This window comes from Seriola dumerili, unplaced genomic scaffold (genome assembly GCF_002260705.1).
Source record: "Seriola dumerili isolate Sdu_G_001 unplaced genomic scaffold, Sdu_1.0 BDQW01000291.1, whole genome shotgun sequence".
NCBI lineage: Eukaryota > Metazoa > Chordata > Actinopteri > Carangiformes > Carangidae > Seriola > Seriola dumerili.
This window is the reverse complement of record NW_019174546.1, coordinates 5,423,794-5,545,360: the sequence shown is the minus strand read 5'-3', so window position 1 is coordinate 5,545,360 and position 121,567 is coordinate 5,423,794. Positions and strand designations below refer to the sequence as shown.

General features: G+C 40.0%; 8 protein-coding genes across 12 annotated transcripts; 4 read left to right on the top strand and 4 right to left on the bottom strand.

Annotated features, from left to right (window-relative positions):
* Window positions 1-50,367: 50,367 nt before the first annotated feature.
* Window positions 50,368-57,237, bottom strand: snap47 (synaptosome associated protein 47). 3 transcript variants are annotated; one of them, XM_022757956.1, is made up of 5 exons: window positions 57,169-57,237; window positions 55,887-56,408; window positions 55,204-55,724; window positions 54,771-54,895; window positions 50,368-52,052 (listed from the first exon to the last, which is right to left on the bottom strand). In XM_022757956.1, the coding sequence occupies exons 2-5, from the start codon at window positions 56,381-56,383 to the stop codon at window positions 51,906-51,908; spliced, it is 1,290 nt and encodes a 429-aa protein (XP_022613677.1). In that variant the 5' UTR covers window positions 56,384-56,408; window positions 57,169-57,237; the 3' UTR covers window positions 50,368-51,905. The 3 variants fall into 3 exon arrangements, with proteins under 3 accessions (XP_022613677.1, XP_022613676.1, XP_022613675.1); XM_022757955.1 differs by lacking the exon at window positions 57,169-57,237 and adding an exon at window positions 56,731-56,815; XM_022757954.1 differs by lacking the exon at window positions 57,169-57,237 and adding an exon at window positions 56,516-56,766.
* On the top strand, window positions 56,813-59,315 carry jmjd4 (jumonji domain containing 4). The gene is made up of 6 exons (XM_022757953.1): window positions 56,813-57,489; window positions 57,595-57,760; window positions 57,852-57,977; window positions 58,069-58,336; window positions 58,517-58,663; window positions 58,777-59,315. The coding sequence occupies exons 1-6, from the start codon at window positions 57,237-57,239 to the stop codon at window positions 59,110-59,112; spliced, it is 1,296 nt and encodes a 431-aa protein (XP_022613674.1). The 5' UTR covers window positions 56,813-57,236; the 3' UTR covers window positions 59,113-59,315.
* Window positions 59,316-59,320: 5 nt separating this feature from the next.
* Window positions 59,321-61,522, bottom strand: iba57 (IBA57 homolog, iron-sulfur cluster assembly). 2 transcript variants are annotated; one of them, XM_022757958.1, is made up of 4 exons: window positions 61,444-61,522; window positions 61,034-61,274; window positions 60,173-60,522; window positions 59,321-60,031 (listed from the first exon to the last, which is right to left on the bottom strand). In XM_022757958.1, exons 2-4 carry the CDS (start codon window positions 61,183-61,185, stop codon window positions 59,640-59,642), a joined length of 894 nt encoding a protein of 297 aa, XP_022613679.1. In that variant the 5' UTR covers window positions 61,186-61,274; window positions 61,444-61,522; the 3' UTR covers window positions 59,321-59,639. The 2 variants fall into 2 exon arrangements, with proteins under 2 accessions (XP_022613679.1, XP_022613678.1); XM_022757957.1 differs by having other exon boundaries at window positions 61,034-61,510.
* Window positions 61,523-63,521: 1,999 nt separating this feature from the next.
* Window positions 63,522-74,330, bottom strand: LOC111231037 (gap junction gamma-1 protein-like). 2 transcript variants are annotated; one of them, XM_022757991.1, is made up of 2 exons: window positions 74,313-74,330; window positions 63,522-65,842 (listed from the first exon to the last, which is right to left on the bottom strand). In XM_022757991.1, exon 2 carries the CDS (start codon window positions 65,811-65,813, stop codon window positions 64,557-64,559), a length of 1,257 nt encoding a protein of 418 aa, XP_022613712.1. In that variant the 5' UTR covers window positions 65,814-65,842; window positions 74,313-74,330; the 3' UTR covers window positions 63,522-64,556. The 2 variants fall into 2 exon arrangements, with proteins under 2 accessions (XP_022613712.1, XP_022613713.1); XM_022757992.1 differs by lacking the exon at window positions 74,313-74,330 and adding an exon at window positions 68,265-68,289.
* Window positions 74,331-80,378: 6,048 nt separating this feature from the next.
* On the bottom strand, window positions 80,379-83,232 carry LOC111231161 (7-alpha-hydroxycholest-4-en-3-one 12-alpha-hydroxylase). The gene has a single exon (XM_022758180.1). The coding sequence runs from the start codon at window positions 83,049-83,051 to the stop codon at window positions 81,516-81,518; it is 1,536 nt and encodes a 511-aa protein (XP_022613901.1). The 5' UTR covers window positions 83,052-83,232; the 3' UTR covers window positions 80,379-81,515.
* Window positions 83,233-87,729: 4,497 nt separating this feature from the next.
* higd1a (HIG1 hypoxia inducible domain family member 1A) lies at window positions 87,730-90,147 on the top strand. Its single transcript, XM_022758012.1, has 4 exons — window positions 87,730-87,857; window positions 88,330-88,404; window positions 88,610-88,744; window positions 88,959-90,147. Exons 2-4 carry the CDS (start codon window positions 88,335-88,337, stop codon window positions 89,030-89,032), a joined length of 279 nt encoding a protein of 92 aa, XP_022613733.1. The 5' UTR covers window positions 87,730-87,857; window positions 88,330-88,334; the 3' UTR covers window positions 89,033-90,147.
* A 2,680-nt stretch (window positions 90,148-92,827) lies between these two features.
* ccdc13 (coiled-coil domain containing 13) lies at window positions 92,828-98,686 on the top strand. Its single transcript, XM_022758257.1, has 15 exons — window positions 92,828-92,911; window positions 93,514-93,704; window positions 93,913-94,061; window positions 94,154-94,296; window positions 94,478-94,561; window positions 94,671-94,787; window positions 94,906-95,010; window positions 95,124-95,294; window positions 95,387-95,563; window positions 96,213-96,416; window positions 96,610-96,710; window positions 97,031-97,093; window positions 97,197-97,328; window positions 98,373-98,483; window positions 98,642-98,686. Exons 2-15 carry the CDS (start codon window positions 93,517-93,519, stop codon window positions 98,661-98,663), a joined length of 1,767 nt encoding a protein of 588 aa, XP_022613978.1. The 5' UTR covers window positions 92,828-92,911; window positions 93,514-93,516; the 3' UTR covers window positions 98,664-98,686.
* A 9,934-nt stretch (window positions 98,687-108,620) lies between these two features.
* Window positions 108,621-121,067, top strand: tmie (transmembrane inner ear). The gene is made up of 4 exons (XM_022758256.1): window positions 108,621-108,731; window positions 111,850-111,967; window positions 115,250-115,399; window positions 120,760-121,067. The coding sequence occupies exons 1-4, from the start codon at window positions 108,621-108,623 to the stop codon at window positions 121,065-121,067; spliced, it is 687 nt and encodes a 228-aa protein (XP_022613977.1).
* The last annotated feature ends 500 nt before the right edge of the window (window positions 121,068-121,567 follow it).

Sequence of the window (121,567 nt, the reverse complement as noted above, 5' to 3'; positions counted from 1 at the left end):
CTATGACATTTGAGTTAAATGTACATACCAGTCACATACTAGTATTAGTAATGTGTTGACTCCTGTACGAGTGCACAGCTGTCTGCTGGGATCTTGCTGAGCTTTCCTTTCTTGAGCAGTTTGTTGCTCCAGGTTTTGTTGCTCTACAAAACAGTAAAAACTTTAATGCCTTTAAAATAAAAGTCAAACAAAAAGAAACTGAATAGAGTTTTAGTGAAAGAGCGTGTTACATCACTGTTTTTGAAAGACCTTTTTTTCATATTACAGCATGTTTTAAGACTTGAGTATGCAGTTCTAGGTGACTTACCAGAACATTTGGGTGGCTCGTACTGTATGCGGTGTACTGTATGTGTAAAAGCAGAATGCATGCTGAGTTTAATGGTGTTGAAAAAACTGGAGGTCATTAAAATGTGAGCATGCAGCTCACAAATTGTGATCCTTTTAATTCGCAGCCAGCTTTGAGGTGTGACTACAGGGAATAATGACGTCACTGTGTGGCTGGCGAGAACCAAGCCCGTGGACCACATCCAGAGACACTGTAACCTTCCAGTGAAGCAGTATGGAGGTGTTCAATTTCATCCAGGTTGACGATGCCCCTGCCAAAACGGCAAATTCATGTGAAGCGGATCTGCCACCTTCCTGGCTTTCGCCTGCGAGCCCTAAACTACACACACCCGGTGGCAGGTATCAGTTAGTTATAAGTAAACGTGACCATGCCAGCCTCCACAGAACAAACCGAGGAGCGTGGAGCTGCTGGGCAGGAGGGAAAGGTGTGGCAATCAGATGTTGTCTTGTTAACTGGGAATATCCAGCAGCGGAGGCCGTCACAGATTAATGTACAGCAGGTGTTGGGTGTCTAGACTAGCAGAGAGAAGTATGCTTGCTGGGTAATTGAAAGTGCAGGTGCATCTTGGGCTACTGCCAGCATGTGGGGCTGCTGTAATGTTTTTAGCTGCATGACATCTCACTTTTAGGGCTCGAGCTATTACGTAAAATGCCTCCGAGCTCTGATGAAAAACATGGTGCCTGAGGAATGCTTGTAAAACATCTCTCAGCCATTATGGACCTTTTGTTTCTTCTACATTGACAGCTATTAACGTAATTTCATAAGTTCAGTTTTTGGCTTGTTGAGGTGATATAAAATGACTTGGCAAGCTGTTTGGAATAAAACCCTCCAGACTTTGTCCTCTTAATCATAAAAACCTGGTGGGCTTGGCTTCCTCTGCTGACAAAGAGTGGTCTGGGCCAAGAAATACAATCAAATGTTCTTGAAAAAGTCAGTCATGGTGGGCAACACAGACAGGATAATGTCACCCGATATTCAATGATATTGGGATAATGGCTTGACGTTACTCTCCCATACTAATGGTCTTACCGCAGTGTTAGTGTAGCCCTAGAATGGACAGGGTGAAGCTAATTTCTTCTAATTTACAATGGCTTGATCACTAAAAAACAACAATTTGAAATGGATGATAAATATCTATTTGATTCTATAGCCTTATAGCTAATTGATTCACATATTTGCAGCTTTTTTATAGAGCTAAAACAACAATAATTCATAATAAGATTTATATGCTCTGTGTAGGAGATATTTACTGTATGTATGACCACATGAAAAAACACACTTGTCAAATCTGTTTTTCTTTTTTTCTCAAAGACATTTAAATGTGCAATTTGCATGCATTGCAGTTGGTCAACAGATCAATAAGTGAGCTGTATCAGATGTGTGTTAAGTTTACTGTTGCTGTAACTGCTACGCCTGTTTTATTCTCTGAACCTGTATGGCTGCTCCTGGCTCGAGGCCCTCACTGGCTATCAGTCTCCAGGGCTAAGAGGATAATGTGTTAGCTGATATCTTAGCTCAGTGTGGTGCTGAAATGGGAAAAGGGGGAGTTTAGAGGAGGTAATGATGGACCACTTTGGTTTCTCCTGAGAACGAGGGATTCAGGCCCAATCTCAGAGGGTATGGTTTATGCACAGAAGCAAAAATGCTACTTTCCTGCGTTCTGATATTGTTCATGTCATATCTCTGCGAGTTTGCTGGTTCAGATGCAACAGACCATTTCCAGGTCTTTTTTTTTTGTCTCCAATGTGCTATCATATCCAGAGATAAAACTGCTATAAAATCAGACGCATTGTTTGTTTTAGGCTGCAGATAAAAAATATGACAAGGAAGTCATATTGTCTGCATTTTTATGGCTGAGATGAGACCATGAAACATGACTTCAGCACTGCCTGCAGGGTGAAATGAGTGTGTGAAATGGGTGCCAGGTGAGGGTCCTCTTTCTCTCCTCACACTGAGCCTCTCCAGTCATGGATCACAGAGCTGGAGAAGCAGCTAATAGCTCTCTCTAGCTGGGCCTGTGCTAAATACTCCCTCCACTAAAATTATTCCTCTGGGAATCAATGGGCCCATTCTTTTGTGAGCAGTAGTTTGCTTGATGGTCCCAACCTCAATGTGAAACATTAGACAGCAATGGGGAAAACATAAAACATAATACTTGTGTGACCAGCTTGTCATTGGCTCTTCGGTGGCTGTGTTAAGAATTCTGCCCAAGATAGTAGATTCAATGAGGGAGAGGCTAGTGAGGGTAACAGGCTCTCTGCAGAACGAATCCCAGCGCTGATAAGCAGTAAAGGAGGGGCTTTTGATGGGTATCACTGTAAATATTTTGGGTGCCTTTTTCACAGAAATACAAACATGCAATATTTAATTCCAAAGTAATGTTTTAGCCAAGCTAGTGGCATGGCTCTAGGGATGGCAATGCTGCTCTGCCCACCACCAAACACCTTCACACTGAATTATCTCAACAACTATTGGATGGATTGTAGAAAGATTTGGCACAGACATTTATGTCCCCCAGAGGATGAATCCTGCTGACTTTGATGAGCCCCTGACTTTTCTTCTAGGACCACCAGCAGGTCAGATTTTTCTCTTATCCAGTGAAATCTCAACATATACAAGATGAATTGACTCAGACTTTTTGCACAGACCTTCATAGCCCCTAGAGGATGAATACTAATGGGTTTGGAGTGAAATGTCTCAACAATTACTGGATGGATTGACATGAAATTTATTACAGACATTCCTGGTCCTAAGGTAACAACTTCACTTTCTATTTTGTGGCATCATCATGAGGTCAAAATTGCTGTGATAGCTGTACTTTGTATTTAATGCTAATGAGCAATTGTTAGCATGCCAACACGCTGAACTAAGATAATAAACATAATAAACATTATATCTAATGAACTTCTGCATGTTAGCATCATCACTGTCAACATTTTAGCATGATGATGTTAGCTTTTAGCACCACTGTACCTGAGTAGAGCCTCACAGAGCTGCTAGCATTGCTGTAGACTCAGTCTTGTTGAAATAGATTGGGTCCAGTTCTTGGTATGAAACACACCCTTTCGAGTTAATTTTATAACAGAATCAGTTTCCCTTTTTGCATTGTGGTCAGAGCCAGCACCTTGAGACCAGGGATCAAAGATGAACCACAGTCTTTTCGTCTGCATCCCCTTTTTTGATTGAGCTCCACAAAAATGTCGAACATCTAAAATGGAGCAAAGCGTTTAGTGGAAAAACAAACATCTCTATTTCAGCTCTTTATAATCCTCATCGTGCTTTCTCTTGAAGTCCTTTTTAATCTTCCAGTAATTGTTCTTTCAGTCAACCACAGGCATCACTACCCTTCACCCAGAGAGTTTAGCCTAGCCCTTGACCACAACATCTCCGCTGTCTCGCCACAATAACCTGGTATTGGACACTTACTCACCCACAATTCACAAGTGCCAGGATTTCTAGGGTCTTTGCTTCCCAAATCAATTATCACAGATCTGCTCAGACTTTCCCAGCTGATGACGGGAGCCTTCTTTTTATTCAGAGGCTCCAAAAACACCAGATCAAATTCTAAGAAACTGTCAGCCACTAAGTTAAAAGCCTCATGGCGTCCATGAATTGCTTATTAAATATAAAGAAATGTGTGGTGATGTAACTGCAAAATCAGGCATTTATATTATCTCAGGAGAATGCAAAACTCACGCGGAGTGGCACAGTACAAATTAAGCAGATTTAGACTCAAGTGTTCACGGCAGACCAGCAGAGTAAAGTACCCAAATCAGCTTAATGTGGCTAAGCCTAAATATTTATAAAATCAGTTGTAATGGGCTTCTCCCCTGGCAGTACCATCCTCTCCAGTGTCACTGTGGATATAAGCTGGAAAACTGTGACTTTTGATGTCAAATGTGAGCTTCTATTGATCAGAGTTTTTTTTTTATTTTAATGGAAATGATCAAACTGGTGCTTTTAATAGACCACTTGTCCACAAATACTAGACATGGAAATCCACTTAAAAACTGTTATTTATTGTTTTTGGTCATAATAAGTGTCTAAACGTAGTCTGGATTTGCCTCGTGTTCATAATGTTCCCCTGGCTATGCCAGACCTCTGCTCAGCTTGTCTGTTTGGTTACTATTACTGAGCCTTTGTTTGTACTTCAATGGAAGCTGATATGAGTTGTAAGAGGAGCTTGTTGCTACAAGAGTCTCTGCAAAGGTCAAACATGGTGGTTTGTTTTTTCTAGGATTCCTTAGGGACGCAGAGTGAATAACTTTAAGGCTTTTTACCTGTAGGCAATAAGGAGCAACAGCACCCCTGCCAGTTGGTCAATTAGAGACAAACATGTCTTTATGGACCTGCCAGATTGGGAAGTGTAAACATTTCATAACAATGGCTAAAATGGAGGAGAAAGAAATGAGAATAAGGAGAAGTGGCTGGATCTTTATCACCAGACTCTTATCACAAGTTATGTTCCAATATAAAACAATAGTACAGCTTAACTGTATAGTCAGATAAGTCAGTATATTTTCGTGATGCTTGTTTTCACTTTTGTAGTCATTTGGTCAAAACTGTATCAGAACAAGAATGAAAGCGAAAAAGGTCATGCTAGCTAGAACCCCTCCTTTGAATAATATGGGACAATCAGCGCTAAGTACACAGGGGATTCCTAATAACTTTAAAATAATAAAAATGTTAGAAAGCTAAGCCAAATAGCTTCCACTTTCCGAATGTGGGTTAGTTAGGCTTGCTTGCTAGCTTCCCCCTTTGAGTGGAATACAAACTTGACAGGTCATTCAAATGTTGAATGTTGTGAAAGACTAGCTTATTATGATCTGTTATGTACTTCAGTTTGTAGTTAGCTCGCCGCAGAAGTTGAGTGTTTTCTCCTAGCAAAACCCTCAAAAGTCAGTCAGCCATTGCTATGGAAAATGCCGACTCATGGACTTGAAAGCTAGTTTGCGCAAACGTGTCCAAATGTAGTTTCCACTTCTTAAATATTTCCCTCACAAAAAGTGAGGCTGACTTTAAATGTATCGAAATTTATTCAACTTGTTTCATTATTTCATTCTTGAAGTTCCTTTTCACAGAGCAAGAAGGGGATTCCTTGTACCGAAGAACTGAATCGGTGTCAACTGGACCTTTATATTCTGTAGCTGTGGCTGCGTGTGTGCTGCCCAAGTCAGGAGTACACTCACCCCACAAGTTGGCCTCATACCTCAAGCAACATCATCAAATTGAGACCTTATCTCAGCTGTGCTGTAGGATGGCAAAGAGCCAAAAACGCATGCCTTTTCCTTATTATCCCCAGCGGTTAGATGAGTGTGTGTGTTGCGTGGGATATAACTTATTTGTGAGTCACGTCAGGCCTGAGAGTGATGAGAAGTACGTGGGGAATGTTAAGTGCAGTGTATCAGAAAACATCAAAGAATGCACCTTAGCTCCGGGGAGCCCGTAAAATTAATGATCCAGATTGACCTCTGCACAAAACAAAGAGAGGAGAGAATTGGCTACTGTATGAAAAAGGTCACAGTTGAAGTTCCTGTGTGTTTTACGGTCTGCTGAACCATAATGTTTCACCTATTTATAAATGGGCAGGCCTTACATCCTGGATGTGGCGTCAGCTTGAGAAGAATCTGGGCACCTGCCAAGAAAATGGAACCAGCTTTGATTTCATAGTGGCTTACCAAGATAATAATTAAAGGACATGTTGCAAATCCATTTACTAGAAACACACTTTATTTTGTCTGCATCTTAACCTTTTTTATAGCACTTTTTTGTGTATAAAAGTGCCTGATCAATAAGCTTTGTTGAGACTCTTTTCCTGACCCCACAGGCTTGCTTTCAGTGAGATCAGTCTCTGTTGTAGTTTCCACCACAGTATGTGATGCAGTGTTTACCACTAATACTCCAGTATGGCTCCTCCCATTGCAATGTAAGAGTACAGCTGGCAAACACACATATCCAACTCATGACAAAGAGAAATAATTTATTATTAGTGAATAACCTTGTTGTGTTTCTGAGCAACAAATGTTGAGACGATTTGTAAATGCACTAAAGCAATCCTACTCTGGAAACCATCCATATCCAACCAGCTGGCCAGATGCTTCTGTGGTGCCTGTGCGCCGCTCACGTCAATGGTGACAATCTCTGCCCACCGAGCGAGAGAGAAAAGCCTGAAAAGCAGCTTCCTGGGGGAGCTGTAGTGCCACTGGCGCCTGCATGAGTGTGATATAAATCCCGGCTGCTTTGAAAATAATTAGTGCAGGGATCAAGACTAGCAGGGCAGTCTCCCCGACCGGGCGCTGAAGAGGAGACAGGTGCCACCAGTGGCCTAAGCCAGTGGAGCTGCACCCTTGTAGCACAGAGCAGGCCCAGGCTGGGAGAAAGAATGCCAACCTCGATTAGACAAAAGAAAGAACCCCACTGGTCTTTTTTTGTTCTCCAGCAGCACAGTTTTTAGGACTGTGGGAGGCTGCTGGGTGTGGGATTTGTATGGGTCTTGGAAGAGAAAGCGGCAGGAGAATTAGGACTGAGGGGTGGGATGTTTGTGTCCACCCCTATGACCCGACCGTTGAACTGACCCCCTGGTATGATGAAAGCCATGTTTTTATTTGGCCAATATCTACAGACAGCAGTGGAGTCCAATGCAAATAGATGATGAGGAGATTGGAGGAATGGAAGACTTTCCAAATAACAGAGTAAAATCCTGAGTTCAGGGCTCAGATGGAGATTAGTAAGATAGGTGATAAGAAAAACACACCAGTAAGTCAGATGTCACCGAAGGCCTCAGTACGCATGAGACGAAGTGTGTGCTGGATCATTTAACAGCGTTTGAAGCACAGGAGGGGCGGCATCCAATCATTTTTGTAAGCAGATCTGAAAGTGGCCCACTTCCTGCGATTGGCGACGTGTGCTCTTCTTCGTCAACACCATAAATTCCTTTGAGGAGAGACTGTCCACAATTGTGAGCCCTATGTCCCTATCTCCTACCTTTGTACAATTAATAGAATGACCACAAAATGCATGCAAAAGACACAGAGCTCTTGCAGAGAGATCAGGAAGGCAGCGTGATGCCGCCATGAGAGCTGGCTTTTAGCCTTGGCAAAATCAAATGCGGTCGACCTAGTTACTTTTCAAGCATACCGAACCCTTAATTCTCTTCATGCTTAAATGCCCAGAGCCAAGTGTTTGATTTCAACTGAAACCAAGTTAGTGAAAGACAGTGATAAATGTTATGAATGTTTTAATGAGAGGGAATTAGTTGAGTACTGTACTTAAACTTGACAATATTGTTCCCAAGGAAAAAAACACATCTTTGATATGTCATTACGGATTTAGTGATTGATTTATGACATCTATCAATTCAATGTTTCCTATGACTGAAATGTTTTGAAGGAGTCAGCACCACAAAAGTGAGCTCGAGTGACCACGTCTCCCCAGTTTGGTTCCGACTTGTAACAGAGCTTCCCATGTCTGCTTACCCTCATGGAAATTCCTTTTCCCCTGACAGCTTCAGAGTACGTGGAGAGACTGTCAGTCATTGTCCAGACAGATGACACAAGACCATCATTTTCCACTTTCAAGAAGCGTGGGGATCCCTGGCTGTGGTCGTCCGGAGGACGGGAAAAAGGAAAAACAGGATGAGAGGCAGTTCCCTCAACTAAGCGAAGGCTCCCAGGCTGGAGCTGGGGATCCCCTCGCTGATCTGACTGATGGTGTTCAGTGTTGGAGAACCAGACAGCTGAGACGTTCCCATGTCATATTTTCTATTGTCTTTTGCCCGTGGGTCAGGGATTCTCTTTCCGCCCCATGTTGGCGGTGACACGGCCGCTGCCAGAGTTGCTGTGGTTGGGAGGCTCGCAGAATGAGCTGTGAGACAGCTGTCTTTTAAGTGGAGAAGCCGGGTTCAAGCCCTGGTTTTGGAAAACATCCACCCTGCTGCAGAGTCCTTGAGGATGACACCTAATCCTCTGCTGCTGACTCTGCACATTGACCTCTCGGTGAAAAGGAGCAAGAACAAAGAAAACTGAGGGACCTGAGTTGTGAATTTGTTGATTTTGTGTGACTCACACCTGGTCACTGAATGGCTTAATAACATTCATAGCAGTAGAAAGTTAACAGTAAACTACATTTGCACAAGTACTGTACTTAAGTATCATTTTCTTGACCAGTATGTTACTTTACTTCATTCCAGTAAAACATCACACTCACAATACATTTATATGATGTCTGCAGTTACTTGTTACCCTGATTGGTTTATAAAATAACCATAGATTCAATCTATTTATAGACTGAAAGGATAGCATATACAGTACAGTGGTTAAAATGAGCTCCACCTTGACTACAACATTAGCTACAATATTGCTGCTTACAAAAAATGCTGCTTTTATGCTTTAATCATAATAATCCAGTTAATATAAAGTGTAATACTACAATACTCGGAAAGGGGTCATTTTGCATTGTAAGCACTTTTTTTTGAGAACAATTTAGTACATTTTTAGGTATAATATTGAATTTGAATACATTTTTACTTGTAATGGAGTACTTTAACAGTGTGGTATTGCTGCTTTTACTTAATTTATATTCAGTATGTGGTAGTCACAACAAAATAATGACAAGTTAGTCTGTTGCAACATCCTGTCTACTGTAGTGTGTCTCACTTTTGTGTGTTGTATAAAGTTTAATTGCTCAGATAACTTGTATGTGTAACAAGACCCAGGATGGTTTTATTTAGCCTGTGGAGGTGACATCAGTCACAGGGATGTGAAAGGTATTTCGGTCCCTCATGCCAACAGGCTCATACTTTTGATGTCGTCAGGGTTGACTTTTACCTCGCTCCAGGCCTTGCAAAGCCGGCTGCAGGTAGCTTGACATACCTGAGTTATGGCGTACAGAGATGAGCAGGAACAATTGGACCGATGACGTTTGCTTCAAGCTCGACATTTCTTTACCTCATGCTCCAATATTTATTCAATGACTCCAGTCTGATGACCACAAGGTCAGTTCCTATTATAACCCAGAAAAAAAAAAAAAAAAAAAACTCTCACGCTCGCTTGCTAAGTGTCAAGTAAAATTATGACTGCCTTGGTTTATGCCAAGAAACAGTCTTTGCCAGACTGTCTCAATAACAGAATAGCAGCACCTGGCATATCATTGTTACATGCATGTGCCAAACACACTTTTCTCTCATTAGCTGTTGAGGGATAGTAGTACATTTTGTTTATTGAAATAGCGAGTTGGGATTTATTATTTCCTCTTACAGAGGAAATGTGGACACTTATTAAACACCTCATACTCAGGACATTTGTACAACAACGAAAAGAAGCCGGAAAAAGCAATAAAGAGGGGAACCCAGAGAAGAATGGGGAAAGTAAGTTTGCCAGGTTTTTGGGAAGTTTAATCTGGAGACAACATCCTGCATCTGTCAAAGGCTTTACCTAAGGTCATGAAGCAGACTTGATGAGGCGACAAAGTGCTCAGGTACTTCACGTGCTCAGAAGAAACAGCAAGCCCTCTCTGTCTTCCATGAGGCCCAGCCACAGCAAACTTTGTTCAACCGGGCAGAGCTACTGAGCCCAGACAGAGATGACTGAGGAAGACAAATGTGCATATTAAAAAAAAAAAAAAATGTATTTATTGATTTTATTTTAAATGAATGCCAATATCCACATTGGATTTAGTGTCTGCTGCACTAGGCTGAGGAGCAGTCATGGGAAAATCTGAGCTTTATACAAATAATTAGCACTGAGGATAAAATCGGATACATTTTGAGCAGACATTCATTTCCAGCTTTAAAAAATACTTCTGTGAAAGTAACACAGTGATTGTTTGCCCAATTGGTCCGTGACCACAATTTGTCAGGACAAATCATATGACTGAGATGCTTCCTTTCAAAATAGTGTTTAAGGAACCACTGAAATATGAAAATCAGCCCTTATTTTCAAATTAAAGGGCAGCACGTTTACAGTCCACATTACAGAGATTCCTGATCAATTTGAAGCTTTCAAGTTCTTTTATATCATTGCAACCACAAATGTTTAATTTTTCGGTTGTTTAAAGTGCTCCGGGCTTAGCATAATGATTGAACATTGTGTGTACTGGAAGGGTTCCACATTTTTATATTGTGGGATATCTGCAGTAGCAGCCTTTTACTGGTTTCCCTCAGTGAATTTAAGAGTAGGAAAGAGGATGGCCGTTAACTTTGTGTATGTACTGACATCAGCCGCTGACCAACTGCTGTTGAATAGACATCAAAAACATGCACTTAGGCAAACTGCACACTCCCTTTTTCCCACATCCCATCCCAGAGCCCTTTATGTTGTCCACACAATGGAAATCCAAACACACAAGAAAGATTTTTCCATGCAAATGTGAAATCCATACAGGAAAAAAGAAAAATATGCAGTTCGAGATTCACCATGCGCCCAAAGAAAACAACACTCTGTAAAGTGCTTGCGCCGCCAGCCCGACAACCTCCTGCCTTTCAATTATGCTGCCAGCAGTATATCAACTTGACAAATACTGAAGGATGTGACCTCTCGATCTGAGCTGAACCCAACCTTACCTCAAAATCATGGTCAGCGTGAGGCTGATGAACAAAACTATAATCTCTAAAAAAAAAAAAAAAAAAAAAAAGAGAGTTAGGTAATCACAGGCACATTCAGTAGCTCCAATCAAATGAATAAAGGATAAAGAACATTTAAAAAAAAAAATATATTACTCAGTTAAAATCTGACACGAACTCCGCTCTCATAGTGAATGAGATGTCGGGAAGGCCATCTGTAATTATATTCAATCACAGGGTGGGTCAGTGTTTGGATTAGCTCCACTTGTATCAGTTTGTAGATAATATGGACTTGTGTGGCATCTTAACTGTTACCTCTTATGAATTTGAAAAACCCGAAATATTCACCTGATACTTTACGGGTGACATATGACAGTCTTCAGTACGGTGCAGTGCCGTATTTTCATTTCACGCGGTGCCGATTATTTTGTTTTCTTCTTGATGTTTTTCTTTTCGACATTTTAGGTAAACACTTGGCAGCAGATAGTATCGGCGGTCCCAGTGGGCAGGGGACAGGCTGTGGGAAAGTATATAAAAGTGGCACTGAAATGATGATCACTCTTCAGATGGGACTCTAATTGTTGCTGTCTGAACACCTCCTCCCAGTCTTAGAGACACTGTCGTCGGAAACACGCAGATGCTGTTAACAATCGTCTGTTGATGCTCACTGCGGTCCCTCAGCTCCAGAGGTTACAAAGCTGCCTGGCTTTGGTACAGCACTAGTACGCTGACAAGCCAGATGTGTCGCAGTGAGTTCCTTGGCACAGTCAGTAACTGCGCACATTTCTCAGCCTGCAAGTAGATGCAGACAGATAAATGTGGCTCTGTTGATGAGAAACTCAGAATCAAAAAAGATAAGAAGTTCTGACTTGATTTAAAAATGCTTCTATGTATTTGTTCACGGACATTTCAGTTTTTCAGTAGAACGATGCACCAATATGTTTTTCCCATACAAAGTTCTTCATTAAATGGACCGGCTAACGCACAGCACTGATTCAAGTGCTTTTTACATCAGCCATTTTTGCTTTGACTGTTTCTTCAGTCAGTGGCATAAGAAGAAATGAAATGCTTACCTGAATGTTGGCGCCTCTTACGTTTATTCATCTGTCACCGTTACAAACCACACTTGTTGACGGTGATGCACAGGAGGATCTCTTGTAACTCTTCAAGCTGAGAGTGGAGCGGCCCAACTAGTGAGAAATAATGAAAAAGTAGAGGTAAGAAATATGATAATTGCTACTAAATCTTTACATCAGACAGTTTTACCAATCCAAATTCTCTTCAAATATGAACTAACCAAAGTAGCAACCAAACATGCTGCCAGGTCTGTGAAGCTGTACTTAAGACACTGCAGCGGTTTCAGCGAAAAGCATCAACATGCTAAAACCCTCACAATGTCAATGTTAACATGGCGGCAGAGGGCGGTCAGCATTTCAGTTTAGTGTGTCAGCATACTAACATTTGCAAATTAGCATTAAGATACGGCTGATGGGATGTTAAAAATTTTAAATTTTGAACGGATGGTGGAGCTAGAGGGAAATTCAGGGGGGGGGGGGGTCACCAAAGTTATTACAATTCATCCTCTGGGGGGACATGAATGTCCGCACCACATTTCATGGCAATCCATCCAATAATTGCAGAAATATTACAGTCTGGTACAAAGTGGTGGACCAACAGAACAACACTGCGCAGCCATAGCAGCTGTATCAGCACTGAAACCACTACAGCTACAGTGAACAGATACGGTTGTACTTGTGCATCTCCATTTTTTAGTCTGTTGTTTTCTAATTACTTGGTGTCTAAACTCCTGCAGATGCACGTATCCTCACTTCCTTCCTTGAGAGTGCAGAGTGAAGCAAACATAACGGTCCTCTTAGGAAAGATATAGATGTCATAAGATTTTAAGATGCTGCATCAATAAAGCCAGAAGTGTTCAGAGTCCTTCCTGTAAATTTGATTGGCACTGTCATAAAATGAAAAAGGGACCTATTGGCAGGGGCATTTTTGACAAATTGTAAACCAGTTGAGTTTACCTCTTCAAACTTAACACTAACACTTGTGAATGAGTCACAGATCTGCCAAACACATTTACGTGCTCAGCCAGCGTGCCAAATACAACACATGGATCCACACGAGTGCCAGTGAGGCCTGCACATCCATATGGAAACCCCAAAGAAATTCAGGACAGTTTTATTTCGAGAATTTAGAAGACACTACTACTAAAATATAAAATATATCATCTGTAACATGCACTATGAACACAAACCTTCTTTTCTTCTGCAGTTTATATAACAGCTTTTATAGTGACATGTATTTGGAACACATTTGTCAGACTTCTTCAGGAACTAATCTCTACTATGCCTCTCACTGAGCTGAGAGCTGATCATCAGTTACTCTGTTGAAAGCTACTTGTGGCTTTAGTAAGTGAGTAGGCTGTGCTTTTATTAGCAACACATCCATATTTTGCAGTTTATCAGGCTTTGTACTTTTACTGTTGGAACAAAGGCAAAAAACTGACATTTCATCGCACAACATCTTCTTAATGCTGGGACACTTGAAAAAGAAACAACAAATACAAATATCAGGCATGTTTGATGATGACTGACACAGCCAAGACAAGGTCTACGGCGTGCAGGATCAACAGGGATGCAACCACCGTTTCACAGCAGAGGGGAAACAAGGCCTTTCTAGGACAAGTCCTGTCATCGAGTCAGTGCTGGTCTTGATACAGTTGCTGGCGAGAAACGTACACACACACAAATGCAGAAAGCACATAAGACAGCTGATGAGTCTGATCCTGGTTCAGTAGGTGTGTTACCAAATGTTGAGCAAATTTAAGGCAAACTTCCACAAAACTTGGGTTTTGTGTATTCCATCATGTGAAATATAAAGTCACCACATCTATATAAAACATATGACAAAACATAATTCCCATAAAAATGAGACAATTTTTATAGGAAGGAAGAGAATCCAAAACCTGGCAGACATCAAGTCTTCTGTGTGAGATTTCTTCTCCTTTACGCCACACACAGGATAAGTGCTGTATTCATATAACATACGTGTCTCAGGACATACAGTGGATGTGAAATGGACCAGAAGAAACAAGGGGAAGGAATACAAGTCCGTTTCTCGACCAACAAACTGGAGAGATTTAGGAACGCGGCCTCAGATTTGGCACAAATATGGAAGACAGTCACGAAGCTGACTGTGGGCAATAAACAAGAAGTCACGCGAATGTACACTTCACATGTAACACAGTTGGTGATTCGCTTAAACGTCTGGCTGAAATTTTATTCCCTTTGGCGTTGGTCACATATGGCATCATTTCTTATTACAGCAGAGCACAGACAAACACACAAATGAGGCTGAATGCAGGTTATCAATATAATACTCACAAATTACACCATGCAGGGAGAATCCAAGTAAACCACTCTCACCGCCAACTTCATTTGAGACAATGGAAACCTTTTGGTCTCCCCTCCCTTTTGAGCAGTCAGAACACTGCTCCCTCCTTACGTCATCTCCGTTCCCCTATTAAAACAATATACGAAAGACTTTGTGTAAAGGCCATTAATGACTAAAGGAATTAATACTGAGCCACAGCCGTGTCTCAAAGGGTTATGTCGACTTCCCCACACTATCGGAGCCTGCTGTACAGCAGGCCACCACGACCACCAGCGTCGCCAGGACACGAACGTTAACATCGGGACCTACATGTTTCCTCTTAATTGGATGTCTTTCATCAAACAATTACAAGCTGGCCTCTGCCTACCAGCTGGGAAGGGAAGGGCTCGCCAGAGATAACACAATTACATACAGTGGACGAAAGGAGGTAATATCAGAGATGAGTAGTAGAGATATGAAAGAGGAGAGCCAAATGAGTTCCTAAACACATTACAGTTTCTTGAAGGTGCTTATGTAATTCATCAAATAAAAATGACAAACATTTGAAGGTTCCACATTCTCCATGATCAACTTTGATATTTGATATCATTATAAACCGAATCCCTAGATTGTTTGGTTTGTTACTTATTCAGTTAAAATAAGCAAACAGCAACATGCATTAGGCACTTGTCCATATTACCTAAAACAACCTCCGCAAAATAAAGATGGACGCCGGTACTATGCATCACTTCATGTACGAAAATGTTTCAAAATCTCTTTCCAATTTTTTAAATGATAAATGAACACAGGTGTTTTCACTTATGTCGCTGCCTGTTGTTGACTGACATCTCCTTGACTCTGCTGTTAGCTGCACCTGTTAAGAGTGGGACAACTTTATCATTCTTGTTAGTTCAGACATGTTGGTGACCCCATGTCATTTCCAGCAGAGCTCAACCTGCAGAGATCTGATGAGCCACTGATGCAACACACCCGGGAGATGGTGCTTGCGCCACTCCAGCATGATCCGAAAAGAAGTTGAAATTGTTGTTCAACAATTTAAAAACTTTGTTATCCACCTTTTTTTTTTTTTTTCCCACACAGCTTGTATCATCACCAGCCTTGCAAAAAAACCAACACATCGGGTGGGAATTCTGAGAGACTCATCACTCATACCTGGAGCACACAGGGCCAGGCTGTAGTGTTTGTAGCACTTCATTCAGTTCTGCAGAGTCGGAAAATCAGTGAACAGACTCTTGAAACTTGTTTGACTCGTACAACTATTAATTTCACTTAATTCTGATGGGAAATGGAGGTTCAGCACAGACTGAATTCAAAGAACTGCATTGCCAGAGCAACAGTTAAACGTGTAACCCACAGAAATGACAGCCGCCTGCACGTTGAGACGGATTGTAAAGTCTGGAGCAGTATGGATTGTAAAACGGTTGATTTTTTTTTCGTTTTTTTTTATGTTCTAGTGTTTTGAAATACACCAATGTCTACTAACATTTTTGAGTTACAGGTGGGTTGATTTACAGCATTGTGGGTTATAGTAACATCTTCTAACATTACAAATCTGAGTGTATTAGCCATTGAAAAATTCTGGCCACATACCAGAATGGCTTGAAAGATTCATGTCGTGTTTATGATGGAGTTAGCAGGCTTCTGGCCCCTGGGTTCAAAGAACCATCCTGAAACAAAGGAAGATGGAGAATGACCTGACCCGGCTCTGCAGTGTGAAATCACTCCCAGGTCACATGTGTTTTTGTTCATCCTCCTCACCTTGAGGTTTTAGAAGATGGAGCAGATAGCACGCAATGGTGCAACAGACCTGCTGAAGGCCACCTCGCTGGTCCAGATGCAGTCTTTCATCTTTTTTTAGAAGCACGGTTGTGGTAATGATTTCTGCACTGACAGAAAGCCTGTGTATGATCACAGCATGCTGTTGCTCGGGGACAGAACAGGCATGCGGTTTATTATTCTGTATCTGGAGAATATTTCATGGAAATATTCTCTGCTAGTCATGGGGTGAAAACCTTTCACGCTATTATTGACAACTTCTCCACGGCGAGCCAAGCGACTCCTCCAGCTTGCCGTTTTCACAGTTAGACCCGTGTGTGCATATTGCAAAATAATAATTGTCCAATTCATCACATTGGTGGAATGGTGAAATACTCTGGATATATAAAACTGATAGGGTCAGCAGTTGACACTAGACAGTCCACCGCCCCATCGAGATCAAATGAGTGCCATTATGCACTGAATCTCTTCGAGTTTTTCGTGATAAGGGAAGCACAGTGAGGCTCTCCAGACCAGCTCTGCTGTCCCTGCACAGATAAATGGCTTCCTCTTTTGAAAGGTCCCACTCCTCATTTGGATAAGCAGCGTAATCAGCAAAACACTTTAAAAAAAAAAAAAAAGTATTCGCTCATTAATGCTTTGAAGCGAGGCATTTTTGTTTGCACCCAAGTCAGTTTGGATGTAACCCATGCTCTGATGAAGCTTTGAAGAGCTGGAGCTTGATTGTTCACAAAAAAAACGGGTTTAGAAAGATGTCGTTCACACTAATTATTATTTGCCTTTGATATAAATGACATAAAACAGGAGTTTTGTAAATGAAAAAAAAAAAAATTAATGGTAAAAAAAAAATAAAAAAATCTGGCTTTGTATCTACCAAGTGTTTTATGTCAGAATAACAAAGGAACATTGCAGCTGCAGATTCACATTTTTTGAATAAAACAATCCTTTTGAATTTTCATTTACACAACTTCAAAAAGTCTCAACAGACAGACCATGACAGCGAGACACAATTTAGAGCGAAAACAGAACTTAATGAGTACAAAAAACAGATGGCAGAGGAATGTCTTAAATACTGAAAAGATGTCCAAATACAGACAGACCTCTGCTCCTCTCACTGATGTTAAAGTTACATGTTCAATATTCACGAATCTTACGTAATCCAACCTGCATGTGTTTGAAGACATTTAAAATAACTAAAAGTTGTCATTAATAATGTGCCTCCTGTTTTATGTTCGGTCATTCAGAAACAAAAAATGTTCTGAAGCCTCTTTCTCAACGACAGAAATATCTCATTTTATCATTTTATTCCAAGAACTGTTCTCACACCAAAAACATTTGAAATATTTAATTTAGTGAAGATTAAGTTTTTCCATTGTTAGCAACCATCAGCTGATGTCAAATTAAAAGCACCCAACATGAGGTCCCCTGCTGTTTTCAATTACACTCTACAGTTATCCAGACAAGCTGAAATACAATACAACATATGGTTGTACTTAAGTACATGGTGTACTCATCTGAGTTTTATTTCTGAAGAAGAAATGATCTTTTCATCTAGTTGTAAACACTTTTTTTTTCATCATGGTGAAACAATTCATTCGATTGTTTTTGTCTGTTAAAAATATTATTGGTATAATGAAAATAATATGGAATTGAAATTGAAACACTATTAGCTTTGGGTTAACGGCTTTGACCATTCTTTTGTATGACTCTGCTTATTATGAATCTATTTTTTTCGATTGGATGTGTATTTCTGCAGAGTGGTGGTGGGTTGTTAGTAATAGGAGGCTGACCTGGGCTGCTGAGGTGGTGACACACACTCTACTCTTACCCTTCAAATTCATGTTTTTGCTTTGCAAAAAAAAAAAGAAAAGAAAAAAAGTATGATGAAAACATGTGTCATCTCCTTCCTTTTCTGTCTGAAGCTTAAGCTGGTTCATGCGTAGTGTCCTGCATTTAAAATCTCAAGCAATGAACTCAAACTCATTTTTACTTTGCTCATGATAAAGAGAGAGAATAAGGCCACTGTCATCTGTAAGTTAGAGCTCTGAGAAGTGTTTTTGAGGAGACACAGAGACACAGTGAAAGCTCAATCCCTCGATTCTCATTTTGCCATCTATTACTTATTATAACAAGCTACTTATCTTGGGGAAACTCTGTTAGAACCTTTCCAATAACTAACTGAGAAACGGTGATGATTTTTGCAGGTTCATAAGGAAAACCATGTACAGTTCATCCAGAAACTATTCAGACCCCTTCACTTGTTATGTTTTTTAGCGGCAGAGAGACTGGTCAGGGTTGAGGGAAAGCTGAACAGAGAACAGTACAGAGATGCCCTTAATGAAAACCTGTTCCAGAGAGCTCAGGACCTCAGACTGGGCTGAGGGTTCACCTTCTAACATGACATCGACCCAAAGCACACAGCTAGACCAATGCAGGGGTGGCCCCGGGACAACTCTGTGGATCTGTGAATGTCCTTGAGTGGCCCAGCCAAGAGGATCTGCAGAGAGGAATGGCAGAAAATCCCCAATCCAGGTGTGCAAAGCTTGTTGCATCATATCCAAGAAAACTTGAGGCTGTAATCGTGGTGCTTCAGGGTGCTTCAACTAAGTACTGAGTAAAGGGTCTGAATATTTATGTCAATATCATATTTAAGTTTTTCCTATTTAATAAATTTGCAAAAAATTCTAAAATTCTGGTTTCCCTTTGTCATTACGGGATATTGAGTGGAATGATGAAATGAATTTAAATGTTTCTAGCATCAAGCTGCAACACAACAAAAAACAAAAAAGTCTGAATACTTTTTGAATGCACTGCATCATTTCCAAACCAACTTTCAACTGAAAATATGAAATATTCCTCAGTAAATTTTTCTCATGGAAAACTTGAAGGTCATTAAAGACCATCGGTATCTCCAGATTTCTTGCTTTTATCCATATGCCCTGATATGTTCTGGTCCAAGTGAAATGTGTAAAGAGAACATCAGTAAATGGACTGGAGATCTGGTCATCTCACAAAAGAAATTTAAGAATGTGTGTGATCGGATATAAGTATAATTAAACATGTTCTAATATTTCTCCTGGTGTTCCAGTTTTCTCTCATGTTGTACAGAAATGCATATCAGGTGGAGTGCAGGCTTTAAACGTGTAATGAGTGTCTAAATCTCTAGAAACAAATGGATAAAAAATTAACTATTCTGCTGGCAAGGCAACAATTGCTGCATTGCAAATTCATCGATTTTGATTTGATTAAATGGTTGAACTGCAATGTACCGTACCATGACCTTTACAGAATGCAGTCTAATGATACTGAATCTACTTTAGTTCAGTGTGAAGCTAAGACAGTTAAAGTAGAAATGAACTCTTAGCATAAATTTGAAAAATCTTTACATATAAATTTGAAAATGAACTTACAGCAAAAATTTGCTCACAGGATGCACGTTAAGAAAGGAGAAAAAAAGCTCTCATGAGAGCTCGTTTTACCACAGCGCAACTTTTTATGGTAGCGCAAAAGGCCTATTTCCACCCCCCACCCCCTCTGCCTCCTTCATCTTGCCTTTAATCTGCATTGACGCTGTTGCACCGCATATAAGCCAGTCATAACACAGTTTTGGAAAAGGGTGTAGACTTAACAGTAACAGATTAAATTTATGGACACAATGGCCTAAAACTGAGCCCACCCCTGACTGTCAAAACTAAATGAAACTTGAGTGCAGAGAAAAAGGTTTGTAGAGTTCACAGAGAAGTTGTGTGTCACGACTGAACTTTTGATGGGTCGTCCGGTTTGTGTGCTCATGTAGATATAAACTATAACCATAACTCATTGTGAGGCAGAGCTGCCATAGTACTTTACCTATGCGTGTGTGTGTGAGGTTTCAACATGGAAATGCCGCTGCAAAAAAAAAAACAGCTCTGGATTGATTGCTTGTAGTGACATCAAAGCAGCAGCAGCACTCTTTTGATATGAACTCTGGAAAATGTAATGAACACCAAGGGAATCAACAAAGGTGTCTCCAAAATAAAGGAAAACAAGCATCTGATTTCCACTTCATTTCCCGGCTATTTCATAATATTATCTGTTGTCAGTGAATTGTGCAATAATTGGTTTCAAAGAAAATCATTAAATTATTTCACCAAAACAAGCCAGATGACATCAGATGACATCAGTTTTTTTTTTTTTTTTTATTGGTAGAAATACTGCAATAGTTGTTGGAGCTGCATGGACAACAACAGCTTGACTGACAGAATGAAACTAAGACGACATGATTGGACTGAGAATACGAAAAAAGTCATAATTCTATATGTTAATTGAAACATCTTTTACCTATTTGATAGACTGTCAATCAAGGTATTGCAGTTGTTAGTTACATGTCATGTGACTTATGATTACATCTTCTCATTACATGTGCTGTTACTGGTCATTTAGACATTGTTGTCTTTAAGTAGCCCTCTGCTTGTGCTTCCTGAGTGAACTGGACTGAGGTGCTGTCGTGCAGCGTCTGCTTGTTTTCTCAGCTGGCCAGTCGAGTGTCCACGGTCACTGTCATGTCCGCAGCCTGTGGTCTCTGCATCGTTAGACAGGAAGATAAATGCGACTGCTATGGGCAGCGTCATTATTAATGAAAAGTGACATCATCGCGTGGTCTGTTTAACAGCAATCAGGCCTCTCTCTCTGCAGCGCTCAATACAATCCAGATGTCCGTTTGATTAAAGGCTTAAACGAGATTGGAGAGGGTGAGAAGGGGGGTGGGGGCGGGGGGGAGCGGGGCGCAGCACAGGTCAATCCCTGGATTCTTAAACAAAGAGTTTTATAAATTTCCCTTAAAATAAAAACACATGGATAGAAACCCCCCTATCCCTCCTACCCATTTCTTCCCTGATGGTCGTCACCTGGTTTCAAGCAGCAGCACTTGATAATCTGCATGGAAATTCTTGCCTAATTGGATCCACTACTTATTGTGAGACATTACATATTTCCTACTCTAATAGTTGTGGGAAATTCACACACTGACGTTTTCACACAGCTGGAAGCTAAATGGAAAGTAGCTACATGCGTCCTACAGGGATACTTGATGTAATCAGTGTTTAAAGATGGCAATATCGTTTCTTCGGTCACTCAGTCCACAACTTTGATCCAGACTAAAATATCCCACAACTACTGAATAAATTTAGATTGAAATTTATAACATTTGTCAGCCTCACCTGTAGTTTGTGTTTAGTTCTAAAATAAGATGGTGAGTATGGAAGACATTATATTGTACGTGCTAACATCACTATGTTAGCATTGTCATTTTGTGAACAGGTTTGTATACTTTTTTCAGACCAAAAACAGCACAGCATTAAGACAATATAACAAGCTTGTGTGTGTTGTTTCTGGTACCAGTAGGACAATGAAATTGGATTCAGGAAGGCCAGTTTGAGTAACAGATCCATTTGTTTACATTTTTATTGGATACCAAAACATTGCAGTTTATTATACCATGAGACAGGACTTCACAACTTTCTGGAAAGTCATCTTTTGATTGCAGGGAAAAAAAGTGGAAATAGAGTGTACATTTAATGTGGTAATCTAACTGGAATGTGTGTTTGCACAGTGGTTTGCCACAAATATTTTAATGGCCTAAATTTTCCTTTAAGAATTTAAAAAATTTGTATTAGTTGTTTCTTTCACCCTATCAGATCTAGTTATAAAGTAAAAGCAGATTTTGTATTCTACAAGAAAAACCCTGTAAACTGTCAAACCTGCACAGTCCCCTCTATGAAAGTTGCAATGGAGGTGAGCAGTCAAAACTGTGAACCATCACTGGCTGCACCATCATAATGGGACATGATTTCAACTTCATTTTCTCTCGAAATAACATTTCACCAGTTTGTCAAAATCATAAGGTGAGGAAGCCTTGAAAGTCCCACAGTGACAGATGCAGTCATCTGGCAGTGCCACCAGGGACCGAAAAAGAGGGATTTATGTAAACTAGAAAAAAAACACAAAAACATAAAAACACACCTGTCACGGACGGGGATGAATTAAGTCTACCTCGATTTTTCCCTTCTCTCTCCAACCAGCATTTGACCTGTGCTGGCCACAAGAAGACGCGGGCGGTTTGGACTGACTGCAACCTGAACTGCCACATAAAATGACTCACCTGACGCTGACTGGGCGTGACCGTCCTCGGCTCACATTTTCCCCCACCAATTTTTACAAGAGTAAAGCCAAGGTCGAAACTGAAGCACAAACCCACCCAGTGCTTTTTGGCCCACTTTGTTTTCTTTAGCGTATATGTTGCTGATGCAGGATGGATAGAGGGATGAAAAATGAGAATCAGTGACTCACTTTATTTGCCTTATTCCCTCTAATGGCAGGCATGATGTTTATCATGTTACTATGGTGGCTCTGATGGTATACCAAGGTCTGTGACGTGCTGTTTTCCACCATGTTTCCATGCGGGAGGGGGGGCATTGAGAAGCCTAAATATCACTAAGATGTATTTCTATTTTATTTTGACGATGCAGGTACCATACAAACATGGAGTCCCTTGGTGAAAACACTGGGAAACTCCCTTTTCTGTGCATCAAGCACTCCCATTCTCTGTGGGCCAAATGTTATACAGAGGAAACCATCACTCACTGTCTGTACCTCTTTTAGGATTGCAATGATGCTATCTGTTGGTGTAAGCTTGACGGCTGCCACACATGTAGGCTGTGGGCCCGAGAGGGTGGGGGGCCCTGAGAAACCTTGAGCCACTGACACAGGGTAACAGATGAACTAAAATGAAAACGCAGAAATGATGGCTGAATGAGGAGTGTGTGAGGCCTGTCCTTCAACTTGTTTGCGTGTTTGTTTAACCAATTAATTGTTTGTTTATTTCTCGGCATGCCGTCTGACTAATGAGGCCCAAGTGGATGGAAACATTTTCAAATGTTCCACTCGTTCTGAAGGCAGTGCCGCTCACTGTGAAATGCATATATTGCTCTGGTCTGGAACAGTCAACAACATGCAGAGGATCATAACACCAATCATTAATCTTTGATATAATCAACATTCACCTGAAGTTTCTTCATAGGCACTAAACATGTGGCTACATTTCTGGACTCACTGTTTGTTCCAGATTTGCACACAATGTCCTTCAAGAAAAAGCTGCTCAAAAGGGAAACCCTCCAAGCTAATGCCGGGTTAGCAAACTTGTTAGCTTATTAGCTTAGCTCCGTGGCTCACAGAACAATAAAGTCTGACAGTTTATTCATATCATGTATTTACAGCAGCAACAACTGTCTGCAAACCATTGCTCTGTTGTGAAACAGTTTTCACTCAGACAGGGGAGGTTAAATAAAAGTGAATGGTGAAACACAGCCCATAAACTATAAAGGAATTCTCCATTTTGGACTCATTACTGTCAAGACAGCTTGCTATTGGTCAACAGTGCGAATTTGCATGTCAGAGTCCAAAGTTTAAAATTGAAATTAATTTATTTTACCATTTTAAATCCTGGTGTGACCAGGCCTCAACTGACGTATATAGGTAGACTTAACTGTACATCAGCAGCAGTGCCACAAGAAAGAGGTATTTTATGTCATTTAATTACTAAGCATTCTCATCCGATCTCATTTGATTCTAATATTAAAACAACAAACAAATTAATTTAGAACTCTTATGTAGCAAAATACACCGGAAAAGCTTAAATTAAACTGAATTAAATTTTTTCTTTCATTTGTCTAAACTTTTTTGACACTGATATTTTCAACATTACAGGTCTAAAACTGCTTTGTGCCAACCCTCAGACTGTGTAAACAGTGGCTATATTCAGTTAAAAATCTGACAACTTGAGGGTGCCCTGGCATAGAGGTTAAGGCCCCGACCGTGACCCACAACATCCCTGTTACGATGAGGTTGTTATATATATGAATATGAAACAATGCTGACTGTTGGTTTCAAACTGTATACTACGTCACCTAACTTCCTTCTTTCCTCTCGTCATTAATCCTCCCGTCGTAATTACTACGGCTGCTAGAGGTTGCCTGAGGTCACCTAACAATAAAACATAACCACGGGTTGTAATAACCTGCATGCACAGACGACCGATTGGGATGATTTACAGGAAGCCAGTCACAAAAGTACACTTTAAAAAACATGGTCATTGCATTGACACTGTATACTAAATCTAATAAAAACATATTTTCTGTTTTTAGCAATGCCTCCAAATGAGGAAAACACAAATATTTAAAGCTGAAAATGATTGTAAATTTAGCATGATAAATATTTGAATTGCTACAGCGATTTTGAAAAGATGTAACACAACTGCATCATTCACAGCAGTAAAACACAACAAATACATTTATCTGTGTTTAGACATCTTGAAAATATCTTATCAGGAGGGTCTTCTGCTTTCTAAACACAGCCAAATCTCTCTTTCCTCTCTGGTCCGAGGAGACATGCAAAGTAGCCCTCTGGTCTCAGGATGTCTGTCCCCCGTTTGAAGTTTATCTAACTACCATATGTATTTGTTTTCCCCAGCAGAGTAAATGATGATTCGCTCTGTCCACTTATCATCCGCCCCCCCACCAGTGCATATGTTATTTATTATGAAATGACACCTCACTGTCCAGAGAGCCTACTGTAGTGGGCATGATTCATGGGCTCAGACTATGAGACACAGGAAGGCCATTTAAAATCCTATCAACATCATGTCGCTGTTGGTGGACCATGACGCGGAAAACTGGATAGCCAGTGAGAGGTTTTATGTTCAAGCCTGTTTTACTAATGGGGAGTCCAGATCAAAACGCTATAATCCAACCTTGATCCTAAATTTGACATGATTACATTTTACACAAATAATCCAAATATTAAAGAGATGCGTCAACATTTTGGGAAATACGCTCATTTGCTTTCTTGCTGAGAGTGAGATGAGAAGATTGATACCACTCTCATATGTGTATGGTAAATATGAAGCTATAGCCAGCAGTCAGTTAGCTTAGCTTCGCAAAAACTGCTACCCTGGCTCTGTCTGATGGTAACAAAACCTATTAGCTTCTCAAAAGCTCACTAATTAACATATCTAGCTTGTGTAAAGTGTAAAAATGACAAGTTGTGGTTTTACACTAGCCAAGCTAACTCTCCTGGTTCCATCTTCATATTCAACAAACAGACATTAAATCTTCCCCTCTAACTCTTGGCAAGAAAGTGAATAAGTGTTTTTCCAAAACTTCAGATTATTACTTTTACAGTTTGAACGATAATGTACAGAAACAAAAGGCCTATTTGTAGGTCAAAGGCCACAAACATTAGCAGGACTCTGGTCTGTTGGGGTGTATTTAAACCCAGAAATGATAAATTTGGCATTACTAAAATTACTACAGACCCACATGAATGGCCCTGGCAAACACACTGAAAATATCCTGACAGTTGCAGATGCCTGAGCTCAAATGGCATCAGTCTGATCTGAAAAACATCCAGCATGCAATGTTTATGAAACTAAATCCTTAAGAGCCCAGAAATTTCAGCTCAGTGATAAATTTCCTTTTTGGATTGTTTCAATCTTCGAATGCACTTAGATACACATTCTAGCTGCTTTGAAGACTGAAGGTGGACATATGGCTCTCCCTTTCCTCCCTTCAATTTACTGATACATACCAGGTGTTATACTTTTCATGTTGCCTTCTCAAGATAAAGGTTTCATTCCTGGAAGAAAAGAAAAAAAACACACACATGTTGGTGTGCAACAGTGAAAGAGGCTGCTTTTTTTTGTATTGTGCTATCCTGTGGCAGAAATGAATTCTAATTTCTTTGTCTAAGAGGCAAACGGGTCTGTTGCATCCCATGTGGCCCTCAGATGTTTCTGTTATTACCACTGTGCTAAAACAATTTATTATAGATTGGTTCCAGGACACAAAGAGAAAGAGAGAGGCATGAATTTTATCCTAAGACATGCAGGAAAAAAAAAGGCCAATAGTGCAAAGGACAAACTGAACAAAAATGGCCACAAGAAAGAATGTGGTGCGTAGATAATGAAAAGATAAGAGGGCTGGAATGAGATGCTTTGTTCATTGCCTGTCAGGTTGTCCTGATGGGTGTCTTCTTTAAAAGTCAAGGGGTGGTCAATATCACACACTTCACAGAAAAATGCATGGAAAATGTGAGGTGAAGTTCTGGTGGTGGCTGTTTTGAATTTCTCACAGTGATGCACTCCATAACTGTCACAGTTTACCATTTTGTTATGGAGAGCAGAGGGGGAAAAAAAAAAAACTTAATTTCTCATCTAATTTCAGGTCCCTGTAGATCAGAGGGTGTTTGACAAGGAGCTGCATGACTTCTTCAAGTGAGGTAATGCCTTCAGTAGATAAAGTTGCCAGGACAGGCCTTTGTCACATTAATTAGTGGAGGTAACCACCAAACACCAACCCAGAATGATTCACCCCCAAATTCAGCAATAACAATGGCCCATCCTCATCAGACACAGATGAATCATAAAAGGTGGATGACTTTGCCTCAGAGCGCATAGTCCCATTACACTTTGCTATGTTTCACTGAACCCAAATGATCCAGTACCAGATGTGCAAATCTATACCAGCAGCCTGCTAACTTCTCTGTCAGCCCATATTGGAGTGTAAATCCTCCAAAAAATGTCTCTTAAAGCTGCAGTGAGGAGAATTATAGTAACATTAATAGTCCTGCCCTATCAGGAGGGACTGTAAGAACAAACCCAGTGGATGTCAACATTCCTGTGAAGTCTGTGTCACTCTTTTTCATAATCACATTTAAAGTTTTAATCAGATTAAGCATGTACAATACAAGCTTACCCCATGTGTGGTCTCCTGCCCTAAACCTCCACCCAAATCCTATTATTACCCATTTTAATTATAGGATAATACCTGTGGGATATTGTATCATTATTGTTGCTAATATTATTAATATACAACTGATTGACATCTGCATCACATGCTTTGCTTTTGGGATGCCATTTTAGTCCTGAGAAGACAAATAAGAGGCTGCTACCGTTAATACAGTAGTTGTTTTTACATGAGAACGAGTCACTGCCATTGAATCCTACACATTCCTCACAAGCTTCTGGCAGTCAAATGTCAACAGACAGAGTGGACAGGCTTATACTGGAAGATAACAACTGTTTCTTCTATTTTCATGTCATGTCAATGGTGAATTAAGTCGTCTCTGATTCTAAATGTAGAGTGTTATTTTAAATGCATTACGCTGACCTGTAAAACATGCCGCTGTAAATTTTTCCCTGTTAAGTCTTAATAGGCTTGACTCCTGTTATTTTATCTACCGTGTTCAGAGCGCTAAATCAAACTGTTTCTAATTAGAGGGAAGTGAGTGCAGGGAGAGGCTGGGAGGTCTGAGGAAACACAGCCACCGAAGGTGTGAAAGATGAGGACAGATGTTGTGCTGTCTCTGATGGTGAGGTCACTTTGATGGCTTTGACCTCATACGCTCGAGTCAGCAGGACTCTCGCAGCCAACAGGTCATAAATATATGCCTGGGATCGGGAGGCAGACATTACCAACATAGTGCTGCATGACCTAATGATCTGGCAAGCTATAGACAGAGTAGTGTGTTGTTTTGGTGTGCCCATACTACCATTCATTCACACTGCAAAATAGATTTACTGTTCTGCTGTAACACATGAGAAAATGTGATATGGATCAAACAGGGTACAAATTCATGTCATTGAAATTAAGAAAAAAATAAAATAATGAAAAGTAAATAACACTTCCCCGATGCTCGCATGGTCGGGGAAGTGTTTTTATTCCAGGTGATATGGTAGTAAGTTGTCTGTGAACTAATACTTGCCTGATAGCAAAGGAATTATAAATTGGCTAATTGAGCACTTTAGACTCATTATAAAAATTAGTGTTGGTCTGACCATGACCCCTGAGTCTGTGTTTGATAAATTACCAGTCATGGAGCAAGAAACAGTGATACACTGCCCACCGTTGGCAGGAATGCATATTTACAATATGGTCACCGTTACACCACACATCCATCACCTAGCCCTGTAGGGTTTCGGGGAGGTCTGCTTAGTGTGAGCTTTGTTCTCTTCAGAGTACAAAGCTCAGCTTTGGACCACGGGACTGACATTCAGAACTGCTCTCAAGCTCTTCCCTGTTGTTTTGCAAAATGACTGTATCAGTGATCACGTCCCCAAACAGGTCAGGCAATTCCAGTTGCGAAGCCGCATGGAGGATTTATTAGAACCAGATGGGCTGTGCTCCCTTACAAGCTCGACCGAGTCGAAAAACACTGGGCTGGCTTCTCCCAGGCCTGCTCTGGGGGAAAGGAGAGCGGCTGGTCCACCCATTTCCTTTCCTTGCCCTTCCCAGGCATGTCAGAGAGGAGCCAAGCCAAAAAAATCAGACCTGCAGTGGCTTTTGGACAGGCTAGGACTCGAACAGTGTGGTAATTACGGATGGCAAGAGGGAAGGTGTGCGGTAGAGAGGAGGGGGGGCTGCCAGGCGGAATCATCCCATGCCAAAGGCTTTAAAAGAGCCACAAAGGAACTAAAAGAAAAATAAACAAACAGATTGCTAGACCTGGCACTTTTTTCTCTGACATTCCCTTGACACTGACTGTCACAGCAGAGGCAGCTGAGGTTGGGGTTCTCGATACTCTTTGATGATAAACAGTGACACAACATAAGACCCATTAGGTCACTGGGCTGTGAGTGGAGACAGGGACGAAGAAGCAAGTCAGCATCAGTGTGACCTGATCCACTATCTTATATACTGTATGTATGAAGCCACGGCTCTATCTCCACGGCCATCTCCCAACCACTCTTAAAAGGCCTTCAGTTATCGCCAACAGAAATTTACACTTGTCCTTACAACTCATTTACTTCTGTCCAGCCACCTGTTTTTCATTGGCCAGACATACTCCTGGTATCCTTCCCCATCTCTTAGCTGAGGCAGCCGCTCTGCTCCCACAGCTTGGACCAAGCTGGCAGGAGTACAGTTTACAGTGGTTTTTAAAAGGCCTCCTCTTGCACCGTGCAGGAATCAAAAGAAATTGTACTCACCTGCATTTTGGTGAGGCCACAGAACATGCACTCCTATTTGTTACCAAGAATGTTATAGCTCTATGCAAGCATAGTTGTTAACAGAGGGTGCCATCAAAACTGGACTTGAGTGGCCACAGTAAGATTTGACATACTTGAAACTTCCAAGCGAAGCTATTTGGACATTTTGACGCTGAATTAACACATGTATTTTGTCATTCAACTGGAGAACTTTTTTGATTGGATTTTCCCTCAAGGACTTGAGACTTGCTTTCATGAGACTTGAAACTTAATTTACATTTTTCTCAAATGACTTGACTTGAGACTTACACTTGCCACAAAAGACTTCGAACCAGTTCAGTCGCTGCAGCTTCGTGCGCACACTTTTTTCCCTGTGATTGAACATTCCAGTTCAGATGTTTACATGGGATATGATCTGGTGGTTACATACACCGATCCATTTAATCGGAACAGCTGTGTGAGAAGCAAGAAGTGGAAAAACGTAAGAACACAGCCAGAAAGGAATCAGGTTAAATCGTTTTCAGTTTTTCTTGTGATCAGCTTATGAAAAGGTTTAAACTACCTATCTGCAATTTTGTTTCAATTCAGTGTTTGGGCCTGTTTGTTCTGGTTGGGCCTTTAAACTGATTATAATTAGAACATTTGGCTCCATGTAAACGTATGTAGTGTTTGATGTAAAGCCCCCTCCCCCAAATTATAGATTAATTACTTTTTTTATGACTTGGATTGATTATCCTATATTGGACAGGAAGTTCTCTAAAAATTTAACAGTCACACTGACTCTTAGATTTGTTCCAGTCATGAGTAGTGCAGTTTCTGTGTACGAATATGAAATGTTCGGTCAGATTTAATGGAGCTGGACTCGGTTGTTCAGTTAGGTTTAATGGAGCTGGACTCGAGCTATGGGACATCAAGGTTCAGTTTTCCCATTCTCCCACTGGTTCCTTTTGACATGCCTACATGAATCACAAACAATATTAGGTGTTGCAGAAGATGAATCTGCAGAATGATTCACTCTCTCCGATTTTGGGTGCAAAGCATTGCCAAACTTTATTTGCTCATTAAGGGCCCTGCTTATGATCCTTCACAGGGTCCAGAAACGATTCAAAGATATTTCCAAACAGGTGGAGAAACTTATGAGCATGGGTGGATTTCCTGAGAAGAAGCATAAAATAGAGCAGAAAACTGGAAAAGCAGCACAGCCCTATTAGGAGGATCTGGCTTTTTCTCCTGTTTGTAGTAAAGCAGTGGAATAATATAACATTACACAATTTTGTTTTGGGTGGCCTTGCATATCCCCCCAAGAAAATATAAACAGCCGCTGTTCAGGGAATGCCCAAACATAATTCATTGCTTGAGGAGAGGTTTTTCCTTGCAGCTGCCATTTTTTGCCATGACAAGTACATGTCTCAGAAGGATCATGTTTGAGAAACTCTGGCCAGAAGTGCAGTTGATTTACTCCATGCGTTGCTCAAAATGAGAGGGGCTTTTGTTGCTAGACGCAGATTGAGGAAACAGGTAAGCATCAAGGCCAAACCCAGAAAAACAACTTGTTTCTGAGCTACTGTTACTTGATGTCAAGGACAGAGGCATGTCTACAGTGCAGTAGTTTGTGAGTGACAGTTTGAGAAAGTTAAAAACAGGACAGACAATAAAACGAGTAAAGACCTCGGAAGAGGAAAACCCACTGTTATTCATCTCTAAAAAAGGTTTTTGTTCAGCACCAGCTTTCTAAGATTTCCAGCAATGCCTGTTGAGTCTATGAGGCTCAGATGAGATCAGACGTGTAGGATTTACATGCTATTTAAATGCACTCTGGTGTGCTACATTTGCAGTGCCCAGGAAAAGCAAGCAGCCTTAGAGGCAGTAAAACTGAGCTATTAGGAGGGTATTTGCCTGTGATATGCCACTCAGTAGGAAGAACATCAGTTACCTAGTGAAGGGGTCAAGTCTATAAATAATTTAAAAAGTGTAAAAAGGGCATTCATAGGTTACACAAATTAACTAAAGTGTCTAATAGCAAAGCAAGTGCATCTCAAAGGAATGTTTTGGCTTTTGGGGAAAAATTGCATATTCAGGTTCTTGCTGAGAATTAGATAAAAAGATTAATACCACTCTCATACATGCTAAATATGAAGCGAAAGCCAGCAGTTGGTTAAACTAGCTTAGCATAAAGACTAGAAACAGGGAAACAGGACAGAGCTAGCCTGGCTCTGTCTGAAGGTAAAATATCTTCCTGCCTTTGTCTCTAATGCTCCAATTAGCACATTTGTTGTTGTTACTGTATTGTGAAGAAATGCAGTCTTTATGCTGAGCTAAACCATCATATCCTGGCTTTAGCTTTGTAGCTTCATATTTCTTGGACAAACTTGAGAAACTTCTCGTCCAACTCACTGCAAGAAAGCAAAGAGGCGTATTTCACAAAATCTCAAACTATTCCTAAAACCGCTGGTAAAAAATCTTCACATCAGACTCAATACACTCTAATGTCTCTATTAATGTCCCAGAGCAGAAAAGGCTACAGTATAATGAGCTTCAAAAGAGAGATGAGCAAGTCAATTTTAAAAACAGCCGTTTACATGTTCTACTTGTGTTTTGCATCATTTACTGATGTCATGGGTCAGTTTTTGTAATGGGCTTCACTGGTTTGAAAATGTACAGAAGTTAAAAAACAGTTGTCTACTAGATTCTGTTGATGACGTATAGAGCACAAGCAGAATAATAAATGAAACACAATTAGAGCAATTGGTGACCAAATTATGGTTGATTACAGTATAAAATTACTGACAACATGTGCACAGGTTTAATGGCATTCCTTTACAGCATCTGGTGCAAGTATGGTGAATGTAGGTCACGCATGGTTCAAAATTAGTGTGAAACCCTTTTTATTTGGATGTGCCATCCTGCTGCCAACATATGCAACAGACACACAAATAACTATTGCAACCCTCTGATGAATGCTAAAGCGCCTCGCTCTCTCCTGAAGCTTGGCGCAAGCGCTCCTGTTAAAGCAACAGCGAGTCTCTTGATGTGGTCTGTCATTTCCTCTGAGCTGGCTTCGCTACAGCACGGGGGTTCGAGGAGTGTGGGAAAAACCAATGTGAAAGGGAAGAGAGGAAGTGTGTATTTATCTCTGTTGGTGGGGCATGATTCCCACTTTGATCTGTGTGCAGACCAGCTCCTGGACTGCCTTGCGGGCAGCAGAAGCCATAAGGTCACCGTGTCAGCTGCAAAAGGCCTAGCATGATGCTTGGGCAGCACCTGTCTAGATAAAAGGCAAAAACACTCATGCAGCCATTGGAATAGCAGCAGGTGGAGTCAGAGTAAGAAATAAATTTCATGCATCTTTAAGATTAATCAACCTTTGTACACTGTTGATTGACAGCTGTGCCAAAAAAATACCTATATTGTTCCATGTCATGACAACTTCTCTCCATTTCCAGCTCAAGTATTATTTATTATTGATAACTCAACAGCAATCAAAGGATTTAAATATTCTTAATGACAAGACAGACTCTGTTCAATGCTAATGAATCATGAAGTAAGTTTCATGGAGATTTGTAGTAAAGGATATGATATCATGGGGTTTGGTCTCCTTTGTAGCTATCCATCTTTAGTCCATCTCCAAATCTTACTCACTGAGCAAACAATGTTTTATTTGCTCTTCTCGTTCAGCCAGGAGTGGCTGATTAAATGATCCATTTTCCATTGTCTGGAAAATCATATATTTAATTAAAGCACAAGCTGCATGTCAACACCTCCCCCAGTGTACAGAATGAGATAATACAGTTGTGTTCACATGTCATTGTGTCTTCAATCCGTAGGCGACCCACACTTAAGTCTGCATTTGTGAAGTGATTTTCCAAATGGGGGTCCCTCGCCAGGAAGTGCGTTTCCCAGAGTTCAATTGCATTTGATGTTTGGTAACCGTCTCCTAATGCTTGTATATCTATACTCAGGATTTCCAGCTGCGGGTACACCCAGACCCTCTCCACCTCCTTCTGTGTGCATATGGAGGAAGTCGGTCAGCAAGAGTGCAAGTGGCACATGGTAGTGAATGGTGGCCTGGGAGCAGATTAGCTGCTCCTGTGTCTATCTGGTGCTGACAGTTCACACAGGCCTTTTTTTCCACTGCCCCTGGGCGTATCAACACACTGTTTCCCTTCTCAGAGGACTCTATCTCCAAGCTTCAGAGCTAAAAATGTTAAGGTATAGTATACATGGCTCAAAACATAGACATGGCTTATAAGTAAAAGATTATAAAGGTGAATTGGCTGATAAAATGGATTAACAATTTGGTTATAATTCCTTTCATCTAAATGTGTATTGTTGTATTGTGTCACACCAGAAATAAATACAAATTCAGTCAAAAACACTGATATTAAAGGAACATTTGTAAGTTTTGCTATAGCCACATAGCATTAACAGCTGTTTACTTACCATACCTGCCAAAAGCTTCAGCTATCAATGCATTTACAAAACAAGAGGTTAAAATATCCCCTCTGATCAGCACGACTTCTTCAGTGCAGCCTAGATGCAATAGTGACTCAGTATTGGAAAGTGAAGAGACTGGTTAGCACGCTAACTTCAGTAGCAGAAAAGAAATGATAGAAATAGAAGCAAAACAAGCAAGTAGCTTTCTATTGCTGGAGACAGCTGTTGGTGAGTAAAGGAATCAAGTTTGATGATGAACTCGCAACCTTTCTTCAGGACTGGGAAGTAAACAGCTGTTAATGCAAACACTGGTTATGTATCAATAGCAAAACTTACAAATAGCTTACACATTTATTATTTATAGCAAATTTAGCAGAAAAGGCAAAAGGTCTCTCAATAAATCTGAACAGCAGCAAGGTTTCTGCTGGAACAGATAGTCCCCACTTACTACCCACTTAATTACACTTTCTATATAGACTTTAAATCTTAGTTAAAACAACACACAAAAATATATAGCTGATAACACAGAGGTTGGGGTGGTGGAGGGAGCTGCAGTCAAATATGAGGTTTGTATGAGTATATCAGTAGAATAGTAGTGTGTAGTGGTTATTATGGAACGCTGTGCATTTAAATGAATATAATTGGATTTAACTAGTCAGCTGATAGCCACACCGCTATGAATGAGCCAATGATTACAAAGCATGAATGAAACAGCTGATGCATGATATGTTATATTTGATAGTTTCAGTCTATCCCAATTAAATCTGGAAATAACTGAGTTATGCAATTATCTTCTCTGGATAACGGGCAAAATGAGTCAGGCCTTGAACCAAATTGCACATAGAGGAAATTAAATTTAAGAGACAACTTATTTTCTACTTACATTCGGTGTTACTTCTGAAAAAAACAGTGTGAATGTGGTCATTCAAGGTCAAAAACATGCAGCGGTAAGCATCCGGTTTCTATATCCGAGCGTCTCCCAACAAGCCCACCCCATGCCTTCACCTCTGACCGACTTCTCAGTTTTTTTCTCCAGCCACCCATTAGAGCACCCATCTGCTTCATTATCTTTATTAATGATGTTACTTCCCTCTCTGTCACATCAGAGGCTTTCACTTGTGGATCTGGTGATACTGCTGGTCATTAGGACAGCTCAAAGTGTGGGATCCCATCTGGAGTGTCTCACACAAAACAGTGTCAGGCCAGGAAGGCTGCAGAGGCTCCAGCAAACTTTCAACAGTTGTCTCAACCAGGTCCCCATGTTGTGGAATATGGGGCTCAGAGAGACAGAAAGTCTGTGGGTTGTAATTCTCCATACGGATGGCTCAATGAGTGCACAGGAAAAAGTAGTCATATTATTTGGAAAAGCCTTGAAGGGAAAAATGAATGAATATTCAGAGTGGATGTAGGAGACAAACGCAGGCATAGAGAATTCATTACAATGGAATGAGCTTCTCATCTCAGCAGAGAAAGAGTTCCCAAAGCATGATAAAATTTTACACGTCCTTCCAGCTTTTAATCATTTAGACATATCAAATTGCAAATCATATTTTTTTTAAAAAAGGAGAAAAATGTCCAGTTGTTACTGATTAGCATAAATAAACGAGAAGTAAATGTTAGCATTAGGAGCCTTGACAATGATGGAGGGCTGCAAAATTTCCATTTTCAGTCACGCACAGTAATGTCATCGCTGAAAGGGAATTTAACGCCCCTGTAGATTAACAAGCCCAGAAAGCTTTGCAGAGCAGGTTCAAGCACCTGACGTCACGTGCTGAGGGTGGAAGTAGGGTCTTTTATATAGAGTGGCAAGGGTGTGGTGCTCTGAGCTTGGAGACCATTAAGCTGTCACCACTCTATTTCTGTGGTGGGACTTCAGGGGGTTTTCTCTGGTCCCCTGTAGCACCGGTAATGATGAGATTTGAGGTTAGTCAGCCACTTTGCTGTGTGTGTAATCAAAACTCCTGATTGCATTTGCAGCTACTGTTGAGCTGCAGCAAGTATGTGCATGCGGAGGTGTTGCGGGCACATGTTGTTCATGTGTTCTTGTGTGCATGTCTTTGCACTGGATGGGGTCAGAGAGGGCAAAAGCACGACACATACAGTAATGTTGACCTGCAAAGTTTACCAGACCAAATTTTTCAGCCGACTGATGGTAAATGTACAACTCTTTAATAAAGCAGAATTATAGTCCTTCACAAGAAACAATTAAAACAGATTAAACATAATTGCCAGGTATGACTGCACCATAACACAGGCATCTCTATTACACACTGTGCTGATCGGTTACTATAGCAGCAAATGTTTTTGTGGTAATCACTGTCAACTTACAGTTTACAGCTTACTCAAATCAAGGGTTTCGCAGCAAAGTGTAGTTTTGCTCTTATTACCATCTTATTTTAAGACCAGGGCGTCGTTGACAAACCCCTAATTATGTCACATGGAAGGAAATATCAGTTTAATTATGAAAAAAAAAACATTTTCATGGCATGCCTTTATGAGGAATCTTCCAGGTGGGTAAGGAATTAAGATAATTGAATGCAACAAAATGATATAGCTGTAACTATTGGGATGGAATGCATTACCCCCCAAGCAATGTAAGTCTGAGTACAGGATGGCATTCTTAATCATTCCCCACTTGCAGGAAGTCAATTTGGCTGCTCACATTATAAAACAGTTCTGACCTTAAACACATGGCCTTTACCCTGTTTGCCTGTTTGGCATCTTTGCAGGCTTCCTACTGCACAGCAGCAGAACAGGAAAATACAGCAGCACCACCTTGTGTTGTGGCACAGTCAAAGGTTAAAAGGTCTAAAAAAACAAACATATATATGCTGTTTTATCTTCTATCCAACTTAAACAGAGAAACTAAATTTCATTATGGCCACTGCAGTGAGGGACAGAAAAAGACCAACAGTGTAACTTGTAGATGAGAAATGTTTCAGCTTTCCAGTTTTGTAATCTACATGATGCAAAGAAGAGAGCGAAGACCATAAATGTATCACATAATCTTGGGACGATGTACCAATGTCTTTTAGTATAATACAACATTTGCTCTTGAATTTCTCACGCAGCCGGTGACGAAGCTGGGCGGTATGAGGGCATCCCCTTGGCCTTTATGTCTTACGCACAGAGAAGAGTAGAATGGCTTGTGTTGGCTATTCCTCTCGCCAAACGCAGCCAGACACTGAGTTGTTCTGGCATAATTAGAACCTGCTGCAGATGTCTGAAGTATTACCTCACTGCAAAGAACACGGCTTCCCCAGCTAACAGCCCCAGCTGGCTGGATCTGGATTCTGTTCCACTACCGATCAATGGGGAGCTCCCTGCACTTACAGCCACCACTGGTGCTGTATATTGACCGAATCGAATAGGAGGAGGGGGGGGGGCTGTGGGGGGGGGGGATTTGCTCTTCTATCAAGCTATTGGATGAGTAGGAGCCAGTTTTTTCCTGTATAAAAGTGGCTGTCATGCATGTATAAGGGCCTCACGCTGAAGGTCATCCAGAAGGAACTGTTTCCTCAACACAGATATGAACTTTATTCAGTGGGAGGACTGGGCTCTCCTCCTTTTTGATGGATGTTTCTCTACTATCCTGGTGTTGAAAATGTGCTCATTCAGACACCAGGGGAGCCAGTGAAGTGAGTGCATGTTGTGCAGTATCAGAAATAAAACTGTATTTTTCCACTGTCATTCAGTAAGTACTCATAATTCATTAATAAAGGAATTATTACAGCACTTATATCATATACGGCCTTGTGCTGTCATTGCAGAGGCACTATAATGCCTATGTGCACTTCCCCAGTGGCGAAGTATAAGCAGAGACTCAGAATAAAATCATGTGAAGGACAGCCTGGGGATCAAGGCTGTCTCCACGGTCTCCTAACTGCCTGAATCTAAACTTAAGGTCATTCCTCTGCTGCTCAACCAATTACCCTCCATGCACACAGCTCTGTGGAGTCTCAGCCAGACGCTTTGGCTGAATTGTTCCAGGACATCCTCCTGTGGGTTTACATTGGAAATATGGCCTGCCATCGACTGACATTTTTTCATCAACCACCAATACACAGAGGGTGCGAGGAATAGATTTTGAACGAGAATTGCAAGAAGTGGCTGATGGATATAAACTTGCATTGTAGAGAGTTTTACTCCTTTTTCTTTTCTTTCTTTTGCTTTATAATCACTGAAGGGGCATTCAATGACACACCATTGCTAGCACATCTAAAACACATTTTAATAATTTCCATATCTCAAAGGAAATGTGTAATTACTGCCTGATATTTTCTCAGGGATGTGAATGCTTTTAGTATCCGAGACATGGTGTCATTGACATCAGGCACATATTTGTAGACGCAGTTTGGTGGGGTGAGTCATGTCATGACTCGTCTGTATGTGTGTTCCATAACCCCTGGTCCCTGCAGAGAATCTCATTACAAGGAAAATTTTGGTGATTGTTTTGTTGTGATGGGAGGGGGAATCTAGATATGTCAAAGCACAGACACACACCGTGTCGGAAAGTTTTTGCGGAGTGTGAGTAATATTAATGAACAGACATTACCCAAAAGATTGTCGTGATTGTGTTGATGTCAATTCAGCTCAAGTATATCAAGTTTCTGATTTTCAAGTGCATGGTATTTTAATCTGCAAGGTAAATAAAAAATAAAGGACACTGTCATGTCTGCATGTGAATAAGGTTCCAGTCATTTGATTTAAAAAAGTGCGGGGGACTCCTACACTCTCTAAAGTGATCTGAAACCACTGTGTATGAAACTCTCATGCATGTACATGTTTGATCTTGAACCAATACCAAAAACAACTTAACGCTATCATAATCAATATAATTATACTGGCAACAGATCAGATGACAAAGTGAAATGTGAAAGGGATCGCGTCGCTCTACTATATTTAAGCTCTTTTTTTCTTCATTGTGTCTTAAATATTGTTTTGGTTTTATGGGCTGCAAATTTTTTGCCACACACCACCAAGCTCCAAAAAAACCCCACTGTACTCTACCTGTCTGGCACCCAATGGCAGACAAAGTTAGTAACTAGCAAACAAGCTAAAGAGACAAGAGGAGTTGGTGGAGACCATAAGAGAGCAAAAAGAAGAGCGAATATCATACTTAGAGAAGCTGTCATCAGGACAAAAATGAAATTCCAAATGAGTGCTAAGAAATCATCTACTTTAGTAAATACATGTTGTTGTGTTTACAGCTCATTATGGCGCCCCCAAGTGGCCAAAAGTATGTGCCTTTTTTGCTCAAAACCATAGACATGAATAATGACTTTTTAACTTGATTTTTGGCAACTGTATTTCATTCTCTATTCTTTGTTTGTTTTCTTTTGCACAACTTTGCTCTTGTACAAGAACATTTCAAGGAATATGTTGTTTTTTCAGATAGATAAGATAAGATAGACCCCCTCGGAGAAATTCATGAATTCATTCATGTTTGACTACCATCTTGTATGAAAAAATAAAAAAACACAAATACTGCTGGCATGGTATGTGTATGTGTGACGCCTAATCCACCGTGGCACAAAAAAGTTAATTTCAGCCTCTTTTCATTTTAAAAATGAACATGCTCTGTTCCTATTGAAAGCCCCCAGACAGAGCATGTCCGTTTTGATTTATGGAGAGGAAATAGTTGTGTTCTCCTTGCGGGTGGGCCTGTGAAACCCATGTCCCCCCTCACTCTGGCGTGGCAGCCTTGTGTAAGCTGCAGCGTAAGCCCAAATCACAAGAGGTCACCATCTCCAATAGTCAGTTGCAAGTCTTAAATTACAGCTTGGTCACTGTAGAGAAATATTCCCAGATGCAGCTTCAGTTTGAGGGGGGAACCAGAAGAGAGACACTTGATCGCTCCCAACGCTCAAAGGAGGAAGGGCTGTCCTTTGCTGCGCTCCTTAAGAGCACATAATGGAGTGAATCCCTCGATCATTGAGAAGGAAAGAGAATCTGGCTTTGATTCAAGCTGGAAAATCTATGTAAACCTGATGCATAGCAGTTATTTAAAATGATATGCAAGACAATGAGTGCAGAGTATTCACTTGTTACGAGGGAGTAATGTGTGACCTGACATATGAGGGTAATAATAAAACCAGACATGGTGTCATAGTTGAACACTCATTTACTGCTTCTCTGGTTCTCAGTACCTTTTAAATGGACTGTAAAAATGCAGGATGTGTCTCATGAATTCACATAATCGATGGCGGTTATTACCTCCCCAAACGTACCAAGAGCAGGTGTGCACATATAAAAACCATAACAAAATCATAGCAAAATGAAAAGATTAAATAACTTTATTCGACACCTGGAAAAAATTTTTAATAATACTGCGCAGAGGGCATATAAAACTAAAACAATCATCCAAGGAGGTTAATAGGGGTCTATAGCCATGAAGAGAAATATTATCGTAAAGCAGTCCAAAACAGTTCAGATATCGTGTGAGTCTACAACAAAGTAATTCATTTCCTTGAGGATGGTCAAGTCCAATTTACTGCTTAGCAAAGTTGTCACATCTAAGCTGGCCCGCTCGGTGGAGAGACGTGATGTAATTGTGATTAAGTGGTTGGTTTTGGTATCACCTCAGCGTGATGTTCTCATGTCGTCATTGAGTGACGCGTTTCTGTGCTCCAAGGATTGCAAACCCTGATGGCCTGAGCTGCTTCACAACTCTGCAACTGACCTAACGAACACAAAATTTACTTCTCATCCTCTCTCAGAGGTCTGTCATATCTCCAAACTAATAAATTCTAGCACTAATATCTAGTGAAACGTTAGACCAGTATAAATCAAGTTAAGGAACTTGACAACAATGGGTGTGAGCAAGTAAGTGACCCACCAAAAGTCTGGCCTCTCACTCAGTAGAGTTGCATAAGAATGAATTAAGGCACAGTGCATCAAATACAGTCCATCTTCTTTAATATGATGTGAACAAGCTGTACCTTTTTTTTTTGGCATAAATATGATGATTCTGTTTCTGATCTGCTACAGAACAACTAATTGTTTTATATTTCACTAATTTTCACTAAGTTCTTTGAAGACATGCAAAAGCACAATTACTGATTTTAAATTATCTAAATTTGCATACTACTGAGTTCCAAATGATAATGATAATGGTGTTTTACTTAAGGATGCATCTTAAAATCCAGATCAGGATTTAGTCCATTCACCAGTTACTGTTTGTCAAAATTGAGAGGTGGTTTTTATGTTTCTTATGTTTTTGAAGATTGAGTTTGTTAGGCTAACCATATATCGCCATTTAATTATAATAATCCCCAGGAGCGGATATTATGTAACAGGTCAATCATGGGCTAATTTGCTTCGTGGTCAAACTTAATGTGAGTTATACAATTGACTTACTCTGAAACCAAATGTACCCTACTGCATAGTGAATGTCCTTAATGTACATTCACACCCAGATGTACAGTTTAAACAGATGTGTATAATCAAAGAGTTGATTAAACACGTTTATTGGAACAGATATTAATGACGCAATAAATCCTATGTATTTTGTTTCCTGACTGTTGCAAAAGTAATATGCTTATATCAGAATGGTCATAAGTCACTTAGCAGCCAGTGAACCACATACACTACATGTCAGCCAGCTGTTTTATTAAAAGGGAAACACTCATCATATGTGTTTCTGTTTGCTGATGTAAGCAATATTTAATGATTTACCCCTCTAATTTGGAGATTAAAGCTCACCACTAATGACAGAACACCACGGCAACTTATAGATCTCCCTCTGGTCCTGAAAACCACAGAGGAGGAGAGTGACGCACTTTGTCATATATATAGACATGGTGATTCCACCTCTCTCTCACCAGAATGGAAAGAATGTCTTGATAGATCCACCCCACGTATATATACATAGAAAAATAGCTCCAACATAAGACCCTAATATTAATGTAAAGCCAGTCTTGTATATATAATGGTTATTAAATGTGCATTTAATTGCAGTCACTATCAAGTGAAGTAGTATGAACTGGTATGTTCAGATTAGTGCTGGGATGTTCCAGTGTTATTTCCCCCACACACACACACACACACACACACACACACTATATATATATATATATCTACACACACCAGGTGCGCTCATCTAAATGTATCGAGTATTTCCAGTTTCGAAGTATTGGGTGTTGAACACCTTTCAGGCCACCAGAGTGCAGGACAAGTTAATATAAAGTACTGGTATCGAGGGGAAATTAAACAATATGCTCCATTATCCCCCCAAAATATTCACCTGCTGGCTACATCAAGCTTTTACTCAACTTGCTGAACTAAACAAAACTCTAGCAACTCCTACATATGTTGTTATGACAAAAATAAGATATAACCTGGAGTCAATAAAAGTATAAATCAAATGCAAAACAATTACTAACACCAACAGGCACTAAACTTGTGTAACTTAACCAAGCTGAAGCAGTGAGTCTTCCACAGGCATCAGGCATCAGGCATCAGGAATGAACTTGCTGACTTTGGCACATGAATGTATCCAGCGAGCCGCGAAGCTCCCAAGTGGTCTCCACGGCATTCCTCGACGTACAGGCTGCAGTTCGGCATGAATGGGAAGTGCCGCGGGCAGAAAGTGTGTATGAGAGCTGGTATCAGCAGCAGCTAAGTTGAATCGAGTAAAAAGGTTTGTACGGATTAGTAGAAGTGAACGGTTTCAGCAGTGACCACATACAGCTACAGTACGTCCCGAGGAGAAAACCTGATTCAGTCAGTCACCACTTGCGCTGCATAAATCAAGCATGTTGGACTGTACAGAACAATGATGAAGCGTTATAAAATTGATTTGTATCAAACTTGCAAAAATGCCAGTAGAAAAGATTAGTTTATTCATTGTTCGCCCGCACTAGTGCAGAGTTGACATTTGCTGTCTAGGCTCTGCCCTTGTCACCCCATGCAAGCATAAAGCAACTTTAGAATAGTAGGGACAGGGGAGTGACAGTAATACAACCCCCCTGATGGCATTAGCATAATAGCAGAAGCTAGCAGCTGGCAGACATCAAAACAATACCCACAAAAAGACCAGCGGAAGAGCAATTCAGCAGCCAGCAACCAAACAATATTGCCAACCAACAGATGCTAAAACAGAGCCAAGACATCAACTCAATAAACATATTTGAACAAGCGGAAAATACTTTGGTGACTTGGAGCAGTGATTCTCATCATTTTAGCAGAGGAAAGGATTGTGAAAGGATCGTGATCCAAAGCTGTGACAGCGCAGACAGGAAACTTTGGCTTCCAGCTTGAGGAGGACTGGCAGCTGATATGAAAAATGGTGGATGAAAGGAGTCTCCAAATGCTGCCGGCAGCAGCAAAGAACGTGGCACAAGGATCATGATTTGTTCCACAAAACCATCCTGAAGTGACATGACTGGACTGCTCGCCGGCAGCAACAGATATGCTGACTTATTGTGAAGGGTGTTTTGGATATAATTTGTATTGAGCACTGTACTGTGCTATGACATAATACAGGATGTCATTACATCCTGTGTCATACCACCAATATCTGTTACATTAAATCAGATCTTAAGTGTGTGGTAACAACATTTTATGTTTGTTTTCAATGCCAGTATCTTCTAGTAAGTGTATGGTTAAGTGGTTTGTAAATTGTCGTGATGAATGACAAATTATACCGCACTAAGAAGTCAAAGCTTGAAACCTCACAGCCGCTGTGTAACTGTATTATTCCAGACAATCTCAAACGTCAGATCCAGTCTGGAATTGTTTTTGGGATAAAGTCGGGCTCCTTCTCAGAAGAAAAGAACGCAAATATTCAATGTTTCTGACTCTCAAAACATTGGTCTACCACAGGTGCAAGTTTTCCATACCAATTAGCAAGTGCTCCACCCACAAATTTTCCATCAAAATAAACTGGGAACACATAAAAAATGCACATTAAAATCGGAGTGATTGTCTTTGATATTCAATGCTTTAATTGAAACCAGGCAGCAGAATTACAGAGCTCTGTTTTGACGGCTCCATGGTTTCCATCAGTAGAAGGGGATTCCTGAGTGATATCCTGAGGAACACTAGATTTCCTTTTAGAGGAAAACCAAACAGGGTAACACGTCATTGTTTTGCATTGGCTTCATGGTCAATCGGCATTACAGCTTTTTCTGTACCTGTAACGGACACTGGGTCAAAGGTTCACACTCCTTCTGTCTGCCACTCGCACATTTCTCGCATAAGTTCAGTAACCACCGCACATATGGCAGGGCTGGGTAAACATCTGGTAATCTTTGTTTCAGCTTCTCAATAGCTCACCAGGCTATGGTCTCGCTCTGTGTACTCAATCTTCTCCAATTACATAGTTGCTGGCTGCTCCCCTGAGGTTACGTGGACAAACCATTTGGGATTGCGGAAGGAGTTTCCACAAAATAGGTGTTGTCCAAAAATTCCTTGCAGTTATGGAAATAAACCCACAAAAAGAGAAAGTGATATAAAGACTGAGAAGAGTTGAGAATGAGCTTATGGGCATGCCTTTGGGTACAATTAACCAGAACTTTTTTTTTCTTTTGTTGTTAACTTTTCATCTCTAAATGTTACATTCAAGTGGAAGAATTTTAGTGGCTGGCAGCATCTTTCGACAGACATTCGAGTTAAAACATACAAATATTTTTAAAGCTTGTTTGTTTTTAGTTGCACTAGAAGAAGACAAGCCGTGTGAAATACTGGGCCGAGGGCATTACAGAAGTTTCACTTTGTTTCTGAATTAAGTCCATTCTTAGGCCGAAGATGGTTACAATTATTCTTTCCGTTTGTGGTTGTATTGACTTTAAAAGTCACAGTCCATGGTATTTGGCTAGTGGCTTCCTTTTGGAAGTTCTTAAAAGAATGTGTCACCATAATTTGATGGTCCACACCCTCATTACTGACCCAATCTGTTGTCCTGGCATGGCTTTAACTACTTTGTCAAATGTGCTCTCTGCTTTTTGTTTATGAAAAACTATAACCAATGATGTCCATTCATTCAATTACATTCATAAACTGGTGCATCTGGACAATGACTTCACAGGTCCCACTGTCAAGGCTGTTCTTACCATGCTGGCAGGGAGCCATACGAGGCTGCCGGCCCAGGCTCCTTTTCACAAGTTCCACCCAGACGCTGCGTGCGCCGTCATCCTGCTGAAATGTAAACCCCAGATTCAGCTGTGTTTGTTATGGTTGTGCCGGCCCTCGGTGAACACACAACGCTGTCACAACGTAGCTATAACAGCGGGGCAATATTTCAACAACAATCTATTTGGTCAGCTGCAATTACATCACTAGGTGGTCAAACACATAAGTTTGCTGGAATGATAATTAGGATTATTTCACAGGCACTCTTAGCAAGGGTCCTAGACGCTGTTCTTATTATTTCCTAACACACCTCGACATTCAATACAGAAGTTTAAGTCAAGTGCTTTTAAGTATGTTTTCACAGTGTCTGAACTTGACCCCACTGGACTGTGTTCACAGGAGCACCATTACTGTTTGCGCTAGAGATGCTCTATTTAACAGCAGGGCCTGCTGTACCCCGTTGTCTCTTTTAATCATCTGGCTACAGTATAAACAATAGTTTAGACTGAACACTAGTGTTGCCCTTGAGATCACTGGCCTGCTGCACTAATGGCTATGTACTTTCCAGAGAAAATGAGTAACCAAGAAGTTTATATTTATCCTGAAATGACCCCAGTGTCAACCCCACGAGGTGGTGGGGGGGGGCGACGACACACATCCTTAACTTAAATCAAACCGCCGGCCCTGCAGGCTGCACGCAAGTGCAACAACCTTTGCGTGATTAATTTTTTCCTGTCCTCTTGTCAGCCCAAAGTCACTATAACATAGCAGATTCCAAGAGGATTTAATGTTAAAATATAAATCCATAGTCTGTCTGTGACTAGCTGGGGGTCTATGCAGTGTGGCATCGGTCGGGTGGGTAATTTATTGTGGGAGCTAAGTGTTTCCATTTGCAGTAAGAGCCACTAAAAACAGACCTGCTGAAGGTTTCTGGGGGGCCTGCTTGTAAAAGTAGTGATGCGGTGTGAGCTGGCTCATAGCCTGACAACCTGTTTGGGGAGCCATATAGATGGGGTTTTAATGAATACATAATCCAGTCATCACAAAAAGGACTCCTCACACTTGCCAAAATTGCAGCTTTGGACTGATATGTTCCCATTCACTTTATGCAAAGGTGGCATGCATTTTTAGAAGAGGTTTCCCAAAGAAAATAAACAAGATCTGCAAAGAAATTTCTGTTGTTGGTTACCGTTACTGGGCTTCTTTGTTCATTCTCATATGCAAAGATTAAAGTGTAGGGCAACCACATAATTTTAAAGTAAGACCAAATATATGACCTGGCTCCAGTGAACAGGAGGACATTAATATATTTAATGTTTTGGTTGTTAGCCCTCTCAATATACATTGAGACATTTGTCAGTATTGATATGCGTACTTCATACACAGTACATGACACTTTATCCCACCTGACCCCTGAACACTGTCTTTACCCAAAGTGCTCAGGTTATAATGCAATGAATTTTTATAGTTAATGAATTGAAACTCACCATCAGCAACTTACTGCTGCCCTCTACTGAATCTAATGAGCACACATTATCAATTATTTGTTAAAACACATTTTATGGAATATTTTACCACCTCATGGTGAACAGGATGATAAAGTTAAACCCTTTGTTTTGCCAGGTAGGGGTGAACAGCCATTCCTACATGATCACACCAGACTTATTAGTCTATATTAGACTATTAATATATAGGAATAAGTTGTTACAAACGCCCTTTAAAATATGTTAGCTTCATTAAACTCAGTTTTTCTGCCTTTTAACTATTCCTTCCTTACTATTCAGTTAGTTAGCAAGTAATACAGTATTCATACTCTAGAAAGGCAAGCACTTCAGCAGAGTTCAGGTGGGTTGTAATGTGGGATTTCACCTGGAGTTGATTTGAGACCGATACTACTGTATAAAACCAGAGCCAAGTTTGGTTTGGCTGCCTAGCTGTTAACTCTGTCGCACAGGAATGAGAAAAGTTTGTGAAACAAAAGCCAGAAAACCAAAGTGCGCCTCAAAGACCAAGGAAAACATAACAATAAGTGCAATAGCACATGATATCATCATGCAGCTCAGCATCTGGGAAAGTACCATATTAACATCCATGCAGAGCACATTTATGGTCTGACAAAACCAAAGAAAGCTCTGAATCTAAACAATGTATGCACAAAGAATTTATATTCACAATGAAATAAAGTAAAATGCTACAAATTTACAGGGAAACATCTGCAGAGTAATGTGTATTTTTCACTACAGCAGAGAAGAAAATGTTACCCCGTTGATAGCCAGAGACAAGAAGATGATGTCGAGTGTCATATCACTTTCTGTTGGAGACTACATATACACCCCCTGGTTGGACTCAAGCACCTTCCTTCCAGGAACGTTTTCTCCCAGTTCTAACATTAACCAACAGGCCTTATTTCCTGAAACCAGAAACTCCCTCAGCAAAAGGAAACCCAGCAACACCTGCACTAGTAAGAGGCCGGCCAGGACGTGAGTCAAAAATCAGGCCATTAGACTCAGACAGTTGGAGTGGAAGTGAAATTTCTTTAATATTTTGCTAAAATACTTTGATGCTCCTCATCAACAATTACTCAAAGTTTCATAACTGCAATTAATGACAAATGCCATGTACACTGCTTGAAAGACAATTGCTGAATTAACAACACATTGACAAATAACAGATGTAAAACTGAGCAAAATGCTTTCATTTTACAAATATGTTTCAAATAGACACTGAAAAACAGCCTCTTTGTATTGCAATCACATGGTTCCGTATTTTGGAGCACAGTGCAACCCACATGTGCCCTCGTAGCCCACAATCTTGGGCTGCTTTTTCCCAGCAAGAGTTGATTGATTGGCCATCAATGGAGACACGCTCCTCGAATGAGAGTGCTCACCGCAGAACTATCGAGTAAACAGACTTGGAAGTCAAGGCCAGCAAAATCCCTTGTGTCTCCATACCATCCGTTAGGAAGGCAAAGCCGGATCTCATGTATCTGTGGTCAGACAAGACCGCCACCACTTCCTCGTATTGCAAGGCTGCTTCGAAACCACGCCAGAGTGCGCTCTATTTCCCTAACCTTTTTTTAAGGGTTGGAATTCACATAACCATGTGGTGTGCTTCTGGAGTTTGGGACGTCCAAATTCTCACTGTTTATCACTCAAATCGACAAAAATAAACAGTCCACAGTGAAAACATTTTCAACCGTGCCTGAAGAACTCTTCATAATGTCATAATTAGACATTCCTTTTGTGTTATCATGTGCTTGTGCTTTCACTCACATCTTTCATGGTGGGCTGTGTTTAATACAAGTGATAAGTTCATGCTAACTGGGACCAGACTGTTGAGTGAGGCTGTCAGTCTTCTTTCAAACCCCCTTTATGTAAAGCATCTTCCTGATTCATAATTCAGTGCTCAACCACTTGCCAAATCCAATCTGGTCCACTGTTGACATGGAGGAGTCCCCCTTTTGGTGAAAGCAGCCAACAGGGGTGGTCAGCTGATGCCAACAGTCGTGGTGCCAAAAGGATGTTTTAACAGCGGAGTGTACAAAGTGAGCCACTTCCACACAACAGCATGCACAGCGGCTGAAACACTAATTAACATTCGTTTCTAATTTACACATGTTTTGATATTCTCTGTTGCGGTTTGTCACACAGGAGTCGACTGTGAGAGGCGTCGCCTGTTGACTTTTTGTTAAGGAATACAGCCTGGTTAGAATTCAGGAGGCTCATTTCACTCTGGATTCTTCCACACAACTAAACCTGATTTGCTTTCCAGTTAATAAATTATGCTGTTTCTTTGGCTTTAATGGTCATTTTATGCCAGGATACTATACTCAAGTGTTCTGCTGATTCCAGTCAATTGGCTGTTCAAAAACCTTGCAACAACAACTTGCCTTTAAAAATATTTCCAAGGCACTCATCTCAAACTGGTGTTAAAAGGTGATAAAACCCATATTATAGTGTTCTCAAGCACAAGAAATTCTCAACTAATGAGATCCATATACTCCATGTACGTTGTGGATTATGTATGTATGTATGACAATTTAGCTTCCAAAACACATGTGGGCAACAGTTTAGAAACAGAGGGTGAAAACGGGTCATATTTTACAATGTCTTGTGGAACAAAGGTGACAAGGGGTTAAAAGGATGCTGGCAACGATTTACTCAGACTCAGGCCCATGATACCTCTAAGCCCTAAAGGCTCTGTAAGTGGTCGTCACTGCCGCTAAATGTCGCACTAGACCACCTGTATCTCAGAACCAAACAAACACGTCATCGGCTGCAACCACCCGCTCCCTTCACTATGTCAGTCATCAAGGTGTACAGAAAGCCCAGTGAAAGCAGCCGCTAAACACACATCAAGAAGCTAACTGAATAAAGCTTCCCTGTGTAAACGAGAGCCAACAAAAACAACACAATCTCGCCACAACAATTAGCCCAAGCTAGCATTGCGTGATATGCTCCACAGCAATGCTGACAGAAAACCAACCAGCCAGCTAGCCATAGCAACATTTGCTGAGCACATTCATAGTAACTGTAACAGCAAGTTAGCTAACGTTAGCATGCCTTCTGTAGCCGGTCACTAATGAAAACAGACATGTAACATTATGTAGCCATCAAAGTACTTACCCATTGAGGAGAAGAAAAGAAAAGCCAGTTCCGAGTCAAGCCGGAGTCCTTTAGCAGCTCCGTAGGGCTCTCCATCCCGGTTAAGCCAGAGCAGTTTTGGCTCCATGCTTGGACTGGGAAAGACATTCATCCTTAGACTTATCCACAGGGACCGCGGTCGCAGTAACAACACTCACCGAGCCATTAAATTAGCAGGTAAAGACACTTATGGAGCCAGTAAACACTCTAAAAACTTTGAGGATGTTTTGACGGCTGGGATTTTACCCAGACATCCCCAAGGCAAGTCACCTGTGCTGTGGGTCGTAACTCTTTGTTTGTCTGACACCTTTTTAGATGAAAACATGGTTTCTTCAGTGAAGGAAACTCTGGGAGGTCACTTCCACCTGAGGATTGGTTACTGCACAGTGCCATCTTGCCTGTGGGCGGTGCCTGTCTTTTTACAGTGATCCAGCAGGACAGTCTCACATGCACTAACATGCACGCGCTGCCAGATCAGATGCCAAAACAAAGAACAGAGAAACTCAGATTACACACAAAAACGGGGGGTGTGACTTCTTCACTCAGCCCTCCATTATTCCACTATATCTTTACAAATAAAATAGTTGTTTACTGCTATATTATTGTTTAAAATCTTATTTAGAGAACTTTTACTGGGATAAAAAAAACATCCTTTACAATACAGTTTATGTGAATAGCCTAGAGAAAAATGGTTATACACTGAAAATGTTTCAGAAATGCTTCTGCAAAAATTTCTCATTGTTTGTGATTAATTTTGAGCCACCATTTATCTGGAGTTCAATATTTGCTCTCCTTTTAGCTCTGTTTTGCTCTCCACCAACTCCTGAGGGAAATATCTCTTTTTAGCAGCTGTACACAAGCTTCATTGCAGCTTTTTGTTAAAAGTAGCTGCAGCTGGAAATGCTGATGAGAGCGCTGAGAGTCAACCAACACAATGAGCTCAAAGACACTAAAACTCACCTTAGCAATAATTGTGTTCATCACTACAACAAACACCTTTCAAATACACATCAGTAATTTGATCCGTTGTTAATATAAAAAAAAGGAACAGCTTTAAACCAACAAATATATATGAATAAAGAAAATACTGATCTTAACTATGACAATTTGAGACTTCAATTTATTGCAAATTATATGCTATTACAGACTTTTAATTGTGATGACTTCCTCACTGATAAAAAATAATTAATTCCCAGTACTTGCAGTGCCTTTTGTGCTGCTCATTAAGAAAGATGTAGGTCTATTTTTCCTTAATAGTTAGAGCGAAACCGTTTAGTTGTATCCAGTGTCAAGATAAATTTGGCATCATCAGCAAAAAGAAGCATCTATATAGAACTACTACCAGATTTTTAAACATACAGATATTTCAAGTTAAACTAACTGCTAATTACATGATCACAGTGATAACAGACCACAATGAAATTACAGAATTACAATATGTCAGTTTTTTATAGATAATACAGACTTAGACTATTCAATCTTAAGCAAGTCATATACAGTAGATGTGGACCTTAACGTGGAGTATAATATTGTGTATAATATTTAAAAACAGAGAGAGGAAGTGTATTCTGTTCTGTTTTCTAGAGTCCCAGAAGTTGGTTGCACATTTACAATCTTCTGCTAGTTATTGATAATGATGAGACATTTCCACTTGATGCAGTACAAAGCAGCAAAATTGAGACATGCAACATTAAGCAACAGGGAAACCATGTACAGAGAGGATAAGTAGAACCTAGGACCTGAGAAGGACAATTTATCAGGACTGATGTGGTCTTGAAAAGGAAGGATGGCACAGGTACATCATTAGAAACACAGACATTACTTTGATGATATATGCTAATCTTATCTGTTAGTTTATTATTTGCCAATCATTTTCATGAAATTTAAATCATATATATCCTTTTCTCTTACATCTGTCTTGTAAATAACACATACGGAAACAACATGCAATTTGTTTTGAATTTGTTGGTGCAGTGAGAAAAAAAAAAGTTATTCCCTTTTTCGCTTTTTAGTGTACATTTCGCCCTTCACTGTAGTCACTGTCATTGCCGTCTCCCACTGTGCCAGGGGAAGGTGTAAACTGTTGTGTGTTCCCTTTGGTACACATAGACGTGTCTGCTTATTTTTTTCACCTGCCAGCTTTACTGGGAGGATATGACATGCACCGAGGATTCATGCTATTCCCCCAGATCCCACGCGATCCAACCAAGAGACTCCATCCTTCATAAAGATGGTTGATTTATCTCAGGCACACATTTGAATTATTCGAAATAAAACAATGTCATGTAGAAAGAAGACAGAATATGTATGAGCCCAAAAAGCCCATTAATTACATAATTTCTCTCGAACAAGGAACCATATCTCTTATTTAAAGTCATAATAACTGATGTGCAAATTTCAAGGATTTTGGTGATTATCTTCAGTGTTAAGGGAACATTGCTTCACTTCCATGAGACCACTCACACTTGACCCCATGTAATTGTACCATCAAATGCAACAAAAATTATGTACTATTTTAGAGTATATGCAAGTCCCTACTGCTGTTTTGCAGTATTGTCTAACCGTACAGATCCCATGAGGACAATGAGGAAGCTTACAGTGCTTTTGTCAGGAGGGACATGGTGACCACATGCATCAGCTGGACTGTCAGAGCTACAGCAGTCTTTTCATACGGCAGGTGTGCTTCTCTATGTGCATGGTGGCCCGGTCCGTGGAGCTGGTCAGGACGTCCAGAACTTCATCCTGTCGTTCCAGCTCTGTCTCTGCCTCCAGGGCAAGGTTCTTCAGCTGCATCAGCATCTGCGCAGAAATACACACAACCAAATAAGTACACGCTTGTGGACACACACACACACACACACACACACACACACACACACACACACGCGCACACACACGCGCACTCTCGTTTGTTTATGTAATTACACACCAGCCCCCAGTGAACACGAACAACTAAGGAGCAAGACACAAATAAAAGAAGACTTAATATTAAAACCTACACAGAGTTGGTGAGCAGTTGCAGAGTGGAACACGTGGACCATATGTGGGGAGGTGTAAAGATGGGGTCAGTGAGTTAGAAAGTGAGTGCGTTAGTGACACATAGAAGTAGATGAGAGCGAGATTTTCATTTAATGTTGAGTTTTTTCTCTTCACTTTGGTTATGAAAACAATCGCCTGCAACGTTATGTCTGCAAATCAGAAGACAATGCTACAATTCAACATTAACCATGATGCAGTAACAGCTACTCATGCGGCAGATATAATAATATTTCACATGATGTAGTATATGAAACTTGAGAATATATTCAGAGGCGAGTATTAGCTTGTCTCCTGGGATCACTGATATCATACAATACCGTTTGTTTTCTGCTTTCAGTGGGTTTAAGGAATACTGCGACTACATCTCAATGGTCCAACAACTGTGTATGTTATGGTTGATGGAACAACTTAAATATGCTGCTATGTGCCAAGCAAAACCTAATAAACACTCACTCCAAACCCCACCACCATGGTTTCTAAACTAATATTATGTTATGCTACATATGCTCTCACACACACACACACACACACACACACACACACACACACACACACACACACACACACACACACACACACACACACACACTTGCACACCCACTGACATTATGTCAGTTTTCACTGGCCGTTATATGCGGACATTGCAACTGAGCACAGAAACGGGTCCAGACAGCAGTTTAAAAAACAGATAGTATGTCAATACACACCGAGGAACAACTGTATTCACTCACTCAGGTCTGTGACTTTACAATTTCAACTGGGAGAACATAACTGAATCACACCTTGCAGTTAACATTCACAAGAGTTTTGGTGTGTCATAGAAAAACACAGAAAATGAATATTTTTAGCTGCTGCTTATACAATGGCTAGAGGACTTAAGTCATGCAGAAATCCCCAAAATTAAACATTTAGGCTACAACTATTAGAAAAATATATGAGCTAAAATTCCTAGTGTCATGGGCATTAGTGGGGTAATTTCAGGACTGTGTTCGTAGACATACAGTACACGATATCCAAAAAATGCTTTATCATCCTTATGAGTGAACCAGTTTGTACTGTTAACAAGTTGGAATTTCCAACCTCAAACGATAATAATTGTATAAAAATGCTTGGACAAAAGGGGAATATTTGCTAAAGCACTCAGGGCAGGATATTAAACTGAGTCAACATCTGTGGAAGTTGCCCCACTGTAGATTCTAATCTTGACATGAATTACATTAAGAGTGGGGTGTGTACAGAAGCGTAGTATTAACTCAAAATTGGCAGCCTTTGAAGTCTGAACCATTATCAGCATTATCAACAATACCAGTTATAAACACAATAGACAAGCCGAGCTGTATGAGCGGCCCAGTGCTGTTACTGCTATGATAAATTTGTTTGTAAAATGATTATACAGACAAAAACAACAGTAAACTAGTGTGCACTGTTATTATGTACAATAATTAACCAAATATTAGGTATAAAGTCCTAACAGTGCCTCGTTTGAGATATGTTTCATGCAGTGTGTGGACAAAATAATGCATCATGAGGCAGGACTTTTAGTAACTAAACCACGATTGACAACACTGAAACAAAGGTGGGTCCAATGCCCAGTATTTCTCAGGCCCATTATACTATATGCTTCAACTGCTATTCCTATTTGTTGTGGAATTTGTGTTTTTTCTGTGTAGCAAACATAGTTGTTATTTTTTATGGCTCTTCTCCTTTACATATTAAATGATTTTGCAGTTTTTTTTATCTATGGGCCTGTAATGTGGGAACCAATGTCTCAAGTTGCTTTCATATCTCACATATCAAATCAAAGCTGATTGCCTTACTGATAAACTGGCTGGGTCGATATATCGGCCAATATAAGTATGAGGTTACTTAGAAACAGTGTCAGTGTTACATATCCTAATGTAGGTAATGAACTGTAGTCATTCATTCATCTAAATACAATCTGATGTGTATCCAAATAAAATATACAAAAAGCTAAATTAGCCTGCTGAAGATTTTATATTAAATATCTTATTCTAAGGAACCCGTAATAGTGTTACACAAAAAAACTGTCTGAATCATAGGTCTGAATTTGCGTCACTGTGTAAGTCTTGCTACCACAGACCATATCTGTAACAGTTCTCAGTGTTGTGAGGTTCTGAATGGAAAGACGTTGTACAGTCTGACCAAATGACTGACCATGTTTCTTTTCCTCTCTTAAAACCAGGATGGACTTTGGTTTGTGGTCTCACCAAATAACATTTTAAACACACAGGATAAAAAATAAAAATCATTATGATGAATTGTGGCTTGGAATGGAACTATCAAAATACATGTTACTATAACAGCTGCCAAGGCAATCTGTTGCCTGTACACACAGACATGACATTTGTATTACCTACCTTGCATATATAAATATGAAAAATCTAAATGCAATAGTGCCTCATACAGTCATACAAGTCATACAGTCACACAGGCAATGGGAGTCCAACTGGACCTCACCTGTTTAAGTTCTTGGGCCTCAGCCTGACTGACAGATGGTTGGAGGACATGCACCTGCAACTGGGACAGCTCTCCTGCTGGGACCTCCAGTGGGAGCTCTGTCTCTTGGCACGTCTGCAACAAACCTGACTCCATGGGTGGAGATGGTGAAAAAGTGCAGAGTGCATATGTTGTTTATGAGGAAACCAGACAGTAAACTCCACAGCACAGCAACTGAAGCAATCAGGGTGAAGTGACTCATCAAAATACATTTCTGTCAAGACGAGACACCAATAACCATGTCCAACTGTCATGTGGATGAAGTGTTTTTACACGTGGCTGCACAGTTAAAAATATACAGAGGTGGAAACATAGAGCTTTGCTGCCACTCAGTGGTCAAATTTATTCTAGGCATGGAAACAACAATGAAATAACTGTTTGTCCTGTTCCTTACCTTCATTCCATGTTGTCCCTTCTGAGTCACACGGCGATGAAACTGGAGTTGCCTTGAAAGCAGTGTATTCAGTTGTGAACTCCACCTTCTTTTTGTACTGCATCTCTAACACTGACATTGCCTCTGGCATCTTGGCAGACAGGAGCCTGTAGCATATATCTGGCTTCCCAATAAACCGCTGTCTAACAGTAATCTCATAAGGACTCTGCACCCTGATTTCGTCTATTTCATTTCGTTCAAAACGATGAAGGAGCTGGCAATTTGTGTCTCGTACCTCCAATGAGGACACCAGCACCAACAAACATCCTGGTTTCAAATCTGAGTCTCCACCTTTGGATACTACAGCTGGGATGCTTGATATCACCTTACTTCTACCAGACCCCCTGCTAGCTGAAGCAGCAGCTGAAGCAGCAGCGGAAGCTGCAGCTCTTGCAGCGTCCTCTGCCTTGGCTTCTTGCTGAGTCTTCCAGGGGAGTTTACCAAAAGGCCACCAGGCGGGAGACTCCAGCTCTGACAGAAGTCTGCAACAAAGTAGACAAGGAGCATGAGAATTTGTGAGTGTTTGACTGTTTGTCATTATTAATTCAGGCTGTGTTTATTGCACCTTAGTTATAATATGCAATACACTTAAAAATAAAAAATGAGCTATATATCATCCAGTTACGAAATATGTATATAATTACTTATCAGCTACGCCCAGGTCAGAGTCAATCTTCTCCAGTCCCTGCATCATATCATCAAACTGCTCTCCTTGGTGGCTGAGGACTCTGCCAGTGTCCTCCAGTCTTCTCTGGGCCCCGGCCACCAGGGTGATCAGCTCTCTGCCTTTAGAGGGCTGAGACTCGGCCCCACGGGCCTCTGAACCAGGGGACAGGAGACGTTCTCTCCAGAAATGTTCCAACACATTATAAACCACCACCCTGTTGGGCTTAAGGGAGCCAAACCAGTGTTTCATGTTCCCCTCTTCAAGCACTGTTAGAGTGCTAAAGATGAAACTGGATGACTCCATCTTGATCTCTATAATACGGGAGAGGCGGAAGCTGGCAAGACTCTCCTTACTCTGGTTAGAAATGAAGCGCACCATGGTCCTGGTGAGGGACAGGGTGCCATTTTCCCAACGCTTCTCACTGTTGATGTAATAGGAGCCAGGCCAGCTGTGGATAGGAACGTCCCGGCTCATTTTGGAAGGAGGTACACCAAATCACCTGGTAGAAGGACAAATGCACATGCTCACATTAATGCAGTTTTAATCCAATATTACATCATAAGGGCACAGTACTGACTGATCAGTCTGCCTTAATAGTGAACATACTTTCTTCAGAGTATAATAAGGGATTCAGACAGAAGATGAGCTCCTATGAGGCGTTTACACTGGCAGCTTCAGTTTTCTATTCAACTGACCGCATTACAAGTACGTCATTATAATGTCATAACCCCTTTTAGCATTTGTTACTTCCTCTTGGTGGATTATATCCGTCCCAAACCACATTAGTCGACATTATCTTGCTGGGCTGAGCATTACGTTACCCCATAGTCTTCTCACTAAGGACGGTGATGTTTATTACGGAAGTGATGTCACACACTAGCACGGCAGTGTTTACTGTCCGACTGGAAAATGCTGCTGTGAGAAAAGGTTACCAGGGCAAGGTTTTGGGAAAAAACAAATAACAAATATTGTTAGCTATGAGGGCGGTTTCTGAATTACCTAAGATATTCTATAGTGTTAGCGTTAAAGATATTACAACGTTAAAATAGGTAATTATTACAAACAATAGACAGTAGCGGTTTTATATGTGCGTCGTTCATAAACGGTAAACTGCATTCTTAAGGATGGAGTCATATGCAGCGACCTGTTGTCAAAATAGAAAGAAAATACGGTCTAGCATAATGCAAGATTTCTAACCTAACCAGGTTCGTCAGTAGTTTGACAGTAAAAGTGAAAAGACGTAGCTAGCTTTTTCTTACCGGTTCTTGCTGTCCAAACGGAGACAGCTAAGCTTGCTAACTGGCTAGCCGAGCTCTTGTTTACCATCATGGACAGAGAGGCGTACCGCAACTGCTGCAGCCTGGTCAAAATACCAAGACAGTCGTATGAGCAGTTTTGGTCTTCACATTTTGTAGATTACATCGACAAGGAGTTGAGCTACTCTAAGTTTTTCAAGAAATACTTGCTTCCCAATCACCCATGCATGTTTTCAAGAAGGTTTACAGAGAACTGGAAATGCAGAAAACAGTGGGTGACTGAGGAGGGGAAGCCTAATTTCCAGAAACTGTTGCAAGAGTTTGGTAAATAAGCCTATTACCAATGCGTTAACCAACTACCATATATCATTATGCTGCTGTTGCCATTACTGGTGTCATGTAAGTCAATGTATTTGTTCTCTATTACAGATGAGAGTCCTGTTCCTGTTGCAAACTGCAATGCAAAGGAGTACAATGCAAACCCTAAACAAGTTATGCCTTTCAAAGAATTTATACACTACTGGAAGGAATATATCCAGAATGGCCACTCATCAGCTAAAGGATGTCTCTATCTGAAAGACTGGCACATGGCAAGGTGTAAATTTAATGCGAATTTTGAACTTGATCTTGCTTTTGTGAACAGTTATGTGCAATATATGTAACTGATAACTGTTATTATTCGACAGGGACTTTCCAGAACACAATGTTTACACCACACCTGTCTTCTTTTCCTCTGACTGGCTTAATGAATACTGGGATACACTCGAAGTGGATGACTACCGGTTTGTCTACATGGGACCTAAAGGTTCATGGTATGAAAAATTCTACATAATATTGGTAAAACCCAGATTACACATTGGTTTTTTATTTTTTACTCAGTCAGACTAACTTTCTCATCACTAGGACCCCGTTCCACGCCGACGTTTTCCGCTCCTACAGTTGGTCAGCAAACATCTGCGGTAGGAAGAAATGGCTCCTATATCCCCCAGGTCAGGAGGAGTTTCTGCGAGACACTCATGGCAACTTGCCTTATGATGTGACATCATCTGAACTTCAAGACAGAGGCCTTTTTCCTCACTCCGAAGAAGCCTGCCAGCCTCTTGAGATTATTCAAGAGGCAGGTGAAATTATTTTTGTTCCCAGTGGCTGGCACCATCAAGTTTATAATCTGGTAAGAACCGTAGAGGTAATGATATCTGAACAGTAGAGCTAGAGCAAAACGATCCATCAAATGACATATTATACATTATGGTCTTTTATAGTGACATGGAAATTCTATTTTACTACAGATGTATATAAGTTTTATTGGCATCAGCAGTTTATGATCATCACTTTAATGTTTTTCTTATAGGAGGACACCATCTCTATTAATCACAACTGGTTGAATGGCTGCAACATTGACATCATGTGGCAGTTCCTTCAGAATGAGCTGTCATCTGTTCAAAAAGAGATTGACGAGTGGAGAAACACAATGGATTCCTGGCATCAGCACTGCCAGGTACTTCACAGATAAGATGGTTCTGTGTGCAAGTCCTCCAAAAACCCACCACTGCCCTGAATGATACAATATAAACATTGCGTAAGGTGACCATCGTGTGTGTTTCTTTTCAGGTCATCATGAAGGCCTGCTCTGGTATTGATTACGGTGAATTTGCCTCGTTCCTGAAAATCATTGCTGACAACCGAATGGCTTTCCTGAATGCTTGCTCCTCTGGGGATTCCTCAGATTACCCACGACATCTCTCAGAGATCCTCACCACACTTGGACCTTACCATGCTGCCTTTGACCTACAGAGAGTGGCTCACATAATTGAATGCCTACTTTGCAATGAAGACTTTAAGCGGCTCGATCATTCAACACTGACCCTGCAGCCAGAAACCATGTTACAGCAAATTCGAGACACCATACAATCCACAAGAGGGCAGCATCTCCTTTATCAAGAGTAAGATGTTCAGTGGTGTCCCAACAATGTTAACTGACATCTGGAAATAGCTTGAATGACAAGTGCCAGTTTGTACTGTGTGAAAAAGATGATGATAGAGGTGTTACTGCACCTTTGGTTTGAGATAAATTGTAATCTCAAATGTTGCTTGTGAATGTTTGGAATTGGTTTTTGCACTGAAAGATAAAAAAGATAAATAAATAAAAAATACACAAGTTGATTGAGTTTTTATTTAGCGATTTTTTGCACATTTATTCAATAACCACGAATACCATATCACAGTTGGTATATCCTGATTTATAGTGCTGCGATATCTGTTAAATAGCATAAATCTGTGGAAAATTATACTTCACAATTTGGGAAAAATCACTCTAAAATTAAGTTTTAATGCAAAAAAATTACAAATGTGAGTTAGTGACACACAGCTGCTAAGCAATGACAGTGTAACATACTGTACTTGAGGGTTTTGTCTATGAGACGTCTGTCAAATGTGATGTATGTCACATTTTTGGGAGCTATTAAACATTCTCTTCAGTTTGTTTTCACATCTTTAGGCCACCAGTCTGGCAAAGAGGCCTCAAGTGTCACTGTGGTGTCATCAGAAGATTTGAAAGTCAACACCTCTTTGGCATGAGCCATGCGGATTAGGCTCAGACCCAGCTCTCCCACCCCTGCTCGGTGCTTCCCAGCTGGCTTGCCTGACTGCGTTTGCAGCGCCGCTCCTTCCTCGAGGTCTTGGACTGGAGATGATAAGCGTACTGGCATCAGGCGTTTCCGAACCACCCCAGTGTGATGAGTTCTGGCTGTGAGCTCCTGGCCAATGTAACAGCCTTTGCTAAAGCTGATGCCCTGCATGTAGACGAGATTTGACTCTAGTGGTAGTGCCACTCCAGGAGGAAGGTCCTTCACTCCCTCAGGAAGTCCTAGGCAACAATGACAGCAGAGAAAAGAATCAAAACTTGTCACAAAATATCAATATGATGTTGATCATATGTTCATATGAATCCATACTTCTCACCCCATTTATCTTCTAATACAAGCTGTATGCTACTAACTGGTCTCACCTATTGCATAGCGATGTCTGTGATACTCCTCTGTGTCACCTTTCTGACATGATGCAATGATATCCCAGGGGTTAATTTGACTGTCTAACACCAATCTGAAGCCCATTTCCTGAGTTCGTGGATCATCCTCCCACACCAGAGCTTTTCCAGGGGAGGAAAGCTCAGGTTTACTGGCCTGTTGACCTGGGTTTTTTTGCTGGGGGAGCACCGCCCATACAGAGAGCTCTGGACAGGGGTTAATGTTGACCTTTCTGCGAAGCTTGTACACCTTCAAGTGTCTCAAGATTGAGTCCTTAATTGTGCTGTCACACTCCAGGAAAACACCATGCCCGGCATCAGCTTCTTTCAGACTATAAAGGAAATACAGAAAGTTGAATGCCTCATAAAAAAAGAAATCCACCATCACACACCTCACTAATGTTTTCCCTTATTTTAGCTGATTAGGTCACCTTGGATTAAGCTATCCTGGGAAATTGCCATGCTTTCATCAAAATACAGGACTTCACTGAATTACTGTACATAAGCCTATTGTCCCTTTTTTGTCATATCACACATGCTCACAAGGAGTTGCATAATTTGAGAGTAAAGCATTAGCTGACATAGTGAAAATCTGTTTTTCCATTTGACTGACTTAAAAGGTGGACTTTTCTTTACACTGAACCAGGTGAACGTGACTTGCACAGACAAGCTTATACTTAGAGGTGTCTGTTTGAGCCAGACCGTACACTGGCTGCCTAACCATGATATCTATCACTAGGCTACCAATGCCAACAACTGCGTAACAAAGATAAGCGAGTACCCACACCCTTGTAACTGAATACGCATGCAAGCGTTTAAACAGAATAAAGGCTTGTACTATACCTGTACAACATGATGTCATATAGTGTTCTTCCTTGTACATTTAGCATGTGTGAGTACATGGCTCTGAGTCCAGGCTCCTCCAGCAGCTCCATGTCGTTGGTTATAATCCCCTGAAGAAACGGGCTTGTGTCTTGGCCCTGGATTTTGAGCATGGTCCTGTGAGGAAGATGATAGCACACAAACTGTCCCGGGACATTTCTAGTGTCCTGACTGTACTTCTTGACACGGGTCCCTACCGGAGCTGAAACACCGGAGAAAAACGTTACGCACAAAAATCGACCGGTGTATTTACCGGCGTAAACACCGAGACAGCTGCCGGACGTGAACGCTCTCCTGGCGAAGCACAAAACCCCCATGTTGTGAACTGTCACAAGAGTGTGTTAAATGTTAAAATGAAGTGGTTACTCGACCTAATAACACCAGTGGAGAGCTACATAACACAGGACATCACGGATGACTCCATCAGCTACGGCTCCATTTTGAAATCCCACAATGCATTTCTCGATAATATTGGAGCACGTGTGTGGTGGTTGTGCTGCCGCCTGTGGGTACATCAGAAACACTACAGTCTGTTGTTCAGTGATAAAAGCTGGATAAATAAAAAATGTATTTAATGTATATTCTGACCAGTGGTGGAAGTATTCAGATTCTTTACTAAAGAAAAAATATTGTAAAAGTACTCAATTACAAGTAAAAGTCCTGCACATAGGTATTATACGTAAAAGTCAATGCAAAAAGAGTGGCTCAGACTGTTATTATACTAGTATACATTCGGTTGCCAGACAGAGGCAGTTGGAGACTCATCCAAGACTTCTCTCCTCCAGAGTCTACAGTTACAGTCATTGATTAAGGGTAATTTGTTTCTCAGTTTGTAATAGGCCATAAGCAGATTCAGTCACCTATGAATTTTAATATGTCATTAGTAAGGGGTTCTACAATGATCCACCAGATGTGTTGCATCCCATTTCTAGAGGGTAAGTGGTCACACTGTCCATGTGAGGGGTGTCATGCTAAAGGAGGGTTTTTCACAATCTGTCAAATTGAAACTTGTTCTTATTAATGGTTTATAACTGATCGACAAAGCATTAGTAAATTATTCATTAACCATTAATACATTACAGTTTGTACATTTTTGTAAATGCTGCCTCATCATCTCTAATTTCTCTTATAACGAGAGGTAACGGACCTTGTCAAATCTTAAAGACACCATAACACAATTTTAAGTTAGTGCCCAAGTTGAAATGTTTGGCTTTAGATATGACTAAATTCTGCTTTTATTAAACACCTGGTATTGTGTCAAGTATGCATAGGAAAAAATTAACCCAGAAAATGTAGGAAAGAATCAGTCAGACCTCTCAGATGTACCATCATTTCTCATGTCTCTCAGCCTGCGTGCATGGAAGTCCTATTCCTAAATTAATGTAAACTTTTAGTGGTCTTGGACTGAGGATTGGATTCAGTACTGATCAGTGAATAAGTCCTTTCACTGAGTTATATAATGACAAAATGCGGAGCAGGCATTTTATGATGCACTAAAATGTGCTACAAACCATGCATTGCTCAGTAAAACCTATAACAGTTGGGAACATATGAAAAATGAACACGCACACGCAAACAACCACACACACACACACACACACACACACACATTGAACAACATGTGTAACTAATTAAAAGGTAAAATATTTAAAATGCCCTTTTTCTAACAAAACCGATGGAAAATAGAAAATAAAAGGCTACATTAAAGTACAATATGGAAAAGAATCAACTCTGCTTTTATTTTTTAGGAACAAAGTCAATGCATTGCACCCATTGTTCTGTCTGTTAACGATTTGTTGATTAGCACCAGGTGTGAAGTGCCACATATTGTATACAAAGAAACCTAAGCCCTGATAGCACATGGAGCATTTTTTATTTTATTTTTTTTATAGCTGTAGCTGATTCTGGAAAAGTACTATTTTCCCCTTTTTATGGCATTTTCCCATATTTAAGATAATAAAATGCTGTGTGATTTATTTAGTTGTAAAAAGTATATGCCTCTCTTGCACCCATGTTACTGTAAGTGCTGTTCTTCTCATTACAGCTTCACTGCCCCATCAGTTCAAAATAACTGAAGTAACTGATTAATCTCTACATGTCTCATCGCAGGCATGAAATAAACTGAAATCAGTTTGCACAAATGACTTGTTTACAATTTCTCAGATGATTCATGCTACAATACCTTTTGTTTGGGCTTCAATTGGATCCTTTTCTTCTACCAACACATGGAAGTTTCTGGCCATAACAACAGACATGTCTTCTCATAATAATAGAGGTTGCTTGCAAGCTTCTAACTTTGAATTACACTTCATTGAAAGCTTTCAATTTTTCAGTTTCCAAAACACACCATTGTTATTCACATGACAAGACGGAGAAGCAGACGGCTACGACAAAGCAGGAAATCAGAGGTTTGAAATAAGTTTATTTCTTCATGAATAAATACTAGAACAGTCTTTAAAAGTCTGAGGCACTTCGAAGTATGACAACAGTGAAGGCAGGATTACATATTAATCTGAAACCAGTTTTAGAAACATACTGCTTCAGTGACAGAGAAACTAAAATGCTCGACAACATGCCTAAACATAACATAAATGTAAGCTAATTGAATAGCAAAGGATGGGAATTCTACTGTAGCGTAAGTCTATACTGTATGTTCCCAGTTGAAAAGCATGCATCATCTGCTTCAGATTGCAGAAAATCAGTATTTACTTTAGACAATAATCAGATTTTCTATTCACTTACCTCTTCCCCTTCATGTGATGTGACACTGCAAGGCTTTGGAAAACATAGATAAAGGCTTTGCACGCAATGACTGAAGACCTTCCCACCAAGCAGATGTTTACCAGAAAAGCCTACAAGTGACACAGCCCTGTTTCATCACCTTCATCAAAATACTTCACCTTTAATCCAGCGACACCCATCCATACTACATCCAAAAATACTTCCCCAAATAATAAACATGCATCTTTCCAACAATCACCATTCTTCAGAAATGACTCATTGTGCATTTGTACAGTGCTTTATACTGCATTTTCAAATTTGGCCGTAGGGTACAATCCCACACTTTCAAATTTAAATTTCTTCAAATTAATCCAGTTCAGCAGCAGTCAAGGGTAGATCAGATAAACAGCTCAAAGCACTCTGTTTACATATTTGACGTTTCAGCTGGAATTAGAGATGTTTAACTAAGTAAGCAAATGTTAACCGTGTCTGAAAGCTATGGCAAGCACAAAATTACACACTACAGTAACAAAGGAGATTCATGATACTGGATTTGATAATTTCTTCATGGGTGGTTTGTTTTTTATTCCCAAAAACTAAGCCTACTCTTAACTGTACTCCTTCAGTCAGTGTGATTGAAATTCTCAGTTGTTATTGTCCAGAGTCGCATCTCATACTCGCACACGCATCCTCCAGCTGTTTCACAGTGCAGTCCTGGAGTCTTAAATGTTTTTACTGTTAATGTACGAAATTAGATTTATCTCTAGATCCAGACTGAGGTCTTTCCATTTTTTACAATGGTTGCAGCCTTCTCTGTGGCTGATTTTGGCCTGGCTCCTTGTTTCTCTTGGACTGTATTGACTCGGTTTTGCTCGGCCATAGTGCCCCCAGATACAGGACTACTGGTTCTGGAGGTCTGCTGGTTGTTCTTGGTCTGATATGTTTGAAAGGCCATATCGAGCTGCTCCTGGGCAACCCGTAGGTGACGGTGCAGGCTCGCCAGATCAGAGGGGATGTTCTCATCCGGGCTGGTGCACTGCTGCTCCTGGGCCACATTAGCCATGTTCTGCTCGTGGGTGATGAGGCTGTTGGGGATCCTGCTCGGTTTGTCTGTCTTCATCACTAGGTTGTACCCCGGAGGGGAGGCCGGGATGTTGCGAGAGAACGGGTAGCCGTAGGATGTCCGCCGGCCCCGGCTCCTCTTCATGCGAAGCGTATCCCGAAAAGTGCCAATTCCCAAGTGGAGCATCTCGCACACATTTAGCACCAGACAAAGACAGCTTACCACATACATTATGAGGAGGAAGATTGTTTTCTCTGTGGGCCTAGAGATGAAACAGTCCACGCTGTGTGGACAGGGAAGCCTGCTGCATACATATGAAGGATTAACTCGAAAGCCATAGAGCAGATACTGTCCTGCAAGGAAAGCAATTTCAAAAATTGCTCGTGACATGAGCTGAAGAACATAGATTCTCATCAGTCCTTCTTGCATAATTCTTTTGCGGCCGTCATGTTTTGGCGGGTCTTTGCTGATGCTGCTTCCTTGCTCAGGCTTGACCTCCTGCGCCTCCAGTGTATCCTCATAGATCATGGGCTCTGCATCGTCATCTTCATCTTCCTCCAAGACCTCCTCCAGATGGTGGCTCTCTCTCCACCTGGAATGAGGAGGTGGCTTCTTGCGGAACCTCTGTTGTTTCCTGCGCTCCACCTCCGAAGCTCGGGCTATCTTGTGAATAGCATAACCCATGTACATGATGGAGGGAGTGGAGATCATGATGATCTGGAAGACCCAGAAACGGACGTGCGAGAGGGGAGCAAAGGCATCGTAGCATACGTTGTCACAACCGGGCTGCTTGGTGTTGCAGGTGAACTTGGTCTGCTCGTCCGAGTAGATGGACTCACCTCCAACTGCTGTGAGCACAATGCGGAAGATGATGAGCACAGTCAGCCACACTTTCCCCACGAAGGTGGAGTGGTTGTGGATCTCTTCCAGGAGACGAGTGAGAAAGCTCCAGCTCATGTTGCTCTTACAAGCTTTTCAACTAGAATCTGTAAAGAAAGAAAAAAAAAAGAATAAATCAATTGCAGTGATAACACGTCAGTAACCGTATTCCTACGGTTGTTTTCCTTTTATCAAAAGCTGGTTTTGTTTAGTTGTCTAAAGAAAGGAAGTTCAGTGTTGGGCTGCAGCAAATGATAATTTGCATTACTGACAAATGTTCAGATTTTTTTCTCTATTAATCAATTTATCATTTAGATCAAAGCTAATGAAAAATGTGTATCACAGTTTCGCAGAATTTTCACATGTATTTTATTTTATCCAACAAACAAATCCAAAAATATTCAATTTACAATCAAATAAGACAAACAAAACCACATTGGAGAAGCTGTAGCGAGAGAGATTTTGGCATTTTTGTTTGAAAAATAAAAGATTAATCAATTATCAAAATACTGTAGTTGTTCATAAATCTGATTAATTTGATAACCCTTTCTCTAAGTCTAATCCAGTGAAGATGCATAATTGAGAAATGTGGCATACTGTTTTAAGTATAATGATATATAAATGATTTACGTATAAATAACCTTCTGAATGCTGTTTTTTGTCTTATTTTCAATGAGCAATAAATCTTTTCCAGATGTCCCAAACATAAACTGTTCTCATCTGCTCAGTAATAGTTCTTGATGTAGAGTAGACATACATTTCAATTGATTACACATCGAGACACAAAACAAAGGCTTGTGTTGATTCATGTCAGCAAGTACAGTGATGTCATTCAGTCACCCGAACCCGACACATGACACGCAGCATTTACAATATCCATCATTCAAGCAGATTGAAGTAGTTAGTTAAAATGGCAAAAATAGCAAAGTGAGGATAAAAAAAAAACCTGCCAACAACAGTCGTTTTGATTAGACCCAAGAACATGCTGATGAGCTACAAGATAGTGACAGATCAAAAACACAAAATGAAACTGACACAACTCTGAATGTATAAAAACCCCATTCATATACCAGAGTGTGCTCCACTCAAAATGCCACTTCAGAAACATACTTTATGTAGCACTTTAACACTTGATGCCAAGGGACACACACACACACACACACACACACACACACACACACACACACACACACGCAGAAAAAAACAGATGACAAGAAACCTCACAGTCTCATACTCTCCTCACAGCCAGAGTCACTGCTGACTCTGTGAGGTGAATGAAGCTCGGATGAGGCGACAGCGCAGCGCTTCTGTCCCTTCATTCATGGGGCAGAGCTGCAGAGTTCACGTTGATCTCATGACTGCGGCACTGTGCTCCCTGGCATGGGATGTGCCATCTCCCCTGCCATCTGAGTGAACAGGAGAGGCTTGTTGCTTCTGCCACGAGGCCCCCCCCCCCCCCCCCCCCGATCCAGCACTGGCGCTGACACGGAGGGGTACAGCCACATGGAGACAGATGGCACCTATGGTAGGCAACGCATGTTTGCCCCAGGATGGCGTGACAGGAGGGCCACTTCCACTTTACTTTAGGAATCACACTGAATGAATTTGTAGTATCATACTGTCAACCATATTCTAACAACGACTATTAACATTTAAGTGTCCTTGAGATATCTGACTGCTCTTTCTGATTAGAAGTGATGCAGCGATTTTAACTGGCTCTGCTACAAAAAGAGAGTTTTAATCCAGGGGAGATTTGGCTAGTTTAATAAAGAGTAGATTTCACTGAAGATGTATAGTAATTCTTTCGGATTAAGAGCAGAAATGTATATGCAACATATACATTGCACAGTTTGAGCAAAGTTTGAAATCATTGTTTGGATTCCTGATTTTTTGCTAAAACGTGTCTGTTGAGAGTAAGAGAAATAATATAATTTTCACGAATAATCTTTTTAAAATAGAGAAAACAAGGGTAAAAGTGACCATGCTTTTAGGAATTTAAATGTTTCAGAAATACAGTCTGTCTCACAATGTTACAGAGGCAGGTACGGAAACGATTAAATTATATTAAATACATTCTTTTAAGATTTTTAAATTCCAAAAAATAGAGCCACATTTTAATAAAAGTATATTACAGTTAGATTGTCAGATTGTAAACTAGAGAAACAATATTGAGCTCACTTCAATATCAGTAGCGTTTGTATGTGACACATTGTGGTATCAGGTATTTAAACATGAACACAAGTGCAGACCTAATCGAGTTTACATTATACACTTGCATCATACTGTTGGATGAAAATCCAAGAACAACCTCTTATTACATTGTTTCAATTGCTTTGCCTTTTGATAGGAGAATATTAAGATTTGAAGAAGAAGATTTGAAATGATCTTTCAACATGATTAATTCAGACACTGGACCACACAAACAGTTTGACTGATACAACCGTGCATCTAAAGTGGTATGACAGGATAGCCGAGCAGAAACTATCATACTGTTTCTTTACAGGAAAGTCAATAATTGCAACAACAAACCTGGTAAAGCCGTACATGCATTTCCCATCTTGAAGGTCTCCTCTGCCCTCTCTAGATTTCCCCTCAACAGTCTGATCCATGGAATTCCACTTCCATCCCAATGTCCCGGCCATTTTTCAACTTATTGATAACTTCCGAAATTGCAAAAAGAAAAAAAAAAAAAGAACCAACAACAACCAAGAAACACTGACAAACAAGACTTTCTACGTATCCTGTTTTCTATTTATCCTGTTTCCTCACTGTGTGAAGAAGTGAGGTCTCGCCGCTGCGAATGCCTCACATTCTGGCTTGTGTCTGGTTTCTATTACACCAGCCTTCTGCCCAAGAAGGAAGTATAAAAAACAGGGAGGCAGAAAAAAAAAATCCTCCTCTGGCAAGTGACCCTCATCCAAGGGTTCAGACTTGAGGATACCGTACTGCACACTGAAATGAACACCCAGCTGAGGAAGCGTGTTAATCGCAACACAGTCAACCCAACCTCCAATACTCATATGCAACATTTGTAACACAGCTGATGAGGGTCTCTCTCTCTCTTGCTCTCTCTCTCTCTCTCTTTCTCTCTCTCTCTCTCCCTCTCTCTATGTCTACATCTATCTATGTATCTCAGCCTCTTGCAGGTTAATGTCTTCATGCCCCCCAACCTTTTAAACAGCAACAACAGTGGCTCACTCTGAGGACAATGGTGATGTATAGAGTAGTTGAGTTGTTGCACGCCTCACACACACACACACACGCACACACGCACACACGCACACACGCACACATGCACACACGCACACACACACGCACACACGCACGCACACATGCACACACACACACACACACACACACACACACACACACATACACACACACAAACATGAATGCAGATTTTCACCTCTATATTATCAATTACATAACATGTGTGCAGTGGATGACAGTTATGAAAAATAAGAACTTTTGGGGGGGACAAAGACGGGGAGTTCGAGGACAGAAGTGTCACACAGACATAAGCCACCTTGCCTCAGTGCAGATCCGCTAGAATGTAACCAGCAGGTATGCTCAGTCATATCAAGTGTCATAATATTTACATCTTCAATCCAGGCAGATGGCCAGATAACAGAGCAGTGGACAGGTCGCACTCTGCTCCACCGCTCCGTGTCTTTTCCGACTTGATGTTTATGCTTGAAGCTTTCACCTCGGCCTGTGGAGCGCAGTAGCACACGTTTGTTACTTAAGGAATGTGATGGATATTTTTACATCATGGCAAGAGCGGGCATACGTATGTGGATAGAAGTCTGTCTCTCTTTCTCTCTCTCTCTCTCTCTCTCTCTCGCTCTCTCTCTCTCTCTCTCTCTCTCTCTCTCTTTCTCCCAGACATACACACATACATTTCGTTACATTTTTTTTTTTTTTTATGCTCTGATATGACACGACAAAGCACAGATGAGAAGGTAATTCATGCAAGATTAAAATCGGAAAGGAATATCTCCATCTCTTTATTCCATGTGCCAGGCCCCCTGTCAAGTTTAGGAAGGGATCTAAACTCAACTACTTTTAATAGAGGACAGATAAACGGGCTTGTGTCTGGCTTGCATTAATGAAATGTGTCTGCTCATTGTCACAGTGACCATATTATTATAATGCTACTTTCACAAGGCCCCTCAATAACCCTTAATTATGATCTGTATACTGCTATAAAGTAAAGAATAACGTTCATCAGCATCAGTGAGTCCGCCATCAAATAGATCACAGTTTCAACTCGGTTACTTAAGTAATTATGAAAAGTTCTTGACCCTCTATGCCTTAATACATTGTAAGTAATATTTTTGGGTCGTCAGAGAGCAAAGACAACTGCAGCAAAACGCGTCAAAAAGGGGAGATGGTGCAAAGCACATGAGAAGTCTTTGCATTTAGATCTTATCCTGTTTGAGTAGTTTGTGGTCTAAAGAAAGCTCTGAGAGCCAGCCATCTGGGCCTGCAGGACCCATCCTCCAGAGGCCTCGCCTTCAAGGCTCCCCTCTCCATCTGACTGAGGAGATGTGGCGTAGCGAGCACCCCTGGTGAGGCACTGAGGAAAAGAAGACAGGGGATGCTGCTGGAATGACTAGAGCATTTGGGGTTTGGACATGTGCTATCCCCGAGGGACAGATGAGCACGTGTTTTTAAGTTGCGATGCATTCCTCTTCCTCCAAAATCTTCCCGTCATCCAAGAGATACAGATGGTCCAGTGAAGACGGCTGATAAGAGAGCAGGAGTGTGATTTTAAATTCAAAGTCAATTAGAGTTTATGTTCCTCGACAGTTGGTACGTCTCCCTGTCTGTGGTTGTGGTTTACAATTAACACTCATTGAGGTTCCACAGTTTTCCTGTCTAATTGAACAAAACATCATTCACACTAATAAACACATCTCTTCCAAGAAAAATTATCATCATCTAAATAGAAAAAGGGTTCCGCCAAAAAAGGAACCTTTATTTTCATCTCTCATTTTCTATCCTTCCTTGTATTTCATTCTCATTATTAAACAAAATAGGCATATGAAACATTCGAATTTCATAATTACCTGTAATAAATTACCCTACATCGAACTGTTAGCAGCATTTATGTGACAACACTGTATGAATTATGAAATAATAGATTTTTTTCCAACAATTATTTTGTCTTTATCTGAATCGCTGTTATCTAAAGCAAAAACAAAAGCGAACAAACTCATGGAGCCAAACCAATGATTGTCTGGTGCTTAATGTGTTGTCCCCGCGTCCTCGGACAATCCAGGCTATTCTAGCTTTGGGAAACTGCAGTTCATGTTGATAAATATTGATTGAACTGCCCAGAGCCAGGAAAAATATTACAGTATTCAGCTGTAAGACATTGCTTGACATTGCTCTTGTCACAAGGACTGGCATCCTGTGACAGCCAAATGACAGTGTTTAATATTCATTAGGTCAAAGTTATATTTAGTGTTGAATGTAAAATGTAAATCTGATCATTTTGTCCCAATTGTCATCTGTAAGATTAAAAAAATAAAAAGTACAAAAAAACGTAAGCTCACAGCTGACAAATGAACACACCGGCATGCTTCAGGTGCTTAAAGACAAAATTACTTTTAACATGAAAAATACAATTTTTTGTGATGCAAACGAACACTCACTATATGAATTACTTCTTAAGTGTATAACCCATGTCCTCATGTGTGCTGTCATTGCCTAAATCTGATGTTTTAGTCCCAGACAGTTTCACCTTTAAGAGGTCACTGGGAGCTGTGAGGGTTTGCAGCGTAGCCGATTGTTGCAGTGATGCAACATGGCGGAGTGAGCATCTCGACAACTCTCCTTGGCCGCCGCCAATGTCATCACAAGAGTTTTATCCACATGTATTTACTGAACAAAGTTGATGCGAGCAGACTGGGGGCTGTGGAGGTCTGTGTTTATGTAACAGATCAAGCTCCACCATGTGACTTCAATGTGCCCCCCTCCCTCCTTACACCCCCCCCCACCCCCCACCCTTAGAGAAAAGAGTGACACAAGACACCAGAGCAAAAACATGCAACTTGGTGCGAGGACTCCTCCTCTCTCCCATCTCTCCCACCGCTATCATTAAGCTGCTCTCACCAGCCTGTGGGGGGCTATCCTATAGGCAGCCTGAGAGTGGTGGCAGTCCCATCTCATTTGTTCAGTTTTTCTCCCAGTTTCTCAGCTGAGCCTATCCTACCCCCGGGCTGAGTGCGTCCCGTGCCAGTTTTGCTAAGGCTGGACTCTACTGAAGCGACTGAGATGAAAAGCCTTGAGGTGGATGCCAACAACTTTCCTCAGCCACGGCTCTGCGTCTCCCTCATATGAGCAAAGCAGCTCGTGTTGAGTGTGAATTACACTGTTTTAACATTGCACTCAAAAAAACAAAAACAAAGGAACTTTACTCTTGACACCACGACTCTACAAATAAACACAAGTTACATGATTGATTAGTTTTGAATGTGTAAAGGTAATTAAAAAATCAAAAATAACAAGTGGCAGTTATTCCTTCATATTTCAAAAAAATAATGACAAAGCCCTAATCCTCATAAACTCACTTAAAGATGGGAGTCGTATGTCAAATTATTTAAAGCACTAGAGCGAATGAGGATATGCAGCAATATTTCAACATCCTTAAAAATAGATTATGTTCCATTGGAAATTGGCCTGTTTCCTGTCGCAGAGGGAAGTTTCATTTTACTGCTCTGAGATTGTACTGTCATTCTGAAAGTAAAGATTTGCCACAAGGTGTGGTATGACCTGACTGTGAGGACAGACATCATGATCTTAACAGTCATGTTTCATTTATATTTATGAGTAAGTGTCGAAATGTGATTAAAACTTATATCTAATATGGAAGTCATAAAGCATTGCACCGATTTCGCTTCACCCATTAGATGACTGTCATAATTAACCCTCTGATTATGAGCTGTTCCCACCAGGGCAGTAAAAAACCAACACACAGCTACCCTCCAAATAAACAAAACAACAGTGCTTTGCTTGCAGTGCCGCAGGGCCTTAATCTCTGACATTATCTTGTCTTAACTGGCTATGTCAGAGGCTGATCTGAGGCAGGCCCAAAGGAGCAGCAGACCTAGTCAGGGTCATTTGGACTAGCAGAGATATGTTTACTGCAGCTCCTCCTTCCTTCCAGACGCCTTAGTGCCGTTGCCCTTCTCTAACTCAGTGGAAGTCCAGACACTTGTAGCAATGCTGCAGGACCCCCACTGATAACAGCAATATACCCTCTCTCTTTGGAATACACTTACGCAAGAAGTGCTCAGATCAAAACTGTCCATGTGCACGTACTGCAGATTGTGACATTTTAAAGCTCAGCTATTAAACCAGTGATAAGAAAAAAAGGCAGTCTTCTGAGCAAAAGGCACTGGAAGGTGGGAACAAATTGGGCAAAAGATTAACCTTCAAGGTCATTAAGTGATTATACATTAAGTGGGAACATAAAAGAAGAAGAACACCTGCCATTAAATATTATACATACAGAGTATAGTTAAATATATGTTTGCTTTCAAAGCCTAGTTTAGTTCATCTGCTTGCTTTTCTCAGTGGACGCTGTGGCCACCAGATGTCAGTCATGTATTCAATAAGAACAGACCGCTCAACAACTTTCAGGAACATACTTGACTTTCAGTGACACTTAACTGAGGTGAATGACCAGTCTAGACTGATGTCACTGACTAGGTGAGAGGATAACAGTCCTGATAGTGGGAGCAATGACCCAGCTGACAATAAGTAACATTAGCAGAAAAGCAGAAAAAAAAAAAAAAAAAAATGTGTGCCAGATCTTCATGACCACGAACACATCCTCAAGGTTAGGTTAAGAGTATTTTAAGGCATTTGATGCATCAGATTATAACATTTTAGGAGTGTAGTCTATAGAGAAAGTTAATACTTTACAATTTATTTCAAAAGTATTGTCATTTGCCACAGCACAGTTTAATATGGCACACAAACCTTCGCTAAAAATCCAAACAACTACAGCCATGAGTAGAAATTCCAATGACTACAACAAATCACGCGTAGCTTACAGCAAACCAGGAGAGGTTATATATGTTCATTGTCCCATTGTTTCAGGCTTTGGGGACTGCTCTCCTGTTACACCGCTCGCCTTACTGCATCATTGAAATAGACAAAATTTTAACCAGAGAAATCGTCCCATTCATATTAACAGGATATGTAGCTTGGTTTAATATTCAACAAAGTCAGCTACACTTTCAAACATAAAATCCAACCCTATGTGAGACACTGGTCAGCTGCGTTTAAAGACTAAATCTCTCAGCTTGCTGGATGGCATCTCTTTCTGATGGAGGATCTCTCTTATATAGAAAATGCATAGATTATGCAAAAATGTAGTCAGCAAACCTACTTCTTTTCTGCCACTTCACTTTGAGTTGTATGAACTTTTACATACCCAGCTAAGTTTCAGTGATGGTGAGAAATTAAAGCTGTTATTCATGCATAGAAAGCCAAATCATATGCTATGAGAGCATAATCCACAGCACCACAGTGACAAAAAGGGCATTTAAAGGCAGCACTTACCTGTCCATGTGAATAAAGCTGTAGCTTACTCTATGCTTTATGGTAGAGCATCCTTGGCGGGAATCCAGAGGCATCGTTTCACTGCTCAGGCTCAGAGGGATGAGAGAGACAATGGGTCATTTTTCTTCAAAACCCCTCACCACCAAGTACAGGCAGCACACTCAGGAAACCAGCATCCTGCCAAAGGCCCCATTGTTCGCCAGCCTGTCCGCCTCCATTGTCATGACCACCGAATGTTTATTTGTTTAATGAAGGATGATTTCTACTACCACCCCATTCATTCACCCAGAAATTAACAGTGACGTAGATCTGGACCTTTAAAACCTTGCTTAGTCTCATTTAGCCATGTGTGCTAAAGTGTGTGTGCCTGCATGAGATGTGAGATGACGACTTAACTATCACAGGGAATCCACTTTATTTTTTATTCATTTTTTTTTAAAGGGTTTAGTCAACCTCCAGTGGATTTTTAGGCATTTATTATCTACTTAAAAGTTTCTTCTGACACAATTTGAAGACTTTCCTTTGTAAAGGTTATTTTCAAGGCCAAAAAAAGGTTGCATAAGGCATTTCCTCAGCTGGATGCAAAGGGCGGTTTGTTGTTTTTTTTTTGTCAAGTGATGGAAATATGGCATGACAAGTCCTTTTCCTGATGTGCCATGGCATGCTCAAAACATAAAAGATCTGACATTCATTCTTTTTTTGGCATTATGTTTGACCTCTTATTGTATCTCAAATGTAGTACGGTATAAAAATGAAGCTGAACTTATGTGTAGAGAAAGAAGCAGCTTGTACTGTATGGTAATAAGAGCTATGAAAGAGCTATGTAAAACATTTGGGGGATGAGCAAAATTCAAAATTTACAGGTTTCATTTTTTTCAAAAATTACCGGCCCCCAAATATTTTTTCTTGTTACGAGATTAAAAAGAAAAAGTTAAAGATTATTTAAAATGCTATTTATTCTAAGCGACATACACAAACATATAAATATGACTATGAGTAAGAAATGATAAATTAAATGTCTAACCAATAAGTAATCTCTCAATGAGTAATCACTCCTGTATTGAGAAAAAAAATAGCTGATACACAACACAATAATTATTTCTATCATTGTATTTAGTCCACATCTAAAGTATTTAGCTTAGCATTCAACAAGCATTTTAAAAATCCCTTTAAATGTACCTGTGATGATAATAATAATGATGATTATAACTAAATTACAATACAATCATCATCAATCAAATTACAATCATAGACACATACAGCGTATCATAAGCGTAACAGTGAAAATTAATTCCGTGACTGCAAATGATTTGGTCAAGAGGTGAAATATAAAGAGTGAAAAACAGACAGCCAAGAACAGAGCACTGGGCTATTCCATATTGCACATCAGAGTATGTCTATATAGTATTGTTATAGGAGATACACCGTGTTCTGTCAGATAAATTTGAAAAGAAAATAAGGTTTGACACTGTCTGATTGTTACCTATAAACCCTGGTGTGAAGGTTTGCTTAACAACAGCTTTTTTCAAACTAGTTGGGACAGTGCCCGTAGTCAGTGATAAATCAGCAATGTTTAGCAGCGAATGTACCAAAACTGGCCAGAGATCTATTGGACAGTTTAGATAATATATAACATAATAAATGTGTGACTCTCCAAAAATTAAATGTAAAACGATGGGCACTTCTCGCACTCAATGGTCGCCATCTTGGCTATGTAGTGGAAGGAGAAGGACCCCCAACATACTTTCAAACTCATGAACATTGTCATTGTAATTTCCATGTTGCATGACAAATGAGCACACACAGGACAGTGAAATGTTAATTTTGATGTCAAGTTAGCAAAGCAGCCAACAGGTAGGCGACACTTGCGGTTACCTGTTGCAATCATCATTTAGGGGGAGTGCACAACGACAGTGTTTGATTTGGAACAAATATTGCCAGTGAACATACTGTGTACACAGTGTACTATGTGTGAGTGTGCTGATTGAGACGCAGCAGAGGATTGTGAACATGGTACACATTAACCTGCATGTATGGCTGTACACTTTTGGTCTTGTTAATAACCTTTTGATCCAAAAAACGGTACGAATGGTCATGCCCAGTGAAGTGAATGCTGAACATACTACTCACTAATAGATCATGCCATTACTAAAGATGGAAAAGAACCTGCTGACAAAGTACTCTTTCTGAACAGAAGGAACCCAACCGAAACACGTAGCAACTTAACTGTCCAAAATGTCTAAATTAGACCATGCATGTATTTACTGCCCTGTTGGAGCATTTTCAGATACATATTTGATGAACACCATTGGGCAGCCATGTCTTTCCATGCAAACACTGTTAATCATAGAAAAAGACATGTTTAGTCAATCTCCTTGCCTTTATTCTGAAGGCAAGGACATTGGGTTTTATTTTGTAGAACACAATCACTGGGGAATTCTCCATGTTTAGCATTTTTTTCAGAGTAGCCTATTGCTGGAAGACAAGGGTCTATATTTATGTGAGGTCAGAGGGGTCACAGAGTAGATCCCTTTTAATAGGGAGGTTTATGGAGCAGGCAGCAGATGGGCTAAAGGTCTAAAGGTCTAAAAACTAAAAATAAATCTCACTATAGGATGAAAAGCTTAATTGAAAAATACCTATAAAATGAAGCTTGAATCGGCATGCCCACAAGAAGTACAGCCAAGAGATTACCCTTGAACAATTTATGCTACCATATGTCGAACTTGACAACCAGTTGTTTCCAGGACATGCAATTAACTTTTTAGCTTTAATTAATTTTTTTGGAGGATAATGGTTCCAATAGTTCCATTTTGAATCTGATTCCCAATTGGTGACATGCTTGCCGGGTCGTAAGCTCATGTATCACTCATCAAATGTTTTATTTCTCTGTGCTCTGTTTATTAGAATTAACAAAACATTCAAGGAAGTGTTAGGGAATATCTCATTTTTAGCCTGTGCTGTCTTTCACTGTGTTGAAATGACAAACATCACCGGCAGCAGATTTTAGCAGCTGGAGCTAATTAATGTTAATTTCATAAGTAACTTCCCTGAAGGTCAAAATAAACTTGCCTGTTGTTTAATGATCTTTCTCTGCCACTCTCTGTCTGTTCTTGGCCAGTGGTTATTTTGCAGTGAAAGAAATATGAAAATGTTAATATTTTTATTTTTAATTTGAATAAAGGGTAAAACCCTTTATTAGCTTAACTAACTGCAAAAGTAATCTAAAAAGTTATGGAGCTATTGCCAATCAAAAACCAACTTTAAAAAATTGAAACTGCATTTCATGAAAACAAACATGCACATTTATGCAAATGTGAAATCTGGATAGTTTTCAAATACATATATCCAGATCTACTGAGACTCCGAATTGATGAGTAACTGGACAAATACACTGCAGTGCCAGCTCTATCTAAAGTAAAGCATATATTCCTTACAGAGCAACATCTGACTTCAGTGCAGTATTTGTTCATTGTAAAACGGCATTTGACTAGAATAACCGGCTCCCAGAGTCATTTCAAATATTTACCATTTGTGTGAAAATTTGTCATAATTGATGTGTGAAGTCTTGAGTAACGGCTAAAAAGCGTTTTGTGTTTTGAATGGGACGAACCCGAAAACAGTATGCCTCTGTCTCAGGCTGTCGACAGCAGAGTGCCATACAGAAACTGAAATTGAAATTTTCAGGCAGAGTGACCATGACTCTTACTCATACTTAAAAAATGCTACAAACATGTGCATCTAGTGTGATATATATATATGTATGTATATAGATGTTTAAGATTACTGCTAAAACTAGATCAACACATACTTAATGCTCCACAGTAGATACGGTTTAATGTAAAGGCTTGTTGTCACCAAGGTGAACCAACTTTTGGAACATCTTTGTTGTTTTTTTTCTTTGAAAAGCATAAAATAAATATTATTATTAAATGAAAATAAAAATGAGGTTACTGAAGTAAAGACAAAAACATACATGTAGTTATTATGTATTTTAGGAGTTTCGTTTTGGACTTTGAGTGAACAGAGGCCAGATGGAGCGACATACAGATAAGCAATGAGATATAGTTATGCAGAAGCTTTTTATAGTTTAGACAAATGTCAAACCTCCAACACGTAACGAAGATAAGTGACGCCATTTCTTGTATAGGGGTTATTATCTTGTCAGCATGGCACTTGCATGGGCTGTGATCATGGCTGCTGACATAGTTGTGTCTAGTTGTGATAAGTTAAAATGATAGCATGTCTTCCTTCAGGTAAAAATGTGGCTAAAGTTCATATTTCATTTAAGGGAACATTTCCCTTTCAGTGTCTTACTGTTAACAACAAATGATCAAATTCAAGTCCCAGAGGTTGAATATTTAGACATCAAGACCAAAAGAGTTTTAAAGATATTTTCATATTCAGCTTGTCATATACCTGAGAGAAGAGGCGGGTGTGAGGAGACTGCAGAGGACAAGAGAAGGACACTGAAGTCAAACGTCAAACTAATAACATTCAGGAAAAAAATAATAATAATAACATGGAATCTTGTTAAAGAAGAAGAAGAAGTCTGTATGAGGACAAATAAAAGCCAACAAGAAGTAGTTACTCATGGTGAAATTGAAAGTGAGACATGACATTTAATTTACAGGAATAAAAACAAAAGTAATTTTGCTGTATTCTTAGGTTTGATTTATATTCCAATTGTAATTTCATATTTCAAATGTTTTTCTTTAATTTAGCTCATGATCAATGGATGACCAATGGATGGTTTACAAATATTTGTTTAGCATTTGTGATACATTCCATCGGTCTCAATAAACAAAATATTTATTGCAACATGAACAAGTCAGGAAGTAGATAATGAGAAGTACAGTAAATCCCAGATGTTTGGATCAACTCCAGCTGCTTTTAAACCTCTTTCTTCAGTCATAAAATGCTAGAAATGACCTAGCACAGCAAATGCTTTCCAGATGAGTGCATGGTTTTGTATGTGTGTGTGTGTGTGTGTGCCAGTGAGTGTTTCAGTCAGTGTTTTAGTAAGTACTGTCAAGACTGTGGGGTGAAAAAATTCCTATGTCAGATAGAAACCAATTTTAAAGCAGGTAATTTTTCTCAAACAACAGAGGAACATATAGTGAAATCTTTTCCTGATATAACAACAGCAGTATCTTATTAGTAAATGTGATTGTGAATGTGAGAGTATGACCTTGGCACATATATCTGTATATTTGTGATATCTTTCAACCAAATTTGTGACTGGTGAATCACATGTAGTAAGATACCTAAACCTTAAACTGGGTAAATAATAATAAACATTTTAAGAAGTATTAAGTATATTGTGCAAACTAGACAAATGCCAAAATATGTATATATTGAGAAATGTTGCTAATTTTTTGTTCCAGATATTAGAAACACCACAAAGTCCTCAAAAATAACAAGAGGTTCTGGCCACTGAGTGTATCTATTGAGATTGAGATTTTTTATTTATTCTTTTAAAAAAGGTGCAGAAACACAGAATCTAAAATTGCACATCTGTTAAAGTGCAAATCCAAACATCATTCATGTTCTGTGATATCTGAAAATGACTTTCAGGGAATTTCAGCTGCTCAGATACGTTGGATCTACATTAGTTCCAGATGTTTCACTTGCGTGTTCCTGTGCGTGCCACTCAACTCCAGATATGGCAGTGAATGCTTCAACACAAATCAGGTTTCCTGGAACGCTCTCACAGTGTGTGACTCTGGGAAGAAAGTCTTTCTCTAAGAACTTTTAGGCATTCTGACATTTGTTCTTGCGGGTTGTTAAGTGTATAAAAGTGATTTTAAAGCATCTATTAGAAATTAGAACATTTGTCTCAACTGATAGTGAAACATTTAGTGTAGTTTTGGTTTTTCATACAAAAACATCCACATATATATTTCACAAAGTGAATGTGAGAACAAAATACAGAAACTGTTTTAGAAATGTATAAAATCAGTTTTACTATATTATCTAAAGCATAAAACCATAAAATGTGATCTTTTGTTATCTTGGTCAAGTAAAAAGCAAAAGCTCCAGAAAAAAGTATTAGAAAGACAGACATGAATCAGCAATAACAAAGTTTATTATGTCTACTGGTACAGTTTGTGGAAATAGAACAGTGAAACTTAACCTTGATGCTAGTGAAACCATTTCTTTCTGTTAATGCACATGCTCTGTAAACACAGATTGCTGTCTTGACCATAACACATCTTGTACGTTGGACGTCTATCATGGATGACACCTAACCTCTCTGATTAGGTTACACAAACATGAATGTATTTTAGTATGGATACATTACCATCATGACAAACAGAAATGCATGTAAAATATTAACAAAGCAACGGCCTCTTTGCGTTTTCTATTTTTCAAAAAATCTTTTAGTTAACACATGTACACAACATAATAAATCTGTGTTTCCATCTCCTTGTGTTCGCCATTGCAGAACAAAAATCTTAAACAGTTCTGTATGCACAACTAATTTCTTCTCTTTTCCTCTCATTATGTATCATTACATGCCATGGTTGCAGCTTTCTACCACAGCACTGCTGAAAATCCTCACTCTTTGTTTTGCTTCCCCATTTCTTCTTCAAATGAGCTGTAACAAAACCAAACACTCCAGATGTTAGCATCTAAAGCTGTTCAGCTCTGACTGATGTCCCATTTATTTTATCCTGATTACAAAGTCTTAAACTTTGAAATAATTGTATCACACTTCACTTCATGGTGGTTACTGGGTCAGTGGACATATAGCATCATTTGCTGGAAATGATATTATATAGCCTTGTAACTTGTATATAGCCTAACAACTGGAAAACAGCTGTGCAAAGAAGCACTGACAATATCCAAATTGTTCCGTATTAGTATTTGTAAGAGTAATGTATTATTGTTGATAGGAGACAAATATATAATTCAAATTACACATAATATAGTAGTGCATTTGTGTATAATAAACTTGAAGAGGATCACTCATAGCTCTTATTTAGAATATGCTTTGCAATTAAACTATACCTCAAAAAATTAAGTTTGAAGCCACATCCATAATGTGCTTGTAATATCATTGGTATAAAATTAAAAACAAACCTTCTTCGTAGAATCTCATGTTTTCTAGAAACATAAAAGCCACTTGAAAGCATAAAGAGATTATCAAAATCAGAAAATCAGAAAATGAATGAATAAAAGTCAAAATGATTGATTGGTTTAATTTCTGAGTCTGTACTGAAACTGAACGTCTCTGTCGGGCTGCATGGATCCAAAGCCCCATCGCTTGAAGTCAATTTCAGGCATCTTCTCATCAGGATTCTTCAGCTCAAACTCAAAGTAGACCAACATGAGGAAAATAAACTGCTTCAGCTCATTGGTGGCAAAGAAGCGCCCAGGACACATGGAGACCCCAGCACCCCAGGGCATGTTGTAATACTTCACCTTCTTCCCTGCTTTGTAGAAATCGGTTTTCTTGCTGCCGTCTGGATTCAGAAAGCGATCATATTGGAATGAATGTGGGTCAGGGTGGATCTCTGGGTCGATGTGAACGGCAATGTAAGGAAACATTGCCATTCTGTCACCCTTGCGAATGATGTATTCGCGCCCATCAGCCATCTTGAGGGTCATATCGTGGAGCACTGCTCTGGTGAGGAGGGGTGCAGCAGTGAGTCGGAGGGTCTCTTCAACGGCGCTGTCCAGGATGGGTGTTTTCATCAGCATTTCGCGGGTCAGGTTGACTAAAGGGCCACCTTGTCGGACTTCCTGCCCTGATTCCTTCAGAACCTTATCTATCTCCCCCTTTACCGCTGCCATGGCATCAGGGTGTTTCATGAGGAAGAGGAGCAGCCAAAATGCAGAGGGGCCTGTGTTGCCCTGAGAGGCCCAAAGAAGTACAAACATGTACTTGTTTATCATTGACTCTGTCACACCCAACTCCTCTTTGGTCTGCTGCATGTCCCACACCCAGCCACTGATGTTGTCCTTGGTCTTGGTCTTCTGCACCGACAGAGCGTCCCAGAAGAATTCCATTAGCCTCTCCGCTTCCAACCTTTTCCTCGGTGGGAGGACCCCATAAGCCAGATTTGGGAAGAGTTGGTCATATTTACGAAACTGGTAAAATAAGGCTTCCGATTCAGCTCTGTCTCTCTCTTTGGCTTTCTCTTCACCTCCTTCTGACTGGTGAGGCACATTACCGTACAGAGATAGGTAGCCAGCCCTAAAAAGAATATTGTAGCTGTACATAAACAGTCCATCTTCTATCCAAGTGCTTTGATCTGCAGCTGAGCCAATGTTGTGCAACATCAGGTTTTGCAAGTTACCCATCATAGCTTGGGTCATGACCTCCAGGCCATCCCCCTTGAGGTGCTTGTTGCTAGACAGATGGAGAATGTGGTGGTCTTCCTCTATAGATACATATCCAAAAACTCTGCGCACTAGATGTTTCGCAAACTTCCTGAAGTCTAGTTTTTCTCGACTCTCCTTAACAAAAGCTCCAAATGACAGGGGGTCCTGAAGGAATGTGATATAAAACCCTGCCAGCTGCACTGTGAATACATCACCATGCTTTTGCTTCATCCTCTCTAGGAATTTTGATGTGTTCCTGCGAAACTCTAAGACATGACCCAGCCAAGGGATGAGCCCCTTATCCAAAGGGGGTTCTCCTGGAAGCTGCTGTCGAAACACCCCGAGAAGATACAGCCCTCCGATCAGAGTGGCAAGAAAGCCAAGGAGGATTGGCAGCAGTAGTCCCATGTCTGATTCCTCTGGCTGCCATACAGTAATCTGGAGTTCAGCCCCACATCCTTCAGCATATGCAGAACTTTTGCTCCTCCCTTTGTGTGGGATCAGTTCAAGCTTCCTGGGAGGTGCCTACTTCAATAGTCAAATTAACATGAAAGACCAGCCACTTTTCTTATGAACTGTGTCCGTGCATATTGTTTTTCAAGTGGTGAAATAATGTCACAGAGACTCTTTTCATTAAAAAAATATTCTGATTAAATGATATTAAGTGGATCCCACCAAACCCCTATGCAAAGGTGTATATTCAGCTCACTGTATAACCCTAACCCCCATAGCTGCTTATTGGGTTGTTTAAATGTGGCAATAGCTTATGTAATGTAGCTATTAAGTAAACGTTTTTCAGGAAGACATGGGTCATCGTGCAGTACAAAACAAGTGAGAGACTAGTGTGTCATAGGTTTATCCAGTAAGCATAAAAATACCTCTTCCATCTTATATAGTCTAAATCCTTAGACTCTGGCTTCATTAAATATTGTCTTTTGATCAAATAAACGGAACAATTGGAAAGCATACACATTTTCTCACATTTTTACACCTTCAGTTGCTACAGTTATGGTTCAAAGAGATAGGATGCCTGTGATAAAACCTTGAGTTTCTGGTGAAACTATTCTGCTAATGCACATAGCCTACAAAGCTCTATTGATTGGCAGATTAAATATTTGTGCACAATTGTGAAACGGAATGTACTAAAGATCAAATCTGCCCTATGAGTTACGCAAAGAGAGATTCATTGTCTAACATCATGATGGAAATTATTATTGGGTCAACTGCATCTTTGCTACTTTTCTTAAATAAATTTTTAATGCCTTTACAACATAAAGGACAGACACATGGACATTTTAACATTTTATGTGTTTGCTCATTTAGGAATTGTATGAAAATTTACAAATGAATGTACACCAACTAAATTTATACTCACATTTAATAACGAATATGAAACACATTACTTTCAGAGGGATATCAACAGTAGTGAATTTCCCATTTCATTCTTTATATGAAGCAAAATAACATCAGCAAACTTTACGTGCACATAACTGTGAAAGAGTCATTTGATTTCCAACTGCATATTTGTCTTGCTTGTTTGCTGTGTTGGTCCCTTGACATGTAGCACCATCTACTGGTTCATACATCGTACTGGAAAACAGCTGAAGCAGCAGCTGCAGGTTGGTCACTGTTATAGCTACAACCTTTTTGAAAGTGGAGTTTATTCAAGGCTTATTGGATTTTTGTCATATTGAATTTAACAGCTCTTCAATGTTAAGTTAAAAATGTAGATATGAAGGCTATAACTTATCGGCAGAAGAGAGTGGGAGGTATATGGAATACAGTGTATGAATGTGACACTGTATGGACGTGATTCTTACTCAGAACATAAATATAATATTATAATCTGAGTATAGCAAATTGTATATGGGCACCTGTTCAATTTTTATTTGATTTGACCTTAATCACCTGTCTGTGAAATTTCTATTTCACCTCAGACTTTTCATGAGTAAGCTATGACATCATTTCTGAGCATCTTGTCCTGCTCTTCTGTCCTGTGAGTGTTGTTCATCCTTGACTAACAAACATCAGCAACTTAGTGTGTGAAAACATAAACAAAAACAACACAAAGGTCTGTGCAGGAAGCATAATTCTACTGCAGTTGTTCGCGTTGTATAATGAAAAATGCCAGCTTAGGGGGTATTATCTAATTTCATTGTCCTACTTGTGCTAAGTGAAAATGTATGTTGACATTTGTGAGCTCATTCTTAATTAGCCAATGTCGCCTTAGCGCTGTCAACACTTTGCATGTGTTATTGTCCCATTGATGAAGACGTGTAATTCCATTATCAGTGCACCAAAGCGGTTTAGGTTTAGGTTTAGGGGTTGTTGCACAGCTTAACCCAACCAAAATAACTGAGGAAAAGTGTTGGGTCTTTGTTATGAATTTCCCCTAGGGGATAAATAAAGTATCTATCTATCTATCTATCTATCTATCTATCTATCTATCTATCTATCTATCTATCTATCTATCTATCTATCTATCTATCTTGTAAATTATGTGGCAGCTTAATAAATGTAGACTAGTAAAACATCTCAGTGACATCCAATATACCGGACAGTTGAAAAATTAAAGAAAAAGTGTAGTAAGGTAAGTAAAACAGCTTCAGTGGTTGCTAAACTGGGTTTAGATCTGGTGACTGTGAGGGCAACAGCATATGACTGACATCATTTTCATCCACATCAAACCAGTCAGGTCACCAGGGGTCAAATAACCTCGGCTTCCCCTCCAGCTGGGACTGCTAAAGCCTCAATGAGATGGGCAGGCACCTCCGGGGTCGCCCTCGAAGATGTGCCCTCATCGCCCACCATCCCGGAAAGGCCCTCAGAGCCCTCGGAGCAGATGAGGACACTGATGAGCACCTGGCTGTACTCTTTGGTAACCCAGGCAGCTGTGTCAGAAGCAGTATAAGCGAGCTTCTTTGTCGCCAGGACAGAGAAAGAGAGAGACAGAGAAAGGTTTCAAATGTTACTGTTAATATTTGTTTGTGAATTTAATACACAAGCAGCTGTTAGGTAAGTAAAGTTTGCAGGTGTAACCTTTAGAGAACCTTTAGTGAACATTCCCCAAGGGTTACCAGTTCACTGTGTAGTCTACATTTGCACTTTGGCATCTTTACAGGTACCATCTTTTCTGAGTGGTGATTAACATATTCACCACTGGATGGAGATGTTTCTTCTTTTGAGAAGGCCAGTTTCCATTTAAAAAGTTCTTTGAATTTCAGTACTATTTTTTGTCAGTGCACAAGGCAAAGTGAAATTGTGCAATAAAATAAGTAAAAGTTATTAGAAAAAAATAATATTAGTTAGTAACAATATTGACTTCACCAGGTTAACAGAGACTAGTATAGTACACTACTGTATAAGGTATGACACTACACTATACAACAAACAACAAAATAAATTCTTAAAAAATGTGTATTTTTAATTATGTTATGTTAGATGGTGGTCACTCAAAGCTATTTTGATGTTTTGAGGGGTGAACCATAGACTGTATATAAAAAGGGATGAACACAAGGCAGACGCTCTCACAAAAATGTGAAAAGTTGCCATTGTAAACAAACAAATCCTTAGATTTAAAGTGGCCACGCTTGTTTGAGTTGATCACATCAGGCTTAAGTAGAATTATTTGCAAGAAGCTAAGACAACTAATCATGAATCATGCAAAATTTCTACTTCTAATTAGCGTCACAAATATTTCTATGACAACAAAACTCTCTTAGTGTAAGTGATTCAAGGCAGCATTAAAAGTCGTTTTAAGGAGAAGTTTGTGTAAACAAGAATGTGTCACTACTCACACAGACAATGAATGTCCATACTGTTAATGATAGTACCAGGGCACTACAACTAATATTGTTAGGACCTGATTGATTAGTCTATTATTGATGATAATTCCTAATTATTTTATAACAATATTTCTACAACTAATAATAATAACACTAATATAATTATTATTATTTGCCCAATAAAATATTATAATTACAGTAATAAAGAATAAGCATTTTCTTATACAAATATTAATTGTAAAATCATTGCTAAAAGTATTACACAAAGTCATGTAAGAGTGGATGTAAACATGTTTACAACCCACTAATAATAATCTGAGTCATTGGCCCTCGGATTATTATTACAAGTACTGTAATATTTAATATATTTAATCTTTATTTAACATGATCTGAATTAGATGCAGCACGTTGTAGAAACGTGCCAGGAGCCTCTTGACATGAGGCCACTGTTACATCATCTCAGAGATTAACACGTGAAGCAAGATGATTCACCTCCAACTACTTCCAGCTTTGTTTAAATACCGGTAACTCATATTGTGGCATTCTACAGTAAGATGTTTAAACTATTACGTGGGCAATAGCGTATGGATAGATATTAGTTGAAGTGAAAGGGGCAGTTCAATTTCTTGAGAATAACTGGGTTGCTTAACATTAACCATTAAATAGTTGTTAGTTTCCCTTGTTTCCAGATTAGTAAAATTAATACTTTAAACTTAAACTGATTATGACATTGAAAGTCATCTGACATCATGAATAATTCAGTTTTCGTTTCGTTGCGAAACAGACAACATGCCCAGTGAGCCGGGAGTACTATCTCACAATCGTTTCACAATCTTCGATTTTACAAGTAGACTCTACCATTGATGCTGCGTTCAGGACTTCTAGGATTTATTACAACATCAAATTGTTGCACTGCAACAATGAAAGAGTATGTTATGCTGCCTAGAGTAAGATTATGTGATGTCATGCTTAACCATCTTGATTAATACATAGCTCTCCGTCACTACCTAGGACTTCTTATAGGGCTAAGAACTCGTTCAACAACCACATCCAACAGACAGCGCCCAAAAGTCATTGCTTTATACTATATTGAAGGACGCTGCCATAGGTACAAATTTTATTTTTTAAATTTTTTTCCTACTTATTTGAGGGTCTTTTTTAGCACAGACAAATTTGTTTTACCTAAATTCATACACTGGCAAGCGTTCATTTAAAACAACACAATTTTCAAGGCACACACACTATTTATTTACCATTTTCTCTTGCAACACTAACGCAGCACACTTGCTGACGTCAGAACTGCGTGCGATGGTAGTTACATCACGTAGCCGGCAAAATACTTCCTCCAGACTGTACGAGGGATCTGTGGCTCCAAAGACTCATAAAATAAATCTTTACAGACGATTCAAGAGACACACTTCTTAAACAGGTAAGAATCAAGTGAGTCTAATCTACTATGGCGAAGTTGAAGTTTTATCTGCCGTTAATCCTCGCTCTGGGTTGTTTTGTTTTCGCTCATTCCCTGTAACATGGCCTTTGACCAAAATCTAAGCCACTTAAAACGATTGTAATTTTTTATCATAACTGCACAATATCCGATATGTCTTTCAAAATGCAGGGTGTGCAGAGTAATTTAGGCCTATAAAAAGATGTGTCTCCCCTCTGTCCTTCATGCGTAACCTCTGAGCAGTTCATGTTAACATTAGCTCTGAACAGCGAGTTACAAACCAACCTGAGGTACGAATTTAAACAGTATTCATTAGTACTTTAGCAGCGTACAACCCCACAACTGAAATTTAGGTTTACAGGGAGGATTCAATCCCACCTGAATGAGCTAGCATGCTATGTTTTGGTAATAACATCCAACTTAAACTAATACCAGTCTCTCCTCTCCTTTTTAGTCAGGATGTCTGCCTATGATGAGAATGAATCCAAGTTAATGCGAAAAGTAAAGGAGAATCCATTTGTCCCAGTGGGTGAGTACGTCTTGTGCCCTCATGCTTACATCATAGACAAAAAGTTGATGTGATTTCATTCACTTTAAAACCTTTAAGTTAAACAGAATTGCGTTGTCTTAAAGTATGCTGTTGGTGGAACCCCCAACCCAAGTCATTACACCTGACCCTGCTTTTGTTGTAGTTAGCCATCTTTTGGATTGATGTGTCTTTTTGTTCCATGCAGGGATTGCTGGATTCTTTGCCATTGTTGGGTACAGACTGATGAAAATGAAAAATCGGGGAGACACAAAAATGTCGGTACACCTGATCCACATGCGTGTAGCTGCCCAAGGCTTTGTGGTCGGAGCCATGACTGTTGGTAAGTACCCTGGAGTGTCACCTTTTCTGATTACAGTAAATTATAGCTGTATGGTTTCAATTTGTGCCAAAGTGCATTTTTTTTAGTGACTGATTACATTATGACCAATTTTACCTGTCAGTGATAAAGTCTGAGCTGCAATATTTGTCTTATCTGTTTCTAAGTAGATGTCAGGAGTGTCTTGTAACCTATCCCTCTGTTTCTTTGTTTTTAGGAGTCCTGTATTCAATGTACAGAGATTTCATTGTAAAACCCAGAGAAGAACAGAAATCAATGCAAAACAAGTGAACACCACCTCTTACCCTGGTATTTTATGTCCCTTAATATTACCTCATATTAAGGTGTGTAGAGTGTTTATTTTTACTGATGTGTCAACTTTTATATGCACGCATCACTTCAGCAGCTCCCCTCTACTGTAAATACCCGTAACTTATTGATCACACTTCACATCTTCTAAGTGGTATACCAGAGGGTCAAGTTGTCACTTCTGTATTGAGAAGGAGGTATATTGATCTCAGCTGTTTTAACACTGGTTACACTCCTTGTGTTTGCGGTTATAAACGTAGCTGGTTTGACATCTGTGTGGACAGATGACATTACTGAGTGCAGAGTTTTTAGAGCCTCTTATTTGAATGATGAGTGAGTGAAATATGGCGAGCCTCGAAAATGTAGCACACAGTATCATTTGAAAACGGTATGACTAGGCTAAGTCTGGATTTAAAGACACCCACAAATGGCAGGTAGCCAAACAGTTTTCTTCCTCTGTCTGTATTTTATTGTCTCGTACCAGCTATATTGTTTTATGTACTAATTTAGGAACCTTTTGCCAAATAAAAAAATGCTTGCACCTTAGCCCACTTTTTTAATGGGCATCTTGAGGAAGGCTTTGACAACACTTGACTAACAGACGAAGCCTAAGCTCCCACATTGTTTAAACAACTAGAACATAAGAGGTTTTTGACTCACAACAGCATCATTCCATAAAACAACATTTTAAAATCATGACATGAAAATAGGAAATGGAAAAAAGGACTATTCATATTTCTTGACCGAAACTATAAAGATCTCTTGTAGAATTTAAATGGATTATTTTAATTTGGTACGCTTTCCACAAAATGGCTTTTTTTTTTTTTTTTGACACAAGGAGGTCCAATATTTCAATAGAGCAGCTTCACAAGCCCTCACGAGACATATAAACCAACTGTCACCTTCACCTATACAGACTGTGCAGTAATCTATAGTATATCATCATATAGCCTACCTTGTGATAAGCTTAAATAGATGCCTTGTTAATTTATACACAAAGTTGAATTTTGAATATTGTGTGCAAATACAGAAGATGTTATTGAAAGGTTTTTTTTTTTTCCTCTTGAAATAAAAATGACCAGTCTTGTAATTCTAACTATTTTGTAGTGTGTTCATTTTTGAACCTCTCCAAGTTTGCTTGGTGTTTTGTACCATACAGTATACCATTATACACTCAACTGCCATCTTATCAAGCACACCTACCACAGGTAAATCAAATGCAGCGAGCATATAGACTATGATACATGATAAGAACACCTAACAGTATAACACAGTGCAATTCAACAGCACCATGAATTACTGCGCCCACAATGGCCATAACAAAAGTTTTCATAATAGTTGAAACAAAAACTGAACATTACAAGATTTGTGACAGTATGATTTATTCCTGGCTTAATTAGTTGTATTTGGTTTTAACTAATAAGCTGCCAAATAACAAAATGGAAAATTTTTACTGTTCACTTCATTGTGCTCCAGGTTGTGTCCAAACAAATTCCAAACAATAAAACTGTTGCATATTTTTGAAAATTACTCTTCCACTCCTATCAAATAAAACTGCTGTGTTCTCTGCAACTAATCAGTGTTTTATGCTTTAAAGGCTGCATATTGTTCCAAAAGCAAATGCTGGAAAGAGCTGTGTCATTGTGACTCTTCAGTTCCTGTGATACTGAGAATTACTCACAATAGAGAACACAAAGAAACTATCTGAGATCCAATCAATATGACGCACCTGCCATATATCAGGTTACACTGTGTGCCACATGAGTACATATGCCACACTTGTTTAGTAAATCCAAATGTGTGTGATGCTAATCTTACAGCTCTCGTCACTTGTCATTCATTGTGAATTATTAATCATTCATTACAGTGATTGGATGCAGTGTGTAATCATGAAAGGGCAAGTGTTGTATGCAGATCCTTTACTTAAGTAAAAGTCACAATATAGCAATGTAAAAATACTCCATTACAAGAATGAGAGGTCCTACTTTAGTAAAAGTACATTAGTATTAACAGCAAAGTGTAGTTAAAATATTTAACTTAAAGTTTGGTACATAGTTATATATGACATCATTAAATGATTAACACTGACACGTCAGTGTGTAAGCAGCATGTTACATTTAATGTAATTCAATATTACATTCAAACTACTAAACTACCTGCAACATGAATTGAGGCCTTAACTAAACACAATCCAAAACCAAACCAAACCAAGTTGGGGGCCTAGACGGCACCAGCCTTCTAAGAGGTCTGAGAGAGAGGGTGCCATCTCGAAATGACTCAGCTCATATAGGCTTCAAACAGGTGAAGCCAATGAGATCAAAAGGGCCAAAAGGGCCAGGCAACCAGGAAGAACCTGAAAAGAAGAAAGCAGGGATAGACCAAAACAAATACTGTCATGCAGCACAGGGCTGTCACAGGAGGAAATGGTCACTTGGCAAGGAGCAAGCAGCCTAATGGATTAACTCAGACTATGTTAAAGCCATTAAAGTGGGATCCATATTTGTCAACACAATCATGTTTTTTTTCGTAAGGCCCTTACTTTCAATTAGACAGAAAGAGGCAGAATGTAAAAATGTTGCATATTGAAAAGAAATTGGCCTACTGGTCCAAATCGAACACATTTATGAAACTTTTAACTAAACTATATTTAAGATGTTGAGATATTTTGCTGAATAAATTAAATTAATCCATAATATGACTTTTATATATTCCACTTTCTAAAGACTTCTTCGTGTAATGAATGTAATTTCATCTGGTGACACTACTGGCTGAGATTAAAACATTATCACTGATTTTATAAAAGGAATTGTGGAGTATTATGATGTGCAGCATACACAGGCCTATTGGGGAGTATCATTTACAAAATAAAGCTATTTACTTTGCATCACAGTAGATGGTGCTATTGTAACATTTTGTAAACTCATTGCAGACATCCCATGTATGATTATAACGCATAACACATCCATGAGACACCCTCCCCTTATCCCCACCGCCTCTCAATTAACCACACCCACCTACTTTCATATGTTACCAAACTAATTCCCTGCTATATAAATAAGAGCATTATATAGTGTTGAATACTGTGTGACAAAGTCTAGCTTGACTTGTGCACTGACTGACATGTTTTCCCCTCGGGCCTTACCATAGTTGTGTGTGACCCGCTGCTGCCACCATTCAATACTACAAACCCATACATATGTAGCGATCTGTACAAACTCGATTTGACTCTGCTGTTACCAGCTGTCACCCTGCTGGCTGCCCTCACCACTTACAGTACATGCCGAATTGCAATTTATAAGCCGAAGAATGACAAAGACACCGCTTGGAAGCTTCGGGCCCCTCCGTATGAACCTAAGTCACACAGAGGAGCAGTGCTTGTTAGCCTGCGAAAGTTGGACATAGTGGCTGCTGCACTAATAAATGTTTTGCATTTTGATTTAAATACGTCTATCGTCTCCTGCTACTGTCATGACAACACAGGATTCGGTAGAGTTTTGTTGTACTATAAAAATACAAACGTAGCATCAAAATAGTTGTCACAGTAAGGAAAGTAAAACCCTCTTGATTTCATACGTTACCAGCTGTATGTAGCCTGCTGCGTAATATTTTGATACATCATGAAGCTTATTGTTTTACCGACACTCTGTGCCGTAATATCCTGTTTGGTGTATCCTCGCACGCGGTACATACCGAGGCAAGTTAACACTCAAAACATCCCGGTCACTGATGACTACATTCTTGTTCCCGCGAGATCTTGTTCTGAGCCTCTGGAAGGCCGTTGCTGTGGATACAGGAGCGTCGCGACTCGGTGCAAAACATCTTCCTGTTCGTTTACAGGGACCTTACTTGGATAAATGACAGGTGAGCTATTTTCTCTTTCTTTTATAAAACCACAATAATATAAAACCTTAACTTTGTATGAGACTGAAGACTAGAGTTAGAGTTCTGAGAGAGCAGCCCTATGTATATCACTCACATTATCATAAACATCAACCTTATCTTGCTAATTGCTTGACAAGCTACCTAGCAAATACTGGTGTTTTGCTAAGAGCACTAGAGTCAGTTTCATTCGGTTTAGGCTCATGATTTGCCAAATTTAGGCTAGCAAATGGCTCAGCAATAACAACCTCATGCTTTATAGTAATGTCTCTGTACACAACAAGAGGGAGGACACTGACATTTTACTTAGATTGATAGATAGATACTTTATTTATCCCCTTGGGGAAATCCATGATTGCTGCCAATTTGACATGGATGAACACATATTTAGGGCATTTATTAACCATGTATTTGTACATGGCTTCCTAGAAGAATATCATAAACGATTGATCTATGATGGCCAATTTGGTGAATATAATGGTTATTGTCGTTCAGGTAACTATATGATATGTATTGATTTCCACTGTCATTTTCCACCTTTGCTGTATTAGTTGATTATTTTCTCATTGTGATATATATCATAGATCATGGAGCATGATGATGAGCTGAATGACTTGCGGCTTCAGTTCCAAGTGCTACAGAAACAACAGGAGAAAAGAAAACTGGAAAGAAAAAAGGAGAAAGAATCAGATAAGCCTAATGTCAGTGTTTCACAGGATGATCTGGATCTGTCAAAACAAGGCATGCAGGCAGGCAACCTGCCTGCAAATGACAGGTGAGTCTTACAAAGACTGAATTAAATGTTTACCAAAGTTTTTTTTTTTTTTTTTTTACCTCAGCAATTGCTTTGATACATTTTAGTTATAAAGAGTAGAAATACAAAAATCTTTAAGATTGGAATTATTTATCTTTTAGATGAATAATCTTGGTTGACAAATCAGAACAAGTATGCTCTTAACGTGCAATTAATTGCCTTCCTAAAGACTTCTGCAGAATGAGAATCAGAATTTGGTTGACCAGCTGAGAGAGCTGCAAGATGAAAATGGTCGGCTCTTCAAACTTCTGAGTGAAAAGGATTTTGAAATTAAACACCTTAAGAAGAAAAGAGAAGAGGAACGACTGGCCTTAGCAGGTATAATACCATAATTGGCACATATTCTTCACCACAGTGATGTTAGAGATGCGTCACGGCTTCTTCATGACTCATCGACTCCATCCGTGTAGGCACGTCGGGTTTGGCAGGGGATGTAGCAGCCACCAAGATTGTTGAGCTGTCCAAGAAGAATAGAGAGTTGACCTCTGAAGTTGAGCGAGAAAAGATTAAGTCGAAGCAAAACAGCAACAGAATAAAAGAGCTTGAGAAAGAGGTAACAAAGTTTTGAGTTAGTTAGTTAATTTGAATTGTTGAATGGAATTTCATTGTTTCAGCACACAACTGTTTACAGTTTTTAAACAATGAAGTGTTGTTTATCATGTTATGTGTGGAATAACATGAAGATGAAATAAATGAATGGATGAATAATTATAATGTTATGATCCTTTCTGTAGCTTCAGACCGCTTTGGTGCACTCTCTACCTGGGCAAAAAATTGATACAAAGCCACAGAATAAGAGGTCATCTGAAGACTGTGAGGTAATTTTTTGAAGTAGTAGTAGTCAAAATGGACCAAAAGGATATTTTATGTCTTCCTAACTGTAATGATGGCAACTCGATCTGAATCATGTATAATTTGTTCTCAAAGCAGGAAAATCCGGTGGTGAAATCCCTACAGGAAAAATTAGCTGCTGCACAGCTGAAAGTAACTGAGTATCGCAACCAGGTTCAATCCGCCAAACAGGAGTTGAAAGTAGCTCAGAAGGTAGTATCTTTTTTTGCCTGCCCTAAGTCTAACTGCTCAAGAAGGATACCGCATATTCATATAATCAATCCACAGTGATTTCTGTGTTCGAAAATATGAACTGCTGCTGCTTTTGCAGGTGTTGATCAGTGAGGTTGGAGAGGAGGTCAACCTTCAGCAATTACTAAACTGCCCAGGGAGCTTTAGAGGTCGCTCTCAGCAGATACTGGCTCTTCAGACAAGGGTATGCTAGAAATGAAGTCATAATGTCCTTCTCATAGAAATAGAAACTTAAGTTCATAACAGAGTCAATAAAGTGTGTAGAAAACATTCACAAAAGTGGACATTTTGCATCAGGTAAGGGATCTTGAGAAGCAGCTGAACCAGTCAACTCAGCGGAGACAGCCAAGTGTCCTGAGTGTAGAGGAAGAATTTCTTGGCTTGGGCGATCTTCTGAAAACCCCCACCCAAGACAGGAACCTCAGCTACATCCGCACCATTGAGAAGGAGAAGAGGGAGGCGTTCGAGGTGTGTAAACAGATTTGCAAACAGGATTTGATGAGTAGAAATATGAATTTTATCATGTTTAAAGGCCCTGCTCTCTTTCCACTACTGTATAGAGGATCTCAGTTGACTATGAGGCCCTCCTGAAAGACCATGAGGATGTGAAGAAAAAGCTGGAAGCCTCTAAAGCCAGGAGCAAATCTCTGTCTGCAGAAGTGAAAACTCTGAAAGTCCAGATTTCTACCCTGCTCGAGAAGGGTAAACATGATGATGAGCTTGTGGATGCTTTGCTGGTAAGCATTTAGATAAAAGAAAAATATCTACGGTTACATTTATAAACTCGTTGTGTCTGATTTTATGTGCAGACAAATTGTAGTATATCTTGATTTTACAGAAGCTGTTCTGAGACTTATAGAGTATGTTTGACTACATTTTCAATTATTATATGAAAAACTGTAGATAATCTTTTCAGTAAGAAAACCAGACATGACTTCAGATTAACTACAGTGCAGTATGGGGTTTATTCATAAGGTTTTGGCCGGTGTTCATAAGCCTGAATGATCATGGGATCATATGGTTCATGGACAAGATAAGCATTCCTGCAGTTAGAAGGGTTTTAAGGTTTTCAAGTAACAACAGGCGTACATTTAGTTCATGAATTAAGTATGGTTGAATGTGTAACATGATTAAAGCCCATTTGACAATTTGTAGTTTAGAAGTAAATGGTGCATGAAAGGTATGAAATGCTTTATACATTTAATGGTTTATTAAATAAACAATCCAGCTCTTGTTCCACATACCAAATAACAATAAATAATGACAGACTTCGCATCGTATTTACAAGTCAAAATAAGCCCCAGAATGCAGAAAGAAGTGATGAGCCCAAGCTTTACCATGTTGTTCTCAACAATACCTGCTCTTTATCTCATCTTCCTCTGGCAGAAGCAGCAGACGCAGATGCAGGAGGTGCTGAGGCGGCTCAGCCAACAGCAGAACGGACAGAGCAAGGAGACGCAGCAGAGCTCGAGACGCCAGCTGAGCATTGAGCCTTCTGAGCACAACACTCTCATCCAGAAGCTTAAGCAGGTGGTTGCTGAGAAAGAAGCCAAGATCAAAGAGCTGGAAATCCAGCAGCTCTCCATTAAGGTGAAAAAAGAGGCAAATGTCATGTTGAACTTTATGTTTTGGCAAGCTGCCCTAAAATTTGACTATTCAAACTTTTCAACCAATGCTTCACCATTCACTCCTGTGTTTTTGTGCTGTTTCATAGATTCAAAAATACTGACTTTGTGACTTGAAATTTGGCAAGACATTAAATGTGTGTTCACAACTTTTACAGGAAGAGGGCATGGAAGTGCAGTCCAGCCTCAACACAACAATTTACAGTGCAGGTTTTTCCCCTGAAGAGGGAGACATTAACAAGAGAATAACATCTTCAGGGTATGTATGCTAATGGAAACCATGCTTAAATGCTCATTGGAATATGAATATTATTAGTTTACTTGAATGCATTTTTGCTATTGACATTCATTAAGACGGTGTATTATGTATTTACATCTTAAACTAATTTCCTCTGCTAACTGTTACAGTGACAGGCATGTCAGACATCTTGTATGGCAAGATAAGGGTTAATGATATATTCTAGCTAATGGGGGACTTCCTGTAATCAGGTTATTGATTTTGTTTCATGTCTTGCAGCTTTGTTGGCATATTCTGCTGGGATTTCTGTTCATATTATTCTGTCAACTTTCTTTTCCCAGTTCAGTTTCTAAATTTGGTCATAAACTGGTGCTGCCTACTGTGAGAAGTAGTGTGGACTTCAAGTAAGTGGACATAAAGCTACTCTGTTTATACCATTCCTGATACATTGTTATATCTAGTTAGCTACCATTATGAATAAACAATGTTTTAATGTTTTGTTCTCAGGGCTCCAGGTTCTTCAAATTGTCCACAATGTTCAGCTGATGTGAGTGCACTCATGACGCAGTGTAGTGAATATAAAATCCTCTGCGTGGAGAGGGACAGACTCCTCGAGCTGGTGAACATCCTACAGACAAAGTAATATATACTGCAGACATTGTTTTTTTCATCAATGAAGTTGTTTTCCTGCTGAACACATTTTTTATTGCGCTCCATTATTTTACTGTCAGTGGTCCATAGTGTTTGTTGAAATGCACATCTCGGAGAAACGTAAACTTAAAAATGTCTCCTGATCTGGAACTTTAAAACAATTTCTACTGATTTTAACAAAATATACCAACAAACACAGGGGGACAGTTTGTGCCAGTAGCACTGGTCAAACATGATCTTCAAAAGCAATTAGAAGATGGTTTTGTTACCCTTGTTACTGCAATTATCCAATGTTAGACTGCCTAACTTAAAGATGAATTTATGTTAATTTAATGAAATATCAGCCATGTCAGCAGCTAGTCCCAGAGATGGCAGTACCCATGACCTTGTTTTGCAGCAGTTAAATGATTCACACAAAGAGCACTGAACCTTTGAAATCTCGTTTTTCATAATTTATTTATTTGGCAATTTTGACACTTTTGTGCATCAAACATAAAGATGACCTCCTCTAATTAGGCATGAGGGAAAGTTGCAACATGATATCACCACAATATTCAATTAATTTGTAGCCCATTGTACGCGCCTATTTCAAGGCCATAGACAATTGTTATTGCTCTCTGAGTACTGCGGGGTTCTTCTCAATAGTTGTTTGAGTTCATTTTATTTCTTTAGTCAAATCCTGACTGAGGGGTGCACTAAAACAACAAAGAGTTTTATTTTATAGCCCTCAGGTTAAGTTAGTATTAGATCTTCCCAGTGCTAACTTAAAAGAAACTCAATGTTCTATGTTAAGTTTAATTAAATTAAATTAATTATGATAATAACATAGTTAAGCAATTTTAAAAGTTATATAGGCAATTACCTGGATGTATCAGTTTGATTATTGTGCATGTAAGTAATTATACAAGTACATTTATTTGTTCACATATTTATGTCCATCTAAAGCGTCATTAGTCCACCTCTACAGTTACATTCAAGAAGAATTGCATTTGTTTAATTGAAACTCATTTTTGTTTTGTTTGAATCTTCCAGGGAAAAGGAGATGAACCAGAGGTGTTTGCAGGCAGAGCAGAAGTATCAGGAGGAGCGCCGCAGGACAGTGATCCTGGAGCAGCAGCTGGAGAGGACAAAATTAGATTCAAAGTAAGGACTGTGCAAGCAGCAAGGGTAGAACTGGTATGGCAGCATGATGTAACAATGTCAAGCAGATTTTCATTTTACACTTTTTATTTTAATGCTCTGACTCATTAATTTCTCCCTTGTCCGTCTTGCTTGTGGCTGTCACGATTGTCATCCCTCAGGAGCAGTGTCTCTCAGTGCTAGGACGGCAGGAGTCTATAAACAACAGGAACGGTCCATAGACAAACTGAATAGACTGTCCAACACGTTGACTGGTATTCATAAACATTTTGTTTCTAACTTTGTCAACACTGGAGATGTCTTGAACTGTTCTTGAGTTTTGTTTTTCCAACTATCAAATTTACACCACACAACAGAAATAGCGATGCATGGCAGCGGACACACTGCCTATGGACAGCGCTCATTCTGACTCTCACGTTTGGATTGCACAGAGATGTTCAAGTCGCTCTTATATGTCATCTCTTGGCTGGTCATTCAGCTGGAGGTAACGGAGGCACTGAGGGCATCGCTAAAGAGCACTCTCCACCATGACCTGCAGCTCCGCAGTGACGTGATGAGACAAGTCAAGCATGTTTTCCTGCAGGCTCTGTGACAGCCCAGACAAGACACTAACCAGGGGAAGTGGCTGGTCCCTGTTCAACCTCACGTCCAGCTGAGCCCTACCTTCTCCTGTCACACGTGTCAAACATCAGCCTGCAGGAAACAGGCTCTCCTCCTCTGCCTCACAAACACCACACAGATCTTATTTTTCTCCATCTGAACCCTCACCGACAGTTTATGGTGGTCCCTTTCTGCATTTGGGTGACATCAGTTTAACCACTTGAGTACCTTGAGTAGCAGAGCTTTCAACGTAACCCTAATGGCATCAGACAAGTGTTCCTACCGATTACAGAAATGCTTGACGCTGATAGGACGTCTCCCCATGGTTTCATATTTTGTCTGCTTGCTGTTTTATAAATGTCACTGTCACATTTTATTAACTCAATGTATGTCTTTTCTTCCGCTGGCAACCTTAAGTGCATTGCAGGTATAGTTAGCGACTATATCTGTTTTTTCAAATATTTTTATAAACTAATGAGACATCTAATTTAATCAATGAAAAGGAATCTAAATCTTCACTAAATGCTTTGAATATATTCAATATATCCTTCATGGCTATTACCTTGCTACAGTTTTTAGTTTTTTTTGGCCCCAGATGGTTGTACGTAAATGTGTGACAGGCCAATCCAAATAGTAAACACCTCAGTTAAGTTCCCAAAAGCTTCAATATTCCTTTTAAATATTACTGTTAATCATTTCTGACTTGAAACCAGCTGTGTGGGAATAGTGGTTGGAAATGAATGCGGACTCAAGCTGCACAAACTCCCGCTGTAGTCCTCCATACGCTCCCCAGAGCATGTCACACATATGTACAGTATGGCTGTGTGATCTTATATTCTCCTAAATTCCAAATGTTGTCTGGATATTCGTAGCCTGGTGGGAGTGGCCCCTACATTCGTACTAACATCCGAGTTATTTTCTTCCGATGTAGCCAAAAGGATTTCAGCAGAAACCCCCCTCCACCCCACCCCGCCCTCCTTCTCTTCCCCCTCCACATCACGCTTAATTTAAAACCATGGCTGAGTTAGTGTGCTGCTTCAAATACCGCACTATTTCTTCCAGGACCCTGTGGGAGATTGGCAGGTCCCCATTGGACTAAGCGAGAAAGTGCCACATGACAAAAATATCAGCGTTTGGACGTGATGAAGAAAGCCTTTATGCTCAGAGTAACAAAAAACAGCTTGTGTTGAATACCTCCTGGATAGAAGGTGAGGCACCTTTTAATGTAGTAGAGTGAGATGTGTCATTGGAGGAACAGATGAGATACCGTGAGGCTTATGACTACATGTCCTGCAGGATTGCCAAATGTGTATCAAATATAGCAATGTGCGTCAGAAAGGGTGTTGATGGAGCAAATACTTGTCATGGTCCCTAACTGCATCCGATTCCAGGGAAAATGTTTCACTTAATACATTTTTGTTTCGTTGTTTTTTTTGTTTTGTTTTTTTTTTTAACATCTGCAATAACACAACTTCATATAAAAATGTAGTCAGTGTTCCTGAGCATGTAGAACATCTTCCAAAAAGTGCAATCTGAAGCTTTTATTTTGAACATGTGCTACTTGATAGGAGCAAGGCCAAAATGACCAGCTTTGGGGTTTTAAATAAACCTTATTGCTGTTCAATACTCATTTCCGTGTATTTTCAGCTAAACCCCAGTGTTGTCACAGATAGATGCAACTACTCCTGTTGACTTCAGTCATTAGAGAGTGTCATCACTTTCAAATAAATTACACTATGCCAAACAATTTTAATATTGTTTTATGTAGCTGTATTACGCAGAAAGGTGTAGATTTATTCCAAAATGCCCAATAACCCACCAAACCAAACACAAACTTATGTAAACACAGCATACGTAAACAGCCTCACCTATTTGTCATTCCAGGTTTGAATGACTCCTTTCTCCATCCTTCTCCTCAGAGGTATTCCCTCGTTCTGGACCGATGCTTCCTGCAGACCATTGACTGCATCCAGAAACTAAAGTAAATAGTGGAGCTGTGAACGCAGAGGTTAAAGTTAGCCATCAGTATATGAGGGATCTGTGAACTTTACTCAGGCCAGAAAACGGTTTGTGCCTCTATGAGTCCATTCATCTCCCAGTGCGTCTCATTTACATGTAATGGAAAGAAAATAAACAGCAGAGTCCTAATGTGCTCATTTACAGTAAGTAGAAATAAAATAATGAGCTGTTATCTTCACTTCATGACAGTGCTGAAGCAATGATAAGCACTTTTTTTTTCTTTTTACAAGTGAAATGTTCGTCAAAGTCAACAGAACGAGTAAAATTGTTGCTGCCATTGATATCCAAAATCAAGTGTGGAGGCAAGTTCTGTCAACGGATTATCTGATCTTGATTTTGATCTGTGCCTCTTTCTCTCTTATGTCAAACTTTTGAAGATATGTTTGATCTTTTTTTTTTTTTACCTTGGCTTCCCTTGCAGTTTCTCAATAGATATATTCTGGAGCAGTGAAGTGCATGTCAATACTGTATGCTTTTTTTTTTTTTTTATGTAATTTTGTTTATTTGAGCAAGTTTAAAAATAGGCAACATCACTAGATGGCAGTGTAGTTAGTCACGTACTGTATATCACCTCATTTATCAACTATTGATGTGTCTTTCTGACAGTCAGTGACCTGTTATTGTCCTGGAATGATGCAATCTAAAGCCAAAAATGACAAGGACTTATAAAGTATGCTTAATCTGCTAGAAACGTGCAATATATATTCTAAATAGTACATTTTTATTGTCATTGTGATAGCCCAGTTGTGATTAAATCAATAAACTGTAAAGGAAAGTGATCTCTTTGCTTCTTGAGTGAATTAAAGAGTAAATAGAAATATGAATAAATACAATAATGGTACAATATATGTCCTCATAGAGACATTATTGTAAATCAGACAAGCAGGAATAAACATGTATTGTTCTATATACGTAGCATAAATGCATGAATATATTGCGGTGCTGACATGTCTGCATAATACACCAGCTGTATTTTGCTACTGAAATATTTTGTAGGACAACAGAGCAAAGGCACAGAGAGCAAACGGACACTAAAACAAACTGACTCTGAAGTGGTGACAACCGTTCTTAGAAAACTGTTATCTTTTGACAAACTGTAGCTCCTCGCTGTCTGTCCCCTGCATGTACTGCCACTAAAGGCTGCCCCTCCAGTCCCTGCAGAAACCTAGCCATCACTCTTGACTCGTGACTCGTCCTTGTAACAACCCCCTATGGTAGAACAATTTCCTCACTCAGAATTGAATAGCTATTTGTGTTCTGTCAAACTCGGAAATAATCAGTGTCTTCAGGAAACACTGCTTCACATCTGATGACAGTCCTGGCAATGAAAGAAATGGCTGTTTTGTTTTTTATTCAGTATTTGGTACTCAGCTGCTCATTGTTGAATTTTAATGCACCTGAACAAACTACCACTGCCAGAGAATAAAAGACATACGGTCTGTACATTTACATATATGTTCCTGGAAGTTAGAATCACTGGCCATGTCATGTGTGGCCATCATCACTGATGCAGATATCCTTCGTATTCCAGCCTAACTGACACGCAAAGACTGGTGCTGACTGCAGCTCCAGGGCAGGAGGAGCAGTAACGTGAGGGCAAGCCCCTTAACAAACAGAGCTGTTAAACAAGTCCCTTAACACATGCTGACACAATGACATTGACCTTTTGCTCACGAATATGATCACTGCCAGTGGGATCTGCTTCCTTCTGAAGATTGACTGATCACAGGCGGTTGATTTTTCTAGTTTTACCTTCCATCTGATAGATCACAGTAGAAAGAGACCAAAATAATTGAGAGAGACAAAAGAGGATGATGTTGCTGGCTGAGCCACCTCGACGCCCCGGGAGGCTGCTTATCGCTCAGAGAAATACTATCTGCATGCTTTATGAATATAAATGTGTGAAGCTTTGTTTTGACAACAATCACATCCATCATTAATGCTTAACGGGTCCTCATTGTGTCAGCAGAGATTCATACGCTGTAGCTCTTTATGTAGCGCTCTATTTAAAGCAGGGGTCCCCAAACTACGGCCCGCGGGCCACATCCGGCCCGCCAAAGCAATTGGAGTGGCCCACTTAACGATCCCAGACAATCCCAACATCAACCAATTTTTATTAAATTGCATTTTCCTATCATAACATCATAACATATCCGTACTTAAAGGTTGGCATTCTAATTAAAATTGACCATAGTTATGAGCTATTTATAGTTAATAGTGGCTCATCTTCACCTCCTCACACAATGGTATATTCTGACGTGACTTTGATCGTGACCGAGCCAGCGTCAAGCTGCAAAGTTCTGAGGTGGGAATCTGTCATGAAGGTGGTTGTGTCCTGCATAAACTTCATCAGAGCAAACGGACTTAAACACAGGCAGTTCCAAGCCTTTCTCTCCGAGCTAGAATCAGCCCACGGAGACGTGCTTTACCACACTGAAGTCCGCTGGTTAAGCCAGGGCAGAGTTTTGAAGCGTTTTTACGACCTGCTACCCGAAATCAATGCCTTTCTCCTGACAAAGGGAAAAACTGTCCCAGAGCTGATCGACACAGAATGGAAATGGGACCTCGCCTTTATTAACAGATGTGTCAGAAATTTTAAACGGCCTCAACACTGCAGCTCCAAGGCAAGGGAAAACTAATCTGACATGTATTCCCACATCAAAGTATTTGAGCTTAAACTAGCGCTGCTTATTGGACAGGTGCAAAAACAAGACTTCACCCATCTCCCTGCTACTCGAAGCCTCTCAGCTGAGAAACCGGCGGTCCCGTTCCCAACCGAGAAGTGCAAGGACGCACTGGAAACACTGAGGGCGGAGTTCGGTGTGCGGTTCCGTGAGCTTCATGTCCACGTTAAAGAAATCCGCACATTCCAGAACCCTTTTGCTGCCGACATTAACGACACCCTGCCTTCTCTTCAATTTGAGCTGGCTGAGTTGCAGACCTGTGATGTGCTGAAAGACGTATTCAGCCCCAACAGTCTGATCAAGTACTATGCTGCCCTCCCAAATGAGACCTACCCCAACATAAGAAAGCACGCAACAAAGATGTCCACAGTTTTTGGGAGCACATATATCTGTGAGCAAACTTTTTCACACATGAAGCTGATAAAAAATCCGACGAGATCAAGTCTCACAGATCAACACCTGCATCAGTCTCTGAGACTGGCTGTAACTGGAATGGAACCTGACATCGATCTCCTCACCAGTCAGAAGCAAGCCCACAGCTCACACTGATATGGTAAGCCTACTGATTTCAATAGCAATAGATATTAAAAAATGTCATTATAGTAATGCTCTTTTTATAGGCAACATGTTCTACCTGATTCTGACCACTATTCTGTATTAATATTATTTCACTACCTGTAAAGACAGAACACTTACCGTTTGTTAACTCAACTGTACCTGTTACAAAATCACATCACCTCATTCTTACTTGAACATTACCATCAGTTTGTGTTGTTATTTTCTATAAAATAAATGGAGTATCTGTGGTACTTCAAATAAACACATGTGAAGACTTTTTATTACTTTTTTTTGCAAATCAACAGGTGGTGCCAAAGCCAAACGAAGGGCAGCTACAACAAATTATCATTGTAATCTCCACAATAATACTGGTTGTCACCCTGGCCCATATCATTTCCTGTTATAGACTAACCTCGGCCCCCCATCTCAGAAAGGAAAGTTGATGTGGCCCCCACTGAAAAAAGTTTGGGGACCGCTGATTTAAAGGATGGTATATTCGCACAATTATTATCGCAATATATTGCAAAATTTGTTCAGCTGCTTCATCCTGAACACGCCATTCTGCCTCTATTTATCATGTAACTAGATATTTACACTAAAGGTGATGAGTAATTCAGAAAAAAAGACATATTTGATAAGTCTATCTCACATTTCCAGGCACTAAGTGGAGGCTCTACCACCTTACTTGTCCTCTACCCTCTGATACCAGGCGTTAATGGCTCCGAGCGTGTTTCCTCTATCACAGAATCTAGCTCAGCAGACGGTCATAGGACGAAAATGTCAAACACTCAAGACTTTGTCCCACTGTAGGAGGCCTTTTGACTCCCTGTATTACAACCAGAAAAGTCATATCACCTTCAGTGCGTCAGACTTTAAGATGCAAAATGTCACTCTTCATCCATTCTTCAGCAACACTTCAAAATATAAGAAAATTGCTCATCAAGATCATTTAGAAGACAGGGACTTGGCATAGATGTCCTGACAGCAAATGCACATCTATCAAATACAAACGTGAAAACATTTATGTTTATCATGCTTCAGACTGTAGATTTCATATTTTTCAAAAAATGCTGACGTCACTTTTATCATTCAGCTAGCCTATAGTGTCAGTCATGCAATATTCACACACCGCACTTTAATACTATTTTGGTTAACAACGGACTGTGCATTTTATCATTTCTTGTAAAAACACTCAGATCTTTCGAAATAATTTAGTAACAGTATGTACTGTACATTTCACTTTTCCTTTGGTAAACCTAGAATGCAAGTATAAGGAAAATTTCAGGTGGAATCAAAATTGCAGTGAGGGAAATCACAAGTGCAGCGTTATAATGGTAATGACGCTAAATTAAACAAAATGGTGCAATCACTTAACATTTGAAAGAGTGAGTGGGTTCACGATGTGCTTCACATCTAAAATATTCCAGTTAGATAAGCTGGTGCATCGTTGACCTTGGTAAGAACAGACATCTAATAATAATCATTGATTTAGCTGCTTAATGTCTTTAAACTTACTCTGATTACAAATAAAATGTCAGCACAAAACAACATCATCACCAAATGTTGTTTCCTGTCGTTTCCATCCCACTTTGTTGCATTAACTATAACAAAAATAGAATTTCAAACCAAGTAGGAGCAGAATTTCAGATTCTTCTCCAGCTGGCTTTGAAAATACCACTTGGTTGACAGAGAGCTTTAGTAACAAAAACTAAAAAAAAAACACAAAAACCTAAACTGAAGCTTTGTGCATACCAGATAAAAAACACAGCAAGCTCTTTTATATGCCACGAGTTTGATGTGACATAGTTGATCTAGCACTGGTATGGTGATTGCATTCAACACCTCTGACAAAAGCCAATCACTGGGAGCTATTTCAGACTAAAGGCTGAGGACAAGGGTTGTCATTATCACCAAAAACCCTCAGGATGGGGCGGCAGGCTGCTCGCATACATTTCCTATTAATCATCATCAGGGAAGTCAGATTCAAGTGTACTACATACTTAATGTAAGTGTATGTTCCCTGATCAATACACATGCATAGTGTCTCAGTTTCTATGGTGATAAATGAGCGTTTCCTTGTTCCTTTTCCTGGAAAGAAAATCTTCGAAGACAAGATATTTCATCACTGATAATTACAGTCCTATCCAGGAAAAAGAAAAGGTTGAGTAAATGGAAGAGTAATGACAAAGATTCCATTTTGACTAATGGCATTTCTCATTAAAGGACTTTTTAGACCTTCCTTGAGACATGAGAATGATGATTGAGTTTGACATAAAAAGTATCTCTCTGCAATGCAGTATAACCTTTTACAGCTGTTTAACTGAAATCGTACGTAATCTGTGAAGTAAGTGTAGGTGTAATGTCTGGCTGTTATAGCAGTAGGTGTGAAGATTATATGTGAGGTTCACAATAGGGACAGATAAGATAACCTTAAAAGCCATGTTGGCAGTATGTTCCGTTAGCAATGAAAATAAAACAGAAAACATCTAGTGATGGAAAGAATGAAAATATACCCAAGTAAAATGCTCTTATCAAATTTTTTTAGATCAAAGCAGTAATTCAACATTTTGGGAAATACACTTATTTTCTTTCTGGCGGTGAGTTAGATGAGAAGATCCATACCACTCGTCTCTGTTAGTTAAATACAAGGCTACAGCTAGCATCTGGTTAGCAGGGAGAAACAGCTAACCTGGCTTCCGTCCAGGAAACAAAATTTGCTGACCAGCATTTTAAAGCTCACTAATTAAAACGTTAGGTCTCATTTGTTAAGTCCATACAAAAACCAGCATGTCACTATTTGACGGGAGGTTATGTACCAGATTACTTTCTTGGCTCTGGCTCAGCAAAAGGCTCTAATAAACCAACTGTACACTACCTGCCCACACCAAACTTCAGACAAAGTTGGCGACAAGATTGTGAATATAGTGGAGCTTTTATCAGCTAATGAACCACAAGTAGGCCAATCCCACAGGAGTTGGTTGAGACAAAAACACAGCTAAAAATAGATTCATTACTGAGCTTTCGTTTGCATGGTGTCCAGAGACATGACCCCAAATCAAGTTTTGCTCCCGAATGTCTATATGGCAACTTTTGTACTGCCCCCAAGTGGCTAAAAGAGCCCTACCTCGTACTTTACTGTGTTCAAGTGTTTCCTGTGGTATTTGCATTTTGTAGGACTTTTAAGAGGGAACTAACACTGCCATTATTTCTCCTGTACTTTTGTATCTGGTATTTACAGTATCGGGTGGTTTACAAATTAAAATTTCATGAGCGAAAAAAGGAAATAAGCACAAAGAAAATCATGTGTTGCTGTAGTTCAAAACACAAACAGAGATTTATGAATAAGTTAGACATGGGCTAGACCATGTGTGGCATTAAAATACAGATTTACAAGGGACCAATTTTTAGAGTTGTACTTTTATTTTTCATATTTGAGGATATTTGAATGGTAGTTTTCCGTATTTTGTGGTGTGGATTTTTTTAGTTATAAAATTTATATATATAAATATACGTATATATAGAATAATTTTCCCATCACTGGAAACATAATAGAAAGCGATCATATGGATTAAGGGCAGCAACATACCGTACACACCATAAAAGAAGCAAAAATAACTCAAAATGACATTAATTTCACTTCTGACTTGAGCACAAATGACTGCTGCCAAAGTAATTTGACTCCAACTTTTAGTTTTGTCCTTAGGCAGGTGCATATTGAAATCCGATTCCACAGCACCGCTGCTCTTGCTGTTTTGCCACATTGAAGGTACAAGGCAGTGAGAATGTTTTACACTCTGGACTCTGAGGCAATGAAGATGATAACGCTCACAGCCATTTGCTTCCCTGTCCTGCGCAGGCCGACCTCATGGTTAACTGTACTGCCCATCCCCCCACACTGTGTGAACTGCCTGTCCCCAGCAGGATGAGCTAGCTGTAAACCACACCAGGTCTATTAATTAATTAATGTACCCTAACTGCAGGGTTGGCTCCCTCCATTGTAGTGGAGCAGCTTTCAGCTCGGCTGCAGCGGTGACCACTGGTGTGTCTTTTTGGGTCCCTGCAGTGTTGTGGTAGAAAGGAAAGGAGATAGAGAAGAGCAGCAGACAACTGTGGATGGGAGGACGCCGTCAGCACCATAGTGACCATTAATCACCCAGGGCCATTGTGGTCCCGTCCTGTACACGGCGCCAGTACAGGCGGGCAGGCAGACAGAGAGAAAGAGGAGGAAGCAGAGGAAGAGAGGGGGCAGGGTGGCTGCAGGGAGAAAGAGGGGCAGAGAATGGTTGGGGATCAGCCTGTATGTCCACCTCAGCTCTTACTGCGGGGCTGGGGAGCAGTGCTGCTGTCTCAGTGCTTGTCCTCCGTGTTCTCCCAGATCCCGGATCCTGAGGTAAGAGCCTGATACATCACCGTGTCCTCCACAGGTTCTTCTCAGGAATATCCTGAGGGTTTCTCTGTTGGTGGGTGGAGGTGCTTTGCCGTAGCTTTATGTGATTCATGTTTACTGTTTGGTCGCCAGAGTTGTTGCTTTGTTTGCCTTACTGGATGAGGTGTGACTGACCATAAGTTACAACCCGATACATTATACGGTCTGACACGTTTTAATGGTTGCAAACACGAGGGTGAGTAAGATGAGTCCTGGTACAGACAAGTTGTTGTTTTTGTGCTTTCGACTATTGTGATCAGACCATGAAACTAGCAGCTGAAACCCATTATGTTTTCACAAAAACAAGGTAATAAAATAATGATGCTTCTGAAGAAAAAGGCAATTCCCTTTGTGGATCGTGTTAAAATATCTCGATATAAATATCAGACAAAACACTCCTTTATTATATTGGATTTTAAAATCATTAGTTATGCTTGTATATTACAGGCATTGGGAGCAAGCTATAGGAACAAACCAGCCTTGATATTGCAACAAACTGTATGTTGAATACTGTTGACAAATGTATGAGTAATCCCGTATATGAACGGTCCTGACTACATTGTATTTATACACATATAACCCTGTTCTGACATGTGACATTCACATCCAGCAACGAGCAGCAACAAAACAAACTATTGAGCTTATTATAGAAGGTCAGAGAAAGTACAAGAAACTCACAGAAAACAGCCTCCCTGTGGCTGCTGGTATGACGCACGCAGAGCTTTCGAAAAGTGGAAAAGTCAAGTTCCAGTTGGTGACAGATGATGCCCAGTAAATAAATGCTGTAGGCCAGATATAGTGTCAGCATGTGCAGGTGTCAGACAATGGAGAGACATTGTGTGTGGCTAATTAACTTCAGGTAAAACATATAATAACAATATAAATAAAAAAAAATAAAAAAACATCAGGAAAAAGAATCTAAATACTGTAGGTACATGGCACATATTTGTATGTTTTTCTTTCTTTACACAGGATATCAGTTTTGTAAAGTATGACTTGTTAATTGGTCCTTTATGTGTAAAATAATCTGTATCCCAGTGCTGATTTATCACTTTTTTCAAAAGTTAATTCATTTAAATTTAAATTATATTCTTCCTTGATTATTCCCTAAAGGATCTCAGAAAAAACAAAACAGAACAGAACACTATCACTGAATATGCAACAAGTGAAGAAACTCAACTATACACCAAACAAAAATATGTAATAAATGTGGTACTTGGATAACTAGAGGTCATTATGACTCTGCATTTCTGTTGTTTGTTCCACCAAAAGGAAACTTGAGGCTTACAGCCACTAATCCTGCCACATGAAATGCCCCTCGAGAGGGAAAGAATTAGTGTTACATCATCACTCTTGAAGCAAAAAAAATCGTTATTATTTAAGAGCGGTGCTAAATATCCTCATCAAGGCTAATCCGTCTGTGGGAGTTGCACAAGCACAGTGTAAATTCATTCAGACCATTTTCTTTTTCTTTGCACCCTCTTGGGTCTCCCACTGCAGACAAACACTGTAGGGGCCCTGAAGACTACTTGTACTGTCACAATTACCGTGTTGACTGTCTGAAGAGTATCAGGCGCAATAAACAACAGGTTATTTTGCCCCTGGTGCTGGCACAAAGGATAAAGGACAATGACATTAAATATTACACTAACATCTTGTTGATTTACTTGGTTGTAAAAAATACTTAGATTTACTGTCTCGAAAACTTTATATGCAAATGGTTATCCTTCATAATGATACCCTTTGCTCAAAATTTACTTACAAATTCTGATTTGTGTACATACTTGTGTGGGTTTTTGAGGATTCACTCATTTATTCCTTCTCTCCTGTAAAGCCTCAGTCCTCTGTGTTTACTGTATCACCATCTCAACTTATTCTTAGACCATTTTTCTATTTCACCTCATAATGGTGATATCAATAAAGGCAACAAATGTAATAAATGCCCATTTTCTGATCCATTGCTTGTTGCTGTATGGACTAAAGTATAGAGTTTCCGAAACAACCGTGTATGATCCAATCAAGTGATCGATACACAGTAGAGGGGGAGAAATCCTCCCGGTGGTTTTATCAGGAAAAAAGATGCTCTGCTGGCTGATCCAAGGCATATTGATCTAACGCAAAGACACACACATACACACACAGTGTTTGTACTTATTGTTCCCCAATCCCCAGCTCTGGAGAGAGGGGTGTTTTGAAATGCGAAAAGTGTTCGTTTTGGACACTATTGACTGAACTTTGTGCAGCAGAGAATTAAGGCACCTAAGACCATTGTGAAAGTTCAGAGAACATGCAGGAAAAGTCTGGAAACTGGCTTACTCAGGCTGCATGCCGGTCAGGTTTGTAGCGCTTGTCTGTGTTGAGCAAGGGAAGATTCAGGTGGAGACAGAGGCAGAAAAACCCACAGGTTATGTTGGTGTCTGTTTCCGTGGCAGTTTGCACGTAGGCCTTTCATTTTTTTTTTTTAACATTTTGCCCATGTCTTAAAAGAAACAGCTTTTCTTTTCCAAGTCAGCTTTGTGGTTTGGTCTTGGGGTGCTTCTGTTTGCCAGGAACTGTATGTCAGTTCAGTTCAATTTCATTCATCTAAATACACAGGAAAAATAACAAATAAAATGAATATGTCAACATTAGATGCATGCTTGTGGATAAATTGCGCTGAGAAGAGACTGGAATTACCACTGAAAACTTTGTCTATGTGACACTTGTGCAATAACTGGTGATTAGGGAATCTGTGCCCTTTTGAGGATTTTAAATGCTTCTTTCATATCTGAATTGTGTTAATGTATGACTGCAATTTGTACAGTATATCGGCTTCAAAAAGGGTTCATCATTAATTCATTTTCTCTTGAAGTCAGAAAGATAAAGAAGTGACTGAAAAATCTCACACCAATTACTGTAATGACACACTACATTGCCCTAAAGATCAAAGTATTGCACAGAAAACCAAGCATAATTCTTAGATGATGTGAAGCTTGAGATCTTGTTTTACTCCTTGAGGTTTGCTCTCTGTTGTTAAACCCGTTTGTGAAGATTTATTCATGTTGTGCAGATGCTTAAATGTTTTCTCTTTCCCCCCCTACAGCTTTTACCCACAGATCCCCCGAAGAAGCCGGACCCCGTGACCTCAGAGACTGTTGTTTTTTGGGGGCTGCGGTTATGGCAGGTCATTGGCATCTTTGCGGTGTTTGTCTTGGCAGTTGGTCAGTATATCGCTTGAAATCACTTTGTTGTTTATAATGAGAAATAAGTGCAGACCAAAGATGTCTGTGCATGTAATTACTCATCCACAGTATGATCATCAAGCACAGTGTGATTAGTAGTAATGGCACTTAGAACAGTCAAGAGATATGAAATAATGACAGGGATCACTTCGGTGTTACCAGAAGTGAGTCATCCATATAACAGCAGTAACTGTAGAATAAGGAAAGTGGATCTAATATTAAAGTAGTTAACTTACAAATATTCTACTACTCTTTGGTCTGGTCTTTGTTTAAAGGGTCAGTTCATCCAAATTAAAAATGTTCTTACTTTCCTCTATGCTATGTAGCCATTGATACAGTTTTGGTTTTATTTGCCCGGGTTCTGACATTTACATCTCCAAGTTTTCTGCTTCCACCTTGATACAAAAGAGGTCCATACAACTTTGTTTTTGGAGCTCAAAAGACTGAAAAAAAAGTCAAAGTTTTCATTGTCATACTCACAGTGAAAGACCCCTTCCGGTGAAAATCAAGTTTTTATGTCCATAAGAGGTTTTTTTTTATTATAATATAAGATATTAGCCAAATAAGCAGTCAACACCGTGACTGCATGTTTCCACTTAGGAAATGCAGTGAACAGCGAGGAGCCAATCCTGTCAACTCGCGGGGACAAGGTGGGCAGGCAAAATAAACCTGAAACCTTGTCAGTGCAGAGAGCAAGAATTTGCATTAGCACAACCACTAAGACTGTGCATGCCACTGCCGTTTATAAGCTAACAAACAGCGTAAACAAATAGAAGATGCTAACTACAGACTGATATGTCTGCTAGTTGCCTATTTGGGTGCACAATAGACGCCAACATCTGAAGTCTGGGTCTGACTGAGGCTCAAACATGTAGCTGAGTCTCTCCGATGTTTCCTCTAATTCTAACCATCATGATATGCACTGCTCTTTCACCTGTCACAGACACTTTGTCAGCACAGAGAACTAGAGTTTGCATTAGCACAGCCACTAACACTGTGTCAAGCACAGCCAGTAACAAGCTAACAAACAACACAAACAAATAATTACACTTACCACTCTGATAACGTCTCCTAGTCGCTGAGTTTGATGCAACAACAACAACTGACCGAGGCTCAAATGTGTGGCTGAGTTTCTCCGATGTTTCCTCCGCTAACCATCTTAATAGGCACAGCTCTTTCACCTGTCAACGTAACGTAATCAGTGGTGGTGGGTGGGGCACAAGGCCTGATCCAGATTTCTCAATGAGGAAGTAAGCGTACATGTGCTTCCAGAGCCAGTTTTTTCCCCCCAGTTCTTCCTGTTCTATGAGATTCCTCCTTTGCCTTCCACACTGAATGTCAGAGTGTAAAAAAATGAAAAATATAATCATGAAAGAAAATGAATAAAATATCAGGAGAGAACAAAGAAAATGAATAAAACATCTGAAGAACTCTATGTACACGATACATTATACAGAATATTATTACGTGACAAAATTCTATATATACAGACAGTGAGTGAGTCTCTGTGACTATGCAGTGTGTATGTGATCTGCTTCCTGTATGGTGAGGTGGGTAAAGGTGAGGGCAGGGGTAGTGGATTAGATCTGTTGATTTCATAGCCTGGGGATAAAAGCTGTCCCTCATTCTGGAGGGCGTATTCTGTGGACTCTGCTTTGGTAGATGTCCTGCAGAGGTGAAAGGGACACCCTGACGATCTATTCAGCAGTCTTTGCCAATCTCCGCAGGCGTTTGCAGTCCATGGCGGTGCCCAGTGGGATGCGGCTGGTCAAGATGCTCTCTGTGATGCAGCTGTAGAAGTTGCTGAGAATCCTCGGTGACATGCCGAATTTTCTCTGTTTCATAAGCACAGCCACTGTTGTGCTTTCTTGACCAGCTGCGTGATCTGGGTTTCATGTCCAGGTGAGGTAATCACTGATGTGGACGCCCATGAATTTGAAGTTTGTCTCGATTGTCTTATCCATGTTGGGAGAGACGTTGTTGTCACGGGAGCGTGTCTATGTTTCCACAGCCCTATGTTCCCACAGCCCTATGTTAAGAAATATGGGACCATAGGGTTTCCTTTTGAGAAAAATCTTAGGCCTTGTCCACATTAACCTGGGTAAATATAAAAATGCACATTCACAATGAAAACGATCTCCATCCACACTAATCGTTTTCAGAACGCTTTGCATCCATGTTCCACGGCGTCTTCACATTTATCCACCTCAGCAATCGTTTTTGTAAAGCATCGTTTTCACCGTTCTAATGTGGACCGAAGGGCTAACCGGATAAATATTACCCAGGTTAGTGTGGACATGGGCTTATGGGAACATATAAGACTTTGGGAAAATAGGGTCTAATTTTCAAAACATTCTTAGAAATGTGGGAACATAGGGCTAACCCCGTTGTCACACCATATCACCAGTCTGGCCACCTCGCTCCTGTACGCCACTTCGTCACCTCCAGTGATCAGACAACTGAGTGTGGTGGCGTCAGCAAATTTCAGGATAATGTTGTGCTTGTCTGTTCTGTGGTAAACGCTAACATGCTGATGTTACACAGATTTTCACCATCTTATATCAGCTTAGAGACATTTCACTCAAAACCATAAATGTGAACCTTATGGTGGCGCTAAAGGAAAGGTCAGGGGATTATCAAAGTCACCAGGATTCATCATCTTAGAACAATGAATGTCTCTACAAAATTTTGTAGCAATCAGTCCAGTAGATATTGAAACATTTGACCGAATGAATGAAAAATTGGACCTCTTGGTGGGGCTAGATGAAAATCAGGGAATCACCAAAGTCTAAAATTGCACTCTATCCAATAGTTGTTGAGATATTTCGGTTTAGATCAAAGTGGTGGGCCGACTGAAAAAAAGAACCAGTCGACCAACAGGCAGACAGACCAACACTACCACGCCACACTGACCTTGCTGTCATTGGTTTCATGGATGATTTGTTTTGTAGACAGCAGTTCCTACAGATACTGTCCACTGTGATGTCTGATGTCTGATGTGGGCTGTCGGCCATAATGGGAACATTGTTTCTGTCAAGTGCTACGCTTGAATTTTGTAAAAGTTTCATTAACCTCTATTATACCACTGTAATGCAGTGGATGCAGGAATTTTGGGGAAAATTGGGCAAATACAGCCAAAACTATCGGTACCATGACCCTTTAAAACACTTTAATCATACTAATTATGTATAAGATGTCACAATTAGTGACATGTTCTATTCAACTCAGTGGCTCGTGTGTTTTTGTCCCTTTCTCCCTCAGTTATCACTCTGTGTTGTATATTCAAATGTCGAATCCCGAGAACCAAAAAGGAAATAGAGGCGCGGCACGCGCAACGGCAAGCCGCCAAAAAATACGCCAACACATTAGAGACAGTGCCACCTCTGAATGAGCTGACTGAGATCCCAGGATGTAAGTACCACTTTAATATCTTTCCAGTATTAATATGACTATATTAAATTGGTAATAATAACAAGCATGAGCTCTAACTCTGATGTCAACTCTGGTGCTTTCCTGGAATCGCCCTGCCTGCTTTTTCTTGTGCCACAGTTTCTTGTAATTCTCTGTTTGAGGCTGCACAGGGCAACTTCAAATGCTGGTGGCTGCAAAGGAGAGAATGGGAGATAAATGTTTGAAAACTGACCGGTCATACACTGAAGTCCTGTGACATCAATAAACTGCTCATTATGCCCCCATACACCAGTCTGTAATTGCTGGATTTGGGTCTCTGTCTATGGGCGGAGGAGAATATTTAATACTATACTGAATTTTTAGTTTTTAATACAGGGTCTTACAGGACTTCACTGTTGTAGTCCCACTTTATGATTAAGGCTAAGAGGACAGCTGTCTTTTTACATAACTTCTTTTCTAGGGCAACTTTAATTACTGAAAATTTCACTGTCTCTTCTTTTCACCTCACAAAACTTGCTGCTTGATTACTTTACTTCTGTTCTGTGTTATGCTCTGTTATACTTAATCTTCCCTTCTCTTCTCTTCTCTTCTCTTCTCTTCTCTTCTTCCTGCTTTTCTTCCAGCTACCTCAGATGCCTCTGCAGTACAGACAGTCTCTGAGCAGGTCCAACCTCAAAGTGCAAACAGCAGCCAGCTCTCAGTAGTTAGGGTCAGCGAGGAGCCCTCCAGCTCCGTCAGTTTGCCTGAGACGGGATGATTTTTTTTTTCTTTTTTCACCTTTTCTTTTAATCTTCTCTCAGACAGTCTTCTTGGCTGAGTGACTTTAAAAAACACAGTGTAATACATTGGCAACCACTGTAAAAGTCACCTTCATGCATCCAGCATCCGTCTGTGCTGCAGTTAGTCCATCTGGTCTTCCTTTAACGCCATGGGAATGAAATTCAAGAAAATAAAAATGCATCTTTCATTCAGCTACATCACTTTTGAAAGCACAATTTTAATTTTCCAAATTTTGCTTGGTTGTGGAGTTGCACTGCTGCAGTAACTGTGTGCAGAAGAAAATTCAACTTTGACTGTGGCTAAAAATCACGACTTCTTTAGGGCAGCTGGACTTTATATGTAGTTTATACTTTTTGTAATTTGTGAGGCTCCCCTCTTTCTCAACGCCTAGATGTTTTTAATGTAAATGCACATATTTCGCTTCAAGTATATTTGCACGAAAATGTCAAGAGAAAATGACCAGTGGAAATGGTAACGCATGCAGCATGCCTGTCTGTTCTCTGTGTTCGTCTTTTCCCCTACCTGTCTGTTTTCTTTTCTGAGATTAGATTTGACTAAAGCAAATCACTCACAGTATCTCCTACTGCTCTTAATTAAATATGATCATGGATGTCAGCACTGGTCTCGTCTGTGGTTAACTGTTCTTGTTCTTACTTCTCTCTCTCTCTCTCTGGAATTTGGTGTGTTGCCTTGTGTGTGTCTAAGCCATCTCAGCTGCCTAGCAGTGGCTTTTTCAGGTTAAGATCGGTGACAGATACGGACTGACATCTGTCTCGTCTCGTTCCTCTGGATGATATATTATGCAGCCGTGTGCATAAATACAGTCATCGGTTATTGTGAAATTAATTATGGAAGAAAAAGCATCGAGCTGTCAATAAGTTTTTCTTGCATGAGAATTGTGCCAAATGAGATCTGCGTTAGAGGATGAAAAGAAAAATCACATGATGAAGCTGCTGTGGCGAGAGCATCCGTATCTCCTCAGTCCCCAGAGTCACCACAGAGACTTGATCTAATATGCTTTGGAGAAAATCCTCTTTCGTGACTATTTAACTAATCAACCATGTGGCTGGGAGAGGGGCTTAAGGGGGCTGCACTGACTACAGCCATTATAAAGAGTGATGATGAACACATATTTATTAGCCGCTCTCAACCATGAACTCCCAACAAAGAACACTATAATGTCTGCTGCTGGGTTAACTAAGGAGGAGGGGAACATAAATGTAAGCAAAATATGCAAATTGCTGCCTTTCTCCAGTGATTATGTCATGGGTACAACGAGATGCAACATGTAATAATCATCCGACAAACCAAATGACCACATACAGGGAAAATTGAAGGGATGCAGTGTCGTTGAATGCGAAGCAGTAAACATCTAGTAAACACAGAATGAAATTCATAATCAAAACTTTTTAAAGTTTCTTTAGAAAATGAAGGCTTGATTATGCAGAGGAACAGTACACAGGAAATGTTCTTCCAGACAAATCAGCAAGAACAGCACCCACTATAACTGAGCAGTTAATTAAATGTTAGAAATGAGGATCAAGAAATGCCCATTCTCATCTCCTGGATGTGTGCATGAATATATTTTTCAGACGTAACGGATGCTTATCAAATCAGAAATGAAGGTACTTGTGTTGTGTAAACTGTATGTTTAAACTGACCAAAGTTTTTGCACCGTTAAGATGTCTGACATTCCTCCATGTAGCTTTTCTCTGCGCCTCCATTTACACGTACTTAACCAAACCGTTAAAAGCATCGGGGATAAAATATGAGAAAAGGAAGCAGTTTCCAGTTTCACAGCCGATATCTGTCTGAAATTGTGAGAAAGAAAAGGAAGGAACAAAGTCTTCGTCTCTGTCTCTGTCTGTCATCCCTTTCTCTCCCTCTCCATCACAAGCACTCATACAAATTCAATAAAAAGCAGGGACTGAAAAGACAGGGTTGTGAACGTCACTTATACTTGCAGCATCGACTCTCAGCAGACCTGATTCTTCTGCAGTGCAGAGCGTGTAATTTCAAGTACGGCTGAAAATGGAAGCGGTGTCGGTGTCACCAAACTGTTGCAGCTCTTGTAACAACTCAAACACTCCCCTCACACATCTGTCTCCTCATGGCTCTGAATGGGCAGCGAGGAAAAGGTCGTTTGAGGTTCACGGCACGCCGACTGATGAGTGACGGACTTGCGAAAAGGAATTTGGTCCGGTTACAAGTCCGGCTTTGTTCCTCAAGGATGAAAATACAAACTTATTTTAATAAAACAGGCGATGTCAAGTGATATCAGTGAGACAGTTTCTGGCTAGCAGGAACATCCGTTCTGATCCTGACAATAAGTTATATCACCTCAGTCAGAATGAACTCTCATGTTTGTGTTTTTTAAATGCCAAAATGCACTGTGCCCTCAAAAACTATACCAGTTGTAGCTGTGCTGAACTTTTGACATTCAGTGATGGTGCCAGGGTCAAGGCCTTTTGCAGAAGGCAATGTTAACCTTTAATTATTCCACTATGGTGCACAGTGTGTAAATAGCAGGACACTGGGGCAAAAAAAAAAAAGGCACCAACCCACCAAGTTTGACCAAAGTTGGAACAATGTGTGAGTCATGCGTGGGTTTTGAAATCAGACATTTAATTACACCCTCCCCCCATTTAGCCATCACCAGCCCCGGCTTTAACCTGCCGCACTGATCCATCATCTACTTTGTCACAATCAGACTAGTAGAAAAAGAAACAGGAAATGAAAAAGGAAAGAGCGTACGAGCGGAGGATAAGAGCAGAGGACCGTTTCAGAATTCAGTCAAAACACAAAGAAATCTATTCACAAACATTCTGATGGTTGATTGATTATTTTAAGTCCGCTGGATTCAGACTACACAGTATAACACATGAGCAAAATCATTTCAGGTTTTCTCCGACCCCCGCCGGCAACTTCTGACATTTGGTCTGTGTTTGTCATTTGGCTTCTTGGCCTTCGTTTGTGTATCCAGTGTCTCTGCAGCTTTTGTAGAGCACCGGGCAAATGTTTGCTTTGCTACTGGAAAGAGAGAGAGAGAGAGAGAGAGAGAGAGAGAGAGAGAGAGAGAGAGAGAGAAGGAAGCAACGAAGTTCCATTGACCCCGTCGGGTGTCTTTCCTTTGAGCAATTTTCACAGATTTTAAACAATAGTTGTTGAAGTGTAAAATCACACCAATGTTTCTTGTTGACACAGTCAGGTGTAATTTGTTAAGTCTTGCATAGTTTTTTTTTTTTTTTTGGACACTGTTAGGATTGTCAGCTTTATTTTTAGGGGTGCAGCTCTCTTTTTGCAAAACTGTCTGGGAAATCTGATGCCTGAAAACAACTGCTATGGGTTTAATGTTTCCTTTTAATAAATTCCTTTCAAGGACTGCCTTTAGTTTTCATGAAAAAAGAAAAACTAAGAAATCTTAATTTAAACATTTGAATGAGGTAGCCTATAACTTGATCAAATAAGTTTTACATAAAACAAAGAGACTGCAGAGTTCAAGCTTAAAAGCTTTTGAACATTTAATGGTTCAAGATCTCCACATGCAGCCAACCTGTTATTATTTTTGCAGGTATAATCTTACACATCATCAGGCAGGTTTGGAGATATTTGCTTCAGTGAAGATGTGGGGACAGTCAGAGAGAATTTAAAGCAATAGTTTGATATTTTGGAAAATATGCTTTCTAGCCCAAAATGTGTTTTCTAGCCGAGAGTTAGCAGCAAAAATTGATAATAATATCTGGCTCTGTCCAAAGTAAACAACATCCAAAACCGAAATGTGAAAACGTTCTTGGCCGGGAACATGAACTTCCTGAAGTGCTGTCGTCACGGTGAATTCTCTGCTGGTTGCGTCACATGACCACAGCTTGTCGTTTTTATACGTTTTTTTTTTTTTTGTACAAATTAAACAAATAAAAGTTATAATTTCTTAATTATTGAGATTTACAGTTGCTGGTAGGCAGATTGTGTTATTTTAGAAAGAGTCATGCTGGCTGTTTCCTGCTGTTTCTAGGCTTTATGCTGGTTGAAGCTTTATGTTTACTGGACAGACATAAGAGTGTTATGAATCTTCTCATCTAACTCTTGGCCAGAATGTAAATAAGTGTGTTTCCCAAAATGCCAAACCACGGCTCTAAGTCCACAGGAAATATTTTCATTCTAAATTCCCCTGTTATTTTACTTGCTACCTAAATATACAAAACTAAACCTGGTAACATTAGGAGATATTCATCCTCACTATCTTTTGTTGGCTGGGTACATCCTCAGGGTGTCACCTCTTGAAGAATAATGAGAAAAACACTGTCTTCTTTCAACACACACACAAAGCTGACTGTAAACCTTTGTTCTGCTTTTCTCACCCAGAAAGCACTTCTAACAATCCCATTAAAAGAATAAATAGACCATGCTTATTAGAACAGATAGAAACAGATGTGCCTTCATTACATGCAACCTACTTAGCCTGGCTTTCTGTTGGGTTTAATTCTCCCTTCCAATTACTGTTAGAGGCAGGACCCTGATGATACCTGATGCCGCCATGAGGCCTTTAACCCCTCATTTTTTTCATGTTTTTTTTCTTGCAGCTGCAAAAGCAGAAGAAAAGGAGGAGGTGACAACAGTGTCCGGGAAAGTGGATGGTGACAAAGGAGGGAAGAAGACCAAGGAAGTCAAGAAAGAGGGCAAGGGTGCCAAAGAAGGGAAAGGAGATGAAAATGATGCTCCGACAAAGAAGAAGGGTGAAAAAGGTGAAAAGGGAGCAGCCAAGAAAGAAGAAGGTGAAGGAAAAGGAAAGAAATCTGGAGAGAAGGGAGACAAAGGGGAAAAAGGCGAGAAAGGAGAGAAAGGGGGAAAAGGAGGCGCTAAAGGGGGAGCCAAGAAAGCTCAGAAGTGAACTCTGCCTTCCATTGACAAACACTGGAAGAAAAAAATAATTTCATACTTTTCACCGCAAGCATTTTGGGCAATTTTTTTCTAAAATGATATTTGTATGATATTATATTTAAAATAAAGAAAAAGCTTATATATAAGAACATGCATTATGGGTATTTTGTCCACATCAGAATCATGAAAGTTGCAAAAAAAAGTATGAGTACAGTAAAATTATAGATTTATTGACTTATTCACAATTCACTGATGAACATTAGAAACCAGATAACATCTTCCTATTTGAGTCCAAGTTTACACTGATATCTACAACATGCCTACATCACCATGGAGTGATGAGAAGGTGAGATGTGTCTTAAAAAAAAACAAAACAAACAAACAAACAAACAAAACAAAAAAAACACTGCCCACATACTGTATGTAAAGCATGAAGACCAATGTCGACTCCACTGAGTACATTTCGGCACGAGATAAATAAAAGACAATGAAACACATTTTATACTTCCA

Bases quoted from the DNA above. Each gene is read 5' to 3' on its own strand.
- snap47 (XM_022757956.1), bottom strand. From the start codon at position 56,383: ATGAGCCGGGACGTTCCTATCCACAGCTGGCCTGGCTCCTATTACATC. The intron at 54,896-55,203 runs GTAAGGAACAGG...CCATGGAGTCAG, and splicing joins AGGGACAACATGGAATGAAG to GTTTGTTGCAGACGTGCCAA. The intron at 52,053-54,770 runs GTGAGGTCCAGT...ATTTCTGCGCAG, and splicing joins AGGCCCAAGAACTTAAACAG to ATGCTGATGCAGCTGAAGAA.
- jmjd4 (XM_022757953.1), top strand. From the start codon at position 57,237: ATGGACAGAGAGGCGTACCGCAACTGCTGCAGCCTGGTCAAAATACCA. The intron at 57,761-57,851 runs GTGTAAATTTAA...ATTATTCGACAG, and splicing joins AAAGACTGGCACATGGCAAG to GGACTTTCCAGAACACAATG. The intron at 58,337-58,516 runs GTAAGAACCGTA...TTTTTCTTATAG, and splicing joins ACCATCAAGTTTATAATCTG to GAGGACACCATCTCTATTAA.
- iba57 (XM_022757957.1), bottom strand. From the start codon at position 61,389: ATGGGGGTTTTGTGCTTCGCCAGGAGAGCGTTCACGTCCGGCAGCTGT. The intron at 60,523-61,033 runs GTATAGTACAAG...TTTCCTTTATAG, and splicing joins TATGACATCATGTTGTACAG to TCTGAAAGAAGCTGATGCCG. The intron at 60,032-60,172 runs GTGAGACCAGTT...ATTGTTGCCTAG, and splicing joins CAGACATCGCTATGCAATAG to GACTTCCTGAGGGAGTGAAG.
- LOC111231037 (XM_022757991.1), bottom strand. From the start codon at position 65,813: ATGAGCTGGAGCTTTCTCACTCGTCTCCTGGAAGAGATCCACAACCAC.
- LOC111231161 (XM_022758180.1), bottom strand. From the start codon at position 83,051: ATGGGACTACTGCTGCCAATCCTCCTTGGCTTTCTTGCCACTCTGATC.
- higd1a (XM_022758012.1), top strand. From the start codon at position 88,335: ATGTCTGCCTATGATGAGAATGAATCCAAGTTAATGCGAAAAGTAAAG. The intron at 88,405-88,609 runs GTGAGTACGTCT...TGTTCCATGCAG, and splicing joins GAATCCATTTGTCCCAGTGG to GGATTGCTGGATTCTTTGCC. The intron at 88,745-88,958 runs GTAAGTACCCTG...CTTTGTTTTTAG, and splicing joins GGTCGGAGCCATGACTGTTG to GAGTCCTGTATTCAATGTAC.
- ccdc13 (XM_022758257.1), top strand. From the start codon at position 93,517: ATGGAGCATGATGATGAGCTGAATGACTTGCGGCTTCAGTTCCAAGTG. The intron at 95,295-95,386 runs GTGTGTAAACAG...ACTACTGTATAG, and splicing joins AGAAGAGGGAGGCGTTCGAG to AGGATCTCAGTTGACTATGA. The intron at 98,484-98,641 runs GTAAGGACTGTG...GTCATCCCTCAG, and splicing joins AGGACAAAATTAGATTCAAA to GAGCAGTGTCTCTCAGTGCT.
- tmie (XM_022758256.1), top strand. From the start codon at position 108,621: ATGGTTGGGGATCAGCCTGTATGTCCACCTCAGCTCTTACTGCGGGGC. The intron at 108,732-111,849 runs GTAAGAGCCTGA...CCCCCCCTACAG, and splicing joins CCCAGATCCCGGATCCTGAG to CTTTTACCCACAGATCCCCC. The intron at 111,968-115,249 runs GTCAGTATATCG...TTTCTCCCTCAG, and splicing joins GGTGTTTGTCTTGGCAGTTG to TTATCACTCTGTGTTGTATA.